Here is a 144,179-nt window from a genome sequence, read left to right as displayed (position 1 = left end):
CCAGGAAAGGACACTATTCAAAGAGGGAGCCCCGGACGAGCCCCGGACAAGGTAAGTGCTTTAATATTGTTTTAATCACTGTAATTCCTTAAATAATGTATGTAGGGGAGAACGGGAGGGAGGTGCGTAGTGGGGCTACGCGGAGTGCGGGAGTGGGCGTAGCTTCTCGCCCTCTCCGCGTAGCTCCGCGGAGCCCCACTACGCCCAGGGTTAGTGTTCTGCAGGAGTCGGGGTAGGAGTTGGTGAGGTAACAGGGTGGTAGATCAGTAACAGCCAACCAAGGATAGACAGGATGAGGGAGACAAACAGTGTTATCACGGTGGCCATGAAGCATTTACTATGTCGGAGACTAACATATTGTTTCTGGATTCTGGTGTTTTGGACGGCAGCCATTGTGCTAAGCCAGGGACCTCTAGTGGCTGTCTGTGATTGGTGGTTGCTTCACTGGGCGCAGGTGCCAAGGGCCCTATGGCGTACCTTAGTCTGACTCACCAGCACTACTCTCAGCTGGGGAAGATCACAGCCGTACAGCCTATAGACACTTGGCGAAGTCAAGGGCAAGCCTTCTCTCAGGGGCGCAAGTTATACTGGTCGGAAGTAGGGACAGTATGGTCGGGAAACAATTGTTCTTGGTGTTGAGCAGAGTTAAGGGAGGGTTGGTTCCACCCTTCCTTTCAGTATGCTGTCACTCTCTGCTTCCGTAGGTGTAGAATGCAGTCTCGCATCGCTGAATGGGACAAATGTCGGGACTGTTTCTGTTTCTGAGTCTTCTCGTCCTTCCCTCACCCACTGATCATAGGGGAGGGGCAGAGGCACATGCCTGCAGTGCGACGAATGCACCCAATTCTTCCGACCTTCTACTTTCACGGCGGTGTGGGTGACCAGCAACACCTGATGGGGTTGTGTCCAGCGGGGCTCGAGGCTCTTAGTCCGTTGAAAGTTCCGGATCAGGACCCAGTCACCAGGTTGGTTAACGTGTCCTGGGCCCTCGCTTTTGTCAGGTATGGCCTCATGCACCTGGTGATAAAGAGTACAAAAGGTATTAGTCAGACTGTACAGATAATCAGTTAATACAGGGTATTCAACATCAGACAGTTTCTTAGGCCGCGGGACACCCCATACATTGGCAGGCCTCCCGAACACAATTTCATGGGGGGATATCCCTATCCTGGTGTGGGCCGTTGTTCTTGTGGACAGTAGGGCTAAGGGCAGAGCATCAACCCAAGTGACACCTGTCTCGGCTACTATTTTGGCCATTTTAGTTTTTAGGATGCCATTGTACACCTCCACTAGACCTGCTGACTGGGGGTGGTTAGCTGCATGAAATTTTTGTTTTATAACCAATGCTGTACAGACATATTCCATAATTTGAGCCGTAAAGTGTGTCCCGTAGTCACTCCAGACCAAGCGGGGCAAACCGAATCGTGGGAGGTACTCTTTTAATAGCACTTTGGCGGTAGTGATAGCGGTGCAGTCTTTGACGGGGTAGGCCTCCACCCTTCGGCTGAAGGTACAGACCACCACTAGGACATATTTCAATTTGTTACATTGGTCCATCTGGATGTAATCCATTTGGAGGATTTCAAAAGGGAAGGTAGTAGGAGAGAATTCTCCCTTAGGAGTAACTGTGCCTTTTCCTGGGTTATACATTAGGCAAATCATGCATGTTTTAACCAGCTTTTCAGCATATGCTGGTATCTTAGAGTTGTACCATGTAGGTTTCAACAGTTTACATATCTTTTTTGCACTAATGTAAGCAGGACCATGGGCCATTGTAACTACTGGTAGCACGTGACTGTCAGGTAACATTCATTGTCTTTCCATAGTAGTACGGACCCAACAACCATCAATTCCCTCCTTTGCTAATTGCTCCTTCCACACACTTAGTTCCTCAGGAGTAGTATGGGACTGACTATCAATCACACTCTGTACTGTGTTTTCAACCATGCCCTCGTCTGCCACCAACTTAGCGGGACCTCCTACATACATTCCTTCCCTTTTCCTAAGAGCTGTTTGTCTGGCCGTCTGGTCAGCCAGGGCATTGCCTTTCCCAACATCATCTGTCACTTTCTTATGGGCCTTACATTTTATAATGACCACCTTTCTGGGTAGTGTCAGGGAGTCTAACAGTCGGTGAATTAGGGGTCCATGTTGAATCTTGGTCCCATGGGAAGTAAGGAAATTCCTTTCTTTCCATAACCTCCCGAAGTTGTGGGCCACACCGAAGAAATATTGGCTGTCAGTATAAATATTTACCGTCATTCCTTTGCTTAACTCACAAGCTCTAGTGAGGGCCACTAATTCTGCTGCTTGAGCAGAGCACTGCGGAATCTGAGCTGTTTCTACTACTCGACCTAATGTCGTGAGGGCGTAGGCGGCTGAGGTGTTACCATCTGGCCCTCTGAGACATGATCCGTCCACATACAGTGTACCTTCTGGTTCTGCTATCGGGGTGTCCTGTAAGTCAACCTGTCCCTTTGTCTCCTCCTCTGTCGTTAATATGCAGTCATGTGGGTCTAAGCGGGCATCCTGAGTATCCAGTGGGAGTAATGTGGCGGGGTTCAGTACAGTGCATCTTTTGATGTTAATGTGGATGGCAAAGAGTGTCAGTTCATATCCTGTGAGTCATGCGCTAGTGAGATACTGTGTCTTGGTGTTATTAAGGAGGGTATCTACAGAATGGGGGACCATCAGAGTCAGGGGGAGTTCATGACGATCCCCGCACTCTTACGGACCATGAGGGCGGCCGCAGCGGTTGCCTGTAGGCATCCTGGGAGAGCCCTTGCAACAGGATCTAAGGTTGCTGAAAAATAGGCACATGGCCGATGGTGACCTCCGAACATCTGGGTCAAGACAGCGCATGCACTGCCGTCTGTCTCATGTACAAAAAAAAAATTGTTTGTTATAATCAGGAGTACTGAGGACTGGAGCAGTACACAGAGCCTTTTTTAAATCTTGGAAGGCCTGTGCATGCTCTCTAGTCAATGGAAAGGAACTGTCTGATATGTCTTTAGTGGTGAGGGCAAGAAGAGGTTTGACCATGGCCGAAAAATTGGAAATCCACTGTCTACAGTATGAGGTTAGGCCTATGAAGGCTCGCACCTGCTTTTGTGTTCGTGGGGCCGTCATAGCATTGATAATGGCTACACGATCAGCGGTGAGCTGCCTTCCCTCCTTCAAGAGGAGATGACCTACATAGGTCACCTTCTCTTGATAAAACTGAAGCAAGGTGGCGTAACACACAGAGAGTAGCTTCTTTACATGCTGGGGCAGAATTTGCAGCAATGAGGAGGTCATCTACATATTGTAATAGTGTGGCATTTTCAGGGAGTTCCAGGGAATCTAGTTGACTTTTTAGGGCTTGACTATAGATACTGGGGCTCTCGGTGAAACCTTGAGGGGCGCTGCAGAATCTAAAGCTCCGCCCACCAAGTGAGAAACCCAAAAAATTTCTGCTGTCAGGATGTATAGGAATGCTGAAAAAAGCATTCTTCAGGTCTATAACAGAAGTGCGTTGCGTCAGAAGGGGCCATCGTTAAGAGGGCTGTAATGTCGGGGACAACAGAATATTGGGATATTGTTATTTTGTTAAGGGCTCTCGGGTCAATCACAAATCGGTATATTTTAGGGGAGAGAGCATCTCCATTTGTTTTTTTAAGAACGGGAATAATGGGACTGTTACAGATATTGCCACGTGTTTCCTCCACTACGCCCTTGTCCATTAATTCAGATATTATTGTTAAAAGGGCCATTTCTCCTTCCGCGGGCAGTCGATACTGCCGGAGGCGGGGGAGAAGTGCACCTGGCTGGATGCGTACCACATGAGGGGATATGTTGAGACACCCTACATCAGTGTATGATGATGCCCAGAGGGAGGATGGTAAAGACTGCAACTCTGGTGGGAGGGGACCGGACAGGTACATATAGGAAGCTGCGGTGGGAGAAATTGTTAGGGATACACCTTGGGGACTAGATGATATAGTCGCATACAGAGCTTTCAGTAAATCCATGCCTAACAAGTTTTCACTGCAACTTGTAGTAAGGACCAAGGGAGCGTCAACATGTGCAGGGCCAATATCGAGAGGAAGGGGTTCAGAGACAGGGCTGGTCACAGGTGTTCCTGCAAAACCCACGGAGACATTCATATTGCCAGAAAGGGGTGCCTCCGGGACTGACAGACGTGCAATAGAAGACCTGGTGTCCCCAGTATCCAAAAGAAAATTTTGATCATTCCCCACAACTGACATTTGAACATACGGGCCCCTTTGATCCACTGGAATTTGCACTCTGGTAATACCCCTTTCCTGTCCTATGCTTGGTAGGACCCTGTCCCATCAACTTTATTATAATCGTCATTGTAATAAGTGCGCTTTGCTTCGTACCCATCAAACCTATTGGCTGGGCGCTGCCGGATGGGAGCGTCATCCCTGGGCCTGCGTTCTTTATCCTGTGGATGGGGCGGGCCAAGGTCCCTAGTCAGCCTCTCCTCCCTGGGAGCGCGAGGCCGAGTCTTCCCCGTTCGGATGTTTTCAGCTAACACAGGACACAAATCTATCCAAAGGCCATACCCCTTACAATAAGCACACTGATCTGTCTGGAGGGCTCCCGTACGTTGAGGGCTGGAGGTGGTAGACTGGCGTGCCCTCGGAGGGGGTTGGGGTTGAGGTCTGAAATTCCCGCAGCCATCGGGACCTCAGGGAGGCTAAGCCTGCTGCAGAAGTGCCTTAGTCTTAAGATCCCTAACCTTCTTACTTTCCTTGTCTCTATCTTCATTTTCCCTATTTTCGTGATATTGTGCCCTAGCCAAGATACCAGTCATAGTTTGGGCAGACCACGTACTTTCAACTTTCTTAAGCCTGGCGGAAATCTCAGGAAGGAAGTTGCTGACAAATTACCCATTCATTTCTATGGGCCAGGAGGCCCATAGGAATGAAGGTGCAATTTGCGATTAGCAATTAGCTAATCGCAAATTAGGAATTTCTTCAAGGGTGCAGGGGTGTCTCAAGAACACCCTGCTGCACCCCTGAATAAGACATTTGGGGGCATATGGCGCACATACATGCCCTAAGGGCATGTATGGGCGTCATATGGCACCTTTTGTTTTTTGGAAAAAAGCTTTTTGAAAAGAATTCGCAAATTACCACCAACTAGAAGTTGGTGGTAATTTTTGAATCCTTATTGGCATTTTTTGAATATTTCTTGTTTGATACATTGCATTTAAGGAATCGCAAAATTTGCGATTCCTTAAGTGCAATCGCAAAATAAGGAATTGCACATTTTGCTATTCCTTATTTTGCATCAAACATGTTTGATACATACCATTTGTGAAATTAGCATTCGCAAAGGCCGAAATTCGCAGAATTTCGGCCTTTGCGAATGCTAATTAGCTTGATACATATGGCCCCTAATTCTCTGTAAAAATCAGCCGGATTCTTCCGGGGATCTGGTAATTGTCCTTTTAACTGCATTACTTCTGACCTTTTCCAAGGAACATGAACCCAAAGCCTGCGCCAGTGTGCCTCAACAGCCCCTCAGCCATTATTTTGGGCATCGGTAAGTACGTTAACAAAGACAGGGGCCGCCTCTCTCATTGGCATAGCTGTTTCTAGAGGGGTGTTGGGAAAAGCGGTCATATCACGGTAAGCCATTAAAGCAGACATAGCGCCAAACATCCCCTCTCCCTGAACATCGCCTCTTTTTATTTGCGACCTAAGGTCCATTAATCTGGTGGGTATCTGCATAAGCGCATTCTCAAATCTTTGCATGAAAAGGGTATACATGTATTCAGCCCAGGTGGTCTGTTCCATAATCGTCCACTGGGAAAAGGTGGACCATATTTCTTTAAAGGCATAAATATTCCCGATACTTATCCAACATTCACACTGTTGCCACTGTAGGTCATTTTCTTGAAGGGACGAAAAGCTGAATGCAGAGCGCAAGGAGGCCAGTCGGGGGGGAATTCAACAATTTATATAAATCCTGCTTAACTGTAGACCACGGGGCAGTAGGAAAAGTGCGTGTAGGGGTGAAGCAGCAGAGGTTGGTGGGATGGAGACTTGTTGTCATTCCAGTAGCGAGGACATGGTTAGCGGGCGTGGTCGGTGTCATAGAAAAAAATCGGGAGGGATGGTGTGACAGGGAGAACAGAGAACAGTAAGAGGGGCAGTGGGGGCAGGAGTGGGCGGTGGCGGGGGGACATGCAGGGTGTGAGGCATTAGGGCAGGGTACATTGAGGCATATGCAGGAGGGCTTTCTAGCATGGCATCAAGCAAGGAATCACCTTCTTCTCCCCCTTCCATACGGCTCTTTCCTTTCTCCTCATGAGCTGGATAACATTTTTGTAACCGGGCCCCATGCTCCCTATCGGCTATTTCTACCGACTTTGTCATTTGATTTTGTAAATTTTCTCTGGCGTGGTCGTCTATTGACATACGTTCCTGTTTTCTTTCTTGAGCCTCCTGCTTTCTAGCTCTCTGCTCTATCTCTTTCCTCCAAAATCGGACAGATTCAAACATAGACGGGCGCGTTTTTCTTTTCATTAATTGTTCCTCTAAGTTGGCGAGAACTTGGGAATTAAAGGAGCCATAAAGTGGCCACTGTAATTCCGCGTTACTTTGTTTCGTATATTTTACCCATAATTAGGAAAACATTATGGCAGATGGGCCATGTTTAACATACATTGTATGGCCAGGGGTCCCTTCTGGAGGAAGCGGACAAGCCGCCTCCAGCTGGGAGTCCTGCGTACACATACAACAACATCATCTCTTGAACTTACTACTGACTGGCATGCTTAAAAACAGGTAACAGACACCAGCTGGTTTTAAAACTCACCTCGCTTGCTTTGCCTTTGCAAAAGTCAATAACAGCTTGGCTTTTGCAGAAGTCAATAACAGAATCATACAGACTTGGTGGATGATCAGTCCACCCTTACCTTACAGAGGTAGTTCTCTTCTGCAGACGTAGGGCTGTGTCCTGCTCCAGAAATTATTTGCTAGGGGACTCCAGCGAGAACGCGGTCATGTGGCCCAGACCAGGTGGGGAGGAACAGCAGGCGAGTCGTTCGGCGTACCGGTTTGCAAGAATCCCTCGGGTAGGGTACCTCTGTCGGAGTCTCTCCATGCACCTCCTCACATCCACCGGGCCTGACCTTCGTGCTCGTGGAGTCCCTGTTTAGGCACCATTTGAAGAACTGGATTAACCCACTTACTGGGTCTCGGCGGTGGGGAAACCGCCCAAGCCTTCCATACCCTTCATACGTAGTAAAAGGAGATACAGGAGCCTTCGTCTGCAGGAGGAACCCAGATTTATTCAAATAGCCCAGGCTATGGAACAGAGTCCCATGCTCGTCAGAAGCAAGACAGAGGAGGCTGCTGCTTTACTCCACAGCTTTCAAGCCTTTTATACTTTTTCATTCTGATCTTTTGGCTGTTAGTTCATTGTTCAATCAGGGCAGTGTTTGCAGTTGATAACCAGATCCAGACGATGTTTGTTGATGGTGACCTGGTCAAGGCTTGGTACACAAATCATTGTTCACTCAGTTTAATCAAAGCTCGGTCTTTCAGGTCATTGTCCACTCAGCTTGATCAAAGCCCGGTCTTTCAGGTCATTGTTTAATCACCCTGATCAAGGCCCAGCAGTCAGACCATTGTCCAGATAACCTGATCATGGTGTCAAGGATGTTTACCAGGCTGGGAGCAGGAGATGGAAAACAAATCATTTACACTGGGTGTGAGTGTCTCATGGCTTTCTGGTGAACTGCAAAGAACAGGAGGGGGGTTGGGTGTGCGACAGTTCCTGGGCAGAAATGCAAGCTGCAAGATGGTTGTTGTCGTGTTTGTTAGATTTTCCTCAGGCATCAGCAGAAACGACCAGGTGGGTCGTGTGGAAGTGTTTGACACAAGATGGCAATGAAAAATCAATGGAGTCCTGGTACAAATGATGCCGATCAGAAGAACACTTTTCCTCACCACCACCAACAATACCAATAAGAACACCATCAATACCACCACCAATACCACCACCACCAAAACCATTACCACCAATACCACCATCACCGCCAATACCACCACCAACAATATCACCACAGCCAATACCAATACTGCCACCAATACAACCACCACCTATACCACCAATACCAATACCACCACCACCAATATCACAAATACCACCACCACCACCAATACCACCACCAATACCACCAATACCACCACCAATACCCATCCCCGGCTGCTGCAGGTAAAAGTGTGGGGTCAGGTGAGAGGGGATTTCGAGAGACGACTACGAGGGACAGTTAATTATTTATTAGAATTTTCTCTCATAGTCATCTCTCGAAATTCCCCTCACCTGGCCCGCCGCCAACCGCTCTTACCGGCAGTGGCCACGGCTGGGTATTGGTGGTATTACCACCACCAACATCACCACCACCACCACCAATACCACCACCACCACCACCACCACCACTACCAATACCACCACCAATACCAAAACCAATACCACCACCAGCAAGACCACCACCAATCACCACCAACACCACCAATACCAATACCACCACTACCACCAATACCACCACCACCAATACCACCCCCAACAATACCACCCCCACCAATCCCACCACCACCAATCCCACCACCACCAATACCACCACCATCAATCCAATACCACCACCACAAATTCCAATGCAACTGCCAATACCAATACCACCACCAATATCACCAATATCACCACCACCAATACCAATACCACCACCACCAATATCACCACCACCACCACCACCACCACCAATAGCACCAGCATCAATACCACCACCTCCACCAATACCAACACCACCAATACCACCACCACCACCAATACCACCACCACTGCCAATACCACCACCAAAACCACCACCACCAACACCACCACCACCAATGCCACTACCAATACCACCACCAATACCATCACCACCAATACCACCACCAATACCATCACCACCAATACCACTACAAACACCACAAATACCACCATCACTAATAACACCAATACCACCACCACCAATACCACAACCACTACCACCAATATAATCACCACCACCAATACCACCACCACCAACACCACCACCACCACCAATACCAAAACCACCTATACCACCATCACCAATACACCACCAATACCACCACCACTGTTAATACCACCACCAATACCACCACCGCCACCACCAATACCACCACACCAATCCAATACCACCACTACCAATACCACCGCCAATACCACAACTAATATCAGCAATACCACTACCACCAATACCACACCACCAATACCACCAATACCATCACCACTAAAACCACCACAGACAATATCACCACCAATACCACCACCACTACCACTACCAATGCCACCACCACCACCAATATCACTACCAATACCACCACTAATACCACCACCACGAAATCCACAACCATCAATACCACAACCTCCGCCAATACGAACACCACCAAATACCAATACCACCACCACCACCACAACCAATACCAGCACCACTGCAAATACCACCAACAAAACAACCACCACCACCAAACACCAATACCACCGCCACCATCAACACCACCACCACCACCAATACTACTACCACCACACCACTACCACCAATAATACCACCACCATCAATACCACCACCTCCACCAATACCAACACCACCAATACCACCACCACCATCAATACCACAACACCACCACCAATAACACCATCACCACCAATGTCATAACCCCACCAATACCACCACCACCACCAATAATACTACCACCATCAATACCACCACCTCCACCAATAGCAGCACCACCAATACCACCACCACCAATACCACCACCACTGCCAATACCACTACCACCAATACCACCACAGCCACCACCAACACCAATCCAATACCACCACTACCAATACCACCGCCAATACCAATACCACCACCAATATCACCAATACCACTACCACCAATACCACCACCACCAATACCAACAATATCATCACCACTAATACCACCACCACCAATGTCACCACCACTACTACCACCACCACTACCACTACCAATGCCACCACCACCACTAATTTCACCACCAATACCACCACCAATACCACCACTAATACCACCATCACCAATACCACTACCAATACCACCAATACCATCACCACTAATACCACCACCAATATCACCACCAATACCACCACCACTACCACCACCAATACAACCACCACCACCAATATCACCACCAATACTACCACTAATACCACCATCACCTATACCACCACCTCCACCAATACCAACACCACCAATACCACCAATACCACCACCACCACTGCCAATATCACCACCATCCATACCACCACTACCAATACCACCACCTCCACAAATATCACCACTACCACCAATACCAACACCAATGCAAATACCACCACCAAAACGACCACCATTGCCAATACCACCACTACCACCAATACTATCACTACCAATACCACAACCACCAATACCACCACCAACACCACCACCACCAATAAAACTACCACCACACCACCAATACCACTAACACCACACCACCAATACCACAACCATCAACAATAATACCACCACCAATACCACCACATCCACCAATACCAACACCACCAATACCACCACCAATACCACCACACCACCAATAGCACAACACCACCATCAATACCACCACCAACACCACCACCAATAGCACCACAATAAATACCACAAGAATACCGCTGCTTCCAATACCACCACCAATACCAACACCACTTATACTACCACCACCAATTACACCACCACCACCATTTTCACGACCACCACCAATACCACCACCACAAACAATATCACCACCACCAATACCACCACCACCACCAATACCACCACAATCAATACCATCACTAATACCAACACTACCAATACCACCACCACCACCAAAACCAATACCACCGCCACCAATACCACCAATTTCATCACCACTAATACCACCACCATCAATACCACCCCCATCACCAATACCATCAGCACCAATACCACCACCACTACCAAAACCACCACCACTACCAAAACCAGCACCACCACCAATACCACCACCACCACCACCATTACCACCAACAACACCACCACCACCATTACCACCACCACTAATACCACCAGCATCAATACCACAACCTCACCAATACCAAAACCACAAATACCACCACCACTGCCAATACCACCACTAGCACCACCACCACAAATACCACCACCACCACCACAAATACCACCACCACCACCACCAATACCACCACCACCACCAATACCACCACCACCACCAATACCACAACCACTACCAATACCACCACCATTACCACCACCACCAATACCACTACCAATATCATCACCACCACCAATACCACTACCAATACAACCAATACCACCAGCATCAATAGCACCACCTCCACCAATACCAACACAACCAATACCAACAACTCTGCCATTACCACCGCCAAAACCACCACCAACACCACCACCACAAATACCACTACCACCACTAATACCACCAATACCACCACCACCACCAATACCACAACCACTACCACCACCAATATCACCACCATTACCACCACCACCAAAACCACCACCAATATCATCACCACCACCAATAACACCACCACCTATGCCACCACCAATATCACCACCACCACCAATACCACCACTATCAATACCACCATCACCTGTACCAATACCAATACTTTCACCAATACCAATACCACCACCAATACCAGCACCACTAATACCACCACTACCAATACAACCATCACAGTACCAATACCAATACTATCACCAATACCACCACCACTAATACCACCACCACCAATACTGCTAATACCACCACCAATACCACCACCCCCAATACCCCCCCACCAATGCCACCAACACCAATACCCATACCGCCACCAATACCGCCACCACCAATGCAACCATCACCACCAATACCAGCACCGCTAATACCAGCACCACCAATACCAACACCATCCATACCACTATCACCACCACCAATACTACCGCCCCAACACCAATCCAATACCACCACTACAATACCATAGCCAATACCAATACCACCACCAATATCACCAATACTACTACCACCAATACCACCACCACCATTACCATCACCACTAATACCACCACCACCAATATCACAACCAATACCACCACCCCTACCACCACCACTACCAATATCACCACCAAAACCGCCACTAATACCACCACCACTAATACCACCACCAATACCACCAATACCATCACCACTAATACCACCATCACCAATACCACAACCACCACCAATACCACCACTAATACCACCACCACCAATACCACCACAATCAATACCACCACCTGCACCAATACCAACACCACCAATACCACCACAACCACCAATACCACCACCACTGTCAATATCACCACCATCCATACCACCACCATCAATACCACCACCTCCACCAATACCACCACCACCACCACCTCCACCAATACCAACACCACTGTAAATACCACCACCAAAACAACCACCACTGCCAATACCACCACTACCACCAAATCTACCACTACCACCACCACCAATACCAACACCAATACCACCATCAACACCACCACCACCACCACCAATACCACCACCTCCACCAATACCAACACCATCAATACCACCACCACCAGTACCAATACCACCACCACCAATACTGTGATGTATTCCTATAGGTTCTGTATCGATCCCCCTATTCCTGACCCTGTTCTGGTTAACAAGTTAACTAGCAGCCATCCCATGATGCAGAAACCGTTATCTGATGAAGCCACACTACGGCACAGGAACGTGTTATCTGATTAGGTCATAACGCTTGCAATCTAATTAGACAAGCGATATTCCTCCAGCCCCTGATAAGGCATACGGAGTTCTCAAAACAAATCAAACCTATGACAACCTGGGAAAAACCCTGCGGCCATTGTTTTGATTTCACCGAGAACTTCAGCAAAAGAATGTGCTAACGACCAGCTCGTATGACATCCTTATTGACGTATCTATGTCCATCCTTACGTCAATCTCGGCACCTTACAGGTATAAATATTACCGGTATTGCCTTAAGCAAACACACGCGGTGGTGACGAGATCGGAGCAGCCAGACTTGCCGAAGCCCAGAGCAGAGCAGACCCCGCTGGCGCAGCCCCGCCTTCCTGACGCGCTGAGAACGAGACGCTGCTTTCTCCTGCCGAGAAATCCAGCTCCGGCGCTTCCGGGTAGCCCTCGCAGGCAGCTTGGAATATCGAGACCAGAGACGAGAGATACCATCCCTCATTCATCCTAGATTCCAGGTACAGAACTGAATAACCCCTTGCAGAGAATTCTTGAGTCAGTCACTTGGCAAAACAAACTTAACTTAAACTGCTACTTTCTATTCCCGCCCACGTATTAGGCTTAGGTCAGGTACACTGGGGTAGGCGTAGTTAGAAACACCAGTTGAGTACGATTAGTCAAATGTTTATATGCATGTATCTATTTTATCCATTTTAAACCACCATATGGCTTAGAAACCATATAAATGTTTTTACAGTATTATTTTATACTTCTGCTTTTATTGCATGCACTTTACTTAACCATAAGTATTGCGATAATATCGATTCATTTCTCTTGTATGAGAAAAGAGACTGATCAATAAATACCATCTTTTATTGAACACGCCCGTCTCTTCCTTTTCTCTACAATCTGGTGAGACTAAGAATGCACGTACTGACTGAGTAAAATAAGTTGTCTTTTGTTTTCACACGACTCTAGAGATACACTCTTGATTAGGGGAGAGCAAAGTTGTCATGTTCTATGGTTGTCAGAAACTAAATCCCTTCTTGTCTATCCAGGGAGGTTCAACTCCTCCTTGCCTATTCGAGAAAGTTTCTAGTGAACTCTGAGCTAGCTGGCAAACCCAAAACTTTAAGTCTAATATCGACAGTAGAAGACATAGTTAACGTCTGGTCTAGGCCTATACTATTGAAGGTATTATTCCAATGCGCAGAGCCTATTGGGATAATAGGAACTACACTACATGGCGCCCAAACGTTTGGAAAGGCAATAAAACTAACGCAAGACATTAGAGTAACTCAGTCGTGCTTTTTCACTCAGACCCCTTTTTTCCCATAATACTCCAAAGACGTCTGGAGTGGGTGAAAGGTCATATCCGCCAAACCTCGCAGGAGGAAACTCCTATGTATGGTTCTTGGTTTAGTCAACGTTGAAGGATACACTGTTCCAAAATATTGTGCATCTAATCTTTGTTTCCATAAGAAACCTGATCTGCAAACAAACGGAATAACCTTCTGGACAGTAAAATGTCAGACAGCGAAGGAGAAAGAGAGGCAGCTAGAATAGCAGCTGAACTCGTAGCAGCTGATATTACTATGCAAGAAACAGACCCGAATATAATACTCATCGCGGTCAACATAAGAAAATCTATAACTTTAAAACTTATAGAAAATGGACTGACACCTAGAGGTGGCACAGTCATATTCGTAATAGAGGCACACGAATATCGGCAGACAGAGGTGTTCTATTCATGGATACACTTTCCAGCAGCAAACGCTGTAACAAAGGTCTTCCACTATTACAAAACAGAGGAACCTCCTAATGAGTACACTCCTTTCGAGGAGGTGGAAGTACCACTTAAATTTCAACAGCACCTGCTCTTGTTTAATGGCGCCCTAAAACATAATAATCACATCACCAGGCTCGGTCCATTAGGTAGACCAGGAGCAACGTGGCCGGTCCTAGCCGGATACACACCACATCCAGACATCGATGAGATGTCTGCAGCAAACCTTTTAATACAACTAAAACAATTAATAAAAGTACATAGACAATTAGTCCAATATGTAATGCGGACTTCAACAATCCAACCAGCAATTAAAATTCCACAGCTGACCCCTCATCAGGGGAACACAAATAAAATTACACCACAGAACATACAATCCTGCCTAGGTAAAGTACCAGCTAAACGGAAACAAATACCATTCTGGTTAGCACAAAAAATCACCCAAATAGAGGCGGTGTTTCCAGACACCACCCCGTTGGAAAAACACAGGATTCTGACTATCTGTCTTCCAATGGGAATCGCACCACACGTGGAGGACTGTGACACTTGGGGTACAGTCTTTGCTTCCATTTACACAAAAACGCATGGTGTTCCATCCATCTCGGTAATACCAGATGTGCTAAAACAAATTCAAGATGAATACGGTCCAGAACCCGCTTTAACTCTTGGTATGAAATTACTAAAAGACTTCAAGCAGGTCTCGGCAATACTATTAGCCAACATAAAGGGAGAAGCAGCAAACGTGGCGATCCGCCAAAGGTTAAAAGAAACAGATATAGCAGACCAACCAGCTGAAATTGCCAGAATTATAGAAAAATCCTATGAGGAACTAGGTAGAGATAGTTTAGGTGGAATACCAGTAAAACCCCGACTGATTGAAAGTCCTGAAAAAGTATTTTTTAATAATAATTTAACATCACAAAAAAAGAACTGGGATGGAAACAAACAATCCAATCCTAAAGAAAAGAAATTCCAGTCCAGAGGAAGGTCTCCTCGGTGGAGGGAAAAATCTCCAAACCAAGGACACAGGTCTCCCCAAAGTGAGCCCTCTGGGAAAAAATACAACTATTAAGAGCCATTTCATGTGTAAATTCTCATATACAACTTAGCAATAGTGTATACATATGCGTTATTACTTTAGCATTATTCTACAGCGTGAGTGCATATAATACATGTGACTGCTTTTTCCGTATATTAGATAATTTCGAAATGCATTATATGTATTTTGGGGTGGTAAGGTATACACGATACTCTACAGTATGTTTTTACTATGCCTAGATTCGTAAATATGGCCATAGTTAGCGTGGAGTGGGTGTGATGTATTCCTATAGGTTCTGTATCGATCCCCCTATTCCTGACCCTGTTCTGGTTAACAAGTTAACTAGCAGCCATCCCATGATGCAGAAACCGTTATCTGATGAAGCCACACTACGGCACAGGAACGTGTTATCTGATTAGGTCATAACGCTTGCAATCTAATTAGACAAGCGATATTCCTCCAGCCCCTGATAAGGCATACGGAGTTCTCAAAACAAATCAAACCTATGACAACCTGGTAAAAACCCTGCGGCCATTGTTTTGATTTCACCGAGAACTTCAGCAAAAGAATGTGCTAACGACCAGCTCGTATGACATCCTTATTGACGTATCTATGTCCATCCTTACGTCAATCTCGGCACCTTACAGGTATAAATATTACCGGTATTGCCTTAAGCAAACACACGCGGTGGTGACGAGATCGGAGCAGCCAGACTTGCCGAAGCCCAGAGCAGAGCAGACCCCGCTGGCGCAGCCCCGCCTTCCTGACGCGCTGAGAACGAGACGCTGCTTTCTCCTGCCGAGAAATCCAGCTCCGGCGCTTCCGGGTAGCCCTCGCAGTCAGCCTGGAATATCGAGACCAGAGACGAGAGATACCATCCCTCATTCATCCTAGATTCCAGGTACAGAACTGAATAACCCCTTGCAGAGAATTCTTGAGTCAGTCACTTGGCAAAACAAACTTAACGTAAACTGCTACTTTCTATTCCCGCCCACGTATTAGGCTTAGGTCAGGTACACTGGGGTAGGCGTAGTTAGAAACACCAGTTGAGTACGATTAGTCAAATGTTTATATGTATGTATCTATTTTATCCAGTTTAAACCACCATATGGCTTAGAAACCATATAAATGTTTTTACAGTATTATTTTATACTTCTGCTTTTATTGTATGCACTTTACTTAACCATAAGTATTGCGATAATATCGATTCATTTCTCTTGTATGAGAAAAGAGACTGATCAATAAATACCATCTTTTATTGAACACGCCCGTCTCTTCCTTTTCTCTACAATCTGGTGAGACTAAGAATGCACGTACTGACTGAGTAAAATAAGTTGTCTTTTGTTTTCACACGACTCTAGAGATACACTCTTGATTAGGGGAGAGCAAAGTTGTCATGTTCTATGGTTGTCAGAAACTAAATCCCTTCTTGTCTATCCAGGGAGGTTCAACTCCTCCTTGCCTATTCGAGAAAGTTTCTAGTGAACTCTGAGCTAGCTGGCAAACCCAAAACTTTAAGTCTAATATCGACAGTAGAAGACCTAGTTAACGTCTGGTCTAGGCCTATACTATTGAAGGTATTATTCCAATGCGCAGAGCCTATTGGGATAATAGGAACTACACTACAATACCATCTCCCCACCAATACCACCACCCCACCAATACCACAACACCACCACCAATACCACCACCAACACCACCACAAGGAATACCACAACGAATGCCACTGCTTCCAATATCACCACCGATACCAACACCGCTAATACCACCACCACCAATACCAACACCACTAATACCACCATCACCAATACCACCATCCGGAATACCACCGCCACTTCCAACATCACCACCACCACTGCCAATACCACCATCACAGTACCAATACCAATACTATCACCAATGCCACCAACACCAATACCCATACCACCACCAATACCGCCACCACCAATGCAACCATCACCACCAATACCAGCACCACTAATACCAGCACCACCAATTCCAACACCATCAATACCACTACCACCACCACCAATACTACCGCCCCAACACCAATCCAATACCACCACCACCAATACCACAGCCAATACCAATACCACCACCAATATCACCAATACTACTACCACCAATACCACCACCACCAATACCATGACCACTAATACCACCACCACAAATATCACAACCAATACCACCACCACTACCACCACCACTACCAATATCACCACCAATACTGCCACTAATACCACCACCACTAATACCACCGCCAATACCACCAATACCATCACCACTAATACCACCACCACCAATACCACAACCACCACCAATACCACCACTAATACCACCACCACCAATACCACCACAATCAATACCACCACCTGCACCAATACCAACACCACCAATACCACCACAACCACCAATACCACCACCACTGTCAATATCACCACCATCCATACCACAACCATCAATACCACCACCTCCACCAATACCACCACCACCATCACCTCCACCCATACCAACACCACTGCAAATACCACCACCAAAACAATGACCACTGCCAATACCACCACTACCACCAAATCTACCACTACCACCACCACCAATACCACCACCAATACCACCATCAACACCACCACCAGTACCACCACCACCAACAATAATACCACCACCAATACCACCACCTCCACCAATACCAACACTATCAATACCACCACCACCAGTACCAATACCACCACCACCAATACCATCTCCCCACCAATACCACCACCCCACCAATACCACAACACCACCACCAATACCACCACCAACACCACCACCAACACCACCACAATTAATACCACAACGAATGCCACTGCTTCCAATATCACCACCGATACCAACACCACAAATGTATGTATGTATGGCACACTTGTAAAGCGCAGCTGTCACCCAACGGGTATCCTGGCGCTGTGATCTTTCATGGCCTGTACGCAGAAAACATTACTATGACAGCTAACTACAGTGTCCTTGGAAAAAGGAAAGTTTGTAGTCCCTTTTTAAATGAAACAAAGTCTCCCAAGCTTCGGAGAGACAGAGGCAGCGCATTCCATGCCCTGGATGCTGTGTGGCCAAAAGAACGGCCACCCATCCGCATTCTCCGGATCTTAGGGACTATCACTAAGTAAGCAGAAGCAGAGCGAAGAGATCTGGTAGGAGTATACCAGGAGAACAGCTCCTGCAGAGGAATCGGTCCCACACCTTGGAGATCCCGAAACACCAAGCACAGAGCTTTAAATTCAACGCGCTGGGGAATAGGCAACCAATGGAGATCCTTGAGTGCAGCTGAAGAAGAGTCAAGACGCCGGCGAGAGAGTGCCAGTTTTGCAGCAAAGGTTTGAACCCACTGCAATTTGCCCAACAAGATGGCAGGGGCCCCCAGAAGCAGTGCGTTGCAGTACTCAAGTCTGCTTAAGATGATACTCCGCACCACTTCTGGTCTGGCATGGGTCAAGAGCAGTGGAAGGATCTTCCGCAAGGTGCGCAGCAGCATCATGCAGGTAGACACTGTTATCTACGAAACCATCCAGTTGTAAATTGGGTTCCATCATCACTCCCAAATTTCGAACAGAGTCAGCCGCTGATACCGTGCCCTGAAAGCATAAGGGCCAGAAGTCATGCAGGAGAGGACGCGGGATACGATCTGCTGAGCAGTGAAGCACCTCGGTTTTTGAGCTGTTAAATTGTAAGGAATTGTTACCTAGCCATTCCGCCGTGGTGACCATACAATGTTGGAAAGTCTCTTGTGACACTGCATTCTTACCCTCAAAAGAGAAGACAAGTTGTGTGTCATCGGCGTAATTGGTGACTGAGATGCCAAAAGATTTGATAAGTTTGATCCGGGGTCGGAGGTAGAGATTAAAAAGAATAGGACTGACGGCTGAGCCCTGGGGTACGCCCTGCTCAACCCTTTTGATAGTAGACTTAAAGGGAGGCAGGGCAACTACCTGATGTCTGTTGGCAAGGTACGAAACCAGCCAGTCCAGGGCCAGACCCGCCACCCCAGCCTCCTCCAATCTCCTGATCAAAATACTATGGCTGACCGTATCGAACGCTGCCGACATGTCGAGCAACACTAGAAATGCCGCTCGACCTTGGTCGGCACGCAAGCGAAGGTCATTCAAAACAGTCACCAAGGCCGATTCAGTTCCATGGGCTGGCCTGAAACCGAACTGCGCCGTATCCAGACAATCATTAGTCTCCAGGAAACTGGACAGATGTTTTGTAACCAGTTTTTCCAAGATTTTAATCGGGAAGGGGAGCAATGATATAGGTCTATAATTTGCTGGACACAAGGGGTCCAGCGATTTCTTCTTCAGCAATGGAGAAACTACCGCAAGCTTCCAGTTGTCCGGAACCGAGGCAGAGCCAAGGGACTGACATCATATTGCGTGAAGGGGAGGAAAAAGCTCATCCCTGAACAGCTTCCAAAATTTATGCGGAAGCACATCCAGGGGAGAGCCTGAGGCTACTCCGTCCGCTAGAGAACAAAACTCCATGAGAGAGGGAAGAGAAAAGCTATCTAGCCGGGCTTTCTCGGTCTCCGCCTGGAAAGCGGTTTGTAAAACAGCCGCGGGTGCCAGGGGGCTCAGAATAGTCGCGATCTTATCCTCAAAGGCCTTCGCTAATGAGTCGCATAGCAGTTGAGAGACTGGAATAGCTGTTGTGATACACGCCGGGTGGGACAGATCTTTAACAGTTTTGAACAAGGCTTGGGCTTTATTTGAGGCAGACAATAATGACTCCTCTAGAAACCTAGCTTTAGCGCATTTAATCTGCGCCTTATATACCGCCAGTTCTTGTTTAAAGAGCAGTTTGTCAGGCTCAAGATACTGCTTTCTCCATACCCGTTCAGCACGTTTGCATCGGATTTTTTGCTGAAGAAGCTCCTGCGAGAACCAGGGCATTGCGGCTTTGGTTCTATCACACATTTACCTCAGTGGAACCAAGTTGTCCAGAGAGGCGGTAATTTTCCGAGTAAGAGAGTTATAACTTTCGTCCACATTACCTTCTAGCTCGAAGATTCCAGGGAGCAAGTTCGGCAGACTAGCATGTTTCGAAAGCCTCGACCACTGTCTACCAGTCTTAGCAGCTCCTGTGCTGCTTTTTTTTAAGCGGCCCACTGGGAGAGCTATAGAAAAGAGGACAAGGGCATGGTCCGTCCAACATTGCGGTACAATGTTCGACAGTCACCTGGCTGGAGTCAGCAAAGATGAGGTCCAAAGCATGACCCTTTTGGTGAGTCTGAGAAAGAACTAGCTGTTCCAGATGAATGTTACAGCAAGCCTGGGTCAGATATTTAAAAGCTGAATCTGTTGGTCCATCTGGCCATACATTAAAATCCCCTAGCACCACCAATCTTGCGTGGGAGTTCGAGAGATCGTAGATCAAGTCCGTGAGCTCAGTCACGGCGGACAAAGCACAGGCCGGGGGTCTGTAACACAGTAAACCGGTGTACAGAACCCCACTGCGCCCCTTCAAGGAGAAACCCATCAGCTCGCAATTGATTTCCAGCTGGGAGAAATCCAGCGATTCCCTGTAGATTAACCCTATACCTCCTCCTCTAGCCCCAACACGAGGATTATGTCTGACCTTGTATCCAGGAGGGCACGCTTGACCCAGCTCCACTACACTATCTGTCCTAGTCCAAGTTTCCGTCATGAAGAGAGCGTCAAGCTCATGTTGTTTAATGAGTAGCACTATCTCCATGAAATGCTTGCAGAGTGATCTCACATTCAGCAAGCCACAGGACAAGGATTCCTGATATCTATTAGATGTAGGCTGATGGCCGGATATATCAACAGATTTACAGCTAAGGAGCTCCTCTTTAGTATAGATTAGAGGGGGGGTGATCACAGGGGCAGCATTTCCAGCCACCAGCGCGCCCTGAGCGCGAACGGGCGCAAACGGGCTTACCTCTGGCGCACCTCCGCCGCGGCAACGACGCGCCCGCTGCGCGCCATCGCTGCGCGTGGGATCCGCCATTACTATTTATCACCGTAAGCGCGGGAGTCCACTGATGCGAGCCTCTAGACCGCCAACCAAGATGGCGCCTAGTGAACGGCCCGTTCGCACTACCACTCACCCAATATGCCGGCTAACGCCGCGATGCGAGCCTCCCAAGCAGCCCCGCTATCTAAATCCCGCAAAGTGCGGGTGCAACAACAATTATAGTGCGGGTAAGTCCTCCACAGATTAGAAGCCTCTAAAGTAAATAAAACGTGAGTGCGCATGTTACAGCGCGAGCGTGCACAGTGCTAAAGAATTAAAAATATTTAAAAGTTGGCAGTTGCAGTAACGTGCGTGCAGGTCCCAGAGATCTACCTGAGCGTAGAACAAAGCTCCTTAAATGCAGATCAAAGCGCGGGAGTCCACAGATGCGAGCCTCTAGACCGCCAATCAAGATGGCGCCTAGTGAACGGCCCATTCGCACTACCACTCACCCAATATGGCGGCTAACGTCGCGATGCGAGCCTCCCAAGCAGCCCTGCTATCTAAATCCAGCAAAGTGCGGGTGCAACAACAATTATAGTGCGGGTAAGTCCTCCACAGATTAGAAGCCTCTAAAGTAAATAAAACGCGAGTGTGCGTGTTACAGCGCGAGCGTGCACAGTGCTAAAGAATTAAAAATATTTAAAAGTTGGCAGTTGCAGTAACGCGCGTGCAGGTGCCAGAGATCTACCTGAGCGTAGAACAAAGCTCCTTAAATGCAGACCAAAGCGCGGGAGTCCACCGATGCGAGCCTCTAGACCGCCAACCAAGATGGCGCCTAGTGAACGGCCCGTTCGCACTACCACTCACCCAATATGGCGGCTAACGCCGCGATTCGAGCCTCCCAAGCAGCCCTGCTATCTAAATCCCGCAAAGTGCGGGTGCAACAACAATTATAGTGGGGGTAAGTCCTCCACAGATTAGAAGCCTCTAAAGTAAATAAATACCACTAATACCACCACCAATACCACCACCAATACCCCCACCACCAATCCAATACCACCACAACCAATACCAATAGCACCAATACCAACACCACTAATACCACCACCACCAATACCAACACCACTAATACCACCAATACCACCATCCGGAATACCACCGCCACTTCCAATATCACCACCACCACCACCAATACCAGCACTAATATCACCACCACCAATACCACCAGCAATTCCACCACCACCAATACCACCACCAATAACACCACCACTAATGCCACCACCAATATCACCACCACCACCACCACCACCACCAATACCACCATTATCAATACCACCATCACCTGTACCAATACCAATACTATCAACAATACCAATACCACCACCAATACCAGCACCACTAATACCACCACTACCAATACCACCATCACAGTACCAAAACCAATACTATCACCAATACCACCACCACTAATACCGCCACCACCAATACCACTAATACCACTACCAATACCACCACTCCTTATACCCCCCCACCAATGCCACCACCACCAATACCGCCACCAATACCACCACCCCCAATGCAATCATCACCACCAATACCAGCACCACTAATACCAGCACCACCAATACCATCACCATCAATACCACTACCAATACCACCACCAATACCACCACCAATATCACCAATACCACTACCACCAATACCACCACCACCAATACCACCACCACTAATACCACCACCACCAATATCACAACCAATACCACCACTACCACCACCACTACCAATATCACCACCAATACCACCACTAATACCACCACCACTAATGCCACCACCAATACCATCACCACTAATACCACCACCACCAATATCACCACCAATACCACTACCACAACCACCACCCATACCACCACCAATACCACCACTAATACCACGGCCACCAATACCACCACAATCAATACCACCACCTATACCAACACCACCAATACCACCACCACCACCAATACCACCACCACTGTCAATATCACCACCATCCATACCACCACCATAAATACCACCACCTCCACCAATACCACCTCCACCACCTCCACCAATACCAACACCACTGCAAATACCACCACCAAAACAACCACCACTGCCAATACCACCAATACCACCACTACCACCACCACCAATACCACCACCAATACCACCATGAACACCACCACCAGTACCACCAACAATAATACCACCACCAATACCACCACCTCCACCAATACCAACACCATCAATACCACCACCACCAGTACCAATACCACCACCACCAATACCATCTCCCCACCAATACCACCAACCCACCAATACAAAAACACCACCACCAATACCACCACCAACACCACCACCAATTCCACCACAATGAATACCACAACGAATGTCACTGCTTCCAATACCACCACCACCACCAATACTAACACCACTAATACCACCACCAATACCCCCACCACCAATCCAATACCACCACCACCAATACCACAGCCAATATCAATAGCACCAATATCAACACCACTAATACCACCACCACCAATACCAACATCACTAATACCACCACCACCAATACCACCATCCGGAATACCACCACCACTTCCAATATCACCACCACCACCAATACCACCACTAATATCACCACCAATTCCGCCACAACCAATACCACCGCCACCAATACCACCACCAATGCCATCACCAATATCACCACCACCACCACCAATACTACCACTGTCAATACCACCATCACCTGTACCAATACCAATACTATCACCAATACCAATACCACCACCAATACCAGCACCACTAATACCACCACTACCAATACCACCATCACAGTACCAATACCAATACTATCACCAATACCACCACCACTAATACTACCACCACCAATACCACTAATACCACCACCAATACCACCACACCCAATACCCCCACCACCAATACCACCAATACCAATACCGTCACCAATACCACCACCACCACCAATGCAACCATCACCACCAATACCACCACCAATGCCATCACCAATATCACCACCACCACCACCAATACCACCACTGTCAATACCACCATCACCTGTACCAATACCAATACTATCACCAATACCAATACCACCACCAATACCAGCACCACTAATACCACCACTACCAATACCACCATCACAGTACCAATACCAATACTATCACCAATACCAGCACCACTAATACCACCACCACCAATACCACTAATACCACCACCAATACCACCACCCCCAATACCCCCACCAATGCCACCACCACCAATACCACCAATACCAATACCGTCACCAATACCACCACCACCACCAATGCAACCATCACCACCAATACCAGCACCACTAATACCAGCACCACCAATACACTCACCACCAATACCACTACCACCACCACCAATACCACCACCACCACCACCTCAGCGCCTCTCGCTCACTAACAATAGCAGGGACACTCTATGGGGCCGGAGCTGCATCCGAGACCATCCCTCCCTCACTCCATGTCTGCCATAAAGCACAGCCTCCCTGCATCAGGAGGTGAAGCCAGAGCCCTACTACAGCTGGAGTGTATTTTATTAGGTCAAAGATAGCAATGATATTGCACAATGCCACATTGCACACTCAAATCACGGAAATAGCCCCCTTCCCTCTCTTCCTCCTGAGCCGCAACAGTGTAATCACGGAGAGAATGGTATTGGAGCTCTTTGTTAGTGTTTATAGCTCAGATATTATGTAACTCTCACTTCACACTATGTGTCTATGTAATTTACAACACTTACACATCTTCTTCACTGTACTATTTATCACTACTTTTAAGACGTCACAGGACGGTATCGTCCTCTGATATTTACAATCTAACAAGCGGTTGTGAAGACCCTTTATTGCAATGCACTAGGTCTCGCATTTGCGAGAGTTTAAGCTATTATTGTAAATGACAATGCCTTTGATTTATGTTTTAAAACCTTAAACATAAATAAAAGGCATTGTCATTTACAATGCCAATAGCTCAAACTCGTGTGAATGTGAGACCTATTGCATTGCAAATGCTTGTTTGAAATGTCTTAAGCCAGCCACCATACCAATGTCATCATTTTGTCATATGCCAAGGAGCATATTCAATATGACAGTGCCTGAAATTTACCATGGATATGTCAGCCACAGACATGGGTACCTCTAAAAATTCCCTCAGGTATACATGGGTAAGCATTTTTCTATTGGCTATAAAATGAGTACAGGAAATCTTATGACAAGAGTTACCTCAAATATCAGTTCCAACATTTTGCTTTGGATCCGTCCCATATGCTAAGAATTACGTGCATCATGTCAGGGCCTTCGGACAGGTGTGATGGCACTTGTTCTGTATCCCTGATGCTGGGTATGACTGGGCTAGTGGTTCAAGTTCAAGTTCTCACAGCCAATGATGGTGTCTTACTAGAACCATGTCAGGGCCTGCAGTTTGCTATAGGTAACACCTCCGATCCATATTCCATTAGTATCCTTGTCCATAAGGAAGAATAACCTCCAGTATGCCAGACCAGCAGCACACTTGCATGTATAACACACATACACACACACACATTCTCTCACACACACATTCTCACTATATCTCTTGCACTCTTTCGTACATTCATACTCTGTCACACTCACACACAGACACACTGCCATTTACACTTCCATTAGTCAATGTGCATTATTGTGTTAGAAAAGCTTGCCATGCTGCTTCTGCTATACCTGCCTTGCCTTTTAGTGAAGCTTCATAAAAACATATTCTATACACATTATTCAAAAATAATATATTGCCTTGTTAATGTTTGTTCAAGTATGATGTGATTAAAAAGTACACTTCCTTAAAATAGCTGCATGGGGCTTATATTTGGTTTCACCTGTGGCTCAAGCAGTTACAGTATTGGAAATGAACCAATACATGCTCTAACATGTAAAATCACAGCAACCAACTGATCTTATGAGATTTTTTTGGTCATTTTTCAAAATGACTTTTTTTTTTACACGTTGTATTTCATTTGGAAGGTAGAAATGAATCGAAAGTCAATAGGTAAAAACAGTTGCTTTACAAATCTGAATTACCCTAAGTGCCCCTCACTTGTGTGGGTAGGCATAGTGCCCACAACAGGAAATGGCTGAAAATGCAACGTGAACACACCACATTTTCACAATGAAAAATTACCCTTTTTTTGCAAAGTGTCTAGCTGTAGTTTTTGAACCCTTGCTCTGCCGGCACCCAGGGAAACCTAGCAAACCTATACATTTTTGAAAAATAGACACCCAGGGGAATCCAGGATGGGGTGACTTGACAGGCTCTCACCAGGTTCTGTTTTCCCAGAATCCCTTGCAAACCTAAACAATTGTCCAAAAAAAACAAATTTTCCTCACATTTCTGTGGTGGAAAGTTGTGGAATCTGTATGGATACACAAATTTCCACCCACCCCGCGTCCCCCAAAGTCTTCCGAGTAAAATGGTATCTCACTTGCGTGAGTAGGCTTAGTGGCCGTGACAGGAAATGGCGCAAAACCCAACGTGGACACACCCCAATTTCACCGTGAAAAATTACCCTTTTTAGGTCTATACTTGCAAGGGCTTGCAAGGGCGACAGGAGATGGGCACGCGCAGCCTGCAGGCCAGATCTAATCTGTGGACGCGCGCATTCACCACGTACAGTTACGCGCTGTGCTCATCTCCTGTCTCCCTTTTTTGGCAAAGTGCCTAGCTGTAGTTTTTGAACCCTAGTTCTGCTGGCACCTAGGGAAACCTAGCAAACCTAGACATTTTTGAAAATTAGACGCCCAGGGGAATTCAGGATGGGGTGACTTGACAGGCTCTCACCAGGTTCTGTTTTCCCAGAATCCCTTGCAAACCTAAACAATTGTCCAAAAAACCCAAATTTTCCTCACATTTCTGTGGTGGAAAGTTGTGGAATCTGCATGGATACACAAATTTCCACCCACCCCGCGTCCCCCAAAGTCTTCCGAGTAAAATGGTATCTCACTTGCGTGGGTAGGCCTAGTGGCCGTGACAGGAAATGGCGCAAAACCCAACGTGGACACACCCCAATTTCACCGTGAAAAATGACCCTTTTTAGGTCTATGCTTTCAAGGGCTTGCAAGGGCGACAGGAGATGGGCACGTGCAGCCTGCAGGCCAGATCTAATCTGTGGACGCGCGCATTCACCACGTACAGTTACGCGTTGTGCTCATCTCCTGTCTCCCTTTTTTGGCAAAGTGCCTAGCTGTAGTTTTTTAACCCTAGTTCTGCCGGCACCTAGGGAAACCTAGCAAACCTAGACATTTTTGAAAATTAGACACCCAGGGAAATTCAGGATGGGGTGACTTGACTGCCTCTCACCAGGTTCTGTTACCCAGAATCCCTTGTAAACCTAAAACAAACACATTTTCCTCACATTTCTGTGGTGGAAAGTTTTGGAATCTGCACAAAATTCCACCGACCCCGTGTTCCCCGAAGTCTTCCGATAAAAATGGTACCTCACTTGTGTGGGAGGCCTAAGTAACCGTGACAGGAAGTGGCCCAAAACGCAACGTGGACACACCACATTTTCGCAGTGAAAACTGACCCTTTTTCAAAAAAGTGCCTAGCTGTAGATTTTGAACCCTAGCTCTGCCGGCACCTAGGGAAACATAGCAAACCTATACATTTCTGAAATCTGGACACCCAGGGGAATCCAGGATGGGGTAACTTGACTGCCTTTCACCAGGTTCTGTTACCCAGAATCCCTTGCAAACCTAAACAAATATTTAAAAAACACATTTTACTCACATTTTTGTTGTGGAAAGTTCTGGAATCTGTGTGGATCCACAAAATTCCACTCACCCTGTGTTCCATAAAGTCTTCCGTTAAAAATGGTACCTCACTTGTGTGGGAGGCCCAAGTACCCGCGACAGGAAACGGCCCGAAACGCAACGTGTACACACCACATTTTCGCAGTGAAAACGGACTCTGTTTCAACAAAGTGCCTAGCTGTAGATTTTGAACCCTAGCTCTGCCAGCACCTTGGGAAACCTATAATCCTATACATTTTTTTAAACTAGACACCCAGGGGAATCCAGGATGGGGTAACTTGCCTGCCTCTCACCAGGTTCTGTTACCCAGAATCCATTGCAAACCTAAAGAAATGTAAAAAAAAAACCACATTTTCCTTACATTTCTGTGGTGGAAAGTTCTGGAATCTGCGTGGATCCACAAAATTCTACCCATCTCATGTTCCCCAAAGTCTTCCAATAAAAATGGTACCTCACTTGTGTGGGTGGTTCAAGAACCCGCAACAGGAAACGCCCCAAAACGCAACGTGGACACGCCACATTTTCGCAGTGAAAATGGACCCTTTTTCAACAAAGTGCCTAGCTGTAGATTTTGAACCCTAGCTCTGTCGGCACCTAGGGAAACCTAGCAAACCTATACATTTTTCGAAACTAGACACCCAGGGAAATCCAGGATGGGGTGACTTGGTTGGTTCACACCCGGTTCTATTACACAGAATCCCTTGCAAACCTAAAACATTGTACAAAAAACCACATTTTCCTCACATTTCTGTTGTGGAAAGTTCTGGAATCTGCGTGGATCCAAAAAATTCCACCCACCCCGTGTTTCCCAAAGTCTTCCGAGAAAAATGGTACCTCACTTGTGTGGGAGGCCCAAGTACCAGCGATAGGCTAGGGCCCAAAACGTATTGAGGCGACATTAAAATTGGCCATCACAAAACAATCTGGTTTTGCAAGGGGGTCATCTCGGTTTTTGGCCCAGTGCTCGGCAGCCAGCTAGGGAAACCTATCAACCCCACATATTTCTGAGAACTAGACACCTGGGGACTTCCAGGGAGGTATGGTTTGCATGGATCCTCCAACGTTTTCTTACCCAGAATCCCCGCAAACCACAAATTTAGCTGAAAAAAATCACTTTTACCACACATTTTTTTGTGGAAAATTGTGGCATCGCCGGGCTGACACACATTTACTACTACCCAGTGTTCCCCAAGGTCTCCCAATAAAAATGGTGCCTCACTCGTGTGGGAGGCCCAAGTACCCGCAACAGGCTAGGGCCCAAAACGTATTGAGGCGGCATTAAAATTGGCCATCACAAAACAACCTGGTTTTGCTAGCGGGGTCACCTCGGTTTTTGGCCCGGTGATTGGCAGCCAGCTAGGGACATGTAACGGGGTCGGGATTAATAGGCAAAACGTGAATTCTTGTCTTCTTAGGTTTTATTTTAGCAAACAAAAGATCAGAGCTTTTCTTTCCTCTATTGACAGTTCCTCTTGGCGATCTACTCCTCGCGGGTCTTTTAATACAGGTTTCCGCTATTTCGGCTCGACGGCCTCTCTCGGGTGTCCGTCGAGGTGGTTTCTCGTCTGGCTCCGTCTTTGTCTCTCAGTCGGAACAGAAGGAGAAATACAAAGTATGAGTGGGATGTCCAGACGTCTTACAATGCAAAAGGGTAGGGAGTGAGGGGAATAACCATTTGTGCCCCACGTCTACTAAAAGTGCCGGCTGTGAAGGGTTTGTGCTCGGGATGGGAACACCAGACCAACAAGGGGGTAAACACTGCGGTTATTCCAAAAGCCCTCCTTTACGACTGACCCAACCCTTAATAGTGTTGCGTACCTGGTTGAGCCATACACCTCCCGCGGGTGTATGGCTGGGCGACCCGCGGTGTCGGTGGCCTCCTGGCTTCTCTCCCTCCGCTTCGTCTTCTCCGCGTCTCGTCTCCGTCCTCTCGAACTCCGTCCTCTCGAACTCCGCCAACGCCCTTCCTTCTCCACGCTCTCTCTCCTCTCCGCTCCGCTCCCTCCGGGTGAACAAGCACACCCCTGATTCGTTGTTCCTGGTATATGACGTCTCCTCGTCTTGTCGTGACTCCTCCCACTCTTGGCTCCACTCTCCCTTAAAGGGCCAGTGATCCGTTTCCTCTTCTTGTATCTCAAAGTCACTGTTGATGTTCTGTGGGGGGTATAATGAATGAGAGGTGGTATCGGAGCTTTGTTTCATTGAACTCTGTCCACCCCTTCTGTTGTTGCTGTCCCAGGTCGCTACACACCTCCCCCCCTGGACACTCACGATCGGTGAGTGGGTGACGGGATAGAAAGTCAGCACCTACATTATCAACGCCTTTTCGGTGATGGATCGAAAATACATAAGGCTGTAGTGATAGGAACCAGCGCATGACTCTAGCATTATTCGCCTTGTTGCGAGCCATCCATAGTAGTGGGGCATGATCCGTAAACAGTTCAAAACGTCGGCCTTCTAGATAGTAAGCCAGTTTTTCGATAGCCCATTTTATGGCGAGGCATTCCTTCTCAATTGTAGCATATTTTAGTTCACGAGGAAATAGTTTCCTACTAACATACAATATTGGATGATCTTGACCGTCGCTACCCACTTGGGATAGGACCGCCCCAATCCCAAAATCAGATGCATCCGTATGTAGCGAAAACGGCCGTGAGAAGTCCGGTGAAGAGAGTACCGGTGTAGATGTGATAATCGACTTCAGTATCCGAAAGGCCTCCAACATTCCAACCGATGGACGTACCGGCGTAGATGATTTCCCGGTGACCCTCAGGGCATTAGTAAGAGGGGCCGCTATGTCTGCAAATTGAGGGATGAACCGCCGGTAGTAACCGACAAGTCCGAGGAAAGACCTCATTTCTTTTCTAGTGGCAGGAAAAGGAGTGTCGGCAATTGCCCGGACCTTCTCAATTTGCGGTTCAATCAACCCGTGGCCCAGTACATAGCCAAGATATTTCACCTTCCGAAAGGCCATTTTGCACTTCTTAGCATTCACAGTGAGTCCCGCATTCTTGAGAGCCATCAGTACTGTTTTCAGATGTTCCAAGTGGGTACGCCAATCCGGACTGTAGATTACAATGTCGTCCAGATAGGCTGACGTGAAGTCAGACAATCCAGCTAAGACAGTGTTCATAAGGCGTTGGAAAGTTGCCGGCGCCCCATGGAGTCCGAAGGGGAGTACCGTAAACTCAAAATGACCTTCCTCTGTTGAAAACGCCGTTTTTTTGGCATCCTCGGGTCTTAGTGGAACTTGCCAATAACCCTTAGTTAAATCCAGGGTAGTGATGTATTGGGATTGGCTAAGCTTCTCAATCAATTCATCCACTCTAGGAATGGGATATGCATCAAAGAGTGATATATCATTGAGGGCGCGAAAGTCCATACAAAATCTCCTGCTACCATCAGGCTTAGGGACCATGACGATGGGGCTAGACCAATCACTTTTTGAGGGTCGGATAACCCCAAGGCGAAGCATCTCGTCAATTTCAGTCTTAATGGCGGCCCTCCTAGCCTCCGGGACTCTGTATGGTCTCATCCTAATCTTTTTATCAGGTGGAGTTACAATGCAGTGTTCAGTTAGTGATGTACGCCCTGGTCTGTTCGAGAAAACACCAGCGTGACTCTCAAGAATCTGTTTAAGTTCTAGTTGTTCACCTACAGTCAGTTCCTCGTTATGGAGAAGTAGTTTAACTGTAGAACCTAGGTTCGAGGCGGCCTCAGTTACGTTAACCTGAGCAGGCGGGGGACCCAACCACTTTTTTAACAGGTTGATGTGATAAGCCTGTTGTTTGGTGTGAGTGATCTGCAATTTATAACTAGTTCTACCAATCACTTCAACCACTTTATACGGACCTGTCCATGCAGCTTTGAATTTCTGCGAAGATGACGGCAGGAGAACCAAGGCCCAGTCGTTGACCTGGAGCTGTCTCCACTTCTTCCCCTTATCATAGGCATACTTCTGTTTACGCTGGCTATTCTCAAGGTGTACCATCGCTAGTTCTCTCAACTTGCCTATTTTCGACTTCAGGCTCTGGGCATAATCAAGAGTCGCCGAAGTCTCCTCTGAGGTTTCATTAACCCAAGCATCCCTAGTCATTTCTAAGAGGGAGCGTGGTTGACGCCCGTAGAGGAGTTCAAAGGGCGATACCCCCAGGCTGGACTGTCTCTGAGCCCTAATAGCGTACAATGCTAGTGGCAACATCCTGTCCCACTCAGCCCCGCTGACTTCCATCATTTTATGGAGTGTGGTTTTCAGGGTACGATTATAACGTTCCACCAGTCCGTCCGTTTGGGGATGGTAAACAGAGGTGCGGATCTGGTGGATTTGCAATGTGTGGCATATTTCCTTCATTAACTTAGAAACGAACGGAGTGCCCTGGTCCGTCAGAATTTCTTTCGGAAATCCCACCCTACTGAATAGTTCGATCATCTTATCCCCCACTTGTTTGGAATTGGCCGTAGATAAGGGAAAAGCCTCAGGGAACCTAGTGGCATAATCAACCACCACCAATATGTGCTGGAAACCTTTGCGCGATTTTGGCAATGGCCCAATCAGATCCATTCCAACCCGTTCGAAGGGTTTACCAATGACCGGCAATGGTTGCAGAGGGACAGCCGGGGGTCTGCTCATGTTCAACCTCTGACATATGTCGCAAGTCCTACAATACTCTTCTGTGTCTTTGTATATCCCTGGCCCAAAAAAATTTCGAAGGATAGTTTGGGTCGTTTTTTCAGTGCCGCTATGTCCTGCAACTAGGTGGCTATGTCCAAAAAAAAGGACCTGTTCTCTGAACGACACGGGGACCAGGAGCTGAGGAGAGTCTCCCTCTTTTCCTATCCTATATAGCAACTCTTCCTGAATCACGAAGGCTGGGTATGTCGTGGATTCAACGGATCGTTGGTGGGCCTGTTCCCACACATTAAAAAGAGTGGAGTCACTAATTTGCGCAAATTTGAAGCTCTTATCGAGAACCCAAGGGTCAGGGGAAATAACTGCGTTTACTGAATGACAACGATCTCCCGTGGACCCAAACCCTTTTGAACCACGCTCTGTGTCATCCAACTCTTCCAACTCTTGAAGAGTAGGGGAAGCGATATTTTCGCATATCAACTGGGCTACCCGATCTCCTTTGTGTACCACAAAGGTGGCTGTTCCCAGGTTGAATAGGAGGACCATTACATTACCCCTGTAATCTTCGTCAATGACGCCAGCTCCTACGTCTATGAAGTGTTTCGCGGCCAACCCGGAGCGAGGGGCTATCCTACCGTAACAGCCTGGTGGTACTGCGATTTGTAGGTCGGTTTTGACCAATGCTTTTGCTTTGGCCGGCAATTCATAGTCGTAAGCACTACATAAATCGTATCCGGCGGCTTTAGCCGAACCCTTAGTGGGTGAAGTTGCATTTTTCGACAATTTTTTTTTTCACAACAAGTATTTTTCGACAATTTTACAAACTTTAGAGTGGCCCTCTGGGGTTGTACCGATGGATCCCAGTGTTCCTCCCTTGTGATGGGCAGTCTTTTAATTTTACCTGCCTGACCTAGTTCTAGGGTTTTCTTAAACATAGTCAAGAAATCGGGGTTATCAGTCCCAATGATTAAGTCTTCAGGCAACTTTGACATTACACCCACCCGTACTATGTGTGGGGGTCCTGCTGTGTGTTCGATGGTGATATTGGCTATAGGGTACATTTTGACATCCCCGTGGACACACCTAATATTAACCTTCCCGTTAGTGATGTATTGGTTTGGATTTACGTATTGAGATTGTATAACCGACTGGCGGCAGCCGGAGTCTAACAATGCTATTAGGGTTTTCTGGTCAACTTTTACACTTACTCGGAAAGATCCGCCCAATTCTGCCGAGTAAAGCACCGACTTAGGGAGATACCCAACTTCCATGGGTTCTTCTTCTAGTCTCTTTTTGGGGCACAATCGAGCGATGTGGCCCCACTGTCCACAATCAAAACACTGTGGTCCTGATATTCCCGGGTTCTCAGTTCTCCAGGTGCGAGGTCGTGCAGTCTCTCTTCCTTTCGGAACATTTCTTTCCGGTCGGATCACCATTTTTTTCTCTTTCTCCCAGTCAGCTGGAAAAATTTTCGGTTGTGCTCTTGAAAATGATGAGGCCATTTCAACTGCTTGAGCGGTGGTTATACCCGGATGTTGTCGAAGCCACCTTTGCGTGGCGTAGGGGAGTGCTTCTAGGAATTGTTCTAAATATATTCTGTCGAGTATCTCCTCTTTGCTGCTAGTAGCAGGTGTAAGCCACTTGTCTGCGGCCATTTTTAACCTGACAAATAAAGTTTTGGGGTTTTCTCCCACTGCGCCCCTTTCTTTACGAAAGCGAAGCCGATATGCTTCGGGGTCTAAACCTAAGTGATCGAGAATGATTCTTTTTATGTCGGCGTAGGCAGTGTTTCCATTTGGGTTGGCCACTTGATAAGCTGCCTGAGCTTCTCCTCCCAGTAGTGGTGCTAAAAAGAAAGGCCATTTCGTTACTGGCCAGCCACAAGCTCGCGCTGCTCTTTCAAAATTTAATAAGAAAGCAACCGGATCTTCTCCGGTTCTATATTTTTGTAGAGAAATGGCTGGGGTCCCGTGTGACATCGTTCTTTCGGTTGCTCCAGACCTAACCGCGGGATCAACCCAGGGTGGTTCCCTTTGTCCCTCAATTGTTTTTTTCAATACCTCTCTATCTGCTTGGGCGGATACCAGATGTTGCTCTAGAACCCATTCGAGTTTTTCTTGACCTTTTACGAGTTGTTCTACTACTGTTTCCATCTTTTTTTCAGAGATGGTGCCTATGCCCGCATTCTCCACCACTGTAACGGGGTCGGGATTAATAGGCAAAACGTGAATTCTTGTCTTCTTAGGTTTTATTTTAGCAAACAAAAGATCAGAGCTTTTCTTTCCTCTATTGACAGTTCCTCTTGGCGATCTACTCCTCGCGGGTCTTTTAATACAGGTTTCCGCTATTTCGGCTCGACGGCCTCTCTCGGGTGTCCGTCGAGGTGGTTTCTCGTCTGGCTCCGTCTTTGTCTCTCAGTCGGAACAGAAGGAGAAATACAAAGTATGAGTGGGCTGTCCAGACGTCTTACAATGCAAAAGGGTAGGGAGTGAGGGGAATAACCATTTGTGCCCCACGTCTACTAAAAGTGCCGGCTGTGAAGGGTTTGTGCTCGGGATGGGAACACCAGACCAACAAGGGGGTAAACACTGCGGTTATTCCAAAAGCCCTCCTTTACGACTGACCCAACCCTTAATAGTGTTGCGTACCTGGTTGAGCCATACACCTCCCGCGGGTGTATGGCTGGGCGATCCGCGGTGTCGGTGGCCTCCTGGCTTCTCTCCCTCTGCTTCGTCTTCTCCGCGTCTCGTCTCCGTCCTCTCGAACTCCGTCCTCTCGAACTCCGTCCTCTCGAACTCCGCCAACGCCCTTCCTTCTCCACGCTCTCTCTCCTCTCCGCTCCGCTCCCTCCGGGTGAACAAGCACACCCCTGATTCGTTGTTCCTGGTATATGACGTCTCCTCGTCTTGTCGTGACTCCTCCCACTCTTGGCTCCACTCTCCCTTAAAGGGCCAGTGATCCGTTTCCTCTTCTTGTATCTCAAAGTCACTGTTGATGTTCTGTGGGGGGTATAATGAATGAGAGGTGGTATCGGAGCTTTGTTTCATTGAACTCTGTGTCCACCCCTTCTGTTGTTGCTGTCCCAGGTCGCTACAGGACACCTATCAAACCCATATATTTCTGAAAACTAGACACCCGGGGGGTTCCAGGGAGGTATAGCTTGTGTGGATCCCCCAATGATGTCCTACACAGAATCCCCTGCAAACCTCAGATTTAGCTTTAAAAAATCACTTTTCCCACACATTTTTGTGTGGGAAAGTTGTGGCATTGCCGGGCAGACACGCATTTCCTACCACCCAGTGTTCCCCAAGGTCTATCTATAAAAATGGTGCCTCACTCATGTGGGAGGCCCAAGTACCCGCGACAGGCTAGGGCCCAAAACGTATTGAGGCGACTTCAAAATTGGCTATCACAAAACAACCTGGTTTTGCGAGGGGGGTCACCTCGGTTTTTGGCCCGGTGCTCGGCGGCAAGCTAGGGAAACCTACCAAACCTACACATTTCTGAAAACTAGACACCCGGGGGGGTTCCAGGGAGATATGGCTTGCATGGATCCACCAACGTTTTCTTACCTAGAATCCACAATAAACCTCAAATTTTGCAGAAAAAATCACTTATTCCACACATTTTTGTGTGGGAAAGTTGTGGCATCGCTGGGCAGACACGCATTTCCTACCACCCAGTGTTCCCCAAGGTCTCCCGATAAGAATGGTGCCTCACTCGTGTGGGAGGCCCAAGTACCTGCGACAGGCTAGGGCCCAAAATGTATTGAGGCGACTTCAAAATTGGCTATCACAAAACAACCTGGTTTTGCGAGGGGGTCACCTTGATTTTTGGCACCGTGCTCGGCGGCCAGCTAGGGAAACCTATCAAACTCATACATTTCTGAAAACTAGACACTCAGGGATTCCAGGGAGGTATAGCTTGTATGGATCCCCCAACGTTTTCTAACCCAGAATCCCCTGCATACCTCAAATTTAGCTGAAAAAATTACTTTTCTCCCAAATTTTTGTGAAAACTGGGTGGTAGGAAATGCGTGTCTGCCCGGCAATGCTACAACTTTTCCACACAAAAATTTGTTTTAGATGTCACTGACCATGTCATGAATTATGTAATATGTGACATCATCACCAGTGGATTGCGGGCGCGAGAGTTACAGTTAGTACAACTAACTATAACAGAGGAATTTCAATGGTTCTGTAAGAGTGAAAAGTCGAGCTAACTATAACACCCCTGAAACCTATGGTTTTTTTCAGTGAATTTCTAAGGTTTTTTTTATGATAATTCCAAACTATACCCTGCCTGACACCTATGGTTTTTTCAGTGAATTTCAAAGGTTTGTTAAATGTTAATATCTAACTACAATATCCCTATAACCTATAGTATTTTTTAAGTACAATTTAAAAACACATGTATACTTTTGATAGTAAAAACAAACTTAAAAGTATTGTTTTATAACTTATAATTATACCTCCTGGTTTTCTGGTTTTAATTATTTGGACATTTCCATCTGTATTTATCCATATTTTTTTAAATAATTGTATCTGTATTTACCCATATATATTTCTGGTTTTGTAAAAAAATTTATCTGAAATTAGTATATTTCCACATTTATTTTACTAATAAATATGCACTCATGGCTGAAAGACTGACCGTTTTCACTCATGTAAACACTCTTAGATGATAAACTATACACAATGTTCATATAAAAATGTGCAAGTTTTCTTATACGAGCATATATATTGCTCTTTAAGGCTCTTTACTAAAAGTCTTTTATTGTTTTTACCCTTTTACTTTTAGAACGACAGACCTATTGGCCTAGTACTCATCATTGACAGCATTTACAATGGCTCAAAAAATAACCCAATTTCCGTATTTTTCCATAATTTAAAATAAATACAGAGAGGAAAATAAATACTTTTCTGTCTGTATTTATCTGTAAAAATCACTAAAAACAGAAAACAAGGAGCCCTACTAATAATTTAAGAATGTTTTCAACTTCATTAGCAGTAATTAACATATGAGTGTGCTAAAAGTATGACGCAACACCTATAATACCTGACTTCCAACAACAGAGTTCACAGCTCGATTCCAAAGTCCATCAGCATCTTAGCCCACCACTGTCTCACTGTAGGTAACACCTTGCCTAATCTTCCCAATGCCCCAATCTCCGGCACACCTTTCCGGGGGTTAGCTTTACGCTTACAAATGTTGGCATTTTTTTAATTTAACAGCATAGTGATGACAAATATTAACACTTTTTTTTTCTTCTATTGCAAACGATATTTTTTTTATGTCTTCTATTTAGATGTTTTTAATCATGAGAACACAAAGGACACAGTTTACCGGGTAACACTTTTTAAACTCTCAAACATATGTAGATAATAAGGACCTTATACGTGTTACTATGGAAATCGAAACCTCTACAGCTTCATAGTTTGTAACTTTTCCCAACACATGCACAAGTAAAACAGATAAAACGTGAGCACGTGTAAACTGTAAAACGTGACAATTACATAGGCGGAGCCAAATCTTCCTTCCATAGACTACTAAACAACCAAAAACTATATAATCCACACCTATTGTGCGATTAGTTTTGTTTTCGCAAGTTATTTCTACGTCGCCAATCTGTGATGCAGGTTCCCCTTTCTAGCATCGGATTCTTATTTTGCGTCAACAAATATATTCCGGAGTTGTACGTTGTTTCATTATGGCATAGTTGATAGTTATAATTTGTGGCTATTTGTCAATATTTAAACATATATATCTAGAAAAAAGTGTTATTGCATGTTTTCCCTTTTTCTCTTTAACGTCAGCAGCTTGTTTTCAGAAATAGATAGATTACAACAAACATTGCTCCTTTTCTGGCTCCTTTCAGCTTCTATATTGTGACTTTCTATATTATAATATTGGCACTGAGCTTCGCTTCAGAAGTGTTGGTGACCCGTCGGCGCAAACCCTAAACATTTACAATCAACGTCACCACCTTCCAGTTGTTAGTGTGTTTTCCCCTAGGGATTATATACTGTTAATATGTGTATTATAATATTAACAGTTATGCTAATCTCAGTGGAGTTCATCTCCCGTCGTCATAAAGAGTAAAGATATAGAAGCAACGTCACCAGCTTCTGGTTTTTAGGCTGTTCCCCCCTTTTGATCATATATTGTGAATATAAATATTATAATTTTCACAGTCATGATCTCAGAGGAGTTTATGACCCGTCTCCACGAAGATCAAACTTTTTGACCTCCCGGAGAAAAGTTTAGAAAATAATTACCGCTCGAAAGTATTTCGTTATGGATGTTCTGTTAAATAGATAACTTTATTTTCCTTTTCTTTTTACTATAACAATGGTATCAATCGTTCTATTGTAATAGATTGTCCTATTGTTACAGAAGAGGAATAGTAGATTTTTCGACGCCATCTGTAATACAGCTTAGGAAACATTAGAACGTACTTGATCAGATATTTTTTTCAGGGAGCATATTTTACGAAATTGCAGAATAAAAAATATAGCTTGCATACATACTTTGTTACTTTAAATATTTGATAAACCCTACATTTCTGAATTTTATTTTCTAATTTCTATTCTTCTCATTTGTGGTTCCTATTCACCTTCTCCCTAAAGAATATATAGGACCAGTTATGTATATTATAATAGTACCATCCTATATATTCTTAAGTGAGTATGTGATTTATTAGCGGAACAGTGTGCGACCTTTAAGCACTACGACAGAACGTTCCTGAATTCTACAGAATACAAATTTGAAAAATAATAATGCATACATTTCTATGTAATATGAAGTCACTTGTATCTAGCTGTTTTTTACTTGTTCTCCTGACCTCAGATAATGTAGTGCGGGGGTGTTTGTTGTAGCACTTCTATTCTACTTTATCTAAAAGTAACTGATGCCCTCTTACATTATCAAGAATAAGGGGCAACACTTTTACAAACTATAGCAGAAAAAAGGAGGGTATGGTCACGCTTAACTGATATTTTATGAAATTGCACTTTGAATTATCACCCCTTTCATATAAACAGCGTCAGTTTCTGAAGAAAGTTTATTTGTGTTTGCTAAATAAAAAGTGTTTCAAACCTAGACTTAAATTTTTGCTGCGCAACCACACTTCCCCATCAGAAAAGTAAACACCACATTATAAGTAAATAGTGATCCTGGGAAGTATCCCACCCGCAAACTTGATTAAAAAAAACCGCAATACACTGTCATTTTTCCGCCGTGATTTGTACACCACACAGCAATTATTTAAATGGCCCTTAAAACATATAAAAACAATTTTTACTTTCATAATCCTTGTCCACCACCTTGTGACCACTGTACAGAGTTAATAGTGTCCCTAACCTCCCCTCTACTACTTTCTTTTCCCATACTCATTTGGAAGTGCGTCACAAAATCACTAACAGTGAACCGTTCCCACCCAATAAGGAGCAAACTTGTGCTCGAAACACTTTAGCCAAAAAAAAGTCCATATTGTTCCGCAGAGGAGGAAGGAATGACTGCCAAAACTTCTACTTTTAATGCTTCATAGCCAATGAACATTAAGCTTTGTAAGATCCCGCGTGGAACACGTTACCCAATGAAATGTTCCTAATACTCCGCGAAGAGGGAAGGAATCACTGACAACACTTCTACTTTCAACAGTTTACAACCAATCAACATTAAGCTTGGGAAAGCCCTCCTTGGAGCACATCAGCAAATCAGATGTCCCTCCTACTCCGCAGAGCGGAAGTGAATGGCTGGCAACACTTCTACTTTCAATAGTTCGCAACCAACCAACATAAAGCTCAGGAAAGTCCTCCTTACAACATGTAAGCCAATTAGCTGTCCTTGCTACTCTCCGGAGCAGAAGTGAATTGCAGAAAACACTTCTACTTTCAATAGTTCGCACCCAATGAACATTAAGCTTGTTATTGGAACACCTTAACAAATTAAACATTAAATTTGTTCCACGCACACATACAGAACACGCCGTCCTACATATTAATAAATTTCCTGTAACAAAGTGACTCTATTCGTAACAAAAGTGAACACTGCCTAATAAATAAACATTATTCCACATTATATTAAAGAAAAGCCGCAATAAGCTGCATTGTTGTTTTCCCGATATAATTTACACAGCCTACTGCACCCACCTCCCAACATGAGTGAAGCCCCGTGGCTGTGGGGGCCCCAGCGAACCCCCGCTATTATTTTTATTATATTTTCCACTGACTTCTCCTACGACTAGAGGTTCCTATGGAAAACTTTTAAAACTCCAGCACAGTAACTGTTTCGATTAGCAACATAGTGTGGTGAACTTCTAACCTCTCTGCTCACTTAAGTGTTCCATGAATTGTTACTATGGTAACAGGCAGTAAGCAGTTTGAGGGTAGGGTTGAAAGGTACTGGCTGTACAGAAACCATTTTATTTACCCAGGATCCTCTGCATGACAGAAAGGAAAGCAAAGTAAGACAGAACACTCTGTAGCAGATTTACAAGCCCCTTGAGCCACTTTTGCGTCACTTTTCCCCTCTTAAAAATGATACAACAGTAACGCAATGAACTTGTAAATCTGCCCCTATGCACATTACGTGTAAAAGAAGTACACAACTCTTTCAATTCTTTATCGATCACAATTAGACAGTGTTGCTTCACGACTCACAATGCACTTCAATAAATACTTTGTGCTATTTAAATGGGAGACGAGATTGTCGACATTACAAAACTTAGTGGCATATTTACAACACGGAGTTAAAATTGACGCCGCTTTAACAGCTGCAACCTACAACAAAAACGCTGAAAATGGACTTCAAAATCCTTTGTTATCTTACCAGAAGATTTTTTCAACATTGCGATTTGCTATGCAACAGTGAGAGCCACCCCCCAGAGCTATACAATAAATGGTTGGAGTGGGCTCCATGACCCCCCCCTGCAAAATTAGAAGTGGAAGGGCCTCAACGACCCCCTCAAGCCCTGGGAACCACCACCCCCCGGGGCTTTGTGTATTGTGGGAGAGAGGCTGCGTGGCCCTCCGCCTGGAGTGCCATGGGGACCTCCACCCACCAGGGCCGGCTCCTGCAGTGTTCCGGGGTACCTAACCCCCGGGTTACTGTTGTTTGCCATGGGAGGGCGGGAGTCTTGCGGCTCCTGCCCTCCCATAGCAAACTTGGTTTGCATTTTGAAAGACAGAACAGGCTGGGACCGTGGGGGCATTTTGGCTCCCCCCACGGTCCCCAGCATTTCATGTAAGCCCCGGGGGATGAGGTCCCCAGGGATATTAGAAATTACTGATAGGGGCTAGTTTTTTAATGGTAAAATTAGAAGTCGCGCACCCAGTGCAGCGCTCAGAGCGGCCCCCTGGTGTGCACGCGCTGAATGCACGACTCATAATCTGTAGGGTGCACGACTCCACCGCCTTTGGTGCACAACTTCTACGCATTTGGGAGCCGGCATTGCTTGTCCAGATGGGGCTACCAACATGCAGCTCTTCATGTGAAAAAGCAATCTGATTTACATTTTGAAATAGAGAACAGATTTCCTGGCTATGGGTGTGCGGGATAGACACCCCGAGACACTGCAGGAGCCGGCCCTCCAACAATACATAAAGCCCCAGGGGGTGATGGTCCCCGCGGTTTTGGGGACCTTGGACCCCTCCCCCCACCATTTTTTTTGTAGCCCTGGGGGGTGACGATCCCCGTGGCTGGGAGGCCCCTCTGGGCCCCCCATAAAATTTAAGAATTTTGCCCACGGTATTTAGTTCTCCGGGGGCTAATTATAAAAATAGCTCAGTTTTCAACTTACAGTCCCATATCAATACCATCGCCAAGAATGCACGCTACCAACTGCGCCTTCTCTGTGGAGTTTGGTGCCTCTTTCCTGAGCAAGACCAAAAACCTTGGTCAAATCTTTGGTTCTTTCCATATTGGACTACAGAAACTCTCTCCTTGCTGGCCTCCCTAAATTCCGCCTTTCCCCACTAAAATCCATCCTCCACCCAGCAGGTCGCTTTGTAGCTGGGGCTAAAAAAAATATCACTTCACACCCTTACTGTTATCTCTTCGCTGGCTTCCTATTGAAGCAAGGTCAATTTACAAGACTGCCTGTATCACCCACAAAGTCTTGCACACCTCAACCCTACACTGGCTAATAAACTCAAAATCTCTGGCGGCTCAAGAACTTCACACAATGCAGAAAACGTACTGCTCGAACCTCCTACCTTCAAAATGGAAAGATTTATGGCTCAATCCTTCGCTGATAATAAAACCAGAATCTGGAACTCACTTCCTCCAACCCTCTGGACCACCACCTCTTTCCAGACATTCAAAACTGATCTTAAAACTATCCTCCTTCAAAGGCAGTTCCTGGAATAATTCAATCCATTTCTTGACCCTTACAGTCATTTAGCACTCACATGAGATCAACTTTGTAAATAAGTATTTTACTCCTCCTTTTAAACTAACACTAACTGCCACCTTTTTATTTTTTACAATATAAATATGCAAATAGTTAGAGTTGGAACTGCATATATGTAACTTGTTAGGTGCTCAGTTTTAGGTCTCGCGGAGCCAGTGCATGCGCTGTCCTGTGAGACATTTAGTGTGTGGCTCCAGAAAATGCTACCACACTCTTTTGCTTGTGGCGGCCTAGAGATTGCGGTTACGCGCATGTGTGCATGCGCCTCGCTCCGCCTCTCCAATGCTCGCTATGCCTCTCCTTCTTCCTCTTTTCTTAAGGCTGTAATGCAATGAGGCTCGAGAATACTTCTGAGGGGGCACGGAGCAACATGTATGAGCGTGGTTGCTTTTGCGGTGATCGGGGACGGGCAGCGAAGGAAAAGGACTCTGTCTCTTCCTTACTGCCCAGAGAAGACACGGACAATGTCCTCTTCTTTTCTGTGCTGACAGCTGACCCCCCCTATTATTCCCTCTCTTTCTGTCTTGCTCCTCACTTACTGAAATCCCTGACTTGAAGAAACGGTTCACAACCTCTCTTTCCTTCTTTCATTTAGTTGCTTCCCTGTTAAACATTATCCAAAAAAGAAAACCACTCTTGTGGGAATTTCCCTTTTTCTGAAATTTTTCTATTTCAAAGTGCAGCCTCGGGATGGAGAGAAATAAAAGGTTTTAAATATGAAAAATAAATACATAAGTAAATAAAGCAAGACAGAGTGGTTGCAAAGTGGCCGGATTGGTTTTATTCATATCCAAACACATCAGCCTCACTTTACAGACTTTGCAGTGAAGCGCTACTTTTCTGAACAGCATTGTTGTCCCCAGGGGGGGAAGTGCACCATTCCTGGATGCATTGGTATCAAAGGCATATTCACAGGATAAGCCCCAAGTCCAATTTTTATTTGCTTATTATTTTGATTTCATCTTATTTGTGTGGCTAAATTGGGCTGAGAGATAACAACCACCCAGTCCGCCAGTGTCTCCTATTAAAGAAAACAGCATAACAGGTGGCAGAATATCACATTTGAAGAAATTGCTGGTAGCCAGCAGGCTAACCAGTCTCACTACGCGCAACCAAGATGAGTCCACAGGCGTTTGAATGTTTAGAGCAATAAACAAAACTTTGTAAAACCACAAAAGATGTGAAGGATTTCAATGAAAATTGCGATTTTACAGCAATAAAGTCACTATTGTGCGCTGAAAATTGCAAATGTTCACAAAAACATAGAAAATAACTCCTGTGTTGGCAACCAGCATGGATTGGCCACCGCCAAAGGTGTTGCCTAGCGGGTGTTTGAAATTAAGCAGCAGGGACTTGCTGCCCACAGGGGCCAACCACTGCTGTGCTTGGCCAATGGCTGTGAGTAGCCAGTGTTAGCTGCCAACCCCGCTGGGCACATGTGGGGGTTGAAAATTAAGTTTAAAAAAAAAAACATTTGAAAAGTGAGTTATTGTCTGGTGCAAAATCACTGAAATTCTCTAGGCAATACACACAACATACACCATAATACGCACCCTTTACCATGCTCAAAACACAAAACAGCATAGAAAGAAAAACAAGCATTGGCATAGCCAATAGGTCTCACTTTTGGGACCTTATAAGTATTTTGTTATGCAGCACAATATCCTTGGTGCAACAACATCAACTGTTGCATGGCTAAACACTTATAAGGTCCCAAAGGCGAGACCTATTGGTTATGCCAATGCTTGTTTCTTGTGTATCTTTGTAACTGTATATATGTAACTTGTTAGCGTGTTTAGTGTATCTTGTGTACCTTATCACTTACCTGGTTCTTTTGTAAAGTGCTCTGCCACCTTTGGGTAAAGTTTGCGCTATATAAAACTGCATTAAATAAAATAAAAAATCTGCAGCCCTTGACCTTCTGAAGTACTCCATGCACCCCTATTCCAGCGCCTCTCTCTCTAAGGCATCCATATTTACAAACGTGTATTTCGGAGAAGCCACAAAAGAGTGTGTTTGCCACCTTTGTGGAACACGCAGGTTCCCATTTAATGCTTGACAACATTTTCCAGCAGGTGCCTTAACCATTGGAGCTATCTCAGTGGCTCCTGCTGGGAAGACTGCTGAGATCCACCTGGGCAAAGAGTGCACGGAAGGGAGTTATAAGAGGCCCCAACTCTGAAACAGATGAGCTGCAGTAAGTGGAGGTCTCCACTCACACTGTGGGTTGCTCATTGATGAAATTCGAGCACCCTCCCCCGCGTGGGCCTCCTAACAACCCCCCCTCCTCGTGACTGAGGTAATGGAGCTCCTGTGATATCCGCTGGCCCCGGACGCCGCTCTCTAGGGAGCCTCTGGACCCCAGTGGAGGGTGGCTAGGTGGGGCCGTTTCTATAAATGATCCGATGAGCCCGGTATCTGCCCCCGTCTAGTCCGGGGTGGGGCCCGGGGACAGCTGGCGCCGGAGCTGGCCCCGAGCCTGGAGCTGGTTCGAGTTACTCGCGGGCTTTATTAATATCACCAACACCGCGGCGGGGAAGGAAACATGTCCGAACCGGAGCAGGAAGACGAGGGGCCCGAGGGCGAGGAGTCCGAGGGAGAGGCGGCTGGGAAGCAGAGGTAAGAGGTGCTCGGGGAGGGGAAGAGGAACCAGTGACGGAGGGAGGCCGTGGGGGCAGAGGAGACAGAGGTAAGAGGGGGAAGAAAGGAGGAAGAGTCCGCGGAGGAGAAAAGAGGACGAAAACGGAGGGCTGCGGTGCCCGGGGCAGAGAGGGACCAGGAATCAACGGGAAAGAAGGAAAGGAGCCAAGAAGACAGCGGTGAGTGGAGCCCGAAGTAGAGAGGATGAAAAGTGCATCAGAGAGATCTGACCCAGTGCTTAATTTTGGTCCTTAAAATTGGACCCCTGACTGCTAGTTTAAAGATGAAATACCTCAATGTTCAGTGGACCCCTTATACTCTTGGGCCCCGGTGTGTTTGAAGGAGGGGGCCACCAGCGCTACTTTTTTGGGGACTGGCCCTTACTTTTTCCTCATCAGACTTTGGTCGAATAAAAAAAGCGTGCCAAATATTAAAATCAGGGTTGAAAAAGAACCTGAAAAAGTGAGCGAAGAGGCTGGGAGTGTCCGCTGGTGGATTAAATGGCATGAAGTGGAAAGAAGACTACACAGCCTTGGCATTCGGCATGCCGACATGCAGTTGCAAAGATTGTGAGCATCTGAGCAAAACTTTATGCCCCAGCATTTCTTCTTTAACAACTTAAGCACTGAAGATACCCCAGAGAGAGAGAGAGAGAGAGAGAGAGAGAGAGAGAGAGAGAGAGGGGGGGGGGGGGGGGGGGGGGGAGGAAAGAGGTGGAAGAAGAGCCATGGGAGCTAGAATTAGGAGGTGTCCGGGGTAGAGAGGAAAGGGGAGCTACAGAGTAGAAGAGACCGGAAAGAGAGAAAAGAGGGTCCCCGGGCAGAGATGAGAAACAGCAGAGAGACCCAAGGAAGACAAAGGAAGCAGAGCCAGGGGAAGGTAGGGAAGAGACCACGAGAGAGAGGTAATAGAATGCGGAGAGAAAGATGGAAAGATTTTTGGGAGACAGCAGCGGCTCTTCTGCTATGGCGGAGGAGTGTTGTCCCTTCCACCAGCCTAAAAATGTTAAAAATAAACCTATAATAAAAGTGTTTATTATCGTTTTATTTTTATTTTAATAGCCAAGTCTTGAAGTCGGCCTAATTGGGGGCCATCATGGAGGGGGAGTGGTGGATAGGGCACTGTTGTCAGTGCGCATGTGTGTTTAGCTGGCCTCCCAGGACGGCCAAACCCATGGCTTTAAGTGGGATGAAAAAACTGGGGCGCTCAGGCCAATGCAGGCGCTGCTTTCATGCTGCCAGCATAAGAATTGGCTTGGTAGTTTGGTTTGCCCTGTTCCCATCATGCACTGGGACAGGAACAGACTAATTTGCATATAGCCAAGTTCTGAGCTGGGATGGTGCAGTGAGCTAAAAAACGGTGATGGATCAAGCCCTGATCTTTGGACTGGGTAAGAGTGGTCTGCTTAATTCAGGCACTCTGTTCATCACCACCCCCCTTTTCTGAGCCAGTAGAATGCCAGCAGCATGAGAGCAGCATCAGAATTGACCACAGGGGATTCTGGGAGCCTGTGCTGGTGAGGATGGAGCAGAAGATCGGAGATGCAGCGATGCGGCAGGTGCATTTATTTTTTGTGTGTGTCTCCTTTGTTGTTTGTCACCTGTCCGAGGGAAGTAGGAAACAGTGTTTAAAGAAAAGAGGTGTTCCTAGGAGAGGGGGAAGAGCAACATATGGGGAAGAGAGAAGCGAAAGAGGGAAGAGAGAGAGAGAGAGAGAGAGGGCGAGAGAAGGCAGAAGTAAGAGGTGCCCGAGTAAGAGAAGGAAGGAACTGAAGGGAAGCGGACTCAAAGGAGCGAGGAAAGAGGACCCGAGGAGGAGAGGGGGGGAGAGGCTCTGTGATGGGGAGACATACCAAGAAAAACGTAACCTGTGCATACAATATAACATATCTTTGTGGCAGTATTAAAAAAACAAATGCAAAGTGAACAAACAGAATGTTGCATCCTGACATTGGGCTTAAAGAAACCCTACTTCATTAACATGGCTTCAGTGGCATAAGAAGGTTGCCATGGCCTCTAATGTAAGCAAAGAAAATGGGCACCTGCCTCCATTTGAATAGTAAATGACAACTGTATATGGTATTCATTTGGGCCCTCACTCATGGGCCCTGCTGCCTCTGCACCCGCTACACTATTCATAGGTATGGCCCTGAATAATCTTTATGTGTATTAACATGGGTTTATGTGCTTTCTGCTGCAATCTTTCTGTAATCCACAGAACACTGGTTAGAATTGCAACAGGAAAGTCTTAGCATTTCATCCTTCTTAGGTTTATAAAATGGGCATCATTGAGTTGACTAACAGAAACACTTTGTCATTTACAGCAGTGCAAAAATTACAACATATACACCTTATAAAGACAAGTTACGTGATGGTTTAATTAAATAAAACAAAGTGTTTGATGGAACTTAAAGTTTTAACCGGTGTAGGCTGCACCAGATAAAAAAGAACACTTCTCAAAAGTAAGAACGCATAATAATAATAATAATAAAAGTAATGAAATTCAGCTGTTAAGGTGCTTTAAAAAAAACTATTCCTGAGTAATAAAGGGAGTCGTGTGGAATATTGGTTATCTTGCAGAATTAGTCAATGATTTTGTACAGCACAATTATATTTTTTTCAAAATCACCTTAACCTGTGTATTTCGGTTAGTTTGGAAAGATATTGTTTACATGTTGTAGTCATCAGCCATCGTACCTAATTCCCGTTCTAAACTCTGTGTTAAGGGAATGACCGAATCTAAGGAGTGCTATGTAGGGCACATATAGATTTGTCCAGTTTTTAGGTCTAACCTGGAGTTAGCAGCGAGCATGCGCTGCTCTTTCCATGCGAGGGCTTCTTGGAATCAATACGATTTCAGAAGCTCGCTTTCTGCACGGCCCGTATTTTCCATTGGTGCGCATCATTTTGCGTCACCAATTATGCAAAACCGGGTGTTATGATTGTGCAGGAGGCTTTTTAGTCCCTCCTGGTTACCACCCTGTCCACATTTGGCCCCGCCCACCGGGATAGGATCTTTAACATGCGGTGGGAGACAGTGTCTCTTAATTAACTGCTAAGCAGTTTTTATGACCAAATTTATCTTCAACAAGGGCTGACGTGCCTTTCATTTCTCTGACGCGGCTTGTTTTTCTTTAGCATTCAGTTCCATGCGCAAACTAAATGCTTTCACTTTCGCGCTTTCTGAAGCTTCCCTAGCCGTCCACTGCTGAAACACTCCTCCGTACACCACGCTTCATCTTTTTTCACGGCTTGTGTTTTGTTGCTTCATTTCATCGGTAGGCACTATGTTTTTTTAAATATTTTTTTTACAATGCAGCTTGTTTTGTGTGCTTTCGGAGTCATGGCTGACTTATGTTTGCTGAATGCATTGTTCCAGAAGAATTCGATGTAAAAATCTTGAACATCTTCCCTATGTGTGATACGCTGTAAATTTTCATGCGCCCCTGACGTTCAGACCGCATTATTTCCGTTAGATAATTTTGGCGCGGGAACCGATTATATTCCATGGGTTCTTTGTTACTTTTTTATATTTTTATATTGCACTTAGTTATTATTTAGATAGATGTGCATGGATCAGTTGCATTGACTTACATCTGAGATAAAGTATCCCAAGTCCAAGACCGGTGAGGCCCATCGCTCTTCTTCGCTGCCGCTCGCCGCTTTCCTTGAAGTTTGTTTTCTTTCCACATTATCAATATATTCTCCCCAACACTGGCTCTGATCTTGTGAGCTGTAGCCACTGCTTTATTTTCGAGAAACATGTTGTCACTTCCCTCCACAGCAGTTCAGTTCTAGTACTGCTCCTAGTTTAAGCACCGGCTAAAACAAACACCACTTTTCTGAAGTACACTGCAACGTGTCTGGGCTCCGTAGAGGTATTTATATGGGGACTGACTGACAATTTAAATAGCGCCAAGAGACCCACTCAGCTCGTAAGAACTCACTCATTAGCCAAGCAAACCGGTCTACATTTTTTTCTTAAAGAGAGATAGAGGCAGAGATGAGCAGGAGAACTTTCGCACCATCAATCAGGCACTCGCCTTACTCCGCAGGAAGTGACATTGTATTCAGGGATGTAGACTTGAAGACAAAGAACCAGGGCCACTGGAATTGTGAGGGAGGGGAGCAGAACCTGGTTTGACTAAATTATGTGGCATGTAAAGGTCAATTATGCAGCAATTTTTTGATAGTTTGACGTAATTATTTTATAATTTGTATATGGTAATACCGTTTGTGGAAACATTTCAACTCATTAGTACCACTGCGCACAAACACGTGGCCACGTTTTTATTAACTTTGCATCCATTTTAGCTAAACACCTTTTTTTGTTAAAAAAACTGCAGATTAGGGTGCAGATGGTGGATTATGTGGCAAATCCATAACTATGCGTAATAAACCCCAGCACAGAATCTCATAATTACAGTGAGCATGCAAATAAAATGAATACCCGAAGCCAATGCAATGCCCCATGGGCTGCTGACACGACCTTTAGATCCCACAACTGCGTTTTGTGCTCTTGGACGCAGACACACATGGTTTAAAGCACCTTAAAGTAACAAACTATGAAACAGATTTAATTGCTCTGATTTTTAGCGCCCAGTTTTTTTCAGTAAGACGGAGGATGATAAGTTTCAAATCATAAACTGATAACTGCTCCATGGCAATTATTTAGCATGGGGGTGGGTGGGAGCGGCCTTGCAGTTGAATAAATACTGCACCTCAATTTTTCACTTTCTTCATGAACTACAGCTCAAGAAGAAATTGCACCATGTGAAGCGATTTTTTTTACGGCCAAAGAGAATGAGCTCCATTTTGGAGCTGTTAAGAACAAGTCAGTTTACAGTAAGCCAGGTGTTAATGCCATCGAAATAAATACTCTAAATCTCTAGCTAGAAGGAGGCAGAGAAAAAGCTCGCTGTACACCTGGAAATTGTCTACATGAGCATAATGTTAAAAAAACACCCAAACCTTTAACAGCGGCCGGTCTTCAGCACTCCACTGCTTCCTTAAAGTTCGTGCTATATAATGATCGTGAATAAATAAAACCGTAGAATCTCGAACGTGAAAGTGACTGATGAAAGCAGGTGGGATACATTTTCAAAGGATGATTGTATCCTTCATGCTGCAGTTGGTAGACTCCTAACACCGTAGGTAGGCATTTCACTAAAGCAGGGCTTTTAAGTGGGCTGGATCCTGCAGGGGCTCAGCAACGGCAGTTATAACAAGCATTTACAATGAAACGGTCTCGCCTTTGCAAAAGTTAGAGCTATTGGCATTGTAAATGACAATATTTTTATTTATGTGTTGGTTTTGAAAACAGATAAATAAATGGCATTGTCATTTGCAATGCCAATAGCTTAATCTCTCGCAAATGCGAGACCTATTGGATTTGCAATGCAATAGGTTGCGTATTTCCCTGAGTTTGAGCTATTGAAATTACAAATAACAACACGTTTTACTTATGTTTCAAAAACACACACACACAGCCACACACACACAGCCACACACACACAGAGCCACACACACACAGAGCCACACACACACAGAGCCACACACACACACACACACACACACACACACACACACAGAGCCACACACACACACACAGAGCCACACACACACACAGCCACACACACACACAGCCACACACACGCACAGCCACACACACGCACAGCCACACACACACAGAGCCACATACGATCTGGTCGTCATAGGAAGAATAAAGTATAGGATCCTGTTAGGATTGAGACGTCATAGATAAATAAGACTGACGAGTATTATTGTGAATGTGCAGTATTAATGCATTCACCTCAAAGCATGCATAACAGTGTACATTCTGCTGTGTGCTCAAGACCAAAGCCCTAATCTCTCAATGCCACTCACACGGGCCCTCAAGCTTACACCAGTATCCCCATTGCCTTATCCCATTATCTATCATCCTATTTGCCCTATTGCTCCGCAACACATCTTTATCCCCCTAGCTACCTCCTCAATGGCGCACATCAGTACTCATGCAGATGTGTGCCCGTGCCTAAGAAGGAATGTTTATAATCATGTAATGCACATACATGTACATGTAAGTACACACCCGTGCTTATTTACAGAGAGAGGGGGGCGATGTGTGGGTTGATTTTTTTTCTCACAAAAGCAGCGGTTTCAAAGCCCAAATTCCACGGTGGTTTCATGTTATTGAGCGTGTGAAGTAATTGTGATGAACCACAGACGTCATACATGATGCCGGCTCTTCGTCACGCCCTTTGAAGTGTCTTGTGCATGACATATAAAGAAGGTCTGACCCCCCGTGAAAGATGGGGCCCCCGAACCCTGCAGACAGCAGTTCAAAACTCTCGACCTCTGTAGTCGAAATATGCTGTTTATAGTGCCTGCCATGATCACTGAAAGTACACACTGAAATATCGTATGTGCTGTGTATACAGACAGCAGAACAGTCTGTGCAGGGTTTCACTTTCTGTTTAAATCGATAAATAACGTTTCTTGTTTGGAAAAACAAGCAACTTTCTACTATCGGCGCCCAAATAAACATATCACATAACTGTCTAAAATGTAAAAACCCTGAAATGCTAATTCGGGGTTGTGATGAAATGCGAGTGTGTCTTCAGCCTGTTGGGTTTGTGTCTCTGTCGTTAGACCAGACCCTACGTCACCTTGGTGTGTATTCTGTGTGCGTGGGGTGGGGCCGATGTGGTGTTTTGCCTCGAAGCAGCCCCACGGCAGGCTGCAGAATGTCGGTAGCTTAATCTACAAACCCAATAAATGTATTAGATGCATGTGGCGGCTAGAGTGGTGCAAAAGCTGAAACAAACCGTAAATGCAATTGTATAGCAAAAAGACGTAATGTAAACAATAAAAAAACACAACATTGTAAAAGTTGCCAAAGTGAAACAATTGTGTCAAAAACCAGCAGTGCCACAGAGTTCCACTCTTACCTTGCCGGGCATAGATGCAGAGGGGATAGCCCATGCTGAACGTATGCTCTGCCTCCCTGACTCCGTAAACTCTGCCTCAGCAAAGCCTGCAGAAGACAGACTACAGTCTTCAAGGGGCGGACTGTAAGGGCAGAGCAGTGGAAACAAAAAAAGGCTACAACTGCCTGATTAAATCCCACCCAAAAGCACGTGAATTCGTTGAGCTACGTCTAACATGGTTACTGTTCGAAACGATTACGGCGCGGTCTAGGCTTTTGAACAGTATACGCCAACCCCCAAGACAAGAATACAACGCCCATCTCAAACAATTGACTCGTTCTCCGGGATTTTTTTTTGTGCATATTTTATATAGCGCGAACTTGAATCGAAGGTATTGGAGCGCTTTACGTGAGCACCGAATTTACATTACACATTCAGGCACGGGGAGATTAACGGTTGTCGGGCAAAACAGAGTAACCAAAAGAAACCACAAGCTCCAAATTCATATCTGAAATATACACCACTTCATTAACAAGCCAGTATCCGTGGGTTAGCAACTTTACACTCACTTGATAGGAATGGACGCTCGGAACACACAGAACTAGCGAGCTCCGGATGAGCACCACCATCTTCCTCCGAGGCGAAGCAGAAATGCCTCGGAGGAAGGCAGCGTCATTTTGGGATTGAGTGGTGTGTTTTTCGTTCTATCCTCTTCCCATTGGCTGGAATGTAAAATTCCAGCCAATGGGAAGAGGAGAGAAAGAAAACAGAAAGAAAGTAAAAAACACACCCCTCAATCCCAAAAAAGACGGGGCTGAAACGGAGTGACGCCCCTCTGCTCCAATGGCTGGCCTCCATTTAGGAAGCCAGCCAATGGAGAAGAGGGGCGGGTTTAAGCCCCCACACTCCAAAACATAAGATCTCCCCTGCGAGACTGCGCAAGCGCAGCCTATGCAGGCTTCGACCTAAAAATCATTGAAAATGCAATAGGTCTCGCCTTTGATTAAGTTAAAGCCATTTGCTTTGCTAATGGTATTGTATAGCAAAGCAAATGGCTTTAACTTAGTGAAAGGCGAGACCTATTGACTTTTTAATGCTTGTTTGTTAGTGGTAGGCACATGTACACAGTTTGTTATCCTGAATGAATAACCTGCATTTTGTGCTTATTTCACTTGGTACATTTTAGGTTCAATACTGTAAATGTGATGTTCTATGGTATGTTGCAGCCTTAGGATTCCTCACCAGCCTGACCCAATAAAGCACTGGCTTAAGGACTGCTACCTCTGCCATTTGGGTGAAGCTAAGTTCTGCATTAAGTGCAAGCAGGGGTGTACCCGGACCCAATTACAGCAAGGCTCTTAAGAAGTTGTTCTCGGCCACCTGCAGTGGGTGTAGAATTCCATAACCCCAAAGCTCGGCGCCGTATAGTGCCATTGCTACTCCCTTTTGTTTGTAAATTTGCAGGATAATACTGATACTCTTAGCACCTGCCTTTAGATTGCACCAGAAGACTGGCTCAGCCCTGCAGTTGCCTTCTGTATGTGCTGATTCCATTGCAGTTTCTCTGTGAATTGTCTCGCCAAATGATCGTTCTGCCTAACAGTCTCCGGTTGAAACTAGGGGATGGACTCAAGACCATGCTCTTTTTTTTGGTGCAATTGATGGTCAGAGATTTCCTTTGGCGGCACTCTACGAACCGCATTAATAACCTATGGGTTGTGTTCTCTGTTTGTTCCATCAGTACTGTGTCATCAGCAAATTTTCCTATCGGGACCCTTCTTCCAGCTATAATGGGGACATTTAAGGATTCTCCAAGAGGATATTCAACTATATTATTTAAAAAGAGACTAAAAAGTAAAGGTGTTTTCACACATCCTTGTCGTACACCCTTTCCTACAGAAAAAGCTTCAGTGCACTCGCCACTTGGTCCTTACCTTATCCTGGCAGTGTTCTCTGTGTGCAGTGCCATTATTGCCCTCACCAGGGTAGCATCAGCCCCCTGGTCTGTCAATAATCCCCACATCTTCTCCCGTTCAACTAAATCAAAAGCTGCCTTCAGGTCCACGAAAAGTAATTACAGTGAGGATTTTTTTGACTATATATTTATGCAAGATCATAAGTAACCATAATGCTTGGTCGATGGCACCAACCCGCGATCTGAACCCAGCTTGTTCCTCAGAATATTCTGACTGTGCCCCCCAACCCTGAAACCTGTTTAATAGGACCTTCCTGAGAATTGTTTCCTCTTCATCTAGGAGAGGAATCGGGCTGTAGTTGAATGGACTGACACAATCGCCCTTCTTAAATATAGGTACAAGAATACCTGAGCTCCTTGAGGGTGGAACATTATTGGAGGCCATGGGCGAATGTAATATTCCAGTTAGGACTCTACCCACAGGAAGGGCTCCTCCAGATAGATGTCGGCAGGCACCAAGTCAGGCCCTGGTGCTTTATGGTTTTTCATGCCTCTCCGTGCAGTTTCTACCTTTGGTACTAGGATGTTAATTGCAGAATTATCCTTACAAGGATCCTACCCCACTAACTGTGGATCAGAGGTGCCATTGGGCACAACGTTATATACTGTACTGAAGTGCTTTTCCCAGGCTGCTTGGCCAATGTGGTACTTTAATGTATTTACTATCCCCTTCTCCACGCATGTGACAAGTTCCCAAAACCTCTTAGTATTTTTTGCAGAAGAGGTCTCTCTTAGTTCCGCCCAGAGAGCATTTTGAAACTTATACTCTTGCCTACTACATCTGTGAAGAAAGCCTCGCTCTACGAGTTACCGTGGTGCTGTGTCAGAGCTTGAGAAATGACTCTCTTCCCAAGGAAGCATTCAGGGTCACACCAACTATTTGGTCCCCTACCAGTGAAGCCTGCAAACTTAAACACAGTCGGTTTTGACCACAAAGTCTCTAGCTCTTTAACCATGGATTCATATGCCTTACAAAATATTGTCACTGTTATCAGCTCAAGATTGTAGATCCATACTTGGACATTATACCTCCAAGGATTGGGAGTTAATGTTGGTATTTCTCTCTGCTCCACCTTAAGCTCTTCCTGCTATTAGTTGGGAGAACATCATGGAGAAAGTTTGCCATGCTTGGGTTGCCAGCGGTAATACGCCCCCTGGGGCTCCATCTCTTACATAAAACCACAGGGTCATGCTCACTCTCAACTCTCCTGATAGGAGCCAAGTCCTAGACACATCCCCAACATTCAATATTAACAATAGAGTAAACTATTTGTGGAGCTCTTCTGCCATTATCAATAATCACTTTGGCAGTACTATTGGACGCTGTGCGACCATTGATAAAGCGTAACTGGGGGTTAATCAAAAATTCTGAAAATACTTTACCCTTCTTGGTAGGTTTAAGGGGACTCGTGGTTGCCTCAGAGGGGCCTTAACAGTAGTCTTCCATTAAAACCTCACTATTAATAATGAGGTCAGATGGTTGTGTGGACAAACATTTATTGTTAATATTACATGCTTTGTTAACCTTAGGCACAAAATTGAAGCTTGTGGCATTAGGTACTGGTGATGAGATCCCCGGTAATCAATCAAACTCCCCTTAGCTGCTATCTAAGACCAGTCTTGATGGACTGACTTAGTCACCGCATCACCAGAGATGAGAAAGTTGACTGCCCTTGAGTAGTTATTAGCCGTGATACAAAGGTGTCCTAACCACCATCTATAGGGCCCAATTGGTTGCCCCTTTCTGGGATCTTTATATAGCGGTGAAGTTCGATGGTCCACAGAGGTCTTTCTGTGGGCACTTTTGTCCCGAGGGAGCATTGGCTCTTTCGTCGATGTTACAGTACGGGAAAATGTCTACTCCCATTACGTGGTAGTCATCTAGATGCTTCAACAGCAGCCTGGTGATGCCTGGGGATATAAATTCCACTATGGATGGTTGAGCACCACCCATTCCCGAACCAGAACCAGGTAGCTGATTGACCAATTTTACTCTTGTGAGGTCTGCGGAGGACACCACTCTTAGCTCATGGATCGCATGAAAAAGAGGGCTAGTAGCCTTAACATGTTCATGGGATTTCTGAACCCTGAGTCTGGGAAAAGATCGATAAATTCCAAACAGCAATTGGTTACTTTGTGATTGATAGTACTGACCTTATACGGGCTGGCAATGTGACTTGCAGGTTTGGTTACCGCTTCTCCTCTTGTTCCTACGAATAGGAGTGCTAATGGATTTAAATAGTGGGCTTCCCCTAATTCTTCAGGGGGACTAGTGCCAAGACTCTCACTCTTGGTGGATCAAAGACCTTCCATAGTAGGCATCAAGCGCATAACTCAGATGCAATTTCAGTGCGTTCCCTTAATAGCCCTTCTCCTGGGTCAATTTTTCCTCTAGAGCAACCTCTTCTTGGACTGTAATGGGTGCTTAGCCGAATCATTATGATCATCTGGTCTGATTTGCCATCCTGCTGTGGAGCTGTAGTGCTCTCAGGGGCCTTTGCTTCAATTGGGCAGTAGTCGGGGTAGTTAAAAGCTAGAATAGGAGCGTCAACATTGTCCATTGTTTAAGACCACGTAATACAGTTAGAAACAGATCTATTTATTCACCCATTGTGGTCAGAGAACAGTCACTTTATCGAGTATGAAGGAAAGATTGGTTCCTTCCTTATCCTTTCCCTGAGTTACCTTTCTTTCCTTTGTACTCTGTTCCTTCAATGTTCAGTGGCATAGCAAGGGGGATAGGGGAGTGGTCTGCCTCGGGTGGCACGAGTTTTGGGAGTGGCGGCCTCCCCGCTCTTACTTACCTGCGGCAAATACAGGGACTGCCATGGGTGGCCAAGGGTCTAGCTATGTCACTGTTAATGTTGCTTGGTCCTCTCCCAGTAGCTTCTGGCATTGCAGAGCTCGTTAGATAACATGTTACAGCACTGCTTGTCCTCGCTATACAACTTGCCGGCGTGGGCTTGCTTTTCATTTTGCTACTTCCAGCCTTTGCCCATGAGCGATTGGCATTAGCGCTAGGGAGAGTGGTGACTGTGCTGCCCCCTCCACTTGCTTTTTCCACACTTGGGGTAGGACTCCTAGTTGAAGATACACTCTAGCTGCTAACTGTGCATATATCTAGTGGTGCGTTAAAAGCTGTGTTTTGAGCCACTAGGTCTTCTGATTCATTTCCCCCTGTAATCTGAGTGGTCGCGTCAGTGTTATGTCTTACTGGCACAAGGGCATGGAATATTAATGTCAGCAATGTTGCCAGTGGCAGCTGGTAGGGAACAGTGGTGGTTGGGGGGGGGGGTGGGGAGGAGGGTTTGGAAAAGAAAAAGAAAGACCACTGCTCGTCATGGCCCAGTCACTAACCGCAGCCTCTTCTCCGCCGTACTGCTCTCCTGTCTCCCAGAAGCAGCAGGTCCCAGGCACCCCAAAGCCAATCACAATGCTGCTGTCACCATGACAGCAGCCTCGTGATTGGTCTGAGCGTTTTGGTTCGGTGCTCTGATGGGGACTGACAGCCTGTGCATGTTCTCCACCCAGGCTGTGTAATACAACTGGTGGAGAACATGCAAAGTGTGCATGACTGTTTGGCTGTCCCAAAACGGCCAGGCAATCTGCATTGCGCACTTCAGGTGCAGCAGCAGCCACTCCTCCTCCCTGTGAGGGGGTGAGCCCAGCCCACCCACCCTAACTTTACTCCAGACGCCACTAAAAATAAAATAATAATTTCTGTTATTACCGTTTTTTTTTTCTTTTTACACTGCTCCAAGAGAAGTGGTGCGATGCTCCAATGTTGCTATGTTCTCCGACCCGTCTAAGGGTTTCTCCAACAGTGAGAGTATTAGCGACAAAACCCTGTACAGAGCGTTCATGACTTCTGAAATAATGAATTCTTGGGAATGTTCCGGCTTACAAGTAGTGCTCTCAGTATAGTTATTAGCTGGTGTGCTCAGGAAGATCGAATCACCTGTTTGAGGCCCCTCCGTGAAGGTTCTACTGCTCTCAGCGGGGAACTTATCAAGCTCCCCCAAATCATCCAGTGCTATCACTATTTCTGATATCCTCACCCCTTCATTGATCTACTAACACCGTTAATAGGTACATCTGGAAGTATGTAATCAAGAAATATTAGTAAATTGGCACTCAGGGATTCACCTCCTAAGGGACCACTATGGTCATAGACCTTAGTAGACTCATGGTTCTCTCGCACCGGGATGGTGTGCATGCTGGGGTCAGTGAACGGTGTTTCGCTGGTTACACTGTGCTTCCTATGTGTGCGAGGACTGGAGTCTGCTGACTCCATGCGCTCAGCCGCTTGGGCGACTAGCGATTTGTGGGGGCTAGTCCTTCTTCTACCCCATTTTCTCTTGCTTGAGTTTGAATTTGGGCTATTTGGTCTACTAAAGCAGCCTCGGTTTTATGATCTATACCTTCCAGTTCCTCTGCTCCTTTATCAATAAAGTTAATTTCACTGTTGGTTTGAATCTCCTCCATGTTGTCAGCTAAAGTTCCAGGCGAGCTTTCTACCGAAGCATCACAGCCTAATATTAGGCACATTAGAGCCCTTACCAAGCTCCAGAAACTAGCTTGTTATTAACATGGGGGCAATATTAGGCACTGGGGGATCGGTTGTAAGCTCTGAAATTACCATAGATGAGCCTGCTGTAGCTAGGGGTATGATTCACAAAGGTAAACATACAATCTGTGTGAGTTTACTCTTTTTTGGTATTTACAAAACTGCATTTTAATAGCAAGTTTACGACTGTGGAGACTCTGCAGTTGGGGCAGAGAACTCCGTACATAGAAGGATAGGACATGCCCCGACAGCGGACTTTCCACAGTTTTAAACCTACTATTAAAATGCAGTTTTTTGACTACCAAAAAAGAGTAAAGGCACATAAATGTGTAAGTTTACCTTTGTCAGTCTGCTCTGTTTCTCTTACTATATGTTAATTAGAGTGATTTTGATTTCTAATAGGCTGAGTTTCATGTGCTATTTGGATCCCTTTAGTCAAACATTTCAAAACTTTTATCGGAATAAAATTAAATTCCCAATCGAACATTTAACTTAGCCTTAACTATTATATATTTATTGCTATTTAACTTATTTTTTATTATTAATTTATTGAACAACTGATGGCCCGAAGGTGGCCTATGATTATTAAGGAGGTAAGATAGAAGTCTAAGTTATTTTATCAAATGTGTTTTTAGAACCTTCCGAATTGTAAAATGATTTGGTTCCATCCATAACACAATAGGCAGTTTGTTCCAGGCCTGTGCAGTAAACACAGAGAAGGCCCATCCTCCCAAACAAGCCTCCGAAATTTAGACACAACAAGAAGATCAGGCGGGACGGTGTTTCCAGGAACGACTGGACACGTGATAGCGTGGAAAAGGCCGCTTTAATGAAACAGGTGCCAGACTTTAATAATAAACCTTGGCTCTTAGCCTTACATACTAAATCAATGTGTCCTCACTAAACATCTTGAAAAATATCCAAAAGCCTCTCCACTCCCCTAAGCAACCCTTCCCAACATCACCTACCAAAAGCCAATCACAACTCTCCTCACTCAAACTCCAAATCTTGTGCATATAGCACTGTTGCCATCCCATTCCATTAATAAGCTGCCCCACGAAACGTCAAATGGGTCTGAACATGACCAACATTAATTGCAATAACTTTTAAAGTTGTGCACCAAACCGCCACCAGAAAAAACAGAGTTTTTCTGTCCCCCCCTCCCTTGCTCACTGAACTTACATCGCGACTGGCAAATTGAGCATCTGTGTCAAATCTCCCAGTCTCTGCATCAAGTGCAACTCGATACAAAATGGACCCCGTCATCTCTAAAAAAAAAAACTCCAAACTCTCATATTTAATATTGTAATACTCCAAGAATATTAAGTCTTCCGCTTGGCAGAACTTCTTCATCTCTCTGTTACCTTTTCTGCGAGGTTTGTCCATTGCCCCAGGTTTCTGAACTCCACGCCAAAAGCTTTGTGGCATTAAATATTGTAAAACCACTGTTGAGCCAGACAAAACCTTTTATACACAGTTAATCCTGCTTCATGCACTTTAACAGTGCCATTGGCTTTAACTTGACTAAATAATTTTCCACCAGGTGCTACATTCTGACGTCAGGGCAGCCATTCACCAAAAAATGTAGTTCAAGAAACAGTTAGCGCCACCTCATGCCTCTATTGCCAAACCATTTTAGTTGAACCACAGTATCAGGCAGCCCCAATTGACGGCCTTCTCTCCTGTTGTCGGCATGTCTCACTGCCCACTTCACAAAGAAGTTCCCATAGATCGAAACCTTAATGTACCCTTTACCCAGGCCTGCAATGCAACCTAGGAGAAAAGAATTAAAGCTAATCGAATCATGCAAAAGACAGCCGGTCGCAAATAGCACCGATAACAATTTGACACCAACACCGTACATGCCTGATTTCGGCTGTAGCCCTCCCCCTTTGTTTTGCCTCCTTCGCTGTCCCAATCCCAGTGGCGGCTGGTGACATTTGAAACTGGTGAGGCGTAAAAAGATAATCACACTGCACCGTAGCGAGCGCGCGTAGCGCGCGAGCCCGAACCCCCTAAGGAGTGTTCGGGGGGAATTCCCCCCGAGAAAATTTTGAAAAAAGAGTGGACAAATGGTCCATTTTCAAGCAAATCTGTGAAAGCAGGAAGGTTAATAAAGCAATTGTGAAAGTGCAGTTATTACATTAATAAAGTGGTGTCATATAACATAGGTAGCTGCTTATTCATCTTCATCATAACCACAGAGCTTCATAATAGACTTTGAAACACAATGCATTGGTTAGTACCTCACAGATGCAACAAATACAAATTCAAAGGAAGACTGAAAACTGGTATTTTGTTGTTTTTGTCATTGCATCCAGATATATGATACAACAAGTAACATCATACTTACAAGAAGTCAGGACTACTGGCTTTGTCGATGGTTGTTAGTTGCAAAAGAAAAATAAGCAGCAACTGTGGCTTGTATATAACAATGAAAAAGCTTCCACATAAAGCCCTGGTGACGGTTATTTTACAATTTCAATACAATAGAAGAAGCTAGTCTTACACTCCAAGTGTGGAAAAGGAATGGAGTAAGCAGTGAAAACAGCCAGTCCCACAAGTCACAGAAGGGGTCTGAGAGGTAAGGAGTAAACAAGAGGGCAAAAGAGTCAGGAAGGAAAGAAGAGCAGCGTGAGAAATGAGGGGGTGAAACATTAGGAGGCATTACCGAGGAGGAGGGAAGACGCTTTCCTTGGCATGACGGTGGGGGAAGGTATATGATATTACTCTTTTTGAATGCGATCATTAAAATTATTATCGTTTAATCATGGGTGTTTTGCACATATGCTTTGCCTTTCCTGCTGACAACTGAGACTTCACTGCCCATTATCGGGCAGATAATATTTAAAGTGAGCTACAAATCTGGGTCTACCATTTTTACCAAGCTCGAAAATCAGAATTTGTTTCAGTAAGAAGACATGGAGAGTCACTGTCTCAATGACATCGGGTCAAGAAAAAGGTACATAAAGATAATGTCTGATGTAATCAAAAAATAGCTTTCACCTTGAAAAACAAACAATACTTCCAGGGATACTATATCACATCACTTCCTGTGATATTTGGCACCGTAAAGCTTCATGTTCATGGCATGTTACTACAACTTTCATAGGCAGAGATACAAATATGTACCTTTGCTTCCTTTAGATTATCAATTATATAACTGAGTAAGGTCAGGGAATTCATAAACCAGATGATCCTTTAAAAAAACTCAGTGACCCCCAGGGTGCATCCCGTAAATTGTAAAATGAAAAAGAAAAAGAGAATCTAGTTGCAAAATGAACAGCATTATTCCATGCAAATTCCACTGAGGCAATAACACCTTCCAATTACAGAGAGACCATTTAACATAACACTAGAGGTTCTGTTCGGAAATGTTGGTTTGCCCTTGGTCTGCGAGTTAAACCCCGATGAAAGTGCTTGTTCAATTGCCAGGCAAAAGGAATCTCCAAAGACTAGAAACATTTTGTTTGTCATGATCAGAAAAGATCTTAGTGGGAATATCATGCAAACAAACAATATAATGTAAAAAAAACGTGTGTTTTCAAGTACTGTTTGAGAGAACCAGGTGAAATGAACCTTATTACTCAAGTATCAGCAGTTCTCTAATAACTGAACAACCTTCAGAACAAGGTAAATTGGTGACAAAATCAGTAGAAATGGCTTGCCAATGGTGAATGGCTATATTCTAGCATGTGGCTAGGTGGTTTTTTACTACATGGACTAGAACATTTACATTGGGAACCATTTCCGGCAACAGAACTGATTTGAAGAGGAAGCTGTAAAGACAGCTGAGTGAAGTTAGCTGTTGTAGGGTTTCACCTCACCTCATTAAAGAAGTCACCATCTCTCACCACCAAACAACACCTCTGGAAGTAACAGCAGAAAGGCAATTCAAATTCTGAAGGCAGTCCGCCATGTAAATTCTAGCACATACTGCAGATTAACACCTAGACCAGTAAACTCCACAGTCCTCGTGGGGGTGGGGGGTTGTGGGTCAACAAATGAGGGAAGGAAGCAGCCCCAACCTCCGAGGCAGAGCGGCAGGCAAGTGTGATTATTTGTTGAATTAATGTTTGGTGCTTGTTTGAAAATGTGGCAATGAGTGTTGTGAATGGATGTGTGTGAGTGAGTGAGTGCAGGTGTGTGAGTGAGTGTGTATTTGTGTGTGTCCTGTCCACCCTCTTCCGCCTAAAATGACTGGCCGCCACTGCGTGGTTATCAACACAATGTAGGAGGGGCGTGACAGGCCTCACAATGTGGGAGGGGGACGGGGCAAGCAACAATTCAAGAGAGTGGCAGGGGGGTGGGGCAATGAGCAATACGGGAAGGGGGCAGTGGGATGGGGCAAGGAACGACGAGTCAGAGCTGAGGCAATCAACATGTCGGGGTAGGGCAAGCAACAACATGAGCAGGGGTATGGACAAGTATTGTGAGGGGACTGGTGCAAGCGATAATGCAGGAGGGTGGTGGGGTTACCACTGACAGCAGGAGAAGGGCAGGAGGGTGCAAGCAACATACATGAGGGACAGTGAGATCTGGTGGGAGGAGGCCAGGAACAATGGACAGCGGAAGGAAGGTAGAGGGAGGCAAGCAGCATTACAGACAGGCAGTGAAAGCGCGAGCAGTGTAAGGATACTGAGCAAAAAAGTCAATCAATGGTTTGCAATAAGCAGACTCTACTCCACCCCTCCCCTCCTCCCATATAGGTCACCAAAATATCTTCCTACGCACATCTGATCCGATATCTAAAAAGCTGTATTCCAGCAATCGGAATAAATATTTCTGTCTAAGGTAAAACTGCTTTTCACAGAGGTAACTCTTAGTTATATCTCCGTTTTGATTACTGAAACAGAACTAGTTTGCATGCTGATTTGATTTGTTGTAACGGGGGCCTTCTGCCACTTAATTCCGGTGTACAGTCATAATATCGAGTCAATTATTTCGACTGGACAGAATATCGAGTAAAAAATATAGAATGGACATAATATCGACTAGACATAATATAGACAACAAAAATATCGACTAGAGAAAATTAATATCGAATAGAATGGACATAATATCGAATCAAAAATATAGAATGGACATAATATCGACTAGACATAATATAGACAACAAAATTATCGAATTTAAGGTAAGTTAATAATAATTTTTATTTTTTGTGTAATATAAGTCTGTAGCGGGTTGTGGGTTTATAGGGGAATAGGGTGGGAAGTAATTTAATTCTAATTAATTAAATATGTTAATTTATTTATTGATATATATTTAGAATTAATTGTTAATTAATTATTAATTGGTAATTAATTAAAATATAATTGGTAATTAATTATAATTGATTAATTGATAAATATTTTAATTTTAGTAATTTATTTTCTGTAGCGGGTTGTGGGTTTATAGGGGAATAGGGTGGGAAGTAATTTAATTATAATTAAATATGTTAATTTATTTATTGATATTTTTTTAAAATTAATTGTTAATTAATTATTAATTGGTAATTAATTAAAATATAATTGGTAATTAATTATAATTGATTAATTGATAAATATTTTAATTTTAGGGTTCAGGGTCAGTTTTCAGTTTTTGGGTAAAGGGGTATTTTTAGGGTTCAGGGTCAGTTTTCAGTTTTTGGGTAAAGGGGTATTTTTAGGGTTCAGGGTCAGTTTTCAGTTTTTGGGGTAAAGGGGTATTTTTAGGGTTCAGGGTCAGTTTTCAGTTTGTAGGTAAAGGGGTATTTTTAGGGTTCAGGGTCAGTTTTCAGTTTTTGGGTAAAGGGGTATTTTTAGGGTTCAGGGTCAGTTTTCAGTTTTTGGGTAAAGGGGTATTTTTAGGGTTCAGGGTCAGTTTTCAGTTTTTGGGTAAAGGGGTATTTTTAGGGTTCAGGGTCAGTTTTCAGTTTTTGGGGTAAAGGGGTATTTTTAGGGTTCAGGGTCAGTTTTCAGTTTGTAGGTAAAGGGGTATTTTTAGGGTTCAGGGTCAGTTTTCAGTTTTTGGGTAAAGGGGTATTTTTAGGGTTCAGGGTCAGTTTTCAGTTTTTGGGGTAAAGGGGTATTTTTAGGGTTCAGGGTCAGTTTTCAGTTTGTAGGTAAAGGGGTATTTTTAGGGTTCAGGGTCAGTTTTCAGTTTTTGGGTAAAGGGGTATTTTTAGGGTTCAGGGTCAGTTTTCAGTTTTCGGGTAAAGGGGTATTTTTAGGGTTCAGGGTCAGTTTTCAGTTTATGGGTAAAGGGGTATTTTTAGGGTTCAGGGTCAGTTTTGGGTTTTTGGGGTACAGGGGTACTTTGTAAAAATAAAGTAAAATTACATTTAAATTACATTTATTTAATAAAATTAAATTATATTAAATTATATTATAATATTTTTTATTAATTTATATTCAAAAAATTATTATATACTTACCAATACTTATGTTGTAATGGTATGCGTTGTAAAGGTATATGCGTTGTAAAATCTTGCGTTGTAAATGTATGCGTTGTAAAAGTTTTTGCGTTGTAAAAGTTTTGTTGTAATGGTAGGCGTTGTAAAAGTATGCGTTGTAACGTCATACATCCCTGGAGTGGGAATAGTAATTTTAACCTCTACGCTATCCAGCGCTTTCCCTACTGTTGCACCCACTGGAGTGGGAGTAGTAAATTTTACCTCTACGCTATCCAACACTTTTGCTAATGTTGAACTCACTATAGTTGTAACAATAAATTTTAAACATTTTCTAAAATGTTATATATGTTTATTTAATAATATGTTTAAATATATATATATATATATATATATATATATATATATATATATATATATATATATATGTGTGTGTGTGTGTAATTTTTGGTGATATAATTTTTTTAATTATATAAATTATTTATTAAAATTATGTTTTTTTAATAATTATTTCAAAGTTTATATTAAATATATTTATTACTATATTAGTTTTAACTTACTTTTAAGACATTTTAAAAAATCGATATTTTGACAGTCTATATTTTTGTAAGTCGATATTTTGGAGTCGATATTTTGGTACTTACCTGTTTGAAGATAGGGAGTCGATATTTTGTCAATCGATATTTTTGACTCGATATTTTTGTATCTCGATATTTGTGTCGTCGATATTATGTCAGTGATCCCTTAATTCCCAGACAGAACAATTTATTGATTGTTCAAAATGACACTCGCCCAATGTGCCCACAGTTTTCCTGAGCCCAGACTTACGGAAAGAGGATTCATTTTATGCAATAAGATACGAGAAAGCGATTAAGTGTCAAAGTGGTTTTAGCATCAGAAAATAGCTGCTCTTCTTATTTCCGGTTATTTTTTTATGCGCTGATCCCACCAGGATATTAATTGACATTTCCAGTGCGTGAAACACATGGTAATGGTCCGGCATCTCTGCAGCGTGATGCATTATTAGTTGGTGCAGTTGTGGTTTGTCTTACACTATTACACATCAATGTACTGAATTGTGTGAAACAAGAGACTTAACAAGCTATCCAAAACCTCATCTCAATACGGTGAGCTGAGAATACCTGCTGAGCCATGAATATTATAGTGCGGCTGTTTTCATATGTGCGCGCCTCTTGCAAAGCATAATATTTCCACCTGGACCGAACCACTGCGTGTTGCACGAAAAAGTCCGAAAAATATAAATTTCAGGAACAGCAGGTGCAGAGTTGTCGTTAACTTTGCCTGGAGAGCCGGTGACTGGATGTTGGCTCTTCGCATCTGACATGTTATAGTATATGACTAAACACGCCGTCCCACAGCGATTTGAGTACATTATTTGCATTTAACATAACGCTGCCATCGAAATGGTTTTGCGTGCTTGGGGGGGAATGAGAGACATTTTATCAAACTACTGGTGCTGTTTTGTGTCAGTTTCAGAAACGACAGCCGCTTTTCAGACGCGAAATAGGCCTCGATTGAGGCATTGTGTTCTAAGCATATTATTAAAAAGACTTGTGTTTGTATTTTTCAGGTCCATACCTGCACACAGGTCCGGTAGGATTAAAATTTCACAACTGACCTGAACGCTCCAATGACAGACTCGACGCCGGCGACTAGGTGAAGTGTGAGGCCTCAGACCAGACAGTCTCTGTCCCTCATGCGCACGAGTCGACCACGAGGAGACCACAAGGAGGAAGGGAAGGGTGTAGGGTGACACTGACTGTCCGTGGGCCGCCCGATTTGCCCAACTCTAGAAATGCCCAATCACTGAATGGCTTAACACTAAGCCACTACAGTGATTGGGCATTGCTTGCCCACCATGTGTTACGATGCTCCCACCCCCGCGGTGAGACACTAGACCGTGAACAGTACTGTTACACTACAGTACAGTACAGTAGTAGCCAATCCTGATGCTGCTCTCTTTAGAGGAGAACTGCTCTCTAAAGAGAGCAGCATCAGGATTCGACTGAGCATGAAAAAAACGCCGCTCATTTTTTAAGCACTGGGGTATGTTGCATGAGCAAACCCCGTACTCTGCAGTGCTTGCTTTTGCAAAACCATTTAGTTTGCTAGCTGCAAAGAGGCAGTCAGGCAAACACCACATGCGCAGTGCGCACTGTGCCGGCACTCCATCGCCACCCAGTGTCAGACAGTGCATACTACATGACAGTGAAGCTTCAGCAATCAGCTTGACACCACGGCTGCAGGCGCAGGGCAATAATTATCAGGTAATTTATTCGAGCGGCGCGTTAATTTATAAAACTTCTATTAACGCGCTGGTCGAATAAATTGCCTGATAATTATTAGTGGGGCAACGCCCCACCGCCCAAATGGTAAAACCGCCACTGCCCAATCCTGAAGAAGTGAGTCCCAAATTCTTTAGCACAGTACCCAAGAGCCAAAAGTGATTTCCTCAAAATCCTCAACAGATGTGATGCCATAACACGTGAATCGTCCTTATGCTTGAAATGGTCACCACGTTCCTCCCTTTTCCGCATAGTGCCACTCACCATCTCCAGGGGCAGACTCGCACTTCCGGATAGGCTCCCATAGTCACACAGCTGCCCCTGCCCGACTGCCCCATTTTCAACTTGAGAAGCCACACCTGCACTGCCCCATCCAGAGTCCTGACTTATTTCCCACAAAGGCTGTTTTGAGAGTTGGATCCTACTTATCTCCGCACTCCAGAATGCGCTAAAAACAGCCACACCATTATTAGACAGAAACAATGTGCCTCCCATTCAGTGCGACATTTCGATCATCTTCGACAACATATCCAATGTAATTGGCCCGTACTGCATTGCCGAGCTCCTCGAACTAACCCTCCAGAATGTGTCTCCCCATTTCCCCTGCTGATGGCTCATAACCCCACAAAACCATCCCATAGAAGACCATCCTTGCCAACTTACCAGCTATAGTAACAGCTGACAAGCCTTTTCCAATAAGGGTCATAATGTAAGGAATCATGTTATTCTGCAGAGCCTGATTTTCATCCCAGCTACTACGCCGCACAGCCTCCGACTGCACACACTCATCCCATGAAAGCCCACTCGCATTATGAATAGACTCCGACAGCGACCCCAAGATTAGCTGCATCACATGCTCTCACACACCATCCAAAAATGCACAGGAATCGCTGTCTTCATCTCATCGGCCTGTGGTGCGAGCCCACGGAACCTTGCATGTCTATTGGAAACCTGAACAAGCATCACTGATCCAGCAATATGATGCGCTTTGTAAGTAACGTTCACATACAAGCACTCCAGCGCAAAAACCCATAGCAATTGCCAGACCATGGGATCTCTCGCAGATTGGCGGTTGACAATACTCACCACGGACATATTGTCCAGACTGAAAAGAACTGTCTTGTTTGCAAAATGGTGGCCCCACATACAAACTGCCACAACCAGAGGAAAAAACTCCCAAGAAAGCGATACACCACCCCCCTCTCTTCCATGCATGTGGCCATTCCTCTGCATACCACTGGTCTTGCCAAAATATGCTGACACCATGGCCACCTGCTGCATCAGGAAACAGCTCAACTGACCATTCCATCTGCTCCCCCAAACCCAACATGGGAATACCATTGCATTCACAGAGGAACGTTCTCCAAAGGCACAGATCCTCCTTGACCCCCACTTTGAGGTACACAAGGTGGTGTGGGAGGGATGTGCCAGCCAAAGTCCAACCCAACCTTCTGCAGAAGGTCCTCCCTATATGTACAGCCTTGCACATTAAGTTCAAATGATCCAACAAAACCTGCATATCTTTCTCCTGCACCTTCCTTCTGTCCAGCATCCTGTCCAGCAACTCTATACAAAACTGCTTCTTTTCCTCTGACAGCCTGACACCAGTGTAAACATATAAACACTGAAAAAAACCTGCACAACCACAATCTAAATGCCATTCAAAGAAAGGAAAAGGAGAATGAAAGAGTCCTTTTTATTTCTTCCTGAAGGGCCCAATACAATGTAACTTTGTTATATAAGGTAGCAGTAAAAAAGACTTGGCTCACATTCTGCTTGAGTTTTTAGGTTTAGGGATGTCACTAAAATATTGTCTCTTCTTCCTTTTTTTAGTTTTGTTGTCTTTGATGTAAAGATACAGGGGTTAGAAGCATGTTTTTGGGGTTGTTTATTTATTTTATAAATTGTAGAGGAACAGGAAATATCAAAATCATATTTGATTTTTTTGGCTACGTTTAGTCTCTCACTGAGAGGAAAAATGTAGGTTTCATATGAATCTTTCCCAAGATGTACCATCACATTTACCCACAGAGAAAGGCTAAAAACCCTTGATACGTCAGCCCCCATTTCTAGTGAGTCAGTATTGATAGTAGGTGAATTACAAACCCCCCCAGGCTTTAAACATTCAATGCAAGGTATCGTGACCGGTTTATGTGAAAAGAGTGCAGTCAGAAAGCATCTGGGATACTGGTGAAAACATAACACCAGACTTTTAGAAAATATGGAACGCAGTGTCACTTGGACTGCTGCTGCAAAAAGTTCATACCAAGTTCAACAAGGATTGAAGTGATATTTTTTGTATTTTCAGTCATTCAGCTACGTATATGAAAATGTTGTGTGATGACCTATCAAAATGGATACCTGAGCTGAAGCACTTCCCTGTAAGAAATCCTTGCCACTTGTTAGATGGTATGCTGAAAGCATCTTTACAATCTTCACAGTTAATGAAGAATGCAATTGACTTTTTAGTCCATTCTGCTGCACTGTTTTGTTATGCATGGAAACTAAAATGCTAATATTTCTCATTTTGTGCTTTGTGTGGCTTCAAAGAAAGAGTCATCCCAACCGTGTCACTTAGCTGGAGGTTCTCAGTCCTATAGGCCATTAGTGCTATATTAACCATGTGGCAACCGTTCACAGAAATTTGCTGAGTGATGATGCCAAAGGCAAGAAATGTGAGGATCTTTGGTCACACATTGATAGTGATTTGAAAAAAAGTACACTACTGCATTCTTAGATTATTACAGGAAAGCATGACTGCTACAGTGGAAATAATAAAAGAACTAGAGTCTGAAAACACCCTTGTCTACCAAGTGTTCAGCATAATTGGTGTAGATGTGAAACATCTCCTTGAGAGTAGGCTGGGTGGCTTTTAGTGACTTTGGAACTGCAACATGTTCCATGTTAGAGTGATTGCCACTTGGTAAGCAAAGAAATGTTGAAGAGCAATTCAGGAACTTTTATTTACAATGTATAAGAAATGGCCCTCACCAAACATTGCAAAAAACACAGTTGATGGACAGAATGTAGAACAATGTCATACATTCACCCCAGTACAAGGATCTGGGCCTAAATCCATAGTTTTTTTGCACTCCACACCACTCTGGGTTAGACACTGGCTATATGCAAATCAGCTCTGACCCTGTGCCTCATGGGAACAGTCCAGTCCGAACTACCAAGCCATGTCTTTCCCAGACCGGAATCAAGCATCCAAGGACCGGTTTCTGGCTATCAGCCTCCATCAGCCTGGATAGCTTGACTCCAGTGGTGTGGAGAGCCTGGGACTCAAGTCTGAGCATACCCAGCCCACTCGGGGTGAAAATTGCAAAAAAACACACAGTTGATGGACAGAATGTAGACCAATGTCATACATTCACCCCAGTACAAGGATCTGGGCCTAAATCCATCATTTTTTGCACTCCACACCACCCTGGGTTAGACACTGGCTATATGCAAATCAGCTCTGACCCTGTGCCCCATGGGAACAGTCCAGTCCGAACTACCAAGCCATGTCTTTCCCCGACCGGAATCAAGCATCCAAGGACCGGTTTCTGGCTATCAGCCTTCATCAGCCTGGATAGCTTGACTCCAGTGGTGTGGAGAGCCTGGGACTCACGTCTGAGCATACCCAGCCCACTCGGGGTGAAAATTGCAAAAAACACAGTTGATGGACAGAATGTAGAACAATGTCATACATTCACCCCAGTACAAGGATCTGGGCCTAAATCCATCGTTTTCTGCCACTCCACACCACTCTGGGTTAGACACTGGCTATATGCAAATCAGCTCTGACCCTGTGCCTCATGGGAACAGTCCAGTCCGAACTACCAAGCCATGTCTTTCCCAGACCGGAATCAAGCATCCAAGGACCGGTTTCTGGCTATCAGCCTCCATCAGCCTGGATAGCTTGACTCCAGTGGTGTGGAGAGCCTGGGACTCAAGTCTGAGCATACCCAGCCCACTCGGGGTGAAAATTGCAAAAAAACACACAGTTGATGGACAGAATGTAGACCAATGTCATACATTCACCCCAGTACAAGGATCTGGGCCTAAATCCATCATTTTTTGCACTCCACACCACCCTGGGTTAGACACTGGCTATATGCAAATCAGCTCTGACCCTGTGCCCCATGGGAACAGTCCAGTCCGAACTACCAAGCCATGTCTTTCCCAGACCGGAATCAAGCATCCAAGGACCGGTTTCTGGCTATCAGCCTTCATCAGCCTGGATAGCTTGACTCCAGTGGTGTGGAAAGCCTGGGACTCACGTCTGAGCATACCCAGCCCACTCGGGGTGAACATTGCAAAAAACACAGTTGATGGACAGAATGTAGAACAATGTCATACATTCACCCCAGTACAAGGATCCGGGCCTAAATCCATTGTTTTTTGGCACTCCACACCACCCTGGGTTAGACACTGGCTATATACAAATCAGCTCTGACCCTGTGCCTTATGGGAACAGTCCAGTCCGAACTACCAGGCCATGTCTTTCCCAGACCGGAATCAAGCATCCAAGGACAGGTTTCTGGCTATCAGCCTTCATCAGCCTGGATAGCTTGACTCCAGTTGTGTGGAGAGCCTGGGACTCAAACATGGCATTTTAAGTCAGTGAAGCCTCACTGTGGTATTCTGCACAAGTTATAGATCCCTTCCGTAAAGGGAAATTTTTCTGCAATTTCACAAGTGCTGCTTCATTTCTGATCACTTCAAAAACTCTGAGGGCATATGCGCCCAGTTCAAGGCATATGTTGCAGAACCTGCGGCAGAGAATCACAATCTTCAGGTGCACAAGTATTGGCATGGAAAGCTATGTCAGGGGCCAGAGTTAGCAAATTGTGTACTGGCTATTTTGGCGTTGCCTGTCTCAAGTGCCAATGTTGAGAGGGCCTTTTCACAGATAAAAGTTTACGTTGGAAGGAAAGAGCAAGCGTGCATGACCAAAGACTCACTGAAAAAGTATTGTATGGTGTACTACGATAAGTTTGATTTGTAAAAATGTATTCGGACCTCATATACACTGTACTTACACTGTCTATATACCATGCACGACCAGTGCTAAAACCAAGCAATACTAAAAGCAAAAAGTTCCATAAACACTGGAAAAACACTGTTTATGTTGTTTTTAATGGCGCGAAAGGGTGTAACCACTGATAACCACTGTTTTTTAAGGTACTGAAAACACTGACAAAACCCCACCAGAATTTACTAATAATAGAAACTGAAAACAGGAAAGCCTAGTTATAGGCTACAGTGTCTTACTTGTTATCCATAGTCATTGCCACTTACTATATAAGCAATTAGGGTTAATGATATATGTTTGGTTTTGTACATATTGTCATATGAAATATTATTTACTAACAAAGAACGTACAGTTTGACTAGAATAATATGAGCTATCCCTTAATGGTGTTTACGCTGGGCTCTTGTGGAACTCTCTCTGCCATATTAGTTACCATATCACCAGCCCCAGCAAGGGCTTACTAAGTGACCAGACACAACAACTGGTTACTAATTGCTCTGACCTTCAACTGATTGCCAAGCACTGATGGCCAGCAAAGGGTTGCTAAGCAACATCACCTAGCAACAGGTTGGGAATAGCAACAACATGGGGGATAAGCACATTGGAGTGAGCAAAACACAAATGGGGCGGGATTGAAGCACATGGGTGAGAGAGAGCAACACAGAGCGCAGCGAGGGAGTGAACAACTGGAAAACACATGCAATTTTGTGGAGTGAAAAAGAAAAAAGTAGTGCGTCAAAAGTGAGCGTGGAAGGACCTAGGTAATGCACCCATGCTCAAGGGAGGTAAGAAACACAAGCACATGAAGGAAATCATACACAAGCTGATGAATAAAAAACAAGCAAATAACAGTGGCTATAAATTCAACCAATGGTAAGGAATGGGCAAGATCTGAGCCCACTTTTAGCTGACAGTAGGTCTTTTCAACAACAGACAACTTGCACTGTCTGGTTAGGAAATACCTAGTAGGAATTTAGAAAGGGATACTGATGCAGCCATCGTCTGGCTGGACCAGGAAACCAAGAAAACCCCCATTACCCAGCTGGCACAGAAATTCAGGAATGCTAACTACCAGGACATACATGAATCTCTTGTGATTTCTACCTCTATGTAAGCTCAGGAAGCTATATAGAATGCTGCGATACTGATGCTTGCTAGCATAAAAGAGGCAATGACAAACCTTGAGAGTTTAAGAACAATGAGGAAGCTCTGCATAGACAGAAAGTTGTTGTTCAGAAGCAACCCGATCCTACAGGAATGCCGTTAATAAAATAAACACACATGATCAGGCCAGGAATTAGGCCATGTACCACGCCCCCATGGTGTAGACCGATATTACTTTTCAGACATCAATAGAAAAACTGTGATCTAAGTAATATTTTTCCCACAGATAGTTTGAAGCATAACATATTCCAGACTTCACCTGTATCATTAAATAATGAATCTCCATCACTTGTGTGCTGGCTATACATCCTTGCTAATTCACAAGGGTGCAGCTGCAGCATATCAAAAAAATGCACCATATGCATCTTCATCTAACAGTTCATATCAACGGTGTTGTGGTTGTACAGACTGCTATGTCCCTCAATTCTAGGCAGCATAAATAAGCTGCAAAAATGGAAAGATGGTTATGGAAAGAGTATGGAAAGTTGCTTCCCTCTATAGGCTAGGATATTATTTATAGAGCGCATTTATACCCGAGGGTGTCAAGGCGGTGAGCAGACAGACAAGGAGAAAGGAAGAAACGTTCCGGCAGCCATCTAAGATGAAAAAAGCCAGGTTTTCAGATATTTTTATTAAAAACAGAAAAGAGTCCACGGAGATAAAGGTGGGCAGGGAATTCCCTTGCTTGGCGGCTGCTGCAGAGAAGGAGCGGCCATCCCATCTGGACCTGCGAAATCTGGGAGTCATACGTTTTTTCTGTGAGGAGGATCGCAAGAGCCTCCCCAGGGTATACCATTGAAAAAGAGTTCTCAGGTGTGGCATACCCTTATTATGCATGGCCCTAATTACCATGCTCAAAACCTTAAAGGAGATGCACTTCCTGATGGGGAGCCAATGTAGGGAACAAATCTATGAAAATATTTGATTTGGTTTGAATGTATAGAGTGCTAAAATTACCCATAGGTATCAAGGCGCTAGAATCGCATCAGATTGCTACAGAACAGCTGTAGCTTGCCTAACAGTGGAGGCTGACTAAGTAGTATACAGCCAGGCCTTAAGTGTATTTCTAAATTTCTAAAAAGCAGGTGACCATTGATCAGTGACTGGGGAGGGAGTGCCAGAGTCTGGCTGCAGCCATTGGAAAGGCTCTGCCCCCCCCCTCCCCATTTCTTCTTTTGGATTCTTGGCATGGTAACTAGATTACAATGGACTGAACTGATATTTCCACCTAGGGTGTACCGGTGGAACATATTCCTGATCCAAGCTAGACTTGCTTGATGAAGAGCTTTGGGTACGATACAGATAGCCATAACCCTGATCCGCTTACAGATGGGGAGCCAGTGCAGCTCTCGAAAGCAAGTGGCGGCTGATAGGCTCTTTGGAATGCCCAGAATTTCCCTTGCGTGAGCGTTTTGTGCTTTTTGCCTGGGTACTAATATTTGAGTCCAGAAATAGGGCATTACAATAATGCATTCTGGACATGACCAATGCCAGGGCCACCCGTTTCCATGCTGAAAAAGGGATAAAGAGAAAGGTTTACTACCGTATAAGCCAGAAACAGTTTGCAACTCTATGATTGGCATGTCCATCAAGTGATAGTTTGCTATCTCGGATCACCCCAAGTTTTTGACCTTCTCCTCCGGAGTAGGGAGCATACCTAACGTGTCCGGCCAACAGTTGGCATTCCAAATCAAAAGCTTGCATACCAAAGAGCAACACCTCTGTCTTTTCCCCACTCAGTTTGAGAAAATTTCTTTCCATCCAGCCTGCAACCGCAGACATACAGTCGTCAGCGGTAGCTACCAAGTTCTTAGGGATCGATACAATGATCGGTGTGTCATCGGCATATCATATTGCATGTAGCCCATGGGAGCGAATGATGAAATCCATTAGACACGTAAAGGTTAAAAAACGTAGGGGTCTTCACCATACAGCTATTACAAAGATCTGGGGCAAAGAGCCCCCTTGTGGGTGCCTGTCGGGCATTACAGGGCTAACCTGACAATAAGCTAGCCCATGATGAAGCATGACACCCATTCGTGTGTGAGGGCCCGTGCTCTTATTGAAGCATATGCCGTTCCCTGGAGCCAATTGTCTCAGTCTTCTTTCATAAGGAACACTTCAGCTGTACTTTGATTATTCACAAGGAGCACGTGTGATAAATCTTTATCGCTCCTGGTTTCCCTTCTTTATATAGGTTGACATTGTGGCCATGCCATATATAGGTTGACATTGTGGCCATGCCAAGAGCTGATAGTGACCGTAACGCTCTCTGTGCACAGCTTCAGATGGGTATCCCTGCTCACTCATTCAAACTGAACTAGGCAAACACGGTTGTATGATGTTGCAATGCATGCTTTTACCCTGCATACTGTTACAACGTAATTTTTTACCCCGACTTGCTGCCGGTGATGCGCTGGAGTTTGCAATAGTATAATTTACTGTTACAACTCCGGTCTGTGCAACAGTAGGGAAGGTGTTGGAGTTAAATCCAACACCTTATACCCCTTACAGCAAGCCATTTTCGTTGCAATGGTATGCAGGGTAAAAACATTTGTTGTAATGCATGCGTTGTAACAGTTGTTTCCCAGCAAGCCCTCTAGCTCCATTATTGTGACCAACAACTGTCAAAATGTAAGATGGGAGAGGATATGCCACAATGACAAACTCCCTGTATGCCACCTTCCTGGAAGTATTCAACTCTCTTTATCAAGGACAAACACATTTTCTAGGTTTGTTATTCTTCACCCTGAGCTGGTGAACCAATTGAAACTACAGCTCTCAACAGCTAGGAACGGGGCTCAGCGGGCAAATTCACAGCCTAGATGGTATTCTCCACAGTGTAGAAAGGCTAAAGAGGAGCTTTGCAAAGCTCTATGGGAAGGGTACATGAGGGAAATTAGGAGAGCGAGAAGAGCCTACAAACTGAATCTCCAGACTAATAAGAAATTACGGGAGGATGAGCAATGGGAGGATCCATGGAACTCCTTACAGAATAACAACACAAGGGATTTTTGTAAGATCTTGGCTAATGGGAGTAGAGGTGTCAATGTTGCACCTGACGCTGTTGTCCAGCCTGACTTATGCGCGACTCATTTAATAGAACTATGTATGGAGCAAACACCAAAATCTTTGTCACCCAGTAATGTCCAAAAAAGGTTGGAGATAGCTCCCCTTGATAGAGCTGGACCCAAGAACTTTGTGTAATTCAGTTAGGTAGAAACTGAGGGCTTTAGGACAGCTGAAAAGGGGGAACGCTCCCAGTCCGGATGGCATCCCGGGGTACCTCTACCTGCTAGAGCCAACCATCTGGATGCCATAAATAAATATACTGAGTAACAAAATTCTAAGAGATGGCGCTATCCCCCCAGCTGGCTGGGAGCGATAAATGTTCATATATTCAAGAAGGGGAGCCGGTACCTCCCTGCAAATTTTCATCTGATCAGCTGTATCGATGAAAGCCTAAAGATCTTTTGCAGGCAGGTACCAGCCAGATTGTTGGAATGTATGTCCGAACAGCACATCCTTTCTGACGCTCAGGCAGGGTTCAGAAGCAAGGTCAGTACCCTGGAGCAGGGGCTGTGCTTTCAATCAATCAATCAGGACACTTGTAAAGTGCACTACATACTCGTGAGGGTCTCAAGGCGCTGGGGGGGGACGCAGCTACTGATCGAAGAGCCTGGTCTGGAGTAGTCGTCTGAAGGTCAGTAGGTCTTGGGTCTGCCGTAGGTTGGTGAGGAGGGTGTTCCAGGCCTTGGCGGCGAGGTGGGAGAAGGATCTGCCTCCGGCTGTCGTTCTTCGGATGCGGGGGACAGCGGCGAGGTTGGCAGAGCGGAGCTTTCGGGTCGGGGTGTAGAAGCCGAGTCGTCTGTTGAGGTACGCTGGGCCAGTGTCATGGAGGGCTTTATGTGCGTGGGTGAGGAGCTTGAAGGTTATCCTCTTGTTGACGGGGAGCCAGTGTAGGTCTCTACGGTGGGGGGTGATGTGGCTGCGGCAGGGGATGTCGAGGATCAGACGTGCCGAGGCGTTTTGGATGCGTTGCAGCCGTCTTAGGAGTTTGGCCAATGCTCCTGCATAGAGGGCGTTGCCGTAATCTAGCCTGCTGGTGACGAGGGTCAGGGTGACTGTTCTTCTTGTTTCAGTGGGGATCCATTTGTAGATCTTGCGTAGCATTCGGAGGGTGTTGAAGCAGGAGGAGGAAATGGCGTTGACCTCCTTAGTCATGGTGAGGGTGGAGTCGAGGATGACCCCCAGGTTGCGTGCGTGGTCAGTGGGAGTCGGAGCGGTTCCCAGTGCGGTCGGCCACCAGGAGTCGTCCCAAGACGAAGGGGTGGGCCCAAGGATGAGGACCTCCTTTTTGTCCGAGTTCAGCTTCAGTCGACTGATCTTCATCCAGTCAGCGACGGCCTTCATTCCTTCGTGGAGGTTGGTTTTGGCTGTGTGAGGGTCTTTGGTGAGGGAGATGATCAGCTGGGTGTCGTTGGCGTAGGAGATGATGTTGAGGTCGTGATGACGGGCGACGTGGGCGATTGGTGCCATGTAGATGTTGAACAGCGTCGGGCTGAGGGACGAACCCTGGGGTAAGCCGCAGATGATCTTGGTGGCATTGGAGCGGAAGGCGGGGGGCGGACGCTCTGAGTTCTGCCAGAAAGGAAGGAGGTGGTCCAGTCCAGGGCCTTCCCTTGGATTCCGGCGTTTTGTAGGCATGTGCGTAGGGTGTGGTGGCAGACTGTGTCGAAGGCGGCTGATAGGTCCAGGAGGATGAGGGTTGCTGTTTCTCCTTTGTCTAGCAGGGTCCTGGTGTCATCCGTAGCGGCGATGAGGGCGGTTTTGGTGCTGTGGTTGCTGCGGAAACCGGACTGGGATGGGTCCAGGATGTTGTTGTCTTCGAGGTAGCGGGTCAGCTGTTTGTTGACTATTTTCTCGCTGACCCTAGCCGGAAAAGGTAGCAAGGAGATGGGCCGGAGGTTCTTGAGGTCTTTGGGGTCCGCCTTTGGTTTCTTGAGTAAGGCGTTGATCTCGGCGTGTTTCCAGCTTTCCGGGAAGGTTGCTGTCTCGAAGGAGATGTTGATGGCCTTGCTGAGCTGGGGTGCAATTGATGCGCTGGCTTTGTTGAAGATGTGGTGGGGGCATGGGTCTAGCGGTGAGCCGGAGTGGATGGTCTTCATGATATCGCTGGTGTCCTTGTCGTTGACGCTTGTCCAGTAGCTGGTTGGTGCATGTGGTGGTGGGGGCGGTGGCTGTCGGGGCGGTCGTGGCCTGGAAGCTGTTGTGGATGTCGGTGATCTTGCGGTGGAAGAAGGTAGCCAGAGAGTCGCATAGGTCTTGTGACGGCGGGATGTCGTTGGCGTTGGAGCTGGGGTTGGAGAGTTCCTTCACAATGTTGAAGAGCTCCTTGCTATTGTGTTCGTTGTTGTCTAGGCGGTCCTTGAATGAGGTACTCTTGGCGGCTCTAATGCGTTGGTGATGTCTGCGGGTGGCGTTCTTGTGGGCAGTGCAGCTGTTCGGTGATCGTTCGCGGAGCCAGTTCTTCTCCAGTTTTCGGCGTGTTCTTTTGGAGGCCTGGAGGTCTTCGGTTAACCAGGTGGCTTTCTTGCTGGTGTAGCTGTTGGATGGTGTCTTGAGCGGGGCGAGGATGTTGGCGCAGTCGTCGATCCATTGTCTGAGGTTGCGGGCTGCGGGGTTGGTGGTGTCAGCATGTGGGTTCTGGGCGAGGGCGGAGGTGAGCTGGTCATTGGTGATTTTGCTCCAGCATCGTCGCGGGAGTGGTTGGGAGCGGTGGTGCTTGGTGGGCTTCCTGAAGGTGAAGTGGATGCAGTGGTGGTCGGTCCAGTGGGGTTCGGTGGTGTGGTTGAAGGAGACGTGGGGGCTTGCGGTAAGGATGGGGTTGAGCGTGTGGCCAGCAGTGTGGGTGGGTGTTGTCACAAGCTGTCTGAGTCCGAGGTTGGCGAGGTTGTCTAGCAGGGTGGTGGAGTTGGTGTCGTTGTTGTTCTCGAGATGAAAGTTCAGGTCTCCTAGGAGGATGTAGTCCGTGGAGGCGAGGGCGTGCGTGCTGATGAAGTCTGTGATGGATTCTCTGAACTGTAGTCGAGGTCCGGAGGGTCTGTAGATGAGGGTTCCTCTGAGGGTGGTGTTGGGATCAGTGTGGATCTGGAAGTGCATGTGTTCGGCGGTGCTGAGGGTGTCGTCGGTGTTAGTTGATACTTTGATGGTGTTCCTGTGGACGATGGCGAATCCTCCTCCTGTTCTGTTGGTGCGGTCCCTGAGCATGATATTGTATCTTTCCGGGATGGCAATGGCGATGTCGGGTGCGGAGGCAGGGTTCAGCCAGGTCTATGTCAGGAAGGCGACGTCAGGGGAGGTAGAGTCGAGGAGGTCCCAGAGCTCGACGACGTGTTTGCGGGCGGAGCGGGTGTTGAGGAGGATGCATCTGAGGTAGTTGGATTCCTTGGTGGGCGGTGTGGCTGGCTGGAGAAGTTGCCGTTCCGGCAGGTGAAGGGTCCTTGGTTGCGCTTCGGGGTTGCCCGATAGCAGGTGTGTTCTCAACCGGGGTTGAGTGCGTGGAGGGTGCTGGTGTCGTAGTGCCGACGGGCGTCGTGGTGTTTCCGGGGGCCAGGGTTTCTGGTGCTGGGCGCAGTCCAGACGCAGACGAGCTTGCCTTTGGTACACCAGCGGCGCACCCGCTGCGTGCGACCGCGTAGCGGCCGGCATATGTAGGGGAGGGGGAGGGACGATTGGCTGAGAGGCGAGGGCAGGACGCGGGTTGGGAGGGGGGAGAAACGGCAGGGAGAGAGTTAAATTAAAAGTGGGAAAGTATGCAGGGAGTAAATTAACTTAAAAATTAAAGCAGATGACACAGGCAGGAGCGGGCTGAGGGAAGTCTCGAACCCTGAGGCAGCGGGATGACTGGTGGTAGATAGAGCAGATCACTGCAGCGCTGTGGGGAGAGTGACGACCGTGGCAGGGGCGGCCTTAGGCATGTGCAAGCTGTGAACCTGCACAGGGCCACCAAACCCCAGGGGCCACCACGCCAATATATATCCTTAATATAATAATCCTCTGAGGATGGATACATATTTGCGTGGCGCCCCCTGGCAGGGATTTGGCAGCCTCCGGCTCTGTTTCACTTTCAAACAGCCTGACACCCCCCCCCCCCCCTCTTCACTGGCCCCCGCACCTGCGTTCCTCCGGGGGCCCCCTTCCTGTTGCTCCGGGAGCCCCCTACCCACGCTCCCTGCCCAGGGCCGCCATGAGCCTAGAGCCGCCCCTGACCGTGGACCGAGGTCTGTGGGGGGGGAGAAACGGCGGGAAAGTAGGCAGGGAGAAAGTTAAATTAAAAGTGGGAAAGTATGCAAGGAGTAAATTAAATTAAAAATTTTAATTTTCTGACACGGGCGGGAGCGGGCAGTTTTGAACCCTGAGGCAGCGGGATGACTGGCGGTAAATAGAGCAGATCACCGCAGCGCTGTGGGGAGCGTGACGACCGTGGACCGAGGACTGTGAAGAGGTCTTTAAGATAACAACCTGGAAAAACATCGATGTGAGGCGGGAACATCTTTATGTGGCGTTTATAGATCTTAGGGCCGCCTTTGACTTCGTCCCCAGGGAAAGCCTTTGGAGGAATCCAAGGGAGTATGGGATTCTGGGAAATCTTTTTAAGAATTTTGATTAGACTCCATTCCCACACCTATGCCAGGTGCAATGGCGCAATGATGATCCCACCATTAGAATTCCTATCAGGCGAGGTGTAAGACAGGGCTTTGTCCTCGCCCCCATTCTCTTCAGCTTATATGTCAACTGTGTAGCTGGTTGTTTGTTAGATTGCAAGCATGATGCCCCGAAATCGGCGGGCGTGAGCACCGCTGTGCGCATGTTCGCAGAAGATACTCTCCTGCTGTCCAGAACACCTATGGGTTTGCAGGCCTCCTTTTGTGCCTCCTTTTGTGTGGCCAGAGGGCTTGAGATAAACACTGCCAAAACAAAATATATGGAGATTAGACCCCACTGCTCTTTCAGGGGGAAGATGGACAGGTAACAGAGAATAACTTTTGGCCATTCTACCTTTAAGAAATCGTGACGTAAGAGCTACCAATTGCAAAATTGTGACTCTGCTGATACTGCTGTTTGTATCTTGTATGTGGCTTGCTCTTCAAGTACCTAAATGGATATCTGGGCCTAAGAACATGCAAACCTCCTGACATAGTTCATGACTGTCCATTTTAGGTTTTTGTTTATGGTTACGTTTTGCTCCTTAATTTTGTTTGCAGTGACCCCAGAGAGAAGAGGTGTGCAGAGTTTCTCTGTAATCAAGAGAGGCGCATTGAACACTAAAGATGTTCATGAATGTATTTTAACATTTGTTGTTATGCGATACGTTTATGTCCTCGGGCCGAAATAAAGTACTTATGAAGTGGGGTATACAACAAAGGCCAACAAGGGCTAATTCAATAATTAACCACTGACTACGGAAACACATTTAATTTAGAATCAATGTGTATATAGATTTAGCTGAGGCAGATATCATACAAACTTTTGTGCATAGAACATAGAATATAGCGATCACATTAGCAGACAGCTTTGCTTATTGGTGAGTTTTCTAAATTCCATCCCTTGCCGGAGTTCTCGGAAGGAGCTGCCAAATATTCCCGCGGGGGGTTCTTAGAAATGAACTGTTCCTGACACATGCAGGATTGGTGAAAAGAATGTAAGCATGACTCACCAATGCTTTCTTCCAATAAGGTCCTGGACAGCTGCCCTTAGTGGCTGAAGTGAGATTCTTCGTAGCCCCGAAGAATATCTGGGCTCGGCTCAGATTATGGGGATCAGCGTGCACACAACAGCAGGCTCCGTTAGGACCCACCCTGCTTCGCTATGCAGCATAGCACATCAAAAGAGAGCTCTTAGCATGCACCCACCACACCTAAATATGCCATAAGTGGGCCACTGTGGCATCCAACGGTACTCACAATCACCAAATCATCAATTGCCTTACGCAAGCATAGTACATCTGCTGGGCAGCAGGCGTGCCAACTGGCTTAGAAGGTGCAAAAGTTATGCAGTGCAACCTTTGGTTTTCGCCTCCAGTGCTAAGAACAATCACCCACAACTCACTGAATTTGACACGTTCACACAATACCAGAACCCACCCATCCAGACTGCTGACAGCACACCTCCACAGGCAGAATCAGACTGTGGTTTCAGACAGAAGCCTGGGAACTTTTCTGGAAAATCTTCCCGGAATCACCTACAGTACTGAGATGGCACACCGCTGGCAGATCGTGCACTATGCAAATGTAAATAACATATATAACAATTTACACGTTGTCCTCTCCCACCACGGTTTGAATCAGCGATTTGTAGCAAATACTCTCTCCCCTCTGGGTATGGGAGTAAGGGCCAGATTTACATAATCGGGCCGTTTGCAAACGAATAAATGCTTTTTTTACATGTACCAAGCCCTGTTTGCAATTCTATAACCTATTACCGAATCACAAATAGGCTTTGTGATTAGGGGCATGTTTGCAGCATCCCTTCCTAACACTGACTCGCAGTGCTATATGTGAATGATTTGTGACCAAAATGTGGTTGCAAAACATTCACGCTTTATCACCAATACCGAGTTGGTGGTAACCCATTCGCAAATGGGAAGGCCCTTCCCCTTTGGACCCCTTCCCCTTTGTGAATGCTGGTGAAAACATTTTTTAAGAGCAGGCAGTGGTTCTACAGACTGCATTTAAAAAACACTGCTTAATTTAAAAAACTGTCACAGACATGGTGGTCTGCTGACCCCAGCATGCCCCCATCCCCTTGACTTGAGCAATTATCAATGGGTCGCAATCCGAGACCTTCCTCATGAATAATAATGAGATAGGTCTTTTTTCTACCCACTAGAAATCGCAAATGGTGTCAAAAATACTTTAGTGCATGGGTGTATTCGATTCCCAAATAGCATATTGCAAAAATGTGCTATTTGGTAATCGCAAAGCCAAACTTATGTACTTCTGGCCCTAAATTATGTACTTTTATGGGTACCATGGGAAAATGTATTAGAAGTTTGTGGTGGTTGCGGATGGAATCCATGTGGGTTGTTACAGCTTCATCTCACCCGACTACATTTTCTTTGCAGGGACCAGATGATGTGTGATGTTGGTGTATATTGTCAGCTGATGGAGGACAATGACAACGGTGGCCTCGAGGACCTGGGAGACCGATTCGAGCTCTGCATCCAGACCGTGGAGGAGCTGGAGCTAAAGAGAGACGACCTCATCCGGGAGATCACCCTGCTGCTGGAGCCCAAATTAGAAGACATTCGTGAGGCCCACGAGGACATTGCAAAGGCCTACAGGCTGCAAGCCCAGGTAGTGCTGGAGCGAGACAGCTTAAGTCAGGAGATCAGGGCGGTCAAGCGCAAACTCTTCCAGGTCACCAGGGAGTGTGTGGCGTGTCAGTACCAGCTAGGAAATAGGCGGCATGATGTGGCTCAGTTCCAAGTTAGCAAGGAGGAGCTGCAGAGCATGGTTACACAGCTCTCAGAAGAGTTGTCCAGTGTGAGGGACACCTGTGCACAGCGGAAGCAGGCCCTCTTGCAGCGCCTGGAGGTTCCACAGAGTCGGCGGGGCAGCCGCTACCTCCAGGACAGCAGGAGACTTTCGATGGAGTTTGAGAACTTCATGTTGGAAAGCCGACACGTCCTGGAGGCGGAGTATGAACCAGTATTCGTCCGACTCCTGGAGAGGGGAGCGGCAAGTGCCAGCGCCCTGCAGCAGACTCAGGAGGAGGTGAATCGGCTGAAGGAGGCGCTGAGGCCCCTGCAGGCTGAGGTCAGCGAGCTGCACACGCGCAACTGGAGGCTGGAGCAACGCATCGTGCTTAAGAAGCGCAGGCGAGACGAGGAGGTGCTCCAGCTGAGGGTACTGCTGCTAAACACTTCCTGTTTACACTTCCTTGTTTTTAGGTTTCGCCTAGCGAAGGCTGCGCTTGCGCAGTCTTTCTATTTTTCCATGTGGCCTGCTTGGAAGTTGAGGATTTGCTTTTTCTGTGTCACTGTAGTAAACACAAGCTATAAGGTTCCAGGACAGAATAATCCCCTTATACCTTATATCAGAATAATTTGAAGTGTAGCACAGCCCTGCGACTATCGCGCCCAGACTAAATCACAACTGGATTAGAGTCAGGCACTTCCAACAGACAGTGAGTGTACACCAGCCATGCACAGGTAACTGCACTGCATTCTGTATCATGTGCATGGACTGCTGCAGTGCCCAATGCCATCCTTTATTAGAGGGTTGTGTGTTCACAACAATGCAGCTTCAAGAACCATGCATTATCCACAGGCATGTATCCAGTGCCCCAGCTACCAGCCTTTAATCAGTACAACTGATGCTCATACAATGCTGCGACTGCAGTGACCATTGTTTAACATTGGGATATACATGGAGTGATGCATGCATACAACGCCACAGCGCCAGCCTTTATTAATAGACCCTACACTTGCTCAATCAAGCAGCCAGTAGTACCATTCTTTAATAGGAGTGTGCATTCATAGTCATGCACACAAATCCCCAGTGTCAGACACCAACCACCTTCTGATTCTGGATACAATGCAGCAGCGTTAGTGATCCGCCTTTGATGATAGAGCATGCACCTACTAATGCATGCACACAATACACCAGGTTTGGTGGGCTGTCGTTTATTTATGGCGTACGCATTGCTGGGTTATACACACTTGCCCGGTATGGTACAGAATATTATGGCCTAAATATTGGCTTACAAAATAATAGGGCCTGATTTAAGGTTAGATGGAGGTACTTCACCTGTCAGGGTGGCAGAGGTAATGTCCTCTGCCACCCTGACGGGCCATGCTCTACACAATTATGAGATGACACCACAGCCCAGGGGGTCACCTCCGTACTTTGAAAGAAACCCCGGCATTTACAGTTCCTTTCAATGTTCCGAAAGTTTGTTGGATGGTCGGTATCAGTTTTGATGGCCATTCACCAAACTTTTCCAAACGTTATGTTGATCAAAAACAAACTCCCCAAAATGGAGTTTGTTACTCAAAAACAAAAAACGAATGAGCACAAAATACTCTGGGAGTTTTTTGTCAGGGTGTGGGGTTATAATAGTTTTCTTCTGCCCCTCGCCACGAGGTGTTTCTTGGCGGTGATGGACAGAAGACACCATCCACCCCGAAAAAGGAGGGCAGCATGATGTCCTTTTACCAGCCCCTACTCTGCCAGAGGAATCTTTCCATAGCAGAGGCACATAATCATAGACACACTTTCATACATTTTCAGCAACAGTAACCAGGATGTAGGTGTTTTTGCTTTAGCCCTCCCACTTCCTAGGGTGGTTGTCCTGTACATGGCAGGATTGAAGGTTTGGAGAAGCATCTTCCTTCACTTACATGTCCTAATAATATGGGACAGAATAGCAGATTGTAATTCTTTCGTTCACTGCCAAACAGTATAGTGCTTAAACTGGTCCTAGAACATGGTCAATTTTCTTTAACTGGATAACTTAGTGAATTGTAAGCTTGTGGACGTTTTGCAATTTCTTGAGTGCTGTTTGTGCAAGACACCAATACAGATTTTGGTAATAGCAGTTGCCTTCAGCTGAACGGAGACAGAGGCCAGTCTTTGGCTCCAAAGCTAGGCTGCAAAATGGCAGTCTTTGACTTTGCTTGCCATCTTTACATCAGAGTATCATCTCTAAATCGAAGGTAAATGAACTATAGTATCATTTTGATGAAAGTCTATCTGGAAGTACTCAGGCTGACAATGCAACCAAAACACATTTGGGTTATTCTTCCCTGCTTAAAGAAGATTTCTGACTCCATTCTCACTATTTTAGAGCATCTCTGGGAAGGACCAGGGTTAATTCAAGACTGGACCCGCTTGATTGTCCTCTATCGCGGCATCTCAAAAAGGGAGCAAAAGGCCAGGGTTCTACTGGCCATGGGGTCATAGAAGAAGGCCATATTAGGAAGAACATAAAATCTCTTCGCCAGCTGCCCATAGAAAATACCATACATGTCTCTTACGTCACCAAATATGTGCAGAGAACAGCTGCTAAATACCAGAACTGCAAGCTCATATTGTAATCTAACTGAGACTTGCATTTGGTAGGCCCATAGTCGTTTATTTCGGTCCTTAACTGCCACTCATGTAGCTTAAGGGTTAGGTTGTAGAAAATGCACCCAGCCATCACTGCCTGTAGATTCAATCTTGAAAAATGTATGAGAACTCTTGAAACATTTCTCTTCATTCCATTCTTCGGGCTGCTCTTTCAGTTTCCTATGACATCACAACAAACCAGAACACCTCCACTGTCTGTGTTTATCTGATGCACATGCTGCAGCTTAAACTACTTACACAATAATTGTGCCTTTTTATTCAGTTGACAGCATATATCAGATAAAGTGGACACATTTGACGGTCTCATTTGACACTACACATTTGTCACCAACTTTTGTGCTTTTGTCCATGTATAAGATAACCTGGCCCTTAATGCACTAAAGCATTTCCCCACAGTCACAAAAATTGGTTAAACTCTTTTATAACTGTTGTGATTATAATGATGGTGTCTACACTACATAAACAGGCACTGCTTCTCTATCATGAAGTAGGAAAACCCAAAGGAGTAGGATTGGGCGAGTGGTAAATCAAGCTTTGGCAAACCCAGGGGGCGCTAGGTGGCGCACAAGCAGAATGGCCGACATTGTGTGAGGCTCCTGCAGCCTGGCGCCGATATCCTGCTGATTATCCTGTCCCGTTGGCACGACTCGCCCAAGCACCGGCATGCAGAGCCTGAAGCCTGGGGAATAAGCGACCCAAGTTTGGAGAACGTCCGACACGGTTTGCAGCCGTTACAGCCGAGTGCAGACGATCCCGCTGTGCGGCCCTGAGCGGCCCGAAACTGCCGCTGGGTGAAGGCACTCACGCGAGCGCCGTGGCTCCCAAGTGGCTTGTAGGTCTGAGCACTGAGATGGCGGCGGCGGCAAAGCAGTGAGTGCCTCAGCACTAGCTCACATAAACCATCTCAGTGGGACGCCTGCCATAGAGTCCGACAGTTGTTTCACTTTGCCTTAACACAGCCAGCAACTGATATAAATGGGCGGTGCAGTGCTAACATTTGAAAACCGTGCGGGTGACGGATCGGCCATATGCGGTTCCAACGCCTCACACATACTCTGCGGTGGCGGCTGTAATGGGCGAAGTGGGATACACACAGCACTACAAAGAGGAATTCTATTTGGACAGCGTGGAGTCTAGTGCACATGTGACACCGCCTACCAATAGCGCTATCACCTCCCAATTACTAATTGCGTGGCTGGGGCAGCGGAAGTCCCCACAATATCAGAAACATGCTGCAGAGCTGGGGAGGATTACTGCTTGATATTGAAGTACCACAGGACACTAAGGAATTCGCACGCAAACAGCTGAGGTTGGTGCATTGACCTCGATACAGTCTTTGTGGCGCACCCATTTCGGAACAGCGGCTGGCTGTGTTCTACTCCCCCAATCATCCCTCCTGCGACTCCAGCACGGCCGTTACAGAAGAACAGCATCTCTTGGGCGTGTCCAGGGAAGTCCACCTCGCTAATACCCAACACGTGTCTCATCACCCACGAGACTACCAGGCGCTCCAAATGGGGAAGCCGGACGCTCGCCAACCGTGTCTCACATTTGACGCAAAGAAAAGCACTCGCCTGCAGACTGCAGAGGTGGATAATGGTGCCAAAGGGTCACTGCAGGAATCACAATCCCCACAGGGCGAGGACATGAAAGCAATCATCCTGGAGGTGCGGCATGGCTTTGCGAGCATCGCTGATAAAATGGATACTCTGACTACACGCATGGACGCAATTGTCAGCAAAATAGACAGTCATGAGGCTCGCATAAAGGACACTGAGCAATGCATATCAGATACTGAAGATGCTACATCCCACATTCAAAGCACAGTGACGCAGATGTATAAGCTACTGAAGATCATAGCTGCCAAGAATGAAGATATTGAAGCACGAAGCCGAAGGAACAACATCCACATGCTGGGCATACCGGAAAGTACCAACACGGGCAAAATGGAGGAATACATTGAGAAGTTGTTGTTGGCGGTGGTGGGGGCGGACTCTCTCTCCCCCCACTTCATAGTTGAAAGAGCCCATCGTTCCCTGGGTCCGAAGCCGCCTCCTGGAAGCACGCCCAGACCCATCATTGCACGTCTTCTGAATTACAGGGACAGAGACGTTGCCCTCAAGGTGGTGAGGGATAAGAAACAATTCAATTTTGAGGGAGTGCCCTTCGCCATGTACCCCGATTTTACAGCAATCGTGCAAGAGCAGAGACGCAAATTCCTCCCTGTAAAACAAAAGCTAAGAAAGGCCCAAATAGATTACGCCCTCCCATATCCCGCGCGCCTCCGGGTCACATACCAAGGTAAACATAGGTTGTACACAAAGCCTCAACAAGTCAAAGAAATTCTAAAGCATCTCAAGAGACAAAAGACCGCCACCACCACACTACAAGATTCGCCGAGATCGCACTCACCGAACATAGACTGATGGATACCATGAAAGATGGCTGCATGTTGCTTCTTGTTAATGAACATGGACACTGAACTGCGCGACGGACACCCACACAACATGATCCCGCATCAGTGCGGTGCATGAACATAGAGGCGAGACCTGCCTTCTGTTGGGAAACAAAATCCAAAAGGTAGCCAGGCACCCTCGAGGCCCACTAGGGGAGTAGTTTGTCAGCACAGATACCCCTGAACGACAAGAGGTAACCGTGTGACACCCAGCAGAATTTCCCCCTTTTCAGGTTTTCTCTGGTCACTGACTAGAGCTGCTAAACGTAATGTTCTGTTTACTGGGTAACAGGGTGGGGGGGGGACAAACGCAACTGGCATAATTGGAATGCTTCAGTGGAAGGCGGAGGTAGGGATGTGGGTTAAGGAATGCTTTGACATGTGTAATTTACAGCACTCTATGTGTAAATGTGATTCTCTACTTGTCCGATTATTATTATGCACAGCTTTGCAATGTAGCAAGTATCGCACTACAAGAGGATATGATGGACTCGGTAGATAAATCTCAAATGAGAATACTGTCCCGGAACGTCAGGGGATTAGGGGACCCACAAAGGTGCAGGCAGATACTAGCCTATCTGGACTGTCAACAGATAAACATTGCTATGCTCCAAGAGATCCATATTAACCCACATTCTCCTACCACGTTTGCTAGCAAGTGGGCGGAGAGTAGGTTGTTCTCCTCGTACTTCTCTTATGCTCATGACACGGCAATATTAATAAAAAAAACGGACACCTTTTACACTAGCAGGTGCGATAACAGATCCCCAAGGGAGATATGTAATAGCATGGGGGCGCTTGGGCATGGATTCGGTCACGATAGCAAACTGTTATGGCCCTAATGTAGACACTCCTGAGTTCTTTACCAACATCTAGGGGAAAATTGTAAATGTGGGATCCAACCATATACTCTGGGGTGAGGACTTTAACTTAGCCCTTAACCCGGCCTTAGAATGGTCCAATACAGCATCATATCATTGCAATAACTGTCAGGCGGTCTTGCAGGGAATATTGGACGAGGGGGGTTTGATCGATACCTGGCGCTACACTCACCCGCAAGCCAAAGAAGGCACACATTTCACAACATATACTGCGACATGGGCTCGTCTAGACTATTGTTTACTCTCAAGGAGCGCTGGGACCGGTTATTCGTGATGTCACACATCCCACCAGAACCTTTTCTGATCATTGCCCTGTGAAACTTACGCTCATACCTCCAGGGTATGATAACCCCCGGCCTAGCTGGAGGCTACAGCCCAATGCCTTACTAGATGCGGTTTTTATAGTCAACTGGGGAGGAAATCCAGGATTTCTTCTTAAAAAACAAAGGGTCAGTGGGTAGTGTGGAGACGATATGGGAGGCCTTCAAGGCCACAATCAAAGGGTTCTGTATCTCAAAAAGCTTTGGTGAGCTTAGGGATATACAGGGAACGCTAAGGAAATAGGAGAAAGACCTGAAGGGGTTGGAGGCTGGATGGTGGTGGGGGAGACAGACCGAGAATCAACAAGAGAGAAAGGGCTAGAGTAGACACTCCTATACCCCAAGTAGTCTTTCGTAAACATCTAAGGAGTGACTAAGGGCAAAAAAATTGAAAAAAACACCTTAATTTAAATGGTTACTAATAAACCCCATTAACCAAAAAAGGTGAAACCAATCAATTGAAGACAACAGCTACTGGGAGCAGCCCATGCCCAATTGGGCCATTAAGGGAAGAGAAAGAACTCTTTCCTTATAAAAGGACCCTCACTTACCACTAGTTGGTGACATGCTTGATCATTGGGTCCCCGCTGGGGTGGCCGAGTGCCTCCCCAGCGTGCTACAACGCCAGAGTTACAGCGGAGCAGGATAGTGTTGAGTGTAACAGTGCTCAAACTAAAAAGTGTATTTAAATGTGAGTGCTAGTTATAAAATACAAAATTGAAACCCCAAATTTTTTTCATTAGGGTCAACCCATATTCGTTAAAAACAGTGTGGAAGGACAAACTAGGTTCTATATTAGGAAACCTGTGTCCTTTAGTAAAAATAGACGGTCAACATGTTTCTGCTGTTATTAATGCTATTATGCTCAGCATTCGTCAGGACCAAGTAAAAAATAAAAGACAGGCCTCCGGTGGTGTGCGCGCGCTAAGGCGCACCCTCCCGTGGGGCACTAAATGTGAAAAAAATTAGATTAACTCACGGTTACTGCCCGTGACCACTCACTGAATTTCACAGGAGCGGAAAAACCTGTGGGAAATGGGAGAGAGAGAGACAAGACACAATAACATATAATGACATGCACAAACATATAGTCGTTAATTATCATTGTTACTGCAATTACACTTAAATTCATAGTCGGTAAATGTGTTATTGGTCTTTTATCAAATCTCCAATGCGCCATCAGTGGAGAAGTGAGTATATTTACTGTATGGAAATCTTAGTCTCCACCTGTAGGGAAATTGCTCCCTTAATATTTTAATCCCAAAAGAAATGTTTTTGGGAAAAAACGTTTTATCTAGGCAGTATATCATGCGGCATGGCCATACTAATCACATTATGTAACTGCCTACTTTTTTATATATTAAAAAAATGTTAAATAAGTAGCAGAAGCTTTTAGGTCTGTTAGGTAGTCTGGCGTTCCTTAAAGCGTTCGAAAAAACTGATGGCATCTTAATTTAAAGAGCAGTAATCTCCAAGCGTAAATAGACACACTCACATTGATAGAGGGAGAGAATTTCTACTTCGGATCGGACGATGCGGGAAAACTTCACGCGGTGTCAGGTCTAGTCAGAAGTGAAAGAAATTGCTGTTAAGCTCTCACCTAACAAAGTGCATCGAGAGGGCCGCGCGATCAAAATCACAAAGATTGTAAACTTACTCAAACACACGCGACTCCCCGCCTGGTACCTACACTCTCGGTTACCGTCAGTCCGGAAGTGAAAGCCAAAGGTCGGGGTCGCGTATTTCTAATGGTTGAGTTGCCGATCACGTGTTTAACCTCAGACTCCTTCATTGTAAAGCTCTTAAAGGGGCATATACTGAGTCTCTTCATGACTACTGGGGTTCGAATCCCGGAGGGGATTTTTTCAATAGTCAGAAAGCGTTGTAATCTCTATTGTATAGGGTGGAAAAAATTACGATATTAATTCAAAACTACAATTAAAAAGGAGCCCACTAAAAGAAACAGAAATATTTGAGTGAGCATTCCCTATCGTCTTGCATTACTCAGGAGGAAGGCCGGTTGACCCAGGTTAATGTGCAGGTCAAGTGTTCGGCTTAAACTTGGTGGGGGAGACAGGACAGGTGCAAAAAGATTTCTGAGAGAAACTGTCAGAATATGGAGAAACTGCAGCGCTTGAGGCGAAATGTAATTGAGCACTTGGGTGGCCCGCAGATACGGTGAAGGTGAACAGCCCGGAAAAGCATTTGCGGAAGTGACTAGACTCCCATGCTTCTCAAATCACATACTAGCCTGGGGAGATATTACATCGGGACACGACCAACATACTTGAAACGTTCACCTCACATTATACTGCGCTGTAAACCATGCAGCGAAGTGGGTCAGTGGACCTAGATAACTTCTTGAGAGACGTGGAACTTGGGTGGCTGAGTGATACACAGAGGGAGTTCCTATGCATCCCTTTCGAGCTGGACGAAATTGGGGAGGCGATAATGCAACTGAAATCTGGCAAGGCACCAATTATATTGATATCATGGCTCCGGTTCTTAAAGAAGTATATGAGGAATCCTTAGAAAATGGCGTGCTCCCCCCATCGATGAGGGAAGCACTTGTTACCTATCTTTTGAAACCCGGCAAGCCCCCGGATTCCTGTGACTCTTACAGACCGTTGTCGCTTATAAATTGTGACACGAAAATATTAGCTAAGGTCCTGGCTAACTGGTTAACTCTTTTAATGGATAAACGTATCCTTCCCGATCAGTCGGGTTTCGTTCCCGGACGCGCCACAACCCATAACCTTCGCACCTTGTTCTCCTTGCTCCAGAACATAGCACCTGAGTTCCCACTAACTGCAGTATTTTTGGATGCCACTAAGGCATTCGACTCTGTGAAATGGGATTATCTCCTCGGAGTGCTACAGCATATGGGCTTCCCTCCTCTGTTCATCTCTTTGATAAGATTACTTTATCAACAACCAACTGCCAAGGTGTTGATCAATGGTCACCTCTCATCTGTATTTTCCATCACGAGAGGCAGCCGGCAGGGATGCCCGATGTCTCCACTTCTATTCGCTATAGTGATTGATCCACTGGCATCCAGGCTTCGTCAGCACCACCAAGACAAGGCATTCCCTTGTTATTTACGCCAAATTTTGATATCTCTCTATGCAGATGACGTTACTCTGTATGTTAGACATCCCCAACAAAACATCAACCCCCTCCTGGGGAAGTTCATTGTATTTGGTAGTTTATCCGGGGTCCAGATTAACTTGGGGAAATCTCACATTTTTCCTCTGACACCTGCGGTTACTAGATTTGCTCTCAACTTTCCATTGGAATGGTGCAAGGCCAACCTTCGCTATCTGGGTATACAGCTTTCCAGAGACAGAGAAGACACCAGATGTCTCAACAATGGCACAGCTATAACTCACCTTATCAGCAATGTTACTCGCTGGATTTCCCTCCCTCTCTCGCAGGCCACGCTTCCCTGATAAAAATGGTTGCTCTCCCGCAGTTCTTATATCTCTTCATGAATATACCTTAAAACACTGGTCCCTTCTTTTTTAAAACTATTGCACTGACTTACTTAGATTGCTTTGGGGAGGTAAACATCCAAGGCTCAAATGGTCCACACTCACACGAGACCCTATGCCCAGGGCGGCTTTGATATCCCAGACTTCGAGGTCTATTTTTTAAGTGTGCAAGCCCATTATGCTTATTATTGGATTAATCCCCCAGATACATGCCACAGGTAGCTACAGAAAACTGTCTTGCTGACCCTATTCCTTTGGATGGCATCATACATGAACCCATTCACACTCGCGACACACCACCCACCACGGTCACAGGCACGGTTGACGCATGGAATCGTATCACAGATCTTCTTGATTCCCCCCTGTTATATTCATCGCGGCTTCCACTATCCTTTCATCCCTGCATGCCATTGTTGCAGGAACAGGAGTTTTGCAATCTATGCGAACGGATTAGGGTTGCTAAATGGGGTGACCTTTTTCAAGATGGTATATTCCGCTCTTCAGACCAGCTATTCCATGGGATTCGACCCACGCCTCTAGATTTCTTCTGATATGTCAGACTCTGACAGGGGGTTCGGTCAGTTATCCCAGACTTTCCGCGGTAGCCCACGAGCCTTACCCAGTTACATCAAATGCTGGGATCCACAGATGGAAAACACCTAGTACCTGGGCTCTATCACAGTATACGCACACAACAAACGGAAGCTCCAAGCACAGCCCACGCACATTGTAATGTGGAACCTAGGGAGGAAGGTGACTGACGACCAATGGACATACTGTTGTCTCCAAACCTCACACATTTCCGCTAGTTGTAGACTGCGGGTCATACACTACAAATTCCTACAACGCCTATATTGTACACACGCTAAAAAGTATAGATTCAAAGTGGCTGATACTGATTGCTGTGAGAGATGTGGAAGATCGTGGGCCGGATTCCTACATGTAGCATGGGAATGCCCAAAGATACAGGAGTATTGGGAGCAGGTTTTCGAGGCACTTGAGAAAATGACGGATATTACAAGAGAAAGGGTTCCCCTAGTGGCGGTTTTGGGCTGTACAGCACAGGTTCCCAAGTCACATCGCAAGTTCCTTGCTATGTCGCTCTTACTGGCCAAGGTGTAGAGTAGCTTGCAGGTGGGGTAGGGGGTGGGCTCCAAAATTCAAGGACTGGCTGGATGACCTACTTTATTGTCAGGAGCAACTGACAGCCTATGCTGAAACGCTCCCTTGTGCTTCTAGGCCCAAGGATATATGGGGTCCTCTCCAAGGCTATCTCCTCATGCAGAACTCTGAAGGATCGGATACCTTCCCACTGGGAAATGATGCTTAGCTTTTGTACGAATTCTTCTTTACCTTGTTTCCCAAGCTCCCCTCCTCCATGCCAAAGACATATGAAATGCATTCAACTGTCACTGTTCTATGCTCTGTGGTTCCCTACTTCGCCATTATTGCTCAGGGTTTAGGGATGTGCGACTTAAGTGATATGTAAGAAACATGATCCTGCATGCTGGCTAAAATATGCCCCTGATGTCCCGAATGTAACCCTATTGCACTATACCTGAAATATGTAGTCTTGCTATAACTGTGCTACCAAGGATGTATCCACCTGTTGTTTTTTTTATTGTGCAGGAACAAGAAAGATCACAATGCCAGACTGACGCATGTCTATATCATGGTTATCAGAAGCTGTAATGTTTGTTACACACGATGAAAATTATTAAATAAAAGGTTTTAAAAAAAAGCTTTGGCAAACCCAATAGGTGTCGCCTTTGGGGCCTGGCTGCCAAGGGGTTTTCACCATATTGTACAGCATCCACGATGTTGTGAAGCATGGCAAAAATAAACATTTTTTTAAGTGCGTTGGTGCAGCAGATGCAGCAGTTTATAGGAAAGTGCACCGCGCATCCGCACGCCTACAAAATAGCAGGTGTGTTTTTTAAATTTACCGAGCTAGATTGGTAAATAAAGAAAAAGTAGCCCATTTTATTGTTTTTTTTATAGGCAAGTGTGGTGGGAACAACATGGAGGATGCAGTTGGGAGCCAGAGAGACACAAAGGGCTGGACGGGGGAAGCAATACAGAGGGCGTGAGTGGGGAGAAGCTACTGGGGGATGGAAGCAACATGGGAGGGCGGACTGGGAGAAGAAGCAACAAGAAGGGGCGGGGAAGGATGCGTGTGAGAAGGCAATGGGACAAACTACACAAAGGGAAGCGCAACATGGAGTGGGTTAGGGTCCGGGAGAACCACACGAGTGACAGTCAGGGAACAACACGGAGTGCATGGGGAATATATTAAATGTGGGCGACAGCTAGAGACCACGTGCTCTCACGGAGTGCTTAGCCGAAGAGAAGAAACTATTGCTTGAAAGGCAAGCAGTGGAAGCATAGAAGCCTGCCAATCAAAAGGTACAGTAAAGAGGTGGGCCTCCATGCATGACACAAACAAACACAAGATTGACAAGCTGGGGTATGATAAGAGGCTGGTAAATGGCTGTGGGAAAGTCAACCAATGGGAAGCATTGGGAGGCTCCAAGCCCTCTCATGTTCTTGGTATCCGGCAGAATGCCTTTTTCCATCACACAGGTACGCGGCCTGTTAGGCTTCACCTAAAAACAGCAGCGCCCAGGGAAAGCAGACACCAAGCCTTTTTTCACCGCATGTAGAAGATATTTTGAAAACTGGTCAGGATAATCCGTGGAAAAAATGTCAACGATTTGACTGGCAGAGGGAGTCGGAACACTATGAATCCAGGCAGATAATGACCATAGAGAAACTTGAAAATCTTGTATAGTAGTAACCTTAGCTCAGAGCATGAGGACAACTTGACCATCCAACTCCATCCGCCGAAGCGCCACAGAGAGCGCCTCTCAGTAGCAGCAACATGGTCCCAGTGCCACTAAGATGCTTCTCGCAGCTTTGTCCTTGAGGAAACAGTGTGCTGGTCCCAGAAGGAGTGAGCTGCTGTTTTCTGGAAGTGACAGGTGAAGGCGGAGCTCACAGAAACAGCGAGGTACTCCATGAGGCTGCAGGCAGTGAACTGCAACTCCCTATGCCAGTGAGGTGCTGCTCCGAAACAGAGAGAACTTTCACTGGCAGATCCACTGCTCCCAGTGGCAATGTGCTGGTGGTACGTGAATGACTGTGAGACACGAAACTAGGGAATTAACTTTTTTTGGTTTTAGGTCGAGCCTAGGTGCAGCTCGCGTGCGCTGCTCGCTCTGCGAGGCATGCAGTAGTCGAGTATGTTGTGGAAGCCTGGTGTCAGTGTACTTGGTAAACGCTGGCTTCCAATTCATTATGAGGCTTGTTAGTCCCGCCTCGGTACCACCCTGGACTAGACGTTTTACTTCACTCTTAACACAGCATGCTTTATCTAGTGGGTGAGCTACTGCAGGCACGATGAGCTTTGGTGCCTTCTTTACTCCCCCCTCCCTCCCTCCCTCCCGTTGTTCGTGCCTTCTCCGACCAATATAAATAATGTGTTATATTGTTATGAACCTTTTCTGCATTATTCGAACCCAATTTCTATAAATAAAAGTATTGATTGCATAATCTAAAAAAATTAACTTTCTCTGCATTGTTTGAAATCAATTGCCACAAATGAAAACATTGATTACATAAACTAAGAAAACTGGGTGAAAAGTTTCTTTACAATACTATTGCCATGGAAGTCCAAGGCTACACTTCCCTATAGGAACGATCCTTTTGATAATAATTGCATGGCCCAAGCCCCTGGGTCACCCATTTTTTTTTTTTTTTTTTTTAGAATACCATGCTCTTAGCCCTACACACAGAGTTTACCAGTTCTGTAGAGGACCATCATTAGCAAAAGCAGCTGCTTATGGTTAGCAGTATAACCTCTTTTAGTTCGCCCAGGGTTGGGGCAGGCAAGGTCAGCAGCTTGGCAGCCGGAAACGGAGTAGAGAAAAATCATATCCGGGACAGAGCAATGTGCACTCGGCAGTCAAGCAAACTATGTTTCAACAGAACCCTGATACACTGTCTGGAATAAATGCAAAGTTATGGGCGACACATAGATAGGCCTTGATTTGTGCAGGGGGCGCGAGTGAGCCATTCCCAGGAGGGTGCGATTGGCCTTGACAGTGCTGAAATGGAGGGGATGGAGCAATAATAGGGACATCTCCAAAGCATAGTTTGCAGTGATAGTTGAGAGGTTCAGGGACATTATTGATACAGTTCACAGTCCTGGGGAGCAGCAGAACTGATGGGGTATTTTGGTTGCTGGACAGCACAGCTGTCCAGAGGAGGAAAGGACATGTCCTTGCTTGAGCCGAGGGAGGCCTCTGAATGAACAGGCTGTAGGTAACTAGGTCTATGGCGGTAGGGTGCCCTGGGGGGACGGCGGCCACACCTAGTACTGTGGCGGAATTACAAGACGATCCAAAGGCTGTAAGGTACAGTAAGGATACCCCCTATAGGAGCACAGTAAGGGTGCGAAAGCTGAAAATCCACAGGGAGGTTCTCACGTTGGACCCTGGAGGAGCAACGGGGCTTTGAGGTTCATGGGATTCACCTGCCCAAAGTAGGAATAGCCCTATTTTCTGCTAGAATAAGGCCAAGCATTGGTAGCAGCAGGCTGGAAGTGAAGGGTCAGGGGCTGGGAACTCCCGACATGCAATGGAAAAGCTTGAAGCGGAAAACTTCTTCAGAAACTGGGCAAGGGCGACTCACCACCCGATTTATTGGTAATACACCTCGGAGGTGACGAGTTGGTTTCACCTGGGGCGCAGGGGCCTGCTGCACATGATGAGGAGCACTTTGGGCGAATTGAGCTACTTACGGGGGACCTGTGAGATATGGTGTTCCGAAATTCCCCGAGGCTATCTTGGCGGGGCGCTAGGTCAGGGGAGGCAATGGAGGCCTCGTGCAGGCGGGTGAACAGCGCAATGCGCAAATTCACCGGGCAAAGAGGATTTGGTTTGGGCAGGCATGGGTTGCTACATACGAAATGCACAGGGTGCTTTGAAGAGGACGGCATACACCTATCCAAAGTGGGGATAGATCTCTTCCTGCTAGATTTAGCGGAGGCATTGGTAGCGGCAGGTTGTAAGCGAAAGAGCAATATAAGGTGGGGGGCTCTGGGGCGGCGGGGCCACACCCAGAGCCATGGCGGAGTTACAGGGTGATCCAACGCTGGAAGGTACAGAAGGGTACCTCTACAGGAGCACAGTAAGGGTGCGAGAGCCAATTATCCCCAGGGAGATCCTCGGTGGGATCCTGGAGGAGTGACGGCACCCAGTTAGTCCTTCGGGCGGTTGTGGACCTGAGCAACCGGGGGTTGCCTGCAACTCTCCGCCCCCCTGTAGGGGGAAGGGCGTGAGTAAGGGGTGGACTGGAGGTCCACCGGGGGGAGGGGGTTAGCCCTTCCCCCAAAACTGACAACGCCCCCGGGGTTAACACCACAGGGGGTTTATGGCTCCTCAGGTGGGCAGGTCGCGAGGGGCGGCCTGACCCTGGATCGCCCGTAAGATAACCCAACATGTTGGCATAATGTTTATGCAAATAAAGCTGCAACAACTTTCTCCAACAAAACATTGTGTGGTTTCTGTTATTATGGGAAATTGTTGTGAGCGGTTTGAGGTATGGGCCGATGTTTGCACTAAGCAGAGTGCCATGTTCCTTTCCTATGCTCCTGGAATTCACAGAAATATGCTGAACTCGTCCTAGTGTAATTTTCTTACACTGGGACACTTTCAGTAGCACCTGCATGTTGTCTGCTTTTGTTCCAAACGGCAACATGCAGGTGGGGACTGGGCTTCTCAGATTCCAGCTTCACCCATAACAAAAGCCGGAGTTAAGGGGCCATTAGACCTCTTTTAATTGGAGTATTCTGTCATGGAGCTACCGGAAGCCTCAAAGCTAGATGCAATGGAGGGGAAACAGAGGCTCACATCTTATCACTTTACAGGTACTTACGAGAGAAATGCTTTTGACTTTGTTCCGTCCCTGTATATAAGAGATATATACGCATGCACTTTAAGAATGTCTGATGTGTTGGTCGCCCCAGTATTTACACAAATAATTTAAATATCACTATTTTGTATACTATTATAGTGCTTTAGCACTACTCATCCCAATGCAGGGTGCCAGAGCACTTTATATCACACATAGATTATACATTGACAATAGTCTGTAAATGAATATAAAACATTAGTTACATAAGAAAGAGAGGGTTACAAGGTGGTGGAGCCACATGTTCTTAATACCTCACTGTAGTACATTAGAACGATTACAATTTATGAACTGCAAGTAACAAAACGATCTGTGTCTTTAAAGAAGTAACCCACTTACATAAAATAAAAATCTGACATCTGCGTGTTACATAATGTGCTTTGCAAGAGACATATTAACCCTCTATGCTACATTTGATTCAAAACTAGGACTAGGTAAAACACGGCTCTCTCCAGCAAATACGTTATCCTCCAGTTATCTTATCATTATTATTATTCCCTGAGATTTAGCGGACACACAAAGATCTCTGCAGTAGGTGCCTTAACCCCATAAGATATTTTAAAATATAGACATTGTAACCAATTAAGCAGAACAGATTTACTGCCATGTTTCTCCTAGTTGCCAATTTCTTTGTTGCAGAGTTTTAAAAAAGTATAAGTTAAGGCCCAGATTTTGCGTCAAGGTTGCGTCAATATTTTGGCACAAACCCAATGCAAAATCTAATTGACTAAATATTGTAATGCGCTCCAGTGTACTCATTATAGACCTGCTAAACATATGTGAAGTCTTAAGATCTGATGTCACTTCTTGTGAGATCAATGGTTGTGAGGCCACTTCCTGTGATGCCACATGCAATGTCACGTGCCGTTATGTCACCTGTGATGGCACACAATGATGTCACTTCCTGCAATGTCATGAGTGGTGATATCACACCCATTCTGCCTACCTTGGTGAGTCCCTCCTCTTCTTTTTTTAGGACTTGAGCCTGGCATGTCAGTAGAGGTAGGAATTATCCACTTATCAGATATTCTCATGTTTAGGGTCAATCAGGCTCACCTAAATCTACACCTGGCTTTGTTCAGACACAAAACCCCACTACAAACATATAGAACACTCCCTAGCTTCCACCCGGTTTGTGGAGTATTTTCACCTTTACGGTTCCAAGGGGCACCATGCTCAGGAATGTGACTACTTTCCCTTGCTGCTCTGATCCAGGTCTCTCTCTCTCTCTCTCTCGCTGTGCAGGAACAGGTGGACGGACTGGAAAGCAGAATCCGAGAGATGAAGATCGGGGTCCAACTCCAGCAGCGGAGGAACACTGAGCTGGAGCAGCTGAGGAGCGGCCTCACTCACGAACTCTCCATTTACAAGCATGTAACCCTTTATTGCTGTGTGTGCATGTGGGCGGTTATTACGTGTATGTATCAAAAAGGACTAGCTAATTAGGGAAGATAGAAGACTCAGGTTTGTACGTAAAATAAGGAGAACGTAGTTTTCCTTATAAAGCCCTCACCCACCGACCTAGTCGGTGGCATGCTTCATCATCGGGCCCACCACAGTGGCACCGAATGTGCCCCGGGTGTGCTTCAACGCCAGGTGACTGCGGAGCTGGTATGTTGCTGAGTGTGCGGTGAATAGGGTGAAAAAGGTGAAGATTAAAAGCTATGCGGAAGGTCCCAGCACCCGAGGGTAAGTTATTTTATTGAACTGGGCCTCTGCTAGCAGATAAAAGGCAGGTAGACGTAAATTGGAGTGTAAGTTATGACCTCCAGCGTCTAGTGTGGTCTACATGTTTCAGCCAGTGCCTTGCAGATTTAAAGCTGGCTTTCCTCAGGACCGTTTTTATGTGAAGAACGTGCAATTTAAATAATAAAATAAAAATTAAGTGATTGTGTTGTCTTTTGGCTAAGTGAAGCGCACGCTAAGGCGCTGTAGCTGTTAGAGGGAGATTCCCTCAAGCTTGACTACATAGAACACAAAGGACAAAGACAAGACGTACAAGGTAGAGTCATGTTAGATTCATATTTTGGTATATCACAACATGCCGACTTATAAGGTGGTGTGCGACATATAATCGGCTATTGTGGGTTCATGCCACGGGCACGGAACTGGTGGTGATTATTAAATGAAACCGATAGTGTTGGTGGTGGGCTAGAAAGCGTATTTACAAGGTGAGGTACAGGTAAGTATAGTACTAGGTCCTCACTCTGTTTTGTCTTGTAAAAAGCTTCATGGGTCGCCTGGCAGAGAAAGAGACCCTGTTGGAACAATAATTTGTTCATAATATATCAAACCTGTAGGGAGAAAGAGTAGTTGCTTACCCCATTCGTAGCTGTTCGTTTTTTACTCACGAGTATTTCGGTCTGGTTCCTCCTTGGACCTATTCGTCCTTCCGCGGCGCCCGTTGTGTTAGTGGAGGGCCGCCCGGTCTCTTATTTGTAGTGTTAGGTTGATAAGTTTCACCTGTGTCTGGTAGAAAGAGAGGGAGGGGTGCGCGCTATTTTCCATGTCATGGTTGTCCTCACTGCGCATGCGTCAGGGAGTAGCGGAGGATCTGCGCATGCGTGGGGGACGGAGGATCTGCGCATGCGCGTCTGTCCAGCGCATGCGTGTTTGGTATTGGCAGGAAAATGCGCTGCTCACGTTCCGCAGTATAGCATTTTCAGTGTCAGCTTCGAATCATAATGATCAATTGTGCAATGAAATGTATTTACATAATGGGCGATGGTCCCAACGTGTGGGTAGCTAAGCGTGGGGGCTATGCCTGAGTGCACGAAGTGCTGCTGGGACGAGTGGTTGGGAGCCCATAATTTATCCACAGTGGAGAGGTGGAAAAGGGAGGAAGGGGGCGCTCATGCAGTGATGTCCTGGAAACCTAAAGATCCATACACCGCAGCGATATCTGTGCCAGGACATCACTGCATGAGCGCCCCCTTCCTCCCTTTTCCACCTCTCCACTGTGGATAAACTATGGGCTCCCAACCACTCGTCCCAGCAGCACTTCGTGCACTCAGGCATAGCCCCCACGCTTAGCTACCCACACGTTGGGACCATCGCCCATTATGTAAATACATTTCATTGCACAATTGATCATTATGATTCGAAGCTGACACTGAAAATGCTATACTGCGGAACGTGAGCAGCGCATTTTCCTGCCAATACCAAACACGCATGCGCTGGACAGACGCGCATGCGCAGATCCTCCGTCCCCCACGCATGCGCAGATCCTCCGCTACTCCCTGACGCATGCGCAGTGAGGACAACCATGACATGGCAAATAGCGCGCACCCCTCCCTCTCTTTCTACCAGACACAGGTAAAACTTATCAACCTAACACTACAAATAAGAGACCGGGCGGGCCTCCACTAACACAACGGGCGCCGCGGAAGGACGAATAGGTCCAAGGAGGAACCAGACCGAAAGACTCGTGAGTGAAAAACGAACCGCTACAGCTACGAATGGGGTAAGCAACTACTCTTTCTCCCTACAGGTTGGATATATTATGAACAAATTATTGTTCCAACAGGGTCTCTTTCTCTGCCAGGCGACCCATGAAGCTTTTTACAAGACAAAACAGAGTGAGGACCTAGTACTATACTTACCTGTACCTCACCTTGTAAATACGCTTTCTAGCCCACCACCAACACTATCGGTTTCATTTAATAATCACCACCAGTTCCGTGCCCGTGGCATGAACCCACAATAGCCGATTATATGTCGCACACCACCAAGTCGGCATGTTGTGATATACCAAAATATGAATCTAACATGACTACCTTGTACGTCTTGTCTTTGTCCTTTGTGTTCTATGTAGTCAAGCTTGAGGGAATCCCCCTCTAACAGCTACAGCGCCTTAGCGTGCGCTTCACTTAGCCAAAAGACAACACAATCACTTAATTTTAATTTTATTATTTAAATTGCACGTTCTTCACATAAAAACGGTCCTGAGGAAAGCCAGCTTTAAATCTGCAAGGCACTGGCTGAAACATGTAGACCACACTAGACGCTGGAGGTCATAACTTACACTCCAATTTACGTCTACCTGCCTTTTATCTGCTAGCAGAGGCCCAGTTCAATAAAATAACTTACCCTCGGGTGCTGGGGCCTTCCGCAAAGCTTTTAATCTTCACCTTTTTCACCCTATTCACCGCACACTCAGCAACATACCAGCTCCGCAGTCACCTGGCGTTGAAGCACACCCGGGGCACATTCGGTGCCACTGTGGTGGGCCTGATGATGAAGCATGCCACCGACTAGGTCGGTGGGTGAGGGCTTTATAAGGAAAACTATGTTCTCCTTATTTTACGTACAAACCTGAGTCTTCTATCTTCCCTAATTAGCTAGTCCTTTTTGATACATACATATAATACAGGGGATACGGTCTAGCCTATCTAGTCCTCTCTCTCTCGTTGATTTAAGCAGCGCGGTTATTACGTGTAACCAGTGTGGTACTCTGGGTGTGAGAAGAGGGATATGAGAGAGTGGTAGATTCCCGAGGTGGGGTCGGTTAGGTATGCCGAGGGTGGCATATATGGGAAGCAAGTTGAGTAACTGAGGTAAATGAAGGGGTGAGGGAGCAGCAGCCATTGGAGTTATCTGCGACAGAACTTTGCAAGACAACGAGCGGAGCCCCTTCAAAGAAGGTTAACTTGGGGAGGTCTGTGCCATCTGACCCAGTACAAAGACCACTTAAATGGGGCAAAACTACAGCGAGGCAAAATTATACGTTGGGAAGAATCAGGGGTAGGTTTCAAGTTTCGTATAAAGCGTGACTACTCACCTGTAAGGGTCTCAAGGCGCTGGGGTAGATTTGGGGGGGGGGGAGTGTTGGATCTGCGGTTCAGTCGAAGAGCCAGGTCTTGAGGTCCTTTCTGAATTGCGGTAGTAATGGTGAATGCTTGCGGTGCAGAGGCAGGGAGTTCCAGGTCTTCGCATCGAGCTAGGAGAAGGATCTTCCTCCAGCCATGGTCTTGCAGATCCATGGGATGGTGGCCAGGGCCAGTTGGGTGGACTGGAGGTCTGGTAGGAGTGTAGAAGGAGAAGCAGTGGTTGAGGTATGCAGGTCCGGCATTGTGGAGGGTTTTGTAGATATGCATGAGGATCTTGAAGATAATTCTTTTGTCGATAGGTAGCCAGTGAAGGACTCTCAGGTGGTCGGTGAAGTGGTTGCAGCATGGGATGTTCAGTCTGGCAGAGGCATTCTGGGTGTTCTGCAGTTTATTTAGGAGTGTCTAGGTGGTGCCAGCCTAGAGTGCCTTGCTGTAGCCGAGTCTGCTGCTGACGAGTGCATGGATGATCGTTTTGCTGGACTTAGTGGGGATCCACTTGAAGATCTTAGGAAACAGATGGAGCATGTGGAAGTAGGAGGATGAAACAGAGTTGATTTGAGGGTTCAATGAGAGCGAGGAGTCCAGAATTATGCTGATGTTTTGTGTGTGGTCCGTGGGTGTGGAGGGGGTTCGAAGCGCTGTAGGCCACCAGGAATTGCCCCGGGCGGAGGAGGTGGAGCCCAGGATGAGGAATTTGGCTTGTCTAAGTTAAGCTTGAGGCATTTGTCCTTCATCCAGGTTGCAACTGCCTTCGTCCCGTTGTGGAAATTGCTCTTGGCGGCTGTGAGTTTGTCTGTGAGGGAGAGAATCAGCTGTGTATCATCAACGTAGGAGACGATATTGAGTCTGTGGCTTCTGTCAATGGCTGCAAGCAGGGCCATGTAGATGTTAAAGAGGGTGGGGCTCAGTGAGGATCTCTGAGGCACTTCGCAGCTGATATCTGTGGGTTCTGAGTTGAACAGTGGAAGTCTGACTGTCTGTGTTCAGCCGGTGGGGAACGAGCGGATCTATTCTAGGGCTTTGTAGCGGATGCTGGCATCGTGGAGCCTTGCACAAAGGGTGTGGTGGAAGATGGTGTTGAAGGCAGTTGAGAGATCCAGGAGGATGAGGGAAGCAGTTTTGCCTCGGTGGAGGAGGGTGTGGATGTCATTTGTAGCGGCAAGGAGAGCGTTCTCGTGCTGTGGTTGTTTCTGAACCCTGATTGGGAGAGGTCCAGGTTGTTGTTCATTTAGATGAACTCACAGAGTTGGGCTTTGATGGCTTTCTCAATGACTTTAGCTGAGAAGGGGAGCAGAGAGATTGGTCTCTAGTTCTTGAGATCCGTTGGGTCAGCAGAGGGTTTCTTCAGCAGTGGGTTGATCTCTGCATGCTTCCAGTCTTCCCGGAAGGTGACGGACTCAATGGAGCAGTTGATGGTACCGCAGAATTCGGGTGGGATGGAGGTGCCAGCTCTGTTGAAGATGTGGTGAGGGCAGGAATCTTAGAGAGCTCCGGAGTGAATTCTCTTCATGATCCTGAGGGTGTCGTCAGAGGTGAAGGTTGCCCAGTTGGGCAAGGTCTGCTGGTGTGTGAAGCCATTGGGTGAGGTGGTTGCAGTTGGGGTAGATGGGTCTGGGGTTGTGAAGCTGTCGTAGATCTTCTTGATCTTGCAGTGGAATAAGGTGGTGAGGTTGTCGCAGAGGTCTTGAGAGGGGGGAAATGTCTGCTGTCTCTGTGGTGGGTTTGGTGAATTATTTGACCACAGCAAAGAGTTCTTTGCTGTTGTGTGCATTGGAGTTGTTGCGTTCCTGTATGGCTGCTTTCTTTGCAGAACTGATGAGGTGGTGGTGTGCAGTGACGGTGGTTTTGATGGCTGCGTGGTCTTCTATAGTCTTGCTGCTCCTCAATCTTTTCTGGAGCTGCCTGCAGGTGCGCCTGAACTCTTGGAGGGTGGGGAGAAGAAGCTGGTTTTCTTGGAGGGCTGCTTTCCTGAGGGTTTCCTGAGAGAAGCCAGTGTGTAGGCGCAACCAGAAATCCATCAGTGGAGGTTGTGTGCTGAAGTGTTGGCATCTGTGGATATCGGTGGTGGGGTTTTGCGGAGGGAGTTGGTGAGCTGGTCTTCAGTGACCTTGTTCCAGCTTCTGCAAGGATTGCAGTGGGTGTATGGTGGGTTTGGTGAAGGAGAAGTGGACACAGTGGTGGTCGTCCAGTGAAGCTTGGAGGTGTGGCTGACTGAGATGTTGTTCCCTTGCGGAGAAGATGGGGTTGAGCGTGTGTCCTGCTGAGTGGGCTGGAGTTGTGTTTAGTTGTTCGAGTTCGAAGGTGGTGAGGTTCTCCAGAAGGGATGAGGTGTTGAGGTTGGCCAGGTGGAAAGTGAGGTAGCAGAGGAGGTGTAGTCCATTGAGGGAAGAGTGTGGTGAGCGATGAAGTCGGCTATGGCTATGCTGAAGGGAGTGGGGGGTCCGGGAAGGTCAGTAGGCGAGGGTGCCTTGGAGGGTGGTGTTCGGGTTGGTCTGGATCTGGAAGTGGAGGTGCTCCATGGTGGGTGCTGGTTGTGAGGCAGAAGGTGTTTTTGGATAGAATGTCAATCCATCCTCCCAGTCAGTTGATATGGTCCTTGTGGATGAATTTGTAGCCGTCAGGGATGGCGGTTTAAATGTGTGGGCTGAAGTGGGGTTTATTCGGGGTTCCGTAAAGTAGACTACCTGGGGGAGATTGAGTCGAGCAGGCCCCAGATCTCCACGGCGTGTATTTTGAGGCAACGGGTGTTGAGTAGGATGCATTGGAGGTGGTCTGGTCCGGTTCTTGAGGGCCGTGCGGTTGGTGGGTCTGGTGTTCTGAGGGAGGAGACGGCATGGTTGCGGCATGTGAACGGGCCTTGGGTATTCTTCAGTGATGCAGGGTAGTAGGTGGTGGACCGTCTGGGGTTGAGTGCGTGGAGGGTGCCAGAGTCGTAGCGGTGAATGGTCCGAGGACCAGGGTCCATGGTGCTAGGAGCAGTCCAGGTGCGGTTGGGTGCAGACTGTCTTGCCTTTTGTGCACCTTCAGTGTGCCTAGCGGTGTGTCTGCTGCACACGTTTGCCATGAAATATTGTTTGGGGAGGGCCGGACGGCTGGGAGGCGGGAAGTGGAAAAACGTGCTGGAGGGAGGCAGGCGTGCTGGGTGCGAGCAGCGGCAAGGGCACGGAAGGAGAAAAGGCACAAAAAAGAGAAGAAATTAGAAAAGTGAAAAAACAATAATAGAAAAAAGGTAATAAATAGATTTTAACAAGCATTTACAATGCAACGGTCTCGGCATTGCAAAAGTTAAAGCTATTAGCATTGTAAATGACAAAATTTTTATTTATGTGTTGGTTTTGAAAACAGATAAATAAATGGCATTGTCGTTTACAATGCCAATAGCTTAATCTCTCGCAAATGCCACACACAAAGACACAGACCGACACACACACAGAGCCACCCCCCCCCACACACACACATACAGGCACACACACACACACACAGGCACACACACACACACACACACAGGCACACACACACACACACAGACAGGCACACACACACACACACACACACACACACAACAGAGAGCCACAGACAGACACACACACACACATTGAAAATGCAATAGGTCTGGCCTTTGATTAAGTTAAAGCCATTTGCTTCGCTAATGGTATTGTATAGCAAAGAAAATGGCTTTGACTTAATGAAAGGCAAGACCTATTGCATTTTTACATGCTTGTTTTCCTCTGTCACTTTAGCCCAAGCCTCCCAGGAGAGGGTTGTCTCTGCACACAGTAAATGCAGATAGCAAATGAAGTGAGAAAATAAATGTACTAGTGTGAAAGAGAAACAGTTCATGTGCACATCATATGGCAAGAACACAAATCCCATCACACCTGGGATCACTGTACATTGTGGGAATTTTGCTGAGACTGCCCTTCCCCCTCCCAGTTTTGATTTTGTGTTTGTTGTATTTAGTTTCAAGTGTTACTACAGGCAACTCAAGTGAGCCGCTGGCTTTAGGAAGGTGAGAGCCGACAGCTGCTGATGGCACTCTCATTTCATCAGATGTGACATTCTGATTAAATTATTTGACTGACAGGTGCTTTGAATTGCCAATGAGAAAATAAACATGTAGGCACTAGCTAGTACCCTCCCTTTGACTTTCGCCCCCTTTCAATTGCCCTAAGGGCCTCACAGCAGTGTCTGATTTCTACACCTCCTGTGTAAATGCTCCGGTTATTATAAAATGAACACCTTGAACGAGGTTCATTGGTTTTCCAGCCGCCGGCCCTTGCCACTTTTCCAGGTGTCGGAACAAAGTGTAAAATACAAAAGCAATAAAGACGGCGGCTGGGCAAATGTTGTTAGTTCTTTGGCACGCCTGTTAGCCGAGTATCCACGGACAGGACAGGGTTGCGGATGCCCTCTCTAGTCGGGGCTGTGCGAAGATTTGTCTTTCTTCTGTTGAATGTCAGGAAAAGAAAAAAAATGTTTATCAGGGCGGAGCCGCAGGACAGGACGTGGTGTTACTTACTGTAAGGGCTGCCGGCTTTGGAATTGGGGAAAGGGGTTCGAGTCTCAGCATCGACTCAGCATCATGTGGTTTTTGTTAAATCCCTAATGTCCCCGTGCCTAAAACTGAATATGTAATGCAACTGGTGTTCATGTAAAGCGCCCCAATGCTTTCGGGTCGAGTTCGCGCTGTGAGTAAAAAAGTCTCATATGAGGCCACATCCAATCCCAGCTCTGATATGAAAACGAATGAAGCATCGTTCTCTTAGTGAGCATCACCGGTTTGTTTGTAAGACACGATGAACTACAATAAAAATAAAAAAATGCCTTAACACGTCTCTGTACACGGGAGAAGAGCCTCTGACGCACACGTGCGCAGCAGATGCCCACCATAGAAGCGAAGCTTTTATCAGCGCCGCGCGCCTCTCTGCAGACTCCCCCCTGCATTCCAGAGAGGCGCGCGACGCGATCCGGACTGCCATGCAATGCCGTGGAGACAAGACCTGGCCGCGCGTACAACGTTATCCTATGTGGAAACGTTGCGCGCGGCCAGGTCTTGTCTCACTTCGTCGTTCTCAAAGTCCCGAGACGCCGACTATAGTTCTCTGGCGAGAACGCGCTTTCAGCGCGTTACTAGCCGAGACCTAAAAAAGGATGGTAAAAAAAGAGCAGAGGATTAAAAAGGCAGACAGCAGAAAAACGGAGCACAGAGAGCAGCAGCAGAGGAGAGATGCTCCCCACTGGACCACCAGGGATGAGGCGCAGGCGGGTGCCTGCGTGTGGAGGAGGGCCTCGAACTAAGGACCTGAAAGGAAGAGAGACCTTATTTTGGAGACTTCACAAGCAGAGGCGTTGTGGTTCGTGAGCAGTGGCTTTCAGTATAGGCTATTAACCAAAGCTCTTTGGTCAGGGTTTAGAAGCAGGTATATTTGGCAGGGGTGGTGAGCAGGCAGAATGCATGGAAGAGGAGAAAGCAGATGCCCTTGGTGGACTGGCGTTACCCAGCACAAGCCTAAAGGCATAGGACGGGAGCAGTAGGAGAGGCGGGTGGGAGCAGCAGCTGGGGATGGTACAGATATTGAACCGAGCACTGTTGAGGGGGACAGCAAGCAGAGGGCATAGGCGGCAGTGTTAGCAAGTAAAGACCTGGACAGATTAGTAAACTGCAGTCTTGGAAAGGGAGAAACTTTGGATGGAGTTTAAAAACACTGGACCTTTGCATGGAGGTGTAGCAAACAGAGACATTTGGAAGTGGGGGTATTAGCGAATAGAGGCCTACAGATGAGGAGGTTTTGCAACAAGACTCCTCAATCTTTTAATGAAAGCACTGTTTTAACAAATAAAATGTCTAAGTCAATCATTGAAGAAGCCGCTCCTGGTTGACACCCAGTCTACAACAACAAAATATTGAATGGCTACGCTGCGGCACAGCATCCATTGAACAGTCAGCCACGAGAAACTTCTACAGAATCATTTTGTTACCTCTAATTTTCATTCTGAAGGAGCCCATTCTTTCCCAGTTTCCTTACTAAGAAGCAATATCAGGCTCCTGATAGCATCAAAAGTGTTTTTTGTAGCAATTTTTTTTACAGCTACCAGATGGCATTGTTGCTGCATCAGCTTCAGATTCTCAAGATGTTAGAACCGGACGGCTGAGCTTTTGGGTTTTGGGGGGGGGGGGGCGCGGGGAGGGGGGAATTTAATATAGCGTGAACTCAACCTGAAGGTATCGGAGCACTTTACATGAACATCAGATGCATTACAGTTCCACTTAGACCCAGACCTGCCAAATCACAATGTGCCACAGTGTGCCACATGATATTAGATCCCATCACCTGGTCATCCGGTGAGGAGCCGATATCACACTGTGGCAGGGAAAACAAGCTGAAAGCCACTCCAATGAGTGGTTTTCCGTTTCGATTTTGAGAGGTTTTAAACTGCCAGCGCCCATTAAGGGGTGTGTAAACACCCCAGGACATCAGCAAGCTTTTTTTTTGGGGGGGGGGGGGGGCTTAGGGGTGGGGTGTTGATCAAAAGTGCCTCCTAGGTACTTCTCTGCACGAGGCCACGCCACCTTCAAGGCCCAGCCACCTCCTCACACTGTGCGATTGTTCTTCAAGTTGGAAGGTATGTAGACCAAAGATATGATCCATTTAAGTTAAATAATGTCCCCTGATAAAGGGTGTCCATGAAATGCATTAGGGTATCAATGAGATTTATGTTTAAATTAAGAGCGCTGTTCATTAAAGAAAGGTCATGCAATAAAAATAATTATTAACCCAAGGAAAAAAAGGTTTTGATTGACGAATTGGATTAAATATGTTTGACTGGATCAAATGAGTAAACCCAAATCGAAGGACTCACTTTATTAAGCTCGGCACCCCCTCAACACATCCTGATTCCAGAGTGCACTTTTCTCAAGTTGAGCGTTATCCAGTTCCCCACGCTCCACAGAAGCAAGGATGTAAAAAAAGACAGAGTGAACAAAAACACAAGAAGTAATGCCTTGGATGGGGAGAATTCTAAATCCTAGACCAAGATAGTCTGATGGCATGGAAAGTTCTATTCAACATATCCCAATTCTAGATGGGGAACTGAAATTATAGGTCAGCTTCCTGATCAACCACTATAAAAGGAGGAGCCTTGTGCCGCAACTCTTTCAGGAAGTACTACTTTTTCATTGTGTTCTCCCCCCCATGTATTGTTATTGTCTCCAGCTTTTCCACTTTTTCTTGCTCTTTGTTTTTTCTGCAAGAATCCTTCATTGCTCCTGTAGCTCCTGTTCTGCTTCAGACAACTTGCCTCTTCTCAGGGAAATCTTTAGCTACTTGTGGACTCTTCTGCGCCATGCTGACAATCCTTGGAGGTTTCTCTGCATGGCAGTTTCCTAATTTAGTGCTCATTTTGGGAGAAGCTGCTTACTTGAGGTTTTCTCTGACACTAGCAGAATCTTGACTTCTGGAAGGGGTTGTCCTTATCTCTGGCAGATAAATTCAAGGATGATAAGCCTGGTCAAAAGTCCAGACGTTGACAGAGGGCTGTCACCGAATCCTTTAAAGGCTTTTGCGGAAGCTATACACCAGATGCAGGAAAGCAACTGATATAGAAATTTTGCCTTAGCATAGGCCCAGTCTTCCAGATCATGCAGTGGCTTCAACCTCTATTTTATGTTTCTTTCCCAGGGATCTGAATAAATTAAAGAAGTCCTTTGATTCATTAACTATGCAATTTGCGTTTCATCACGTGCAGCTTGCTGATGGTAAAGATAAAGTGGGTTATCTGGTTAGTGCCTGGAATCGGCCACCATTAGCATCATTAGCCTGGGCTACTATACTAGTTACTGTGGATGATCTCAATTAGATGAACTATTCTAATTTTTCTTATGAATTCTAAAAATTCAAAATGAATGTTTGCCTAGACCAGAAGAAGCATTGTGTGATATACACCAGCGAAATTCAGTTGCCTTAACTAAGCCACATCACTAGGTTTCAGCAATTGGCCGCAGAAACAACTTGGCTTGAAAGAACCTTGATGAGCTTGTTTGCCGACGACTTGATGAAGAGATCGCGGACAAACTCATCCAAATCATCTGTCAACTTTATCTTTGAATGCCGCCTATCTGAATAAAACTCATAGAGGCGCAAGTCTCAGACCTTCTCGAAAGCAAGGAGCTCAAAGGTTCTCCTTAAAAAGCTAGAAAGATTTTTAAAGGAACCTTTAACTTTTACTAATGAAGTTTTGGTCAACTCAAAGAGCTCTAACAGAAACTGAAAGAGAACACCATCGGCAGAATGGCCCCTGTATGCACTGTGGTTTCTCAACTATCTAGTTCAGTCATGTCCATTAAGCCCACAGATACCATCGGGAAACACCAAAGCATGACCTTTGTAAAAAGGGAGGGAACAGAGAACATCAAATCCCCTTTGCTGGGTCTTCCAGAGATTCCTTTTCTTCATTATTCCTACTTCCAGTCTTCTCTAGTTGTACAGTATTTGTACTAATCAGTCGTCTCCAGTACTTACTCCCTCTTTCAAATTACAGCTGAAGATGAGTGGAAAACAGCTTTCCTGACTACCTTACGTCATTTCGAATACCAAGTAATGCCCTCAGTCTGTGCTATGCTTTTGCAATTTTCAAAGATTTATGGACTTACACATGTTCTGACGTGTTCAACCAATTTGTAGCAATTGATTTGGATGACTTTCTAATCTCCATTAGGACATCAAAACTCATCCTCAACATGCTGTTAAATTCTTATCCTGGTTAAAACAGAAACATCTATGCTGCAGGCCAGAGAAATAAACTCAAATACGATAGGAACAAAGTGGAATATTTCCTTAAGCGCACATGGAATTTATGAAGATTCTCATAAGTCTGCAGCAATTTTAGATTGGCCAAACTAACCTTGTGCCAGCAAATTCCACAGGAGTAGAAGAACACTCACAATGCCCCTCCACCACTACACTCACACAAATAGTGATGATTCTATTGCAGTGCAACAGCAGGGGGGAAAGGGAAAGTGGGGGACAAGAGACTGCTTCAGAGGTAGATGAAGTCAAACCCGGTGAGTATTTGTGATTCAGCATCTATAATTTAAACACAATGTTTTAGCGTTGTGTATACATGCATTTCTTATAGACTTACACTCTAAACATCACACAATGTTTAACATGCAACTTGATATTTAAACTACTGTCTTCTCCAGTTGTATGAGCTATACCTAATGCATTCTGTGGAGTAGCTTCTGTTTTAATTGAAGTGTATCTCCAATCGTATAATGTTTTTAACAGCTCATGAATAGATATATTCAACTATATACATCTTCTGAGTTCTTAATTGTACTTAGGGTTGCTGATTCTTTGTGCATCTGAATTCCTTTAGATAGTAGATGTTGGAAAGTGGATTATTAGTAGTGGCAAATGTCTATCTGCAACTGGAAATAAGGGCACTAACACATTCTAGGGCTCAGAGTAGGTTTAAGAAAATTATTCCCATGCTCATCCCTTGGTAGCTTGGCTTTGAGCAGGCAAGCTTAACTTCAAAGACAGGTATGTAAAGCATTTAAAAACACCAATCCAGTCAATAATTAAGACAACACACAATAACATTCCAACACCATTTTATACAAATATAAAATATTTTTATCTTTAAAATTGCACCAAAATGAAAAATATCCAATGTAGGGAACTGGAGGTATGAATTTTTAAAAATGTAGCACTATATACCAAATAGAAACCTATAGCTCCTATTGGGACATCTGGTTCCACTAGACCAGGACAAAGTCAAAGTTTCAGGCCGAATGCGATGGAGCCCTGCACGGCTGCCCCTCGCGGTAGTTCTTGTTCAAAGATTTTACCTTTTAACTTAGAAACTTTTCTGGAGCTTTTCTTCCGGAGGTCCCATGAAATTCTCAGCCAGTCAGAATTCGGTGAGGGGTTGATTTTGTGTAGCACTTTACCACAATGTTGGAAGTGAAATGTGCAATTTCACTTAACCCAGGGCATCTGAAACTCATTTTATAAGGGTCACCCATATAAATATCTGACCCCTCACCCCTGGGACACCTAGGGGAGACCCTGTGGGTACCTAATATGCCCAAACATTGTAATGTATCCATTTGTAAGTACCCCAAACACCAAAGTCGAGATTGGCACACTTTGCATTTTAAAAGCAGTCCTGCAACCCAGGGCTGCTTTTAAACTAACCTCAGGCCTCTGCAGTGCACACATGCAAGTGCATACAGGGCTGCTGGCCTCTAAACTACAATGCTCTATTATATACTAGGGACTTAAAGGTAGTTTCAATCCCCCTGCCCTAATATGTACTAGGGGCTTATAAGGGAGGTCATGTTAATCATAGGGATACCCTAACCCATAGTATATGTAGGGGTTTCCACTGTATTGTAAGTGTCTCTTTCAGCATAGCACTGGGCCTGGTTATGCAGAGCCAGGGTCAGTCAGTTACCACCAGTACCCGTCAGCAAAAATGTTGGGGGATGCCCAGGGCACAGGATGACTTTGCAACACTAGAGTTCTCCTAAATTATTCAGATAATAGGTTAATTTAGATTACATTATTTGTGTACTGACCTATATCTCTTGATGTTCAGACTCTAAGGACATTCTTATTATAGATGAGTGCTGACACAAGCTCACAAAAAACGACTCCAGAAGATGGGACTACTCCACTGTCTTCTCTCAAGAATGAGGAGTGCTGACAAAAACTAGACATTTCCCTCAAAAATCAGTCCAGAGTATGCCAACTGCTCCTTTTCTCAGGAAAATTGTTGAAATGTGCAGCGGGAACCTTTTGTGTGCGCACTGGATACACTGTTTGCGCTAGAAATGAAACTATTAGACCGCGCCTGAATTGTGTCCACCATTTTGTAAGTCTTCTATTCTACTCTGGGCTAACATCTTCAACAACTGTTTGAGGAGAATTTTAGAAGAGGGTCTCTGATATTTTCACAATGGATATTTCTTAAACTGGAGTGGTTTTATTCCACTAGGTATACAATTAGTTTGTGTTCAGATAACAGCAACTGTATTCCTGACAGGCCAACTCAAACTAATGAAATGGGAACACAATATTTTCTGAGACTAGCCAACTTAATTCAGTAATTTATTGTTGACTTCACCCTCTTAACCAGCGACAATCAATCAATCATTGTACTTTAATCAGTCAGATATACGACCATAAAAGCTCAGATACAAAAGACAATTTATATGCAGCAGAGTATAAAAACATTAGACGGACTATTAAATATCAGATAAAATCTCACATCACCAGTTTAAATTCATAATACATACATGTTCCTCTGACTCAGCAATATAAAATAAAAGGACAGAAAAAGTACAAATAAATGTCAGATCAAAGCAAATTATGTGACCTCACAATGACAATTTAGCTACACAATAGGTACCTTTTCCTCAGGCCCTGAATAATAAAATTTAAAACAGCAAAACAGATCCATGGGGACTCTAGGTGCTGCAAGAGAAAGTCAAGCCTTCAAGATGCAGGTTAAAAGACCTCTCTTTAAGGATAGGGTGAAAGAATTGAGATCTAAAGACTGCGTAAAGTGGGCAGAATATTATGAAGAGCTTGGTAATTTGGCAGAAAATCCCATCACAATGACAAGGCAGCAAGGAGGTAAACCACGTACCTGTGGTCGGGAACGTCCCTAAATGATGAATCGTATTCATGCGAAAAAATTAAAGGTAAAATCTATATTGGCGAGTTCTAATCCACAAAAGATCGGGTTCCATGCCAATGCACTTGGAAAGAGCTGTATACTGTTGGACTGTTATGTCAATAGCTTTCCCCATTCTTAGCTTTACCTTTCATTCTATGAACTTCAACTTGATCTGAGCCTTGGTAAGAATGCTAATGTTTCCTGTGATTGCCCACAGGCCTGATAGCCCCAATTCTTGCAAGGATAACCTGACATAATTTTACCCTGGAATGGCCTGTGCATTGATCGGTTTTAAAAAATCTTCTACAATATCACGTGTGAATTTCAAATTTGGAGCCTAGCATACTTTGACCCTTAGCATGACAGCGACATTAATTGCAAAATAGTTGCCACAAGAAGGGTTTTGCTGAACAAGACTGCAATATCAGGCACCGAAACTTTAAACTGGAATGCCCTAAAGATATTGGAAACTCAGAAATGTTCCATTGCCTTAGAGCCTTTGATCAGTGGATGACAAAGCCATCTCAAAATTAATGCTTCCAAAATGGAAATAGTCGAATGTGGCGATTCTAAAAATTATGACCCACTTGCCGCCTGCCCTGGTGATCTGGGAACACCAGCTAAAGTATCTAAGGAAGTAAGAAACGTTGGAGTTACCATGGACTCCTATCAATGAATGCACAAGTAGACAAACTAGCAATATCAAGCTTCATTTCTATAAATACTCTGCAACGCATCTTCACCCACCTGGGAGTTCCAATTACGCAATAACCTCTACCACAGATCATCTTTAACAGCTATGAAAAGAATACAACAGATTCAGAACTCTGCTGCCAGACTACTCTAACATGTAGAGCCACAATCCCACATCTCCCCTGCCTTGGCGATCCTACATTTGTTACCGGTTGCCAGGAGATCCACCTTCAAGCTGCTGTGCATCACATACAAAGCGAAACATGGAACAAGACCACTCTTTTTTTTTTAAAGAACCTTTATTGATGTGGCACGGAAATACAAACATGGGCCTATAACCAATCCGGCCGGCCGCTATTCAGATCGGGCAAAGAGGAATGGAGTGCAAAAATATACAGCGGTCCGGAGTTCGAAGGCTGAGTAGCATCCAGGATATAACATATATTTAAGTCACCATGCAATAATAAGGATCTGAGACGGTTCATTTTGCAATAACAAAAAATAAAGTGAAAATCAATGTCGCACAGTCACACACACCCCTATTACAGCTAAGTAAAAGCAAAAAGTTTTATGCCAGTAATGCACACATATTGGGAGTGACGGGGGAGGGAGCATAAGAGTCAGGATAGATGCGATAAACACAGAGCAATCATGGCGAGCTTGTCCCACCCCTCAAGGCGAACCACACTATAGGAGACATGGAAGACAACGACATCGAAAAAGGAAAGGAACAAAGGGCCATAGAAACAAAGAGAGAACAAAATAACAAGCCCATCCCCCAACCCCCAACCCTGCACCCCTGCAGAAGGCTACGGCCTACCCCCCCAGCAGTGTGCCTGTCGCCCTAAATAAGAGACCCGAAATACAGAAAAGAAAAAGAGAGAAAAAGAAAGAGAAAAAAGACAGGAGAAGGGCCCTCGATCTGGTCATCCGGCCCCTCCCACCTCCGCATGCAAAAATCGTCTAAACAGCAACGGTAGAAGAAGTACAAGTAACAGCAATCACGTATAACGCAATCAATTACAACTCCGCTAAGCGCCCCTCAAATCACCATCAACCATCCATGAGTCCCTCCATGTCCCAATCAAATTCACCCCTGGCCACTTCGGTCAATAGCACCAACGGTGAACAATCCCGCAGACGGGATACAAAGTAGCATAGAGGGTCTGAGTGCACCGGGAGATTCAGGCAGTGTCATCGCTCCATAGGATCCCAGCCACCGAAATCTCGCAGATGATGCATGGCGGAAGTCTGAATGCGACAATATCGACACCGCCAACAGTCTCGAGACAGAACAAGGTCCCGCCAAACATGGAAAAGGACTCACGATGAGGGAAGCGCCGAAACCCCGCCGGGGCCGCCCAAGCCATGGATCGATGCTGTTCCCCCACTCGCCGATCAGAGAGAGGCCTCGATGAGACAATCACACGTGCAACAAGGGTATCTACAGCAAGCTCAGGAACCAAACCTATCCGCGGCTCCAAGAACGTAGACTCATCCAGGGAACACGTCAATGAATCAGAGGCAGACACCTCAGCGCCACCTCGAGAGCGATACATGCCGCCACAAAATGGCGGGCCAATAATGGCGGCCACCTTTCTTCCCAATTCTCGGGCCCCCCGGAACAGGGTAGTCTGCAGGGTTGTCAATGCAGCCAGTATATTGCCATGCGTGGGTCTGTCCTCACGTTGCCAAACCCCGGGATTCTCTTGTGCACCGGTTTCTCTGCCCGGACAATGGGTACGCAAGAGGGTAGCATCCGCCATTTCAGCCGTCACGGTCTCTTCCTCCTCCACCTCACCTCGGGATCGGGACCAACCCCCGGAACCAGCAAGATCCACAGCGGGATCTCAATAGTCGTGGCAGGCAACAGAAAGGAGAGTCACCAAAAGGCTAAACAAGCTCCCTGCTGCTCTCCGGGAGTCACCCACCGGCTCCTGGGGGGGCTGTTAACATGACCGGGCATCACACCGAAGGGGACTGGGCCTCATGGACTCTCTGCGGCCCAGCTATATCGCACCTCTCGCAGGGCAACCCGCTATTGGGAGCGGGTTGGTATCATCTCTTTCGGCTTGCGGATCTCAGGTTCTCTCCGAGCGGGTTCCTATCGCGACCAGAGGCCGCAAGAGTTGCATTCACGGCCGGACACTCTCCTCACTCGAGATCCCGGTCTCAGCACCCCGAAGGCCGCCAAACAGTCGGGGACATTTCTTCGGGTCAACTACACGGTGGAGCCACAGAAGCAGATGGTAAGTGAATGCTTTCCTTCCCCTACTCAGATTAACAAATACTGCTCAGGTTAATCGCCAGGATATATGTGCGGGGCGGGAGGGCTCACGGAGCCGAGCGTTTATGCAGCCATCCCGATCGCCATCTTGGCTCCTTCTCCAACAAGACCACTCTTCATCAGGAATAAAATCACCAAATACATTTAACAAAGATTGGCACCTTGCCTCAAAATCCCATCATACAAGAAAAAAACACATAGGTGGCACATCCTTCTCTGATCAATCAATCAAACTATGGAACTCTTTATCCCCAAACATAAGATCCACGGATAACTACTGTATCTTTAGAAGACTACTCAAGAGTTGGCTCTTCCCCACATAACTACTGTACTCAAACATAAATATACAGTATATCCCTGTGTATATAAGAATGTATTTGTTTGAATAAACGTGTATGATAATTATATTTATAAATATATAGGTATTTTTTAGTTCTGCTTAACTAATGTACATATTAATTATATTATTCTATGTTTAACATGTATATAGGTCACTGCATAAATAAGTAAATATATCTATCTACAATTGCTTCATTATTGAATTGCAAAAAAAAGTATATAAATTATAAAAACAAATAAATTAGCTTAAAGTACAGCACCACTTGAAAGTCTGGGTTTATTAAATACAACTTAAATCTACATATATCGCCCTCCTTATACATATATACCTTCCATGTACTTATGTATCTTTATATTTATTACTTTACTTCTGATTCTGCATCTCCAATGCACTACCCTATATCTCACCCTATGCCTCTCTCGAATATATCCTCTACCTCCACTCTCTAACTCATCCCAAACCTTATTCTACTACTCTCTCCAATGCAGTACCCTATTTCTCATTCTATACCTCTCTCAATATATCCTCTACCTCCGCTCTCCGACTCATCTCAAACCCCATTCTGCTACTAAGACCCCTAAAATAACCCTTTCTAGACTCTTCAGTCATCTACCCCTCCTTACAACATCTCAAACCTCTTTTAATATTTAGACCTCCCAAACAAGCCTTTCTAACCCCTTCCCTATGACTCCTCCCCCTCCACCTCCCCTGTACTCATCCCAAACCTCCGCTTACTGTTATGAACTCCAAAAAAACGGTTTCTAGACTCTTCCCTCTTCTATCCCTCCACTATCATTTTCAATCCAACTTACAGACTTACATGTCCACCGCTCAAATGAATTTCATATCTCCCTATACTAATTCACATCTAATCATTTTTGGGTCTGGAGTAGCATGCTATTCGCTGAAAATGGCTTTGATGTCCAGTCAGGTCTAGTAAGCACTATATCATTTCAATTACAATTCCTAGTTTTCTATTGAGTTATTCCATTATCGAAACAGACTCCACATATATGTATATACTGGTAATATCCAAAATTCAAGCTAATAACTGAAAACAAATGATATTCAGTCCTGTCAGTTGATAATACTCCAATGAAGGATTTGAATAATAACTTCTGGTTCGACCACTACAAAAGGAGAAGCTTTAGAATATTTCCCTATGCCACAATGCTTTTGAAAAGTATTTTTTGTGGTGTACATCACCACCTGGTTCTTTTGTAGTTCCAGGTACTTCCTCTTCTTACTCTTGTTTTTTTAGTCAGAAATTCTTCCTTGCTCTATAGCTCCTGTTTTGTCTCAGAAGGCTTTCCTTTGCTCTAGCTCAATCTTATGCTACAACTTGATTATTCTGCACCCCACTTACCTTCCTAGGTATGTCTTTTGCTGCTTGACGTTTTCCTCCCTTGGGGCTCATTCCTGGAGACACTTGTTGATTGGTGTTTTCTCAGGCACCTGTACCTTCAGACCTTCTGGTTGGGGTTGCTCTTACCTCTGGTTCCTCTAGCATACGGAATCAAGGAAGATAAACCTGTCTAAGTGCCCAGTCTTTTTTTTGGTTATCCTCATATACCATTATTGGAAGTCTTGATGGGAGACTGGCAACCTCAACGCATTTTGGTCGTCCTGAGCCGGCCCTTGTGTGAACGGCCAATAACGAAGTGATAAGCCTGATCCCTCAAGTAGCCACTGCTTTCCCATCAATAGTCCATTTCGCAATATTGTAGGCGCCCCGTGCTACTTTGAAGTCAAGGGAACCAGCAGGGCCCCGGATAAATCATTGGACAACCGATCATCCGAGTTGCCATGCCTCTAAGGCCGCCCAAACTTTGACCAAACTTGTTGGATCACATGCCATGTCAGACTTTCTGGTAAATATGATTTGCCGTAGGCAGCACGGGAAGGTGGGGGCGGTTGGGTCCTTTCAGACTCTACAGATTTCGCGCCTTGCTAGAATAATCTAAAAAACAAGTTTTGTTAAGGGATCATTTACATTATAACCCACACGTAGCCCTGACAAGATGGTAGTTGTAGTTATAGTCATGGGCGCTGAGAGGACCTCTTCCAGAAAATCGCTAATCTTTTTCCAGTAATTTAGTTCAGGGCAATCAGCGAACATGTGGACATCATCCGCATCCGGGTAATTACATCTCGGACAATGGTATTCTAGATTGGTAAATTTCGCCAGCTTCTTTGGAGTTATGTAGACCCTGTACATAGTATACAAGTGGTTTCTTTTTAGCGTCGCAGGTTTGACTACTGCTTGTAAGATGGTAAAGGAGTCAAGCCACAGATCTCTAAAGTTTTCACTGGCCGTAATTAAAACATTGTTCCAAAGCTTATTTCGCTCAGGTTCTGTCACTTCCTCCTCCTCGAGCAGCGCTGAATACCAATATGCGATTTGACCTTCCACCTTCCGTTTCTGGTTACTGCGTCAAATTTGGGATTTGGAATTTTGTTGCCCACAGATCTAGTTGACCACCATCCAGATAACTGGTAATATTTAAACCTGGTGAGTGTTCCCCCCGTCAGATTAGTGAGCGTGTCCCAGCTTAAAAGCTGTGCACCTTCCTGTAGGTCCCCCCAACATTCCAACCCTGCCGACCTCAGTGATCGAGACAATTGATAGTCAAGGCAAGTAGGTATCCCTGGAGAGTCCCATATCGGGGCCTGTGCTGCATAGTAGGGGATATTAAACTTTTTCCTGACAAATGCCTAGTTTCTTAGAGCTGTCCACAAAATCATGAGCCTTACTTTAAAAAAAAAATTTGGGTCCCCAAACTTAAAGAGAAAAGAGTCTTGTCCCTGTGGAATGTCTTGCAATAACGCTAAAAATAAGACCCCCAAAGATGATTGATCCATTTTTACCAGCCATTAATCTAAAGTGTTTAAAATGGAACGCATGGCAATAAACAGATAAGTCTGGGAAAGCCAACCCTCCTGTTTTTAAACTTCTTCTGAGCTTTTTCCAAGTAATTCGTGGAGCTCTTGAGTTCCAGATGAAGGATCCCAATTTCCCTTGTAACTTTTTAATTATTGACAAGGGAAAGGATAAGGGTATAGAATTAAATAAAAAAGTAATCTTTGGAGGATGATCATCTTAAGTAGGTTCACCCTCCCAAAGATGTTTAGAGGGAGAGATGACCATCGGTGGAGTAGGGTACTGGTATCCTTGATAACTCTTTCCAGATTTATTTTTGGAATGTCCTCTATCTTTTTGGCTAAGTGAACTCCCAGGTACCTCATTTTGGTCTTACTACCCGCTGTCTCGGTCTCCTGGTTCCATTCCATAATTTCTGTTTTATCCTTGTTAATTGTATACCCGGAAATCTCTCCGAAGCTTTATGCTAAGCGTATTAGTCTAGGCAGGGCTTCTTCCGGGTTTGAAGTATACATCAACAAGTCGTCTGCGTATAACACAAATTTTAGTTCTAGATCAGCAATCTTGAATGGTTTAATTAGAGGGTCCGACCTAAGCAGGCACACGAAGGGCTCGATATATAAATTGAACATGAGAGGTGATAGGGGGCAACCCTGTAGAGTTCCTCGGGCAATAGATATCTGATCTGTGAGAGAACCGTTTACTAAGATTTTAGCTGATGGTGCACAATATAGGGATTTGATAGCTGTTATGAAGTTATTCGGGAGGCCAAAATTGGCCAAGGCCATCCATAGGTATTCCCATTCTACCTGGTCGAATGCCTTGGCGGCATCTACTGCCACAATAGTCAGGGGCAACTTTTTCTCTATGTCAACGTCCATTGCAGCGACAACTTGAAAAGTTAGTTCAGTAAGTTGCCTATCCGGGATAAAACCCCTCTGATCGCAATGAACAATAGATTTGACTACCTTGGCCAATCTCGTCGCTAGTACCCCCGCAAAGATCTTGTAGTCAGCATTTAATAAAGAAATCGGTCTATACGACTATGTTACCAGGATCTTTATTCGGCTTCAATATTAAAGTGACTATGGCCTCAGCCCAGGACTTAGGAGCCTGCCCCCCCCCCGTAGCAAGATTTCATTAAATAGTACCGTTAAGTCTGCGACTATTTGGTCCATAACTATCCTATATAGTTCCACCGGGAGCCCGTCAGGGCCTGCTGCTTTACCTTTGACCATCTTCGAGATTTGAACCCTCACCTCTCCTTCCCTAATCTCAGAGCTGAGGAAAGATCTTTCAGCCTCTGATAATTCAGGAAGCTGCACCTTACTCAGCCAGTTTTCCGCCTGCTGTCTACTCTGGGATAGATCAGTTCTGTATAGGGATTGCATATAGGTTTTGGCTTCTTCTCTAATGAGGTCATCGTGCGTGGTTTCCCCCGTACTAGCCCGGCAAAGGCTATCGATCTGGTTCCTGGTTTTATCAGCTCGAGCTTTCCACGCCAGAAGGCGGCCACATTTCTCCCCATACGAGAAATGTTGGAGCTTTCTCACCTCCCATATGTCTTTTAAAACTTTATCAAGGGCTACTTGATACTTTGCCCGCAGGGTGTCTAATTCCTTTTGTAGGGTGGGGGTGTTCTCTGACTGATCTATTGACGCTCTCTGGAGCTCCTGTTCCTTTAATTTAAGTTTCTCTGGAGCTCCTGTTCCTTTAATTTAAGTTTCAGGAGGCATTCTTCCCTCTTCTCCCTCGTCAGTTTACTCTTCCTTATCATCAGGGTACTCAACAGGCCTCTAGTAGAGGCTTTGAATGTTTCCCAAACTATCTGTTTGCTAGTTGACCCATTGTTGAGCCTAAAGAACTCCTCCGAGTGGATTACTAGATCTTGCCTAACCCCCTCTTCCAGTAAAAGTGTTCTATTTAAAGTCCACCTCCTCTGCTGTACCTTTTGTTTAGATCGAATTACCGTTTCAACGACTGAATGGTCGGATAGGATAGCCGGGTTATAGGATATGGAGTCTACTGCTGATAAGAGAGTTTTATCTAATAGAAAGAAATCGATTCTTGAATGGTGACCATATCTTCTGCTATAGAAAGAATAGTCCCTTTTCCCTGTATTTTTGAGTCGCCAAATGTCAATCAGGTTAAAGTCCTGCGTGATGTTTTTTAGCTCCAATCTAGATTTTTGAGGAGGGGTGAATCTTACTCTAGAGGTACGGTCTAGGTCTTAGTCAAAAATCAGATTAAAATCACCCCCCAATATTACGGGTCCATCGGTTTCTACAAGACAAGTTTTAAGTTTCGTGAGGGCCCCTGGAGTATCCTGATTAGGACCATAGTACACTGCACATATAAAGGGAGTCTGTCTAGATATTAAGAAAGCCACCAACCATCTCCCAGAGTGGTCTGTCTCAAATTTCGTAAGCCTGATCCAGGCATTTGCTCTGATTTATATGGCTACACCTCTCGTGCTGCCGCTTTGTTCTGAGAAGAGAACATCCTGAATCCACCTACATTTTTTAAATACGGACTTGCATTCCTCTTTTTCTAGGTGTGTCTCCTCAAGCAGACAGATATGCGCTCCTGAATTATATAAATAGTCAATTACCCTACGTACCTTCCTACTATCCCTTAGGCCATTCACATTCCAACTAATAAGTTATATCTTACATGTCATGGAGGCCAGATTGACCATCTTTCCACAAAAAGGCTCACTACCCAGCTCCCAACGAAAGTATAGTGCATCTCTTTGTGTACATGAGGATTATTTTCTCCCTTTTTTACCCCTTCCACCCATACAGTTACCCACCTCCCCTGAGGAACCCCTCCCATACCTACATTGGCGATCATGTCGCCTGTTGGGGCTCCCCTGATCCGGCCTGGATCACTCCTGCCGTTTAATTAGGGAAATCGGGCACCTGTGTGTATTAAACTAGTATCTCCCTTATCGTGTCTAATGACTAGTGATAACATTTTTTTTTTCAATTCAGTGTGTATGTGCGTTTATTCTTTTTTTTTATTCGTTTTTTCCGTGTCATCCATGTCATCATTCCCCTTTCTTTTTTTTTTTTTTTTTAATGTTATTCTATTCTCTTTTTTTTTCCTACCTTTCCTCCTTCATTCTGCTTCCCAGATGCTTCAAAGCATACCTTCCTTTTTTTTTTTTTGTCCCGGGCCCCCCTCCTCTTTTAGGTCTAGCATGTCGATGCGCATGCGCATCGAGCTTGCGAGACTATTGGGGCTTAAACAGTCTTTAACCAAGTTGCAAGGAATCGTGGCGATTCCTTGCAGTGCCCGTGAAATACAAGCTTAATGCGCATGTGCATTGAGCTTAAAAGCGCGTGCACATGCCCCCAGCCGCCTGCTTGCATGTATTTTCCCTCAGCCGCACTGCTCCCACACCCCCGCTCCGCCCCCTCCCCTGCCTGCCGTGTCGCGTTTCTTCAGTTATCTTAGCCGCACTCCAGGCCCCTGCTGCTTTCACACCCTCATGCCGCTCACCCCCTCCCCTGCCCGCCGTTTCGCATTCATCCCCCCTCTCCTTCTCTGCCTTCCCTCCATTCACCCCAGCGCGACTTCTCCTCCCCCCTAATTACATGCCTGCTGTTTACTTCTTTCACGGCAGCTCTCTCGCACATCAAAGGCTGCCCCCCACGCCTCGCAACAGACTTCGTTGGCCCCGAGGCAACCAGTTCTGACACACACCAACTTAGAGCTTGACTTGTATTGACCCTGCACCCCAGCAGACATGCAAGCATCAGAATTCCACAAGCATCAGACATATATATTCACCCACTCTGCTTCAGTCACCCACTTACACAAATCGCGCCGATACCCCGAGCAGCAGTGACCGCAATACCGCACTACCAAGCCTTCTGTTATGCCACATCTCTCAGCTTACATATTCCTTCGCTCTTTCTTTTCCTCTCCACGTTTCTGCCTCTTTCACTCTCTCTTCCAACTCTCTCCCCCCTCTCCATTTAATTACACAAATCTCGCAGATACCCCAAGCAGCAGTGCCCGCACTACCAAGCCTTCTGTTATGCCACATCTCTCAGCTTACATATTCCTTCGCTCTTTCTTTTCCTCTCCACGTTTCTGCAAATCGTTCTGTTATGCCACATCTCTCAGCTTACATATCCCTTCGCTCTTTCTTTTCCTCTCAACGTTTCTGCCTCTTTCACTCTCTCTTACAACTCTCTCCCCCCTCTCCATTTACTTACACAAATCTCGCAGATACCACAAGCAGCAGTGCCCGCACTACCAAGCCTTCTGTTATGCCACATCTCTCAGCTTACATATTAAGTCTCTCTTTCTTTTACTCTCCACGTTTCTGCCTCTTTCACTCTCTCTTCCAACTCTCTCCCCCCTCTCCATTTACTTACACAAATCTCGCAGATACCCCAAGCAGCAGTGCCCGCACTACCAAGCCTTCTGTTATGCCACATCTCTCAGCTTACAGATCCCTTCGCTCTTTCTTTTCCTCTCAACGTTTCTGCCTCTTTCACTCTCTCTTACAACTCTCTCCCCCCTCTCCACAAATCTCGCAGATACCACAAGCAGCAGTGCCCGCACTACCAAGCCTTCTGTTATGCCACATCTCTCAGCTTACATATTCCTTCGCTCTTTCTTTTCCTCTCCACGTTTCTGCAAATCGTTCTGTTATGCCACATCTCTCAGCTTACAGATCCCTTCGCTCTTTCTATTCCTCTCCACTTTTCTGCCTCTTTCACTCTCTCTTCCAACTCTCTCCCTCCCTCTCCAATTACTTACACAAATCTCGCCGATACCCCGAGCAGCAGTGCCCGCACTAGCGAGCGTTCTGTTATGCCACATCTCGCAGCTTACATATTCCTTCGCTCTTTCTTTTACTCTCCACGTTTCTGCCTCTTTCACTCTCTCTTCCAACTCTCTCCCCCCTCTCCACTTACTTACACAAATCTCGCAGATACCCCAAGCAGCAGTGCCCGCACTACCAAGCCTTCTGTTATGCCACATCTCTCAGCTTACAGATTCCTTCGCTCTTTCTTTTCCTCTCCACGTTTCTGCAAATCGTTCTGTTATGCCACATCTCTCAGCTTACATATCCCTTCGCTCTTTCTTTTCCTCTCAACGTTTCTGCCTCTTTCACTCTCTCTTACAACTCTCTCCCCCCTCTCCATTTACTTACACAAATCTCGCAGATACCACAAGCAGCAGTGCCCGCACTACCAAGCCTTCTGTTATGCCACATCTCTCAGCTTACATATTAAGTCTCTCTTTCTTTTACTCTCCACGTTTCTGCCTCTTTCACTCTCTCTTCCAACTCTCTCCCCCCTCTCCATTTACTTACACAAATCTCGCAGATACCCCAAGCAGCAGTGCCCGCACTACCAAGCCTTCTGTTATGCCACATCTCTCAGCTTACAGATCCCTTCGCTCTTTCTTTTCCTCTCAACGTTTCTGCCTCTTTCACTCTCTCTTACAACTCTCTCCCCCCTCTCCATTTACTTACACAAATCTCGCAGATACCCCAAGCAGCAGTGCCCGCACTACCAAGCCTTCTGTTATGCCACATCTCTCAGCTTACAGATCCCTTCGCTCTTTCTATTCCTCTCCACTTTTCTGCCTCTTTCACTCTCTCTTCCAACTCTCTCCCTCCCTCTCCATTTACTTACACAAATCTCGCAGATACCCCAAGCAGCTGTGCCCGCACTACCAAGCCTTCTGTTATGCCACATCTCTCAGCTTACAGATTCCTTCGCTCTTTCTTTTACTCTCCACTTTTCTGCCTCTTTCACTCTCTCTTCCAACTCTCTCCCTCCCTCTCCAATTACTTACACAAATCTCGCCGATACCCCGAGCAGCAGTGCCCGCACTAGCGAGCGTTCTGTTATGCCACATCTCTCAGCTTACAGATCCCTTCGCTCTTTCTTTTCCTCAACGTTTCTGCCTCTTTCACTCTCTCTTCCAACTCTCTCCCCACTCTCCATTTACTTACACAAATCTCGCAGATACCCCAAGCAGCTGTGCCCGCACTACCAAGCCTTCTGTTATGCCACATCTCTCAGCTTACAGATTCCTTCGCTCTTTCTTTTACTCTCCCCGTTTCTGCCTCTTTCACTCTCTCTTCCAACTCTCTCCCTCCATCTCCATTTACTTACACAAATCTTGGTGAGGCACAGGCAGCAACAGTCCAAGCTTCCCTCACACACAGAGCAGGTACAGCACAGGCAGCAACAGTGCAAGCTTCCATCACACACGGAGCAGGTACAGCACAGGCAACAGCAATGCAAACTTCCCTCAAACACGGAGCAGGTACAGCACAGGCAGCAACAGTGCAAGCTTCCCTCACACACAGAGCAGGTACAGCACAGGCAGCAACAGTGCAAGCTTCCCTCACACACAGAGCAGGTACAGCACAGGCAGCAACAGTGCAAGCTTCCATCACACACGGAGCAGGTACAGCACAGGCAACAGCAATGCAAGCTTCCCTCAAACACGGAGCAGGTACAGCACAGGCAACAGCAGTGCAAGCTTCCCTTCCACATGGAACAGATACAGCACCGACAGCAGCAGTGCAAGCTTCCCTCACACACGGAGCAGGTACAGCACAGGCAGCAGCAGTGCAAGCTTCTCTCACACATAGATCAGGTACAGCACAGGCGGCAGCAGTGCAAGCTTCCCTTACACATGGAACAGGATACAGCACCGACAGCAGCAGTGCAAGCTTCCCTCACACACCGTCACACACCCTCAGCTTCACACACCCTCACACACACACACACACACACACACACACACACACACACACAACAACAAAAGGAAGAATAGAAATAAACTATCCTAATCCACACTCTAACTCCAAGATAGAAATCCTGAGTCCTAATTCACCCTAATAAACTAACAGCCTAATTCACCCTACAAATACACCCTCAAGATACGCAACAGAAAGACATCCTAGAAAATAACAACCAAAGTAAAAATACGCCATCCTAATGCACCAGCCAAATAAACAATCAAATAAAACTAAACAAAACACAATATAAGTAAAGACTAAAAAAATAGCCTCCTATTCCACCCTATTCAAAGAAATGATTGTGCATTTAACAGATAGATAAGTTTTATGCCATTTTCTGAGACAAAAACAAATTTTTGCACGCAATTAAAAACAAAGGGGACAAAACGTAGTCGTGCATCACATACGTTAAACACAAAATCTACTTCCCAAATGTGAGCTACAGCATGCAATGATGTTTATCAAGCTTCAGGTCACCAAACCAAAAATTATTCGGACAAAATAACACCAACAAAAGAACGAAGAAATATCTGTCAGGATGCGAGGACGAGGATGTACAAACACAAAAGTAAAACAGCCTATTTTTAACTTGGGTAATAAACAAGCACTATTCATCCCGTAAATGGGACGGATTAAACACAATTGTCACGAGTTACACAAAAAGCCGTAGGCATATAACAATAGCAGTTCATCACACGGAATTACATCAAATATAAAAAACATATTACGCAACTTGGATTCAGTGCTAACATCATCAATAAACATTACATATGTCTCTTAGCTTCACAAAACAACTCGTAATACAATTAATACTTTTGAAGTGTACAATATTCATGGCGAAAAGAGTACTTAGAAACTCAAAGAACAGCTCTTGTACGTCAAATAACAAACAACTGCTAATAATACATTACATAACACTTTACGAAAATAAATACATTACATATCGAAGAATAAAAACAAGACTTTAATTACATTACATAATATTCATTTCGAAATATTACAAACAAAAAAATACAATGTCAACATTATTAAAAATACACTCCTATTCATTCGTTAACTTAAACATACTATAGGTAGTAAATAAAAACACTTACTTACATATAAATTACATAAATAACTAAAATAATTACAATCGCTAACAAAATATGTCACTATTTATATAAATACACTCATAATTATTAACTAATTTATGCATACTATCAATACTACTTTAAATTAGATTAAAAAAACACGTCGAGGAAATCTCTTACCTATCATACGACGCACCAACAGCACACGAACAGGAACACGCCTTCCGCATCCCGCTATTCTCCATGTTCTGGAGAATTCCACCGATTACGTATGCAAATCGGAACGCGACGTCAAAAACGTAGCGCTCCGATTGGCTAAAAAATATGTCAATAAAAAAAAAGACGTAACGGTAGGAAATATAAAAAAAAACTACAACGCTAACCTGTTAAATGTAGGTAGCGTTAAGGTGGCGCTTTGCGTCCGACATTTTAATAAAAACAAAAAATTCAACATCAACCCCTCACCCTCAATAACCCTCAATCACCCTCAACACATCACCCTCACTCACCCTCACTCACCCTCAATCACCCTCAGTCACCCTCACCCTCACCCTCACTCACCCTCACTCACCCTCACTCACCCTCACTCACCCTCAACCCCTCAGCCTCCCCCTCACTCACCCTCAACCCCTCACCCTCAACACATCACTCACCCTCACTATCACTCACCCTCAGTCACCCTCAACCCCTCACCCTCACCCTCACTCACCCTCAATCACCCTCACCCTCAACACCTCACCCTCAATCACCCTCACCCTCAATCACCCTCACCCTCACCCTCACTCACCCTCAACACCTCACCCTCAATCACCCTCACCCTCACTCACACTCAACCCCTCACCCTCACTCACCCTCACCTTCACCCTCTCACCCTCAACCCCTCACCCTCACTCACCCTCAACCCCTCAACCCCTCACCCTCACTCACTCACCCTCACTCACCCCCACCCTCACTCACCCTCACTCACCCTCACCCACACTCACCCTCACCCTCACTCACCCTCACTCACCCTCAACCCCTCACCCTCACCCTCACCCTCACTCACCCTCAACCCCTTACCCTCAATCACCCTCACCCTCATCAGCCTCAACCCCTCACCCTCACTCACCCTCAACCCCTCACCCACCCTCAACCCCTCACCCTCACTCACTCTCAATCACCCTCACCCTCACTCACCCCCACTCACCCTCACCCTCACTCACCCTCAGCCTCACTCACCCTCAACCCCTCACCCTCACTCACCCTCACCCTCAACCCCTCACCCTCACTCACCCTCACCCTCACTCACCCTCACCCTCCCTCAACCCCTCACCCTCACTCACCCTCATCCCCTCAGCCTCACCCTCACTCACCCTTGCCCTCACTCACCCTCACTCACCCTCACTCACCCTCACGCTCACTCACTCACCCTCACTCACCCCCACCCTCACTCACACTCACTCACCCTCACCCTCACCCTCACTCACCCTCACCCACACTCACCCACACCCTCACTCACCCTCAACACCTCACCCTCACTCAGCCTCAACCCCTCACCCTCACCCTCACTCAGCCTCAACCCCTTACCCTCAATCACCCTCACCCTCACTCAGCCTCAACCCCTCACCCTCACTCACCCTCACCCTCACTCACCCTCAACTCCTCACCCTCACTCACCCTCAACACCTCACCCTCACTCACCCTCACCCTCACCCTCACTCACCCTCAACCCCTCACCCTCACTCATCCTCACCCTCACTCACCCTCAACCCCTCACACTCACTCACCCTCACTCACCCTCAACTCCTCACCCTCACTCACCCTCAACACCTCAGCCTCACCCTCACTCACCCTCAACGCCTCACCCTCAACACCTCACCCTCACCCTCACTCACCCTCAACCCCTCACCCTCAACACCTCACCCTCAACCCCTCACCCTCACTCACCCTCACAACACATATTGTGTTACAATAGGTGTCACATTTGTGGAAGATAAAACTATCTAGAGATGTAGCATAACGACCAGAGCTGCCATATAAGTCACGTAAATACTAAACATGTTGCATTCCAAATGCTATAGGTGTCACATTTGCAAACGTTATAACTATTGGCATTGTAAATGACAAAGCCATCAATATAGCAATTTTAACATCGCAAAAAAAAAAATTATGTCATTTACAAGACCAATAACTACAAGTTTTCTAATGCGATACTTATTGCATTCCAACCCCACTCATCCACGCAACGCCACTCACACACGCAACGCCACTCACACACGCAACGCCACTCACACACGCAACGCCACTCACACACGCAACGCCACTCACATACGCAACGCCACTCATCCACGCAACGCCACTCATCCACGCAACGCCACTCATCCACGCAACGCCACTCATCCACGCAACGCCACTCATCCACGCAACGCCACTCATCCACGCAACGCCACTCATCCACGCAACGCCACTCATCCATTTGCAAAAAGAAAAATGTCTAACTATTCTATTGCGAGACCTATTGCATTTCCAATGCTTGTTCTCTCTTTCTTTCATTTTATTTTCCACATGGGAGCTCTATTGGGAGTTCTCTCTCATTAAAGTTATGAAGGAATCAACTTCATGGGGCGATAGAAAATTATGAGTTTTATTCCTCCAAACAATTTTTAAAAACGCAGGAAATTTCATTTAAACCTGGGCACCCAGGCTCCTCAGGTCAGGCATTCTATTCCCCAACTCCCACTGCCTTTGTGCTGTGGCCTTCCCTACATCTGACCGGATTAAATATTTGGTGGAGTCTACCTGAAGAGTTGTATCAGATAGTGCTCTGCCCAGAATTAGCTCCTTGACTGTGTAAGTAAGAAAATTAACTAAGATCTTCCTAGGCGCTTTCCTCTCTTTATGTAGCCTAAAAGGGTCCCTGTGGGCTCTCTGGATTTCGGCCTCAAGGTCTATGTCTGGCCTGTCCTTTAATATCCATCTCTAAGGAGTTTACATATGAATGATTTGACATCCCCATTCTCGGCTCCCTAGGGAATCTTTAGGAATTTCAGATTGTTCCTTCTGGAATGTATCTCGAGTCTCTCAATATCGATCAATCAATCAATCAATCAAAGCATTTATATAGCGCACTACTCACCCGGAGGGTCTCAAGGCGCTGGGGGAGTGGGGATCCGCTACTGCTCGAACAGCCAGGTCTTGAGTTGCTTCCTGAAGGCGAGGTGGTCCTGGGTCAGGCGGAGGTGGGTCGGGAGGGAGTTCCATGTCTTGGCGGCGAGGTAGGAGAAGGACCGTCCCCCTGTGGTGGCTCTTCGGATGCGGGGGACGGCGGCAAGGGCGTGGCCGGTCGATCGAAGCTGGCGTTTGGGAGCGTAGAAGTTGAGGCGGCTGTTGAGGTATCCTGGGCCTTGGTTGTGTAGGGCTTTGTGTGCGTGGGTGAGGAGTCGGAAGGTGATTCTCTTGTTGACCGGGAGCCAGTACAGGTCTCTAAGGTGTCCGGAGATGTGGCTGCGACGGGGGATGTCCAGGATGAGACGTGCTGAGGCGTTCTGGATCCGCTGGAGTTTCTTCTGGAGCTTGGCGGTGGTTCCGGCGTAGAGGGAGTTGCCGTAGTCCAGACAGCTGGTGACGAGGGCCTGGGTGACCGTCTTCCTGGTCTCGGTGGGGATCCACCGGAAGATCTTACGTAGCATGCGCAGGATGTTGAAGCACGACGAGGAGACGGCGTTGGCTTGTCTGGTCATGGAGAGGGAGGAGTCCAGGATGAAGCCTAGGTTGCGTGCGTGGTCTGTTGGTTTGGGTGCGCTGCCTAGGGCGGGGGGCCACCAGGAGTCATCCCAGGCGGAGGGTGAGGATCCCAGGATGAGGACTTCCGTCTTGTCCGAGTTCAGTTTCAGGCGGCTGTTCTTCATCCATTCGGATACCTCTTTCATCCCTTCGTGAAGGTTGGCTCTGGCGGTGGCGGGGTCGTTGGTGAGGGAGAGAATCAGCTGGGTGTCGTCGGCGTAGGAGATGATGTTGAGGTTGTGCTGGCGTGCGATGTCTGCGAGGGGGCTCATGTAGACCAATATCCATTTGGAGGTTCTTGTTTTGAGATCTGAGGGCCTCTAGGTCTCTCTCGTGCCGCTGAGAAGCCCCTGTGAGCAGGGACAACTCTTCTTCCAGTACGCCAGTCCGTTTAGATACTTCGTCCAATTTGGCCTCCAGACTCGCACATTGTTCGTGTATGCTTCTCTGATTTGCTTCAGATATTTCAAATTTAGATAGCAAATCCTCCCTTATAGAATGTAATAAGAACTTTAATTGGGAGAGCCCAGGGCCAACGGAGCCATCCATTAAAACACGGGGGTCTCCTCGTCTACAGGGGGGGCCTCTTCTGTTGTTAAAGCGCAACTCAGAACATAATATCTGTTGGTTAAAGGTATCGATCTCAGGGCCGTAACAGGAGCAGTGGGTTGTGGGATAGAAGAGGAGCCTTTTGATGATTGGGCCGGGATTTGTAGGGCAGGCGGAGAGTCCTTTGATGTAGATGTGAGGGGGGGAGACAAAGGGGGCAGGTTGCCTCCCTTAGAGTCCATAGCCTGCTCCAAGATTTTGAAATAAGATTTTAATGAAGGAGTCGGTTTGCCTTGGAGGGGCAGATTCTTCTGCAGTCTTCGCTTAGGCTCCCCAGTCCCAGCCTTTGGGTTTTCCCCCTTTTTCCCCTTAGGTGAAGAAGCAACTTTCCCGGACTCTAACGAGGCATCTGCCACCAGGAGACCCGCCTTGCTCAGCTCGGAGTTGGATCTGAGCTGATATCTATTTCTTGAAACCCCTGCTATAGGGGCAGTAGAAACTAGGGGTATAGTTGTTGCTTCCTTACTGCTTCTGTCAGGTAGAGGTAGAGGAGCACCCACGCTCTGGGGTAAGCGGAGAGTGGTAAGCTAGAGGATTGAGGAATGTCCGAGCTCATCCCCCTCTGTAGTTCCAGTTGCAGGGAGGCAGGGGCAGACACAGCGCGGGGGGGGGGGGGGTTATTATCAAGTTTACTTAAGCTGAGCCCGAGATCACTAGACCCTAAAAATGTCGCATTATCGTATTTGTATCCCGGTACACAACCCCTCCCTGTCTTGACTGATCTTGCAAAGTGAGCTCCTGCGGGGGTGCCTTGGCTGACCCTCGCCAGCACCAACCTTACACTGTTCCAGAGTCTTGCTCGACCAAGCAACCAATTCTCATGTTCCCCCTCAAGGTATATCGCTTGTGCTCGCGCTCGTGGTTGTACCCGAGTTGTGGAGCCGTTGCTGCCGCTGCCAGTACCGCTGCCCCCAGACGCTCTCACAGCAGGTTCTGCAGGTTCTCTACCGGCTGCAACAACCATTAGGATTGGGCTTCCCTCAGAGTTCCCGTGGTCCTAGCGCCGGACGCTCGCTTCCTCTATCCCTTCATCGCGGCAGCAATCGTGCAGGCGTGCCGACAGACGGAGCCGACAAGGCACCGCATCGCCCCACCAGAGCGGGTCGAAGGTGAGGAGGCGAGGAGGAGAGATGCAAAAACAGGGAAAAAGAGTGGAGGGGGGTTAGGATAGAAAGTCACACACAAAGGGGGAGATTACAATCATCTGCTCATAGTTAGGCTGCCACTGTGGACCGCTTTCACATGGGGAGATCACTCAGCCGGATCGGAGCTCCCGCGGACGGCGTCAGCCCTCCGCCATGTTCCTCTGGTCACGCCCCCGAAATGCCCAGTCTTTGACAGAACCCCACTATGTCCAATTGGTCGTACTCTGGCAGTGCACCCAGCAGGTGTGGAGTAAGCACTCCTGAGTAGTGCTGATCGAATTTTTGAAGGAGCCCTAGCACTCCCGAGTAGTGCTAATCACATTTTTGAAGGAGCCCTGTCCCCACTCCCCTCAAATCGGCCTGGATAGTCCAGAGGACTTTACTTGCGAGTACTGCAAATCGCTTGATACACAAATTAATCATCTCAGGAGGCTGCAGTGCACTCAGAAGAGCTGAATCTCTCCATCTTAAAACCATGCCCTCCAAAAAATCAAGACCACTGGAACCAGTTTCCTCAGGGAGTGCTCTAAAAGAACAGAAGTCCAACCCTGTGGATATCAGTGCAACCTCCTGGTCTAACAATTTCAAGAAAGATCTTAAAAGATTATTTTTCAACATCATTGCCAGATACGATTGGGTGCATGTTGGCCTTCAATTAGTAGATCTTCTCCCCATGTATGAACACATTTCCTCTAACATACAAGAAAAAAACCACGGGTGGCACATCCTTCTATGTTCAAGCAGCCAAAATATGGAACTCTTTACCCCACAACATAAGATCCACGACAACCATCTTATCTTCAGAAAACTACTGAAGAATTGGCTCGTCCCCCACATGAGCACCATACGCAAACAGAAATATACAGCATATCGCTCTGTATATAAGCATTTATTTGTGCTATAGATAATGTACCTATATATGTGTATTGCTTTGTATAAACATGTTGAATAATTGTTAAAAAAATAATAATAAATAAATAAATTTTTAAGTACAACACTTGAAAACCAGAGTTTATTGAATGCATCTTTAATCTACTTATACTTCCTTCCTTTATTGCTCGATATACCTTCCATGTCCTTGGAAGTATGTATTTATTACTTTCCTCCCAAAAAACAAATGCATATTCAATGCACTACCCTATTTCTCACCCTAAACGTCTCTCATTATCTTTAATCTACATATACCTTCTTTATGCAGCTATAAACTTTCCATTACTTCTGGATCTATATATTAATTACTTTCTTCTAATTCAGCATATCCAATGCACTACCCTATTTCTCACCCTACACCTCTATCAATATATACTCTACATCCACCCTCTCATTCATCTCAAACCCCATACCACTACTATGACCCCCAAAAAAGCCCTTTCTAGACTCTCCCCTACTTTACCCCTCCTTGCACCATCTGACACCTTTTTTTACTATACTAATTCCCCAAAACAAGCCTTCTAAACTCTTCTCTCTGACTCTTCAACTCCACACCTCTTTTTTCTCATTCCAAGCCTCTCACTACTGCTATGACAAAAAAAATAACAATCCTTTACTTTTCTATACCTCCACTATCCTTTTCAATCAAAATAACAGATTAACATATCCACTTATCAAGTTTCATATTTCACTATACTAATTCACCACTTATCCTTTATGGGTTCCGAGAAGGGTACTACTCGCCGAAAAAAGCGCTTCAACATTTCATATGGGGTCGCAAGCACTATATAAATGCAACCTTTTCTCCCTCTTCTATCCCTCCGCTATCCTTTTCAATACAAGTAACTGATTAACAGATCATCCACCACTCAAATTACTTTTATTCAACACTAATCCTTTAATGGGTTCCGGAGTAGCGTGCTACTCGTCAGAAAAGCACTTCAACACCCCAACAGGGGTAACAAGCGCTATATAAATGCAAACCTTTGTCCCTCCGCTATCCTTCTCAATCCAAAAAACTGACTAATATCCACCACTCAAATTACTTTCATATTTCACTATACTAATTCACCACCAATCCTTTATGGGTTTCAAAGTAGCGTGCTACTCATATAAAAAAAAAAAAAAGCGGTTCAACACCCCATCAGGGGTAACAAGCGCTATATAAATGCAAACCTTTTCCCCTCTTCTATCCCTCCGCTATCCTTCTGAATCCAAATAACTGACTAACCTATCCACCACTCAAATTCCTTTCATATTTCACTATGCTAATTCAACACTAATCCTTCTTGGGTTCTGGAGTAGCGTGCTACTCGCCAAAAAAAATCACTGACGCCTCATATGGGGTAGTAAGCGCTATATAAATGCTATTACAATACAGCGCATATTGTTGCCTGCTTAACTTGTCATGCTTCACTGTATATCCCTTTTACTGTCCCGCTGTGTTACTTGAAATCTCATGCACCTAAAAAAAGAGTATTGCTACCGGTTTGTCAAAAGAAGGTGAAAGGTGCACTCGTAGCAAAGTCAGACACAAATAGTAATTCCAAAATTACTTCTATTATTCGAATATATGATTATACCACGATTTCAATTACCACGCATGGCTTTACCACGCGAATTTTACATCGCAAGTGGCTTTACCACGCTGGTATTTACAACGTAGGATTTTACTACGCCTAGAAACGTCTTACCTGCACGTCTTTCTCTACGAGCCCTTACTTCCATCCTCCATCCTCCATTGAAACAAGCGTCTCCCCCACAGCCCGTGGTAAAGACGTTGTGGAAGGCACCCTGCGTGGAAGGCACCCTGCGTGGTAAGTGTCACGTGGTAAACGTTAGTAGTGGTAATGCCTTCGTGGTAAATGATGTTTCCCCTATTATTCAATTAGTTTTTAAACCGGCACACAGCCAACTCATTTAGTTCCAGATTGTGCCAAAAGGGAACTTCCTCAGGGCTGTAACAATCATAGACAAAACATAACATTAACAGACCATAACCAGCATTTAAAAGAACATACACAATATTTTACAAAATGACCGCCAAACTTATACAAAGGAATTATTTTCCACATAAATATTTACAAACATATATACATCACAATAGAAGTAAAAGGCCACATAGTAAACACAAAACTATATGTCTACCACATATAACATATTAAATACAAATGTATAAATTTCCAAAACATAAAATAACATTTTTGTCAGTGCATACGGGAGGGAAAAAAACAACATCAAATAAATAATAACGTGACCATAGCCTAGGAGATGATTATATAGAAATAAAATCGAAAGAGGACAAAACTGTCAAGTGCATGTATTGCAGATATCTTATTACTTGGTCAAGATGAAAGAGTCAAGCCTATTAGTAACACGACTTACCAAAAAGGAAAGCACAAGTAGTTCTATTTACAAATAATTAAAGTTCTAGGCTAAAACCGAATATGGTTTGGGGAATTGTTCAACTCTTTCTCACCTTGTAAGTATCCAGCCAATCAATGGTGATAAGAAAGCTGTATGAAGGAACAAAGTCTTACGGGGCATAATCCACCTTAGACCTGGTGTATATATGTACTTGCAATCGAAAACAAGAGAAAGCATTTCCTTAAGAAGCTAGCTACCTGTTTGGTCTGGTGTGTGCTCAGTTAAACTGCATATAAATAAACAAATAAATACACGAACCACTGCAAGAGTTATTTACTAGTATCATTTTTTTTCTTCTCCCCACAGAGGCTGCCTTGAAATATATGGACAGCTTTGCACAAAAGAGGCCAAAACAGAATGACTGGTGGCCCTCCCCTGTGACCTGCGAGACAGAGTGGTCGATGGCCTTCCTGTGGTCTTTGAGATAGAGTGACTGCTGCCCCCACCCCTGTGACCGACAGTTCATCATTGAATGGGGGAAGGGAATGATGGCACCTACCGCAATGACACACTAAGCAGACATGGGCTACCAAAGGGATGCAAGTCAGTAGTCTTCAGACTCCCACTCCTCTGCTGCAGCTGGCTGGCCTACTGGGTGGCTGATCTGGAAGGCAGGTAGTCCTGGGCAGGCACATCCATGCCTGATTACACCTGCAATGTGACTGCAACAATCCTACTAGATTTCCAGGAGGCCCATTTAGACTGTTATTCACTGATATCCCAGTTGACCAGCCAGACTCAGGTGGGAATTCATAACTACTGCCATAATGCAGAGAGCAGTAACACTTTGCATTGTTGAGGATACACAGTGCTCGCTGAATGTATGTCAGAGCTGGACGCGCAGTGGTGAGCTGTGTAGGGTGTGGGTCACCGAGACCATCAATCAGTAGGGTTAGAGTTGCCAGTAATGTAGTATCTGATTTACTATGTATAATTTAACTGCATTATGATGAAGTGCAGTCTTACTCCAAGATTGTTGTGTGTTCTATTGATTTTATTTTTGTAATTATTGTACATTGTCATGTCAAAAGTTTTGTATCCATGTATAAGTATTTTTTGCTAAAGTGGAATAAAGTAGTCTTCTTGAGGATGAAATTGCAAATGCAACAATCAAAGAGAAAGTCTAGAACATCAGTGGAAGAAAGGGCCTGGTAGAAGCTCGACTATACACCAGCAAAACCGGTCCCTGAACAACCATTAACAAAACCAGTCATTTTGGTTTGTAACGTTTTAGCGGGCTTCCCTAGCGTGAGTACAACTACTGCTTTCCAAATAAGAGAGCAGGACCAGTGGCAGCAGCACCAACAAACACAAAGTAGTGCATCTTAGCCACAGGGCAATGTTCCATCACATACACAGAACAATAACATCCCAGGCGGTACAATGCTGGCTTCTTCACTCTCTCAATCACATGCACCCAGGCTCATAAAATGCAGCAGGAATGCTCAGAACATGTACATTACAAGCAGAAAAATCGCAACTTAGCCTCACACACAGAACAGTAATAGCAAAGGCATCACATTGCTGTCACCACACACACAAACATTAAGAATATCCATCTACCGCAGAAGCTACTGTTTCACACGCACAACAGGATAGCCCAGGCATTAGCAGACAAGGCTCCTTCACAGAGAACAGGCCCACAGATTCATCTTTGATTATATTTAGGACATGTAGCTCTGGCGACAGTGGTAGTATGACATGTGCGGTCTGGCAGTGATGTATGGTGTGCATTGGAGCTAGTGTATTTAGAGACATTCTCTGAGCACTGTCGTTGAAGTAGGTGTTGGGCTCTCCAGATGTAGGTTTGGTGGATAAGGTGTTGGTCAAGTAGTTCCTTTTAGGGAATCGCTTGTGATAGTGAAACGGCGAGTGTGATTTTCAGACTTTGCATCATGTCATTCGGGTGATCCAGTATCAGTTTGATGCCAACCAGCTTTGTTTGAGGAATGGATATGAAATATGTGCTCTGGTCTGCAGTAATTGGATGCAATGTAGTATGAAGAAAGTAACACCTATCAGGTCAGGCAGGCTTATGAGTGGTTGAGTGCTTCTGTGGACCGTCATTTTGTCTGCTGTTGGCTTTATGAAGCAGGGCTGGACCTGGAGGATGCTGTATGAGTGAAGTTGTATCTATGGGTAGTGAGGCATACTGGGAGGGTTTTACATCTGGTCCATGACAGTATATCAGTCTGAGTCAGTGTAGCAGCTTGTTTGGCCAACTTATGGTCCAGACTGCCTATATTTATGCTGTTGTCTTGCTTTTATTCCCCAATGAGTCTGCGGTTGGCCATGGAGAGGTAGGGGAGTGAAGGTGAGTGAGCTGGTAGCATCTGTACCAATATAGATGATAACCATGGGACCGGTGTCTGTGCCTTCGCCATGGTAGACGCCTTCATGACCTTCAAGGAGCAGTACAGAGAGAAAATATACTTGCGCCCCTCCTGACCTTTCCATGCGGTCCCTGATCCACAGTAGCACTAGGCTGCTGTTCACTCCAGTCAGCACTAACATTAAAGCAAAGTAAATACACAGACACACCTTCATTAAAGGTTAATTGAAGTCAACGAAAGTAAGTAACTAAGTTTCCTGCACCACTTAGCTGTAGGAACACCTTCGTTTTCAAAGCCATCTTGCAGCAAAAGTGTAAAAATATGATACGGTTTCTTCAAAAGTAAAAAAAAAGTGTATTTCATTGACATGCAAAATCATTTCACCTTAGCATATCAGATTATATCAGTGCATTGAGAAGTATTTTTTTTAAGTGATAGTTTTCAAATATGTATTTAGAAACATACATTCTTCCCCAACACGGACAATAATGCCAATAGTGAACTAAGAGTTAAGTCAGTTGTTATGTGCACTCTTAGGGTGGCCACCTATTATGTATGAACAACATTTTAGTTTATTAAATCAAACAGAGGAGAAGGTTTTGTGCAGCGCACATACTGAAGTCATGTATTTCGAGGTCCTCTTATATGTGATAATAAAAGAAACAAGCATTTGCAATGCAATAGGTCTCGCAGTAGGAAAGTTTGAGCTATTGGTACTGTAAATGGCAATATTTTTATGTATGTTTTTAGTTTTGGAAATAGGTAAGTTTCCCTCAATGAAACATTATCACCCTCACAATACAACCACCAACACGTAAATCCATTACCTCCTTCCACCACCATGCTTCCATTTCTCGCAGTACTGTTAAACCAATCAATAGCCCCACACTAGCACCCCAAAGGGTTTGCACTACACTACTATGTAATAGTGTCTCTGCAATTTGCACGCATGCATAAAACATTTTATTAATGGCACAAAAAAGACGGAGACCTATTGGCATTGTCCGTACTTGTTCATTTAGACATTCATTGAGATAAGGGAAGTAATTCACGGCAAGGCTCTACTACTTAATAATGGGTTTCGTGCCTACGGTTTTTACAGACGAAGCTGACACTGAACAGGTAATTTTTGCATCCCGAGGTAGAAAGGGAACTTGATTAGCTCACTATCATTAGCGCTTGTAAATTAATGACATATAGCAAGTGTTTTTATAGCTGAAATCTTGTAAAAATAAAAAAATAAAGGGGAAAATATTTTGGCACGGCTTTTCTTAGACTTTGACGGTTGCTGTTTTTCAAATATATGAATCTATTTTCCGATATTTATAGGCTTGTGTGAGAAAGGGGTCCTTACACAGGTTTGCCCAACTTGCGGTGAGGACTGCTTGCAGAGGTGTTAATAATGCTTCACTGTGGGAGAGAACAGTGCGTTCACGGCCCGGGCATGTGAGCAACGAGGCATAAGGAGCATGGAGCTCAGAGCCGTGTTTGGGCTCCACCGAGCTGAGGAGTATTGCAGCAAGGGAGACTACTGTATTGCTGTTGTGACTGGGTGTGAGGGCGGCATGCCTAGGCCCCGTGGCACACCGTGATACATCGAGGTACATTGCATATCTCGCCTGGCACGCCCAGCTCATCCCTGCTTGTCCTGGACTCAGACTTTGGTGTA

General features: G+C 45.9%; 1 protein-coding gene across 1 annotated transcript; it reads left to right on the top strand.

The window, feature by feature from the left end:
• Nucleotides 1–46,037: 46,037 nt before the first annotated feature.
• Nucleotides 46,038–143,779, top strand: SYNC (syncoilin, intermediate filament protein). The gene is made up of 4 exons (XM_078680738.1): nucleotides 46,038–46,126; nucleotides 84,606–85,389; nucleotides 101,981–102,105; nucleotides 140,484–143,779. The coding sequence occupies exons 1-4, from the start codon at nucleotides 46,053–46,055 to the stop codon at nucleotides 140,536–140,538; spliced, it is 1,038 nt and encodes a 345-aa protein (XP_078536864.1). The 5' UTR covers nucleotides 46,038–46,052; the 3' UTR covers nucleotides 140,539–143,779.
• The last annotated feature ends 400 nt before the right edge of the window (nucleotides 143,780–144,179 follow it).

This window comes from Lissotriton helveticus, chromosome 3_1 (assembly GCF_964261635.1).
Source record: "Lissotriton helveticus chromosome 3_1, aLisHel1.1, whole genome shotgun sequence".
NCBI lineage: Eukaryota > Metazoa > Chordata > Amphibia > Caudata > Salamandridae > Lissotriton > Lissotriton helveticus.
Note: the sequence above shows the minus strand (reverse complement) of the source record. Positions and strands in the feature narration are given on the sequence as shown.

Coding starts and splice junctions, on each gene's coding strand:
- SYNC (XM_078680738.1), top strand. CDS start 46,053: ATGTCCGAACCGGAGCAGGAAGACGAGGGGCCCGAGGGCGAGGAGTCC. Junction 46,127..84,605: donor GAGGCGGCTGGGAAGCAGAG/GTAAGAGGTGCT, acceptor TTTTCTTTGCAG/GGACCAGATGATGTGTGATG. Junction 102,106..140,483: donor CACGAACTCTCCATTTACAA/GCATGTAACCCT, acceptor TTCTCCCCACAG/AGGCTGCCTTGAAATATATG.